A 144,179-nucleotide genomic window follows, 5' to 3' on the forward strand; every position below is an offset into this window, starting at 1 on the left:
TTTTGTTTATTGCCTGTTGTGACTGCCCTAAGAACTCCTTATGTGTGAGCATTAAAAGTTTTAAACTGAATTGAATTTTGTCTATGCACACTCTTTTCTTTTTAGTTTGGGGTAGATGGAAATGGTTTAGTTAGTTTCATTTTTGTTTACGTTACTTTATTTTGTTTGGCACAATCCAGATTTCCCCTTTCTTCTCCTCGGTTCCTAAAAATTATCTTTGAGTAAATATTGTTTTTCTTTATTTCTATGTAAAATAGTTATACTTTTACATTTATTAAATTAACTTTATGTGACTATCTTGTGTCTCATTTCATTTAGTGATATTGTTGACAGGTGCCCAAACTAGTTTAATGTTCTCCTTCTCAATCCCTAGATTGTAAAGAGCCCACGAAGGGTCGTAACACCACAAAAACAACACCCTTCAGTCTCTCTATAATAGTATTTTTTTTTTTTTTTTTTGCAGTATCCTGATATAAATCAGGAAACTGGTTTTGGGTGAAAAAAGTAAGAATACAAAGATTTACTGTAAGTCGCTTTTGATAAAAGCGTCTGCTAAATGCATTAATGTAATTTAATGTAATTTAATTTAATTTAATTTAATGTGTTTAAAATGGTTCACGTATTGTCAAATATTGTGTTAAAGTCACTCTTTCTATTCACACAGTTTATCATAACTGCTTTTCAATGATTTACACAGAATTGTAATGAGTTATTAGTCATTAATGAACACCTTTATAACTAAAATTGAATGTCTGAATCATGTTTGTTCAAATTCAGTTCAAATTTACAAAACGACTCATTCTGAGTGATGGACATACATTAAAAAGAATTTAAGGAGAATATTCTCTCTCTTTCCAAAAGGGGGCGCTATATGTTCATTAAAGAAGAGTGCTCAGACTCAATTTCCAATCCAACATAAAACTTCCAGTCCATACTTTAGCATGCTGAAATAGTGTTATTACCTCATCTAGTGTGAAAATCATAATGCTTTAATCTGTTTAATAAAATAACATTATGTCATCTGCCATAGGCCTATCAGGTGGAGGTGTGTTAGTTTGAACCAGTTTTAATAACAAAAATTAAGTAAAATAAGAGTTTGGGTGTCTGCGAGCGTAGGCCTAATAGAGTTATGAAAGTTTTAAGTGAAGAATTAGTTTTGCACTCATGCAACAGTTATCAGAGGAGCTTCTGTGGAAGATCTGTTCAATGCAAAGTGTTCATCAAATGAATTGAATTGAACTGAATCAAAATGACAGTTCATGAATTAATGAACACACTTAAAGTTCATGATCTTGGTTGTATCAGATTGGACTCTGAGGATAGATATGGATGAGTTGCTCATTATAAGATTTACAGTAAACACCCTGCAGATTTACAGTGAACAAACTACAGGAACATCTAGATAAACCGATTTATTCACTTTTGTTTCACATTCATTTCTGAGAAGGGTCTCAGACAGTGACTCTGCATTTCAAAATTCCACACTTAATAAATTATTAGACCAAAAGCAGAGGGAAGGAAAGTCAAGTCAGTCAAGTCACCTTTATTTATATAGCACTTTAAACAAAACAGATTGTGTCAATACAACTGAACAACATTCATTAGGAAAACTGACAGTTAAAGGCAGTTCATCATTGAATTCAATGATGTCATCTCTGTTCAGTTAAATAGTATCTGTGCATTTATTTGCAATCAAGTCAACGATATCGCTGTAGATGAAGTGACCCCAACTAAGCAAGCCAGAGGCGACAGCGCCAAGGAACAGAAACTCCATCGGTGACAGAATGGAGAAAAAAAACCTTGTGAGAAACCAGGCTCAGTTGGGGGGCCAGTTCTCCTCTGACCACACGAAACCAGTAGTTCAATTCCAGGCTGCAGCAAAGTCAGATTGTGCAGAAGAATCATCTGTTTCCTGTGGTATTGTCCTGGTGCTCCTCTGAGACAAGGTCTTTACAGGGGATCTGTATCTGGGGCTCTAGTTGTCCTGGTCTCCTCTGTCTTTCAGGGATGTAGAGGTCCTTTCTAGGTGCTGATCCACCATCTGGTCTGGATTGAATTGTACCATTTCTTTTTAATGAATGAATACCACAGTATTACAATTATTAATAATTGTAAATTAATTTATTATGATTTTAAACTGTGATATTACACTTGAAGGTAATAGAAATTAAAATGCTATCATTGCTTACAAATATTGCTATTTTTAAATACAAGACAAATAATTTGAACACAAATTTGTTCAATTATATTCTAGTTTTCCATAAATGCTGGTCCTTACATGGTTTTCCACCTTACAAAATAAATATGAAATATAAAATTCTATATTCTAATATTCCTACACAATTGGTCAAAAACACTGAAATTCAGCTAATTGTGTTTATTATATTTTTAAACTAATTAATACAATTTAATTTTATAGCAGTATGTTAGTATGTTAGGCTATATTATTTCCATAATAAGCACACTTTATTTTTAAACATCAAGGGCACATCTCATGCTTCTCAATGCAATGTGTCTGTGTCATGCTGCACATTCACTTCTAGATGGAGACAATTCAGTCTCAGGCTCCAATCCTAACTCACCATGAACTTCCTGTCAGAGACAGTTAACTTCTGTGCATTGAAATAATGTTATGACCTTGACTAGTGTACAGATGATAATGATTAATGTATTTATTCACATAATATTAAGCTTCTCTGCTATGTTTAGTGTCATGTAGATTAATAGATTAATTAGAACCTGGTTTAATAACAACATGAAAATAGTTTGGTTGTCTGTGAGTGAAGTCCTCATAGAAATATTGAAGTTTTAAAGGAAGAATTTATTTTTGTCATAATTCAAAAATTGTCAGAGGAGCATCTGACAAGGATCTGATCTCTGTAAAGGAGAACAATATATTGTGAAAGTCCTCCTCAAACTGCACTGAATCCAACTAACAGTTCATTAATTAACCTCTGAACACACTGAAAGTACTTGATCTGAGTCGTGTCAGACTGCACTCTGTGGATAGTAAAGAGTTGAGCTGATCATTATAAAATTTACTATAAATACTCTGCAGATTTACATTAAACACTTCAGATTTACAGTGAACACACTGCAGGAATAGTACATCCGGAGAAACTGGTTCGTTCGCTTTTGTCTCACATTAATTTCTGAGAAAACAAGAGGATCTCAGTGACTCTTAATTTCAAAATCCCACACACATTAAATTTGTCAACATAAAATCAGTTTTTCTGTCAGTCCAAACACAGACAGAGGCAGGTTTCATTTCAGAAAGCAGAAGATAAAGTGATGGTAATAATCAGTAGAGTTTATTGAATAGTTTTCCACGTTCAGTTAGACATCGCCTGAGCAACACAATTTCAACAAGTGTTATTATACCAAAACAAAAAATACTGCTTCACAATATCATTATGTGATAATAAATCCTTGAAACAGAGATTGTGTCTTTCAGGTATCTACTTACTTGTGAAGGCAACACAGCACACAACACACAGTTAGAATAAACAGTTACACAATAACAACATAATGATTACAGTACATATATATATTATAAACGTGTACGAAGTAATATTGTAGAGATAAAGAAACAGCATGAATGACGTACAATACAAATTTGTGTTTGCACTCTTAAATATGCTCTAATATAGACCATAAATATCACATATGTTATTAATTTCTGTAGTTACATCTATAATCATACTATTGACCCTATCACTATCCCTTAACCTTTCCTTAACCTTAATCATATTCCACATCAATAGCAGTAATATTTTGCAATTTAATATAAAGACAATAAATGTATATGTATGTTACAGACATCTAATACAAAGACAGGTTGAGTATACATAGTAGTTTTACACTATCATGTAATCACTATTTATGTAGTTAATTTCATACATTATATACAGTACTTCATAAATCACATCTTCTAATAATCAGACATAGGACCATGACTCAGTCAGATGTTTGTCTGTTGTGTGATCTTACACAGTGACAGAGAGGAATTAAAAACCTTAAATCCAGCATAGAGGGGTTCAGTGAATGTGGTGTTGAATGTGTGTAAGTGTGTGAGTGTGTGTGTGTCAGAGACACTGTAGAAGGACAGAGTGCCGGCCGGCCAGTCCAGATACACTCCTACTCTTTTAGAGGTGGGTGAAGGGGCAGGGATGTTGTGGCTCTCATTGTTTTGCCAGACAACAAATCCATTAACAGTGCAGAAGAGACACCAGGACTTGTCATTGTATCCAAACTTACCAACAGTCCCTTCCTTCCTGTCAATTGTTTTATAGGCCACTGCTACACGAGCCCAGCCGGTCCGCTCAACCTCCCAGTAATGACGTCCAGTCAGACTCTCTCGACACAGAACCTGAGGAATATATCTAAATCTGTCTGGATGATCAGGATACGGCTGCTGCTCATCCACATATTTCACCTCTCTGTTCCCAGACAGAATGAGTTGAGTGCTTGCTGTGTTTGGATCCAGTGTGAGATCACAGAAATCTAAACCCCGAGAGAGACAAAACAGTTGTACAATTTTGTTTGTTTACATTAAATGTGCCAGAGTGTGCCAGACAAAGAACCTACATTTTTGCAGTCCTGGTTGGATCCTGAAAGGCTCTCCATGGTCCAAACTAAAATAACACACAAATATACAGTCATAAAGTAACTGGAAGAGTTATTCACATACAGTCCTTAAATGTAATGAATCCAGTTCTTTTGCTTAGCATGTTCTCAATATATATTGTAACAAAGCAGTTTACAGAGCTGTACATCTCAGTTTTTTTATATATTCAGTCATTAGTGAACAGGTTTACAGGAAATATGAGTTACAAGTTTTTGTTTTGTTTTTATGATAGTGTACTTTAGACATTGTACTAAATAAAAGTAACTTTCAACTTTATGTGAACTAACTCTGATTATACTATTAGTAGACTGTTAGTTTAGGGCTTTATAGTCAGTGGATTGTCTGTTGGGGAACAGCAGATATTAAGCAGAGGGTGTAATAATACTCTAATAATTGTTAGTTGACTTAAACTTGCAATTTTACTTTTAGTCTGCAGAATGTCTGAAGTGGACAGATAAATTATTTGAGGATATGGATTTAATTAGTAAATGCAGAGATGTGAAGTTTGGGCTCTTGCTGCACACAGTATTTCTAAACTTGAACCCCACATACTTGAGTCTCTTTATTTGAGAGAGAAGCTGGACTCCTGATTGTCCTGGATGATTGTAGCTCAGATCCAGCTCTCTCAGGTGTGAGGGGTTTGAGCTCAGAGCTGAAGACAGATAACGACAGCCTTCCTCTGTCACCATACAGCCAGACAACCTACAAACACACATCGACAGATTACATCATCTGTGAAGCACTCAGCTCTCAAATACCAGAGGAATCATTGTTGATCTTAGTTTTTAAACCAGTATGCATGGATTTCTCATCTTATAAAATGATATGGACAAATACTCTGAAGTGACATGAAAGATCATGAAACAATCAAATGCAACACAACATCTTGAAACAGGCTTTTTTAATCTAAATATTTTTAACTTGACAGCACATTAAAAACACAACTCTGAGTGCCGAACTTTGGTCATGAAAAAGAAAACAATCTGCACACTTAATATTATATTATTGTAATCTACAGAAATTGCAGAAAGATGGACTTTCAGAAGTGCTTTTTTTTTTAATCGGACATCAAGTGTTTAGGCAAACCACCTCATCAGCTTGATTTCAAAGAATTAAGTGGGCAGAGAGAGGGAAAGTGTTTGGTGACAACTGATCCTAAAAACCAGCTGCCTTGACAAATCTTGAGAATTTATGAATGTGTGATGTTCTAAAGACCTCAGTATCTCCAGTTTACAGTTTTGACTCTTCAGTCCATCAGAGAGCAGCCTCACTCCTGAATCCTGCAAGTCATTGTTACTCAGGTCCAGCTCTCTAAGGACAGAGTTTGATGATTGTAGAGCGGATGTCACTATCTCACAATGTTGGTCAGTGAGATTACATCCAGCAAGACTGAAACACAACACAAAATATTTAAATTATTATCAATTATCATTGTAATATCTATTTAACTGCTGTTTTAAAGCATGAATGCTGGTTTAGGCTGTTCTTAAGGTCATGCATTAAAACATGACTAACCAGCATATGCTGTTTTAACAGGGTAGAAAAGTGTAATTCCATTCAGAAAGGACTCTTCACTGTAAGACATGGGTTAAACACTCACAGAGCTTTTCTGCAGTTGATCACAGCTGATATCAGTCTTCTTCTACCTTCATCTGATGTGTTGTATTTCTTGAGATCCAGCTCATCCAGCACTTCCTCTGACATCTGAAGCATGTAGGCGATTGCTGAGCACTGAGATGGAGAGAGTTTATTCTCTGAATGTTTTTCTGATTTCAGAAACTCCTGAATCTCTCTTGACAGAGTCTGATCCTTCACTTCCAGCAGACAGAGGAACAGATTGATGGCTCTTTCAGTGGAGACTGCTTTTCCATCTTTGATCTTCTCTTTAATGTAAAGTGTGGTTTTACTGATGCTCTCTGAGCTGTTTTCTGTGTGTGTCAGCAGATCCCCTAAGAGTCTCTGATTGGACTCCAGTGAGATGCCCAGCAAGAACCGCAGGAACAGATCCAGGTGTCCATTTTTACTTTCTAAAGCTTTATCTACTGCCCCTTTATGCAAATTGTGAATTGAATCAAAAACCCTCAGAGCTTTCATTGTGCAGCTTAAATAGCAATAAAACACATAGAAAGCAGCAAAAAACTCTTGAACGCTCAGATGAATGAAGCAGTAGACTTTCTTCTGATGAATCACTGATTCTTCCTTAAAGATCTCAGTGCAAATCTCAAAAAACACTGAGGCGTCAGTGACATCTATGCCGCTCTCAATCAGGTCCTCCTCATAGAACATCACATTACCCTTCATCAGCTGATTGAAAGCTACTGCAGCAAGTTTTACAATCACTTCTCTGTCAGACTTCAGGAGTTTCTCTGGATCTCTTTCATCAGACTTTCTCTTAATCTGAATCAGCAAGAAGTAGATGTACATTTCAGTCAGAGTTTGAGGGATTTCTGCATTGAGATCTTCTTTGAGGAGGTTTTGGAGCACAGTGGATGAGATCCAGCAGAAGACAGGGATGTGGCACATGATGTGGAGGCTTCTTGCTCTTCTGATGTGTGAGATGATTCTTCTGGCTTGATCCTGGTCAGTGATTCTCTTCCTGAAATATTCCTCTTTTTGAGGGTCATTAAATCCCTGAATTTCTGTCACACGGTTAATGTAATTGGAGTGGATCTGATTGGCTGCTGCTGGTCTGGAGGTGATCCAAATGAGAGCAGAGGGAAGCAGCTCTCCTTTGATGAGGTTTGACATCAACACACCCACTGATGAAGATTCATTCACATCACAAACTTTCTCATCATCTGAGAACATCAGTGTGATTCTGCTTTCATCCAGACCATCTAGGATGAACACAACTTTACACTCCTCGTAAATCTTTGAGTCCAGATCTTGAAGTTCAGGATTAAAGTCCAGCAGAAGTCTGTGAAGACCGTACTGGTGATCTAAAATCAAATTCAGTTCTCGAAATGGAAACACAAACATGAAATCTACATCCTGATTGTCTTTTCCCTCAGCCCAGTCCAGAATGAACTTCTGCACAGAGACCGTTTTTCCAATTCCAGCGATGCCTTTAGTAAGAACAGTCTTGATTTTCTCTTTCTCTTCACATCCTGGTTCAGGTAATGGTTTAAAGATGTCATTACAGCTGATTGGATTGTGTTGTGTTCTGGGTTTTTTCTCCATCTGTAAAACCTCATGTTCTTCATTCACTCCTTCTCTCTCTCCTTCTATGATGTAGATCTGTGTGAAGATCCTGTTCAAGAGGGTTTCATTTCCTTGTAGTTTATTTCCCTCAATTAAGTGTTCATACTTCTTCTTCATGCTGGTTTTGTGTTGGTCTTTGACTTTCTGCAGAACTCCTTCATTTCTTTCCTTACTGATGTGGGTCTGATTGAGGGATGCAAATCTATGATCTTTCTCCACACTCCTGAAATTAAAAGAAAGAACAGCCAAAATGGAATACGAGTAGTTGCAATGGCTGTTGAAGATTGTCAGAAACATATCAATGTGGATAGTATATGTTGCATATTTTGGAGAACATTTAGTGTTCATTAGGGTTTCTTAAATGAAACTGCAGTAAATCAGCAGCTAAATATGTATACTGACTCTGGGGCAGAGGCCTTTGTTCCATCACTGAATGAAGGGTGTAAAAACATGGATTGTGAACTCTTCACAGACAAACTGCTGCTGGGTCCTGCAGATTCTGATCTCAGTCTCTTCTTTCTGCTGATAGTGACAAAAGACAAACAAGTATGCATAGTATATATGAACACACACACACGCACACACACACACACACACACACACACACACACACACACACATGCACACACACACACACACACACACACACACACACACACACACACACACACACACACACACACACACACAGTATTATTGTATTTTAAGATACACATTTGTACAATTTGATAAACAGACAACCATTGTCCATTAATGACCCCCCCCCCCCCCTATTTAATATTCAGTATTGTTGTAATTATTAAAGCCATTTTAGTTATTATTATTGTATTTGTTTAATAAATGACACTTATTTAAAATATTGTAGAGAACAAACTGACTGGAACTACATTACATTGGCTATTCATTTAGTTAAGACACATTCAGTTTAATCTATATACAGTTAGAGATTCAGATAATTTAACACAGCACTGACAGACATCAGCCAATGCAAACTATCACTAAATAAAATTTTGTCACATCTCAGAAATTCTGCAACCCGTCAAATACAGACTGAATATGGGAACAGATGCCAACATGGGTAATACACTGATCCAACAAACCCAACAAATATGTCTTATAGCACTAGTCAGAATCTGTTGGTGCAGTGCAAATAAGCCTACAGAAATCAAACCCATGATCTTGTCATTGTGAGAGCCGTGCTCTACTGTCTGAGATAAAGAGATATGTCAACTTCATAAAAACATGCACAAGTGCTGATGCCATACCTGGAGTCACTGGAGGTGTCTTCATTCTCTCTTTTCTCTTGGAAACTCATTTTGGAAGCACTTTCCTCAAATTCTAAATGTATATATATATAAAAATGTCACATTTTTATTAAATAACCTCATGGCAGATGTAAGCCCTTATGTATTGCTCCTTTAAATTACAAGATTAAATAAGGTAAACACTGATTTCACTCACTGATTTCAAAATACAATATAAAAGATAAAGTTTAAAAGATAAAAAAATAGACAGATACACAGTTAAAAGCAGACTATTTTCAGTAACTTTGGATACTCACCTGTTAAGCAGAGTGTGCAGTTTTGTGTAGTACAAACGATAATGTTCTGCACAATGAGTTTTTACTTAAATCAACTCAATTCAGTGTATTCTTGGACAGCAGAAAAAAAACTAACTAAAACAAAGCACATAACTCCTGGTAAACTTAAACTAAAATGTAACTCAAGATCAGCTTGTGCGAGGAACTGTCATACATCATTTGCAGTATTTACAGAAAATATGTAATCATTTATAAATATTAGTTCAAATATTTTCATTTCTCACTGTTCATTCAGCTTTTAATGTTTGTGACAGTACAATCATAGATATTTACCTGCAGTAGAAAAGCAGTATAGGTTTAGTTATAATGTCGTATCTGTGATACAAAAGAAATGCAGAACTCAGCACTACTTTGTTTGTACTGTAAGCTAAAACAAATATATAAAAACTACAGATATTTTTTTTAAAAGTGCACATCATGACTTTTAACAAGCATCTCATATTCTGTCATTTGTGCAAGAGAATAAACAATCATTGGTTTATTGGTATTGTCTTATAAATAATATAATTAGTACAGATTCAAAGTTTTAAATTATTCTGCCAACAAAATATTAAATTCCCAATAACTAACCATCACAATTGCCATTACCAACTTATTTCTACATATCTACTGTATGTGGTTACATAAAGAACAAGTTCTGAACTTACCGCACTGTGCTGCCACTTAAAAGTCCAGGCATAGAATTTAACTCTCAAAATATTATCCTTTCTTTTACTTTCATTTAGTCTCCTGGTCAAAGGTGACTCTTGTCTCTTTCTCGTCTTGTTCTCCCTCTAGTGGTGCAGAGCATCATCATCATCATCTTCATCATCATCATCATCATCATCATCTCAGGTCAGTCATTATCTTCATCATCATCATCATCATCTCAGGTCAGTCTCAAAGCTGTTGTGTTGTTTGTAACTCAACACAGACAATATGAATGGAAATTAAACTAGTTTTCAGGATGTGTATGCTGTGTTATATATCGAAAATAAGGGATGTTTGTTTGTTTGTCAGCACTAATGACAGTGTTCTGCTGAATTTTGACTCTCTTCTGCTCCTCATCCTCCTTCAGTGTCTCAAACGCCTCTATCTGTAATAATATATAATATATAATAATATAATAACATGTGAATGTAAGCCTACAGCCCTCTTCAAAGAATAGACAGCTGATCTCCATCAGCAGATGTTCAGCGTCCTCACAGGAGCTTCATGATACAGTAAAACTACACAGAGTCAACACACAGAGAACCAACAGTGATCTGTTTCAGTGTTTGAGCTTCACCATTTGATTACACAGAATAGTTTCATAATATCCTTTATCTGCAGGTGAGCCCTGGCCATCTCAATGTAAAAAAGAAGACAAAATATGAATTAAAAAAGGCACAATAAATATTTATTATGTGAAATAATATTTAAGTGAATGTTAATAATAAAAAGAGATCATTATAGTTTAAAAATATTTTACATTTTTAATGTATACAGTTGAATAAAATTGTAACAATGTATACATTAAAATAAAATGTAATCTATAAATATTATATAAATATTAATCAGTTTATCTACCTGATCTCCATGAATTTCTTTGAGAACAATCCTCAATCCACCAAACCCTTAATAAACACCTCACAATCTAAACATGTAACTCTGAAAATCACATTAGAGCGCTGCCAAACAGTCAAACATTAAGATTTTGTACGAATGTATGTTGTGAGCAGATGATCTTTAATATCAAGTCTAGTTTCAGCCCAGTAAAGTAAGTATATTTTCCTGAAGAATCACCAGGAACTTTACAAACTTCTTTCAACAAGTTTACTCAATATAAGTTGGGCACATGTGTGGTTCTCAAACAAATAACACACATTATGGCAACTCATTCATAGTTAAAAAAATAATAATAAAAATAAACCCCTGTTGTATAAAATAACAATTCATTTCTATTGTAAATTAATAAAGTATTTTCAGAACGACGTCGAGTGGTTTATTTTCTGTACACACAGAAGAGGGCATCACTAGCATGTGAATGAACTCTTATTGACCATCAGCAGACATGAGATGTTAGCAAAGAACTGATGATCAGTTATCTTCAACATTTATTATTTTAAAGTGTTACGTCCAGCAGTGGAGACTTATTTATTTATCTATCATTAAACTTGTCAATTTAAACATCTCCCTCTTATTTTACTTTGAATTAAAACTTGTATTAGAAAATTTTTGTCACTATTAATGATGAATGTGTTCTCATAAATCTGTCATTTTAATTTAGTTATAGACTGTAACATGACGACACATTCAGTTATCTGCAGCGTCTCAGTAAAGACTGAAGATGAAACACTGTGGCGTGAGAAATGGCTTTTATTTAAATAGTCGTTGTGGGCCGTTATCGGCGTTAACGTGCTGCGTTAACGTGGGATTCTTATCGGGCGATAAAAAAAATATCGCCGTTAATCTATGCTCAAAGTTGGGTTGGGAGCTGGGAGCTATGATGACTTTCACCTTGATATTTTATATAACCGACTGGCTGAGGCCAGCCTAAAAAGATGCTCAGGACAGTTGATGGGCCACTGCTGCGCATCGTCACGAAAGCTTATCTTTTTCACGTGTTTTTAGCCTTACCGCTTGTCGATTTAAACATTAAATCATCCAAAAACAAGACGCGGAAAAGCTGAACAGAGCTGGTTACTCGCGCGCTGTGTTCGGTGCACACGAGAGAGAGAGCCGCGTATCACAGACAGCGACACTGAACCGAGCTCTCTTCTGCGTAGTTCTCCTCGAAGTCCCTCCTGCACCTGAACGAACAAATATAAATCGCAGTTTGAACAAACAAAAAGATGTGAAAGAGCCCAATTCAGTACTCGTGGTGTTCTGGTGTTCAGGGCTCAAGGAGAGAAAGGTTTCTCAAAACACTTGAACATTGAATTTGCTTATTTTTGCTCTTGTGTCGACAAATACATACAAAATATGTCAAAATATCCACCTTGGAAATTATGCTGGAAAAAACTGTCAGTTATTTTTTAAGTGAAAGTAAACTGTTGAGGAAAAATGGGATGTGTATTATATTGGATGCGTTCATCGTCTCTTAAAGTGACCGCGCCTAATTTAGCGACTGGCTGCTGTAATGTTAATCCAAGAAAATGAAAGAAAATCACTCACTGCTCTTGACTGAATTACTTTGTAGTTTTAACAGTCAAACCAAAAATTATTCAGACACCAGATATAATTTTTGATAAATATAGCAAAACTGTAATAATGTGAGAAACGTTGAAGGCATGGCTGGACTGGCTAGAAATTTAATAAGAGGCGTTTGTAAACCATGTTTTCCGCCAAAATAAAAGCTTGATGCAGTTTGCATCAAAATAAAAGATCATGTGCTTATCTCTTTCAAGTATAGAAATTGGTACAACTAATTAAGAAAGTTTCCTTTATTTTTTTGTGCATTTGTTTTACAAAATATGACTATTACTGTCATTGGATTGATATTATAACTATTATTATGTATAGGTGTAATGTAAATAGACACTGTAACTAAAAGAGGTTTGAATTTTTCTTTGTTTAATTTGCACACTGAATATGGAGCTTGGCATGCCCCAGAACCCCCCTAGAAGGACCGAGGACACACCACCATAGTTTTAACAAAAATCCTGTAAGAAACACTGCTATTGCTATGCCAGAGCCGCTTATAGCTTGTTTTAGGATTCACCGATGTGGAGTATAGTTCAACTGTATTAATAAATATAAAATTTTGACTTATTTCATCTGTTAACTCTCACTCGTTCCTATACTCACTCATTACATGGCATTAGTGGTTTTAATGAATAGGAGTTGGTATGCATATAATTAAGGGCGTGCAAAGATGGGTGGTGTTTATGATCATACAGTGGGCCGGTCTGGGAAAAAATGCCCGGGGCGATTTTTTGTCCCAGTCCAGCCCTGGTTGAAGGTGTCTGAATAAATGTAGGTTTGATTGTATATTTATTTTTGCATTGAAGACTCTCCAGTGCTATTTTACATTTAATTATTGATTACACTTTGTGCAATGTGGAATTAGTTTACAGCTTTTTCAAGCACTTTGTGATGCATTTTGGAAACAGGAGATGAGCCCCTTTTCTAATGCACCACCTAGCTTGATAAACCCCTTCTCAAAGACTTACTGTTTGTCAATTTTATTTGGGTAACACATATTCTGAATGCCTTCGGCAGAATTTGAATGAGCCATTTTAATCTAGATTAATCTAGATTAATTTCAAGATCACAGTGAGATTAATCTAGATTAAAAAAAAATAATCTAAACCCACCTCTATTAAGTAGCTTCTTATTTTTGGCATTTTTCTATAACAACATATTTTTTTCAGTTCAGAAGTTTAGTGTTTTAATTGTTGTTCAGACTCTTCAGGACAGGTGACTGTAATTCAGACTCCAGCAGAGAAACAGACAAACAGTAACTCTGACCTGTAAAACCAGCAGTGCTATAGGAGACCCTTCAGCTGTGTGGTGTAAGAACTGTTTCTCCTGGTACCTATAGAAACCTGGAGAAACTCTGAAACTTTTAGTTCACAGCATCAAAGCTCTCCATACTAGAACTCAGTTGAATTCAGTGGAAATGGAGCTGATCATGGAACTGATTTCTCTCTGAATCCATCAGTGGAGTCCAGCCTGAAGATACAGGAGATGATTACTGTGTGAGTGCACAGTGGATCAGTGGTGGTCCAGTGTTCACACAGAGATAAAGAGTCGTACAAAAACCTCCATCAGTCAGAGTCACAGTGACTGCACTGATACAGCTGAGAGACACTGCAGCTGCTCTACAACACAATCACACACACACAACACTGATTGACAAAATCACACACAACACCGATCGACACAATCACACACAACACTGATCGACACAATCACACACACAACACTGATCAACACAATCACACACACAACACTGATCAACACAAACACACACACAACACTGATCAACACAAACACACACACAACACTGATCGACACAATCACACACAACACTGATCGACACGATCACACACACACAACACTGATCGACAAAATCACACACACACACAACACTGATTGACAAAATCACACACAACACCGATCGAAACACAATCACACACACACAAAACAAATCGACAATCACAAACAAAACTGATCGAAACAACACACACACAACACTGATCGACACAATCACACACACAACACTGATCGAAACAACACACACACAACACTGATCGACACAATCACACACAACACTGATCGACACAATCACACAACACTGATTGACACAAACACACACACAACACTGATCGACACAATCACACACAACACTGATCGACACAATCACACACACAACACTGATCGACACAATCACACACAACATTGATCGACACAATCACACACAACACTGATCGACACAATCACACACAACACTGATCGACACAATCACACACAACACTGATCGACACAATCACACACAACACTGATCGACACAATCACACAACACTGATCGACACAATCACACACACGACACTGATCGACACAATCACACACAACACTGATCGACACAATCACAAACAACACTGATCGACACACACAACACTGATCGACACAATCACACACACAACACTGATCGACACAATCACACAACACTGATCGACACAATCACACACACCACTGATCGACACAATCACACACACAACACTGATCGACACAATCACACACAACATTGATCGACACAATCACACACAACACTGATCGACACAATCATACACACACAACACTGATCGACACAATAACACACACACAACACTGATCGACACAATCACACACAACACTGATCGACACAATCACACACAACACTGATCGACACAATCACACACAACACTGATCGACACAATCACACACACAACACTGATCGACACAATCACACACACCACTGATCGACACAATCACACACAACACTGATTGACACAATCACACACAACACTGATCGACACAATAACACACACAACAATGATCCACACAATCACACACACAACACTGATCGACACAATCACACACAACACTGATCGACACAATCACACACACAACACTGATCGACACAATCACACACACCACTGATCGACACAATCACACACAACACTGATTGACACAATCACACACACAACACTGATCGACACAATCACACACAACACTGATCGACACAATAACACACACAACAATGATCCACACAATCACACACACAACACTGATCGACACAATCACACACACAACACTGATCGACACAATCACACACAACACTGATCGACACAATCACACACAACACTGATCGACACAATCACACACAACACTGATCAGTGAACAAACACTTAACACTAAATACATCTATCAAAAGTTTATTGTGAAAAAAAGTGGTGACACTTTATTTTAAGGGGTCCTTGTTAAACATTATTAAAGGGTCATATGATGCTGCTAAAAAGAACATTATTTTGTGTATTTGGTGTAATGAAATGTGTTTATGTGGTTTAACCCTATGAGGTCTAAGGGTATTTTGGGGGCCTTGAGAAGTTTTGTCATGCCACGGACATTTGTGCTTTTTTCAGTTGCTTATAAACATCTAAATGTTATACATAGTGTTCCTTTACCTCAAATGGTAGAGCATTGCGTGTCAAGTGCAAGGTTGGGGGTTCGATTCCCCTGGAACACATGATAGGTAAAAAAAAAATATATAGCCTGAATGCATTGTAAGCGTCTGCTAAATGCATAAATTAAATTTTAATTTAATTTAAATCGCTAAAGTCCAAAATCACTGTAATCAGCACAAACTGGGCTATAATAATATGTGAGTAGCCTTTATGTACATGATTGTGTTTTTGAGACAAAAAATGTTTATATATGGTTAGTGAAAAACTAAAAATTGTAATTCACTTGAATAAGGCCATAAAACACATACAGAACATTAGTTCCCAGGACTTTTGAGAACTAGAGCTTGTAACCTTTTTCTAAATTATGTGAAAATCTTGTTGTTTACTCACTCACAGAAAACAATATTTTGATTTACATTTTCTAAGACACTTTTTGTTTGTAAAAGTCATATATGAGTAGGCGTCCACTATCTTTAATATCATTGTGATTAGACTTGTGCCGGTATTCAGTAATGCAATATATTGTGGTGATTAATATGCACGATATTGTTATCTTGGGCACTTCTAAATACCTGAATAAATATACTTTACAAATTATTCAGAACTTGGAATGCATTTTAAGAATATTATTCCCATCAGCTGCTTAAAATGCACAACATCGCTGTATGCTGCTTAAAAGAGTGCATGCGCTCTGATGTAAACAAGCGCGCATGAGAAGCACATGGAGGAACACATGAGACACGAGCTGAATGAAAGCACATTCATTCTCTGACAGAAGATGGCGCTAATTGCAGCTCTTAGCCTGTAAACAAAAATAATCTTAAATAACCATTCAGATTTGTGTTTTCCCTATGGTGTTTATTACAGTGCCAACTACTGAAATATTTAGACTTGAAAGGCTATTTATCTTCAAACATTCATTTTTTTAAAAATCTGGACTACAAATGTCCTAGATATTGTTTGAAAGTATTTTGATCTTTTATTGTTCATTCACACTTTACATTATGGCTTCATTAGTTAACATAAACTGCCAATGAAAAAAACATTCTGAACATTCATTAATCTTAGGTATTCCAATATTTAATAACACATTGTTAAAATTGAAAGCTGCAACTGTGTTATTTAATGAGCTAACATGAACTAAGACTTTTAAGATTTTTAAAAAAAGATTAATAACATCTATATCAAATGTAGCTATGGTTCATTGTTTAGCTGTGCATTTATTGAATGAGCACTATGCGATGTCCGAACTGATTACACTATATTTTATGAATTGCACTGTATTTTATGTAAAACCTTCTTAAATTCATTTTAAGTCAATTTTTAAATCATTTTCATTTTCAAGTTCTTAAATTGCTTGTTTTATTTTTGTGATAATTTTTCTTCATGACTTTTTTTTTTTACTTTCTTTTTGAATTACCATTGTGTACGAAATGTGCTATAAATAAACCTATCCTTGCCTTGCCTTGAATGTTAATGCATTAACTAAGGTTAGCTAATGAGGTCTTAAAGTGATACTTATTAGTTTTTATAGTTCTTTTGCACTTTAATGTGTAAAACATTTAACTTTTATACATTTTTCTGTATTGCTTTATTGTTTTAAATGTTAAGTTATTTTTGTTATAAGAATAAAAAGTAATTTAACCTGTTATACTGTATTATGACCACTTTTTAAAACAAAATTTCAATACTGTGATAATAGCGTATACTGTGGTAAAAGCATTATCAATTAACCGCAACAGGAAAATTTGATACCGGCATATCGCTAATTGTGATTTACACCTGAGACGACAAAGACCTTGTCACGGTGTCTGGTCTCTGTTTCCCTGGGTGTCCAGTAGTGGTCTCACTTCCCCATAGGCACCTCACCACATGCACTACAATTCCCACAAAGCCTCGTCCCTTCATCACAGTAATTGCACTCCTGTTAATTGCACTCAGGTGTCTTCACTTGATAGTCATCACCCTGCCTATATTAACCGATCTGTTTCCGTTTGTTTTCATGGAGTCTTTACTTTACGTCACCCAGTTTCCTTGCGTTCCTAGTTTTGAGTTCCTGTTCCTGTTTGTTTTGGATAGATTTTTGGTTTTGACCCATGGCTTGTTGGATTCTGATTTTGGATTACCCATTAAAACCCACACTGCTTTTGGATCTCTCGTCTCCTGTGTTCCTGTGTTCTCGATCGTAACAGAAGGACTCCATCATGTCTAGATCCAGCGATGTGGGTCTTCATATCCGTTCCCCAGCCAGTATGGTGAAGCGGAGTGCAAGATTCGTCAAATTAACCACCCTCCGCCAAGAGGGGAATGAGGTGGTTGGTGTGGCACAAGTGTTCTGGACTCTGGCGAGTGGAATGGGATATAATGATGCGGCCCTGAAAGACATTTTCAACAAATGTCTGGATGACCCGGTGCCAAAAAAAATGGATCAGTTGGACGCTTTTGATTTCTGGGAATTCGTTTTCTATCTTTCTGGGCTGCCAGCCCAGCGCCACAGCACAAGGTGGTCGCCAGCCCAGCGTCATGGGGTCAAGTCACCAGTGTTCTTCATAGGCAGAGTCAAGTCACCAGTGTTCTTCATGGGCAAGGTCAAGTCACCGACTATCTTCATGGGCAAAGGCAAATCACCATTGATCTTCATGAGCAAATGCAAGTCACCATTGATCTTCATGAGCAGAGTCAGATCACCAATAATTTTCATGAGCAGAGTCAAGTCACCAATGATCTTCATGAGCAGAGTCAAGTCACCATTGATCTTCCTGAATCCAGTCTAAACACCACGGAACTACCAGAGTCTTTCCACGTCTCTGCCGAACTACCAGAGCCTCTCCACATCTCTGCTGAAATACCAGAGTCTCTCCACGTCTCTGCTGAACTACCAGAGCCTCTCCACGTCTCTGCTGAACTACCGGAGCCTCTCCACATCTCTGCTGAACTACCTGGTGGGCTTCTGTCTCGACCGCATGGATGTGGTGGTCTTCTGCACCGCCCTGGTGGGCTTCTGTCTCGTCCACACGGATATGGTGGTCTTCTGCGCCAGCCCTGGTGGGTTTCTGTCTCAACCACATGGCTCCAATTCCACCTTGCTCCACCCTGGATTCCTGCCCTGTCGGTTCGGCCCTGGGCCACTGAACTTTCTGTTCTCTCCTGGACTTGTGTTTTGTTGTTGTTTTTGTTTTAGTTTTTTGTTTTCTCTCTGTTTCCCAATATTGGACCTGGTCCTCCGCCGGTCTACCTCCCTCCTGGTCTCTGTGTTCCTTGGTCTGTTCTTTTGTTTGGGTGTAGCATCTGGTAGCTGCTCTGTGGAGGAGGGGGTAATGTCACGGTGTCTGGTCTCTGTTTCCCTGGGTGTCCACTAGTGGTCTCACTTCCCCATAGGCACCTCACCACAGGCACTACAATTCCCACAAAGCCTTGTCCCTTCATCACAGTAATTGCACTCCTGTTAATTGCACTCAGGTGTCTTCACTTGATAGTCATCAATGGTTTTGACCCCCGGCTTGTTGGATTCTGATTTTGGATAACCCATTAAAACCCACACTGCTTTTGGATCTCTCGTCTCCTGTGTTACTGATCGTAACAGACCTGCATATTGAGCTGCATAATGAGTGAATGTGACGTGACATTCAGCCAAGTATGGTGAATTTGTGCTCTGCATTTAACCCATCCAAAGTGCACACACACAGAGCAGTGAACACACTGTGAACACAAACCCAGAGCAGTGGGCAGCCATTTATGCTGCAGCGCCCGGGGAGCAGTTGGGGGTTCGGTGCCTTGCTCAAGGGCACCTAAGTCGTGGTATTGAAGGTGGAGAGAGAACTGTACATGCACTCCCCCCACCTACAATTCCTTGCCGGCCCAAGACTCGAACTCACAACCTTTCGATTGCCAGTCCAACTCTCTAACCATTAGGCCATGACTTCCCTGATGAGCCTCTCAGTCAGGCTTGTGACTGAGAGGGGAAGAGTTACAAGAAAGAATTTCAAAAGAAAAGTTTCAAAGCTGAATTTTTAGCATCATTGCTCCAGTCACACATTGATTTTCTACAAGACATAAAAAAACTTTTATTGTTGTTGTTATTATTATTATTAATAATAATGTGGAAAAGAGCTGAGAAAATTTTTTTCGTTTTTTTTTTTGATTAATTGAAAGAACAGCATTGTTTGTTACATTTGTTACATTTACATTTATTTGTTGCATTTATATTATTTACATCAAGCTTTATTGGAACTTCATAATGTTTCACTTGATTATACATTTAGTCAGGAATAGTTTGAAAAAAGTCTAACTAGTAAAACGTTTACACGTTATGTGAAAAGTAGTACAAGTATATAAATAAATAAAAAGAGACTTACTCATATTTATGATCTCTGCTGAATAAAGTGCTTCATTCTTTTTTTCTGTGGAAATCCAACAGAATGGATGGAACGGGGGTGGGGGGTTGACTCTTAACTTTTATATGTGTGTGTTCACAACAGAAAGCCTTTCCAGCAGATGATGCAGGACACAGGCGTGGAGCAAGCTCTGGTGAGAATATGTTAGCCTCACGAGAACCAAGGTTTGTTTACAGGAGCAAAGGAAGCATAGTTTTCTTTGTATAGCCATTCACTGCCATTATTAAGCTTGAAAGAGCCAGGAAATTTTTAAATATAACTCCTATAGAGCATCACAGTCCCACCCACAGCCCGAGAGAGCTCTGGTGCCGGAAGTAAATTTCCCATTCATTTCTCCCATTGACTTTCGGAAAAATCCGTATCTAAAGAGTTTTAGAGCATGTGTGAGGATAACCAGCTATGGCTGAACTCATAAGCATATAACATATCATTTAGAGTGAAAAAATTAAGAGAAAATCCAAAAAAAGTCAAAGGTACAAGACTGTGTACATATTTTCATTTCGAGCGCAGAAACTACTCATCCCATAAACCACCGCGCCTCATTGAATTCGACTGAAGCCACAACCGCGAACGAGCCTTTTGAGCGACTTCCAAATCTGATGATGGCCGCTCGCGCAAACTTTTTCCTCCAGTGAATTTTATTTTATATAGTGAATGTAGTGAATTTACAATCGTGTAAATAAATAGTGTTTTATATAGGTATTGTGTATTGATTTTTATATTTATCATCGTGTATTTTATATATTGTGTGCGTGTGTGGAAGTTGTTAACAATAACGTCAGCAACATGGTGCAGTGCTTTGTACCTGACTGCAATCACCGCTCAGTCGTCAACACATGTCGTTGCCATTACACAAATGTTCAGTAAATGCACAAAAAGGTATGCCTAGGCTAAATATTGTTTTGACAGTGGCAATATAAAATGCTTGATATGACTCATACCATATGAAGGCTACAGTAGCCTAGCTAAGTTACCAACCTCCCTGCAAAACTCTCATGGCAGCCAAGGAGATCATGATTACACTGATAAGTCTACCGTGCAAAAACGCAACACTGGTTTTTATTTTATTTTATTTTTTATTAATGATCTTCAGCCTTCACGGACCTTCGCGGGGTTTAACCAGACGGTTACACGAGCTCCACCAATCAGATGCATCACTGTGGGATTGTGGGATTGTTCAGGATTGTGGGTAATGAAGTACTTAGCCAAGACATCGCGAATAAAAGGCATTTATATCAAAACAAGGTTAGTGCCCCATGATCCTTTTGCATTTATATGAGCATATACTATCGCATAGTACAGCCGTAGCTGGTTTTAAGTCTACAATGTATGGTTACGTTTTTATGGCTTATACCCCAAATGTCAATGCAGAAATTGCATTGAATTTTTACTTCCGGCACCAGCTGTGGGCGGGACTGTGATGCTCTATTGTATTCATCTGAAAGAAGAAAGACATATACACCTATACATTGAAGGTGAGTAAACTATTTTATAATTTTCATTTTGGGTGAACTAACCTTTTAACCCTTGTGCGTTGTTGGGGACATTTTCGTCCACTAGGGGGTAAAGTTGAGTCTTATTTTGGCCACAGCTTTCTCTGTGTTTGAGCTAATGGAATGATTTTTTAGTGACAAATCTTATTTTGACCCATATTTTGGGAAAATGCTTTGAAATTTTCAAAAACTCAACGGTACACTGTGGGCAAATTCACTACCCTTTCGGGATGTTCGTGGATGAAAACATCCACTAAATTAAGCTGCTGTAAAAATGTATCAGATAAATATTTTTTCCAATTTTGTTTTGCATAAATCTATTAATCAACCTCAGTCCTGATCAAAACTACAAATTTTTAAAAAAAATTCCAAGATTTTAACTTTTTAATTACCAAGTTCATAAAAGATGTCACTGATTTGGGAAAAAAAACACACAAAATTACATATTTTCAATATAAAAAGTGATTGTGGACTGGATTTTTTTTTACCTTTTATCACAGTCTTGGGAATGTCAAAGATTAGTAACAAGATTGGCTTTGATGCATTGTTAGTTTTTGTGCAGAATTAGATTTACATTTTTTCTCCCTAATTTGTTGTATAAATATTAACCTTTAACTCCATACCAAAGTACCAGTTAGCCAGACAATGAAAATATAAATATAAAAAAAATATATAAAAATTATTTGTGTTTGGGACGCTGTGAGCACGGAGACTGTAGTGTATATCGTAAGTTTGAAAGCGTTTAACTTAAATGATCAATATGAATAAACAGTGCTCATAAACGGCTGCTGAGGTCATATTCTCAAGTGAAGCGAGTTGAGGCCTGGACCCGGAAACAGCGCTTCTTACGTCATCACTTAACAACCGAATACTTTCACCACCATTAAAAGGGCAGCAGGTGCATAAATACACTTTTGTTTACTCCGTGTAGTTCTAAGAGCTGAGGTGTACATTTTGATTTTCTGAAATACATTAAGGTAAGTGTGCAAAGGTCTCTCTCACACACACACTCTCTCTCTCTCTCTCTTTCTCTCACACACACACACACACACACACACACACACACACAAATACACACTCAATATAATATGCTGTTATACTCCATATAGCTTCATATAAAACTCAGAAACTAAGCTTTTTTTGCACAGGCCTATCTAAATGGTTAATGGTCCCACCTATCAACTGTAAAATTAACAAATTTTACCTCTTCCCAAAAGGGAAAACCACAAACAATCAAGAATGCATGATTACATGGTGTCATAGCTTTGCAATCAAAAAATGTCGTTATAATGGAAGTCAAAGGGGCAAAAACAGCCACCAACAACAAATTAGGGAGAAAAATAAATAAATCTAATGCTACACAAAAACTAAAAATGCATCAAAGCCAATGTTGCTACTAATCTTTGACATGCCCAAGACTGTTATAAAAAGTAAAAATAAAAATCCAGCCCCAATTACTTTTATTGAAAATAAGTCATTTTGTGTGTTTTTTTCCCCCAAATCAGTGGCATCATTTATGAAATTGGCAATTAAAGAGTTAAAATCTTGGATTTTTTAAAAAACATTTGGTAGTTTTGATCAGGACTGAGGTTGATTAATATAAAAAATATGAATCTGATACATTTTTACAGCAGTTTAATTGAGTGGATGTTTTCATCCCGAACAACTCGAAAGGGTAGTGAATTTGAACAATCCACAAGGGTTAAGGGTGGGTTAAGGTTTAATGCATGGGTCAACAGTATAATTATAAAAGTAATTACAGAGATTAACTACAGATGTAATTACAAGCAAGTATTTTACATTTATAAGAACAAAGTAAAAACATATATGTCACAATAATTGCATTGTGTCAAATGATTTATTTAAATAAGTGCAGAAGGCCACGTAATATAAAATGGGACCTAAATTTGAATTACAACCCTCTTTGTCTGCTCAGCCATCATTTTGTTTGTGATTTAATATTAAGTTGTGAGTAAATGTTGTCAAAGATAATATATACATCAGCAGCATACTTCAGCAGACATGAGCACTTGGCAAATATAGCTGAAGATCAGTTATTTTCAACATATCACTTTAGATAACATTTATACAGACAAAAATAAAGGATGGAGTACAGTACATATTCCTAGATACATCAAAGCATTAAGACAGCTGAAGTTGCAGGAATGTTTAAAATTGTGAAATCTAATTTGGAATATAAATGACAAACAGTGACAGAAAGACCTTAAACACATTGAAGAATATAGCCTGCCTAAAGCCTGTTTTTATCATCGTTTAGTGTTTGGTCAAGAAGCTTCACTGACTTCATGAAATCACTATTTAAACATCTCTCTCCTATTTTTATTTTTTAATTTTTTTTGTAATCATTAAATTATAAATTCATATTAACATCATCTTCAGTGATTATTTTTATGCTATCCCTCATAAGTCTCTCAGTTTAATTTAGTAATAAAACGACACATTCCGTCACCTGTAGTCTCTGAAAAGACTGAAAATGTAACACTGTGGCGTTAGAAATGGTCTTTTAAAAGTCTTTGAGAATGAACTAGACTTCAGCTAAATTATTTAAATATTGAGAGACACTTTGCATCGTCAGCACATGCTTCAGAGCTCTGAGAGTGTTTATAGTGCTGTGAGTTTAACACTTCATGACTGACACTGTTTATCATAATAACAGACACAGCAACTACAATGACATTCATCTTTCTCTTGATCTTAGGAATGCATTTTCAAGGTAAGGCATGATTCTATTTAATTAGTTTCTTTGAGATTTTCTGTAAAAAGCATCTTTTTTCAGTTCAGAAGTTTAATGTGTTTTAATTGTTCTTCAGACTCTTCAGGACAGGTAACTGTAATTCAGACTCCAACAGTGACACATGTTCAGAACGGACAAACAGTCACTCTGACCTGTAAAACCAGCAGCGCTATTGGACGTCAGTCAGATGGTAACTGCAAGTCTTGTCTCTCCTGGTACCTACAGAAACCTGGAGAAACTCCTAAACTTTTAGTTCACAGCATCAAAACCCTTTATACTGGAACTCCATCAAGATTCAGTGGAAATGGAGCTGATCATGGAACTGATTTCTCTCTGACCATCAGTGGAGTCCAGACTGAAGATACAGGAGATTATTACTGTCTAGCTGTAAACTACATGAATAATAACTGGGTGTTCACACAGTGATAAAGAGTCGTACAAAAACCTCTGTCAGAGTGACTGCACTGATACAGCTGAGAGACACTGCAGCTGCTCTACAACACAAACACATAAACAACATTGATTAGTGAACAAACACACACAACACAAAATTAATAGATTTAGGTTAGAAAGTTTTATTGTCAAACAAAATCAGAAAAGGTGAGACAGACCATTAAAAATCTCGACCATTCAGGCCTCATTACATAACCTTTTACACTACTTAAACAAACCAAATTAGATTTAGAAGACAAAATGATGTGGTTGCATCTTCTATCTCATGTCTGCTTTTGTTCAAACTGAACACACTTTTTCAACACTCAGTTGTCATTCAACTTTGGAACTGCTGTGATAAATGCAAAAAGACTCATTATATAATTATAATATAATTTAGCAAAATTGTCACAATAGGCATGCTGTTATGTATCTGTCTCTCTGTCTGTCTGTTCTGAGAATGGACTCAATTACCCACAGCAGGCACCACTAAACCATAAGAGCCCATCTGTGAAGTCTAGAAGTGGTCCTCAGTGGTCATCAGGTGCATGCTAGGTTTTTCTGGCATGTTGCTAGGCATTGGAAGTATAGTTCTGTATGTAGTTGAATAAGTGTTTGTATGTTTATAGATGCTATTGTAGACTGAAAACGGTTTAATTTCAATAAATCTATAAGTAAATTATAAATAAATAAATTTGGAGCAAACAAAGAATTATTGCGATTTTATATAGGCTACTTAATTTCATTTTATATTACTATGTTGCGACTACGTTGATGAGAGTAATGTTCACTGTGAAGCTTACACTGCGATGTGAGAAAACAGAGTTGGCCATCTGATTTTGCAGAACATCACAGTTATATATGACATGAGAATAAGGCCTGAAGTTAGGAAGAACACTTTAAGGAATTTAATAATTTTATTATTATATTTTCATAATGATTTTTTCTTCTCAAATCATCACTTCCCGCTGATAGTTAGTTACCATGTTCTAAACATCACATCCTTTCTTTTTTTCCCAGATGTAATCGATCTAGGAGGTTGAATAAAAATATTTGGACTTTATTTTTAAAATTTTTATTATCTCAACTTAGCAATAGCAAGCTTAAAAGCTAGACAGTTAGCATCAGCTAACAATATTTACTAATTTCCATTATGGTTATGAATAAATATTCATATCTGTCTACTTGGCTAGTTAATCCAAAAAATATAAAAATGTATACCGTTGATAAACAATATAAAGAAAGACATTACATAGGGCATGCGTAGCATTTTTGTCATGATCCTGGCTTTTTCTCCTTCTCTGTCTCCCTCATGTGGTCACATATTCACACTATCACGCACACACCCTTACAAAAATAACCTACAGGAATCCTGCAGGATTTTTATTTTTTCTGCAGGTATCCTGCAGGAATTATAAAAATCCTGCAGGATTTTTCACTTGTACTGCACAGCAGTCCTGCAGGAATTATAAAATCCTGCAAGATTTTTTTTTGTAAATCTGCAGGAATGATAAAATTCTGCAGGATTATTCACTTGTACTGCACAGCAGTCCTGCAGGAATTATACAGTCCTGCAGGATTTTTCACTTGTGTTGCATGTTTCTGTTGTACTGAAGGGTTCATTCTAGAACATGTAGGAATGTCCTACACATACTGCTGCACATACTGCGCTGTACAGCACAAGTGAAAAATCATACAGGAATTTAAAAAAAAAATTCTGCAGGACTGCCGTGCACCTCACGCAGAAACAAAATGTTTGCTTACAGGAGTTTTCCCTGTAAATGAAAAATAAGTCAAAAAATAAATATAAAAAAACCCTACAGGTTTTGGATTCAGGATAGGTTATGTCTACACTAGAGAATAAAACTCTGATAGTTGCTGTAGTTTTATTCATACAATTTTTATTTAATTAGATTCAAGTACATTTAATGGAACTATATATTATGCTCTGGCTGTTGGCAGCAATGAGACAAAACAATGAGTCTTAACAAGTAAATAAAAAAATTAAGAGTAAGAATAAATAGGCAATTATATAAAAAAAAACATTTCTCTAAATCATTTCAAAATTATACATTTCTGCAAACATCAATGACATGTCAACATTCAAGAGATATGAGTCTGTATACTGTACATTTTTACCTTTTATAACATGAAGATGCAGCTATTTTGTTTTTAATCCAACTCCCATCTATTTGGTTGGATGCAAAAAAAATTATTTGCAAGACCTGGTAGGTCCTTGAGGTAGACACAGGTTGAATGTATGTCTGTGCATTTGATAAGTTCAACTGAGTCAATCCCTCTTTCTTTTAAAATGCTTGTTGCTGTTATCCCTGATTCTCTGTCTTTGCTGATGTCATTACTTGTTGTTTTCATAACATCAATGAAGGCATGACCCTCTCCTTGCGCATTGCCTACGTCTATAAATGATCGTACTAATGCTATAGACCCATGTTTGGTTTGAACTACATGGTTGATTCTTTTAGATAAAGATTTAGCTCCTTTTGAATGAATTCGCTTGCCATTAACCACAGCCCTAGAATAAAAACTGAAAGCTTTATTTGCACTAAAACCTGACTCTTGAAGGATATGAGACTCTCTTGGAGCTGGCTGTCGTACATGTGGGCATCCAAGAAACATCACGTTAGAACTACCAATACACTTTGTCACAATATTGGTGCCTCCCAACATTTTTTCAACAAAGCTTTTGCTTTGCTGTGTTTGTTCATCATTGAATACAGCAGCAATGAGTCGTGGAACATGTTGGTAAAGGTTAAACATGTTAACAATTTGTTCTGCTACAGCTTGTGTGCCATGAAAGAGTTTCTGAAGGTGTCCATTCTGGGACTCATATAAGAATGCACTGTGACTCCATAAAGGACCCCAATTTTTCACAGATGCTGCTGCATGTACAAGTATGTGGACATTATAAGAAACATGACACTTTCCATAATGAGACTCAAAACGGCCCACAAATGCTTTTAAAAGGCCATCAGCTTTGTCAATGTCGTGGGGGGAAATTGAATCTTGAAGGAGAATGTATGTAGCCTGTACTAGAAGTAGTAAATGGTCAAGATATTGTCTGGGTAAAATGCCGAACAAACAGGGAAGGCTGTAAAATAAGAGAAAGTGTCTGTATTCCGAAGCTTTCCAATATTTACACAAAGAAATTGAACGGGGTGGTCTTGTTATACTTTTAGGTGGTTTAATGGCAAGTAACCTTCTTTCAATCTGCTCGATTTCTCTTCCAATGTACCAAGGCTCTGTATGGTATTTGGAGTCAAACCATAGGGTAGTCAGCTGGCGACAAACACCAAGTAATATGCCATGCATGTAATCATATGCAAATCCAGAAACCATATTAAAAAACATCAGCAGCATTAGAGGAGATGGACCTTTTACACCATTTATGCATGTTCCAGAACCAACAGCTTGCTGAGCATCGTTAGTGTGTTTTCTGTGTGATCTCAGCTCTGGCCCTGTTGACTGCAAAGGATACACCCTTGTAAACCCATTACCCTTTTCTACAACTTCACCCTTTTGATAACACCAGTTACAACCATGCTCTCCATTAAATTGCTTGACATTCTGTACAGCACAACGAGCCACTGAATCACAAATGCAAAGCAAACTGTATACATGGACTACTGCTTTTTCACCTTTCCACTGACAAGGTAACCCTTGGTTTTCAAGACTACGCAATTCATCAACAAATGATTGCAGAAACGAGTTCATTTCTGGCTTTTTTGGCCCAAACCACAAACCACCAAGAATGACATGCTTTGCCCTCAGATTAGGGGGGAGCTCGTTGATTGTGACTTGAAGAGGCCAGATATGAAAAGGAGAAGATTGGAAAATTGGAACACCATCAACATTCCAGGACACTGAAATATTCGCCAATTTTGGGTCATTTAGTGCATCAATCGATTTGTACATAGTGCCATCAAATATGTCTTCAACATTTTGTGAGTTGCGCTTTGTCCTTGACCATTTGTAATTCAAAGACTGACAAAAACCTGTATCTTGAAATTTACCTCTTAATTGATCTGATATAGATAACTTGATAAAGACAGAGCCAGATTAGATTAAGTTTTCCATGTCCCCTGGGGTACCATTGCATGAAGCACAATGGGTGGGGATTTCACTACCAAAGAAATATTGGCAGGATGGGCAAATATACTGGACTTCAAAAGTGTCACAGTGAAAGGATTTCATGAACTTGTATAAGCTATCTGGAACACCATTGGTTGAATCAGGACAATGGAGATTGATAAGATCTAACAAGTCACTCAAAGCCACTTTGGATGTTGTATGCCTGAGGCCGTAGGCAAGTATGCACAGCAGAGATTCTTCATTAGTGATTTTGGCATTTGGATATATTTTTTCCTCACTGGCACACTCCTCTCTTTCTTCTGTGCTTCCCTCACAAACTGCACCGTGGTTTCGGACAATCTAGAAAGTAAATATTGCACTAATTACAAGCTGACACATAAAGAAGTGTGAGCTTTGAAAAAAAGCATGAGGCTATAGACTAGATACATATTCTAAACTTTATTCTCACATGAGTCTGTGGAAAGTTCTCATCAGCTGTGCTAAAAACATCACCCTCGTCATCAGCAGAAAAGCCTTCCTGTCAGAAATCGTGCATTTATTGCACATTAAAACAAAATCCATATGAACACCGATATTTACAAATGTATGCAAAAAGCATTGGATTAAAAAAAATATCAGAAATTCATTCTCACATCAGCATCTGAAAAGTTTCCATCAGCATCACTGACGACCTCATTCTCTTCATCAGTAGAAAAGTTTCCCTGTGAGACATGTACAGGTACTTGGACCACTAGTTTTATGCATGTACTTAAATTTTGTAAATGTTCTGGCTGATAAAGGATCAAAGAATTGCCAACATTATGACAACAAGGAAGCACAATTCTAAAGAAGATTAACTTTGAAAAATAAAAATAAAAAAGCCTATTCTCACATGAGCACCAGGGCAGTTCCTGTCAGATTTGCTGATATTGTCACCACTGTCATCATTGGAAATGTTTTCCTATAAGTATGAAATTATCAACATACAGGGGCATGTTAGACATGGTTTCTTGAATACAACAAATGGCCATGAATTTATCACTGAAAATGTTTTTTAGGGCAACATTAAAACCTGAATTACTTCAACTATATCGGGAATAAGCCATGTCTTGTATGATCTTCTCTTTTTTGCTCCTTAAGAAGAAAAAAGAGCAGATTTCTTGCTTATTTGATTAATGTAAGTCAATATGTAATTGTACAATAATAAACAAATTGCCTAAAATACAGTTATTTGCATTCAGCAACCTATTATATTCTGTGTCCATCCCCTTTTTGTAGCTGCGGGAACAGTTGCCTCTTCATTTAAGTACACTTTATACTCCATATCCTTCAAAAAGAAACACGTTAGTGTTATTTCTTTGTAAATATAATAAAGAATATATGTTTTGCATTACCCGAATAGCTTAATCCAAATGAGAACATTTCCTAAAAATGACTACAATAAAAAGAATCTGGGTAACGTTATTTGACAAAATTGACTTATTTTATTTTAGAAGACTATTTTTTTTAAAGAAAAGAAAAGTTTGGTCGTAAAAGTCTTAGTGTTGTCTTTCACCATGAAAAAGAAGCTCGTGTAATTTACAAAAAAAACGGCTAATTAATCTTTTCACTGAGGTGACGTGTTTCATTGACGCCCACTTGCTTCGCGTAGCCGATTCACGTGACATCATTGCACGTCATTCATCAACTGTCACTTTGTATCCTGAAGGTAAGTCCGCCTTTTATTATATAATTATATCGTTATAATGCTTTAAATTACTGTTTTTTTTATAAATTTCTAAAATAATGTGTATTTGTAACACTAAAACATATGAAGATGTTTTTCTTTTCTTTTTTTTTTTTTTTTTGCTGTCGATGATACATTATAGGACAATCTACTATATTATATCCTAGAACTACCATATACCGCCTATATCAAAACTTTTTTTAATAAATGACTAAAAAAAGTAAGCCTTAACTATTGCTAACAAAAAACATTACTTTTTTGCTAATACTTGATATCACTGTACCTTTTTGTTACCTTAGATTAGAAATAAATTATCTGCAGCGGACGAGACCGTGAGTCGCTGGCTGGCCTGGTTGCGTTAAAGGTAACACTGTTGTCATGGATACAATCAGCTGAAGGCAACAGATGTATGTGAATGATGAGACTTTAGAGTTTTGTACACCTTTGGATTAATAATTTTATATATATATATATATATATATATATATATATATATATATATATATATATATATATATATATATATATATATATTCTGGATGTGGCTTATGAAGAGGAAAGTTTCCCAGCCACAGTTATAGATATTGATGGTAAAAGTTCAGCAAACATGACTTAATCATGATATAGAAGATATGTATTTCCTACTTTATTTTTGTCCCTTCAGAAAGCAAAGATACCCTCAGGAGGAGGATGTTTAGGCTAGAGGGGAAAAGAAAAAATCAGACATGTTTGCAAAATGATGCAAAAAGAGTAGCAAAGAAAAAAAAAACGTACACTCCAACTCAGTCCCCATCTCACTCCAAAACGTCCTCATCATCTGATCAAGAGCCTCCAGTCAAACATCAAGTAATACCTACATCTTTTAAATGGCTACTCTTATTTTTCATTATGCTTATTTAAATCACAAATATTAATGACACCTATATGACACTAATGACACTAATATTGTGTGTCCATCTTTAGGTCAACCACCGAAAGGACAGTATGTTAATGCAAGAGATTATCAGCATGGAGAGTCAAGCTGGAGGGCATTCAGGCCGAGAAACTCAACTTGAGAGAGAAATTCTCAAATTAAATAAAGAAAATGAGAATCTAAGAGCACTTAATATAGCTCTGCAACAAGGTATTCTTTTTTTATTCATGTATTTCTGTCTATCCATCTATATATTAATTTATCAGTCAGTGTGGTTGTCTGTTAGTAATCATTTATTTTGTATTTTTTTAAGAAATTCTTCCAATGCTCAAGTGCAGCATGAACCAGGACACTCTTGTTGCCCAACAACCACAAGTTGCTCAACAACCACAAGATTCAAGTCAGAAGAATCCCCCTGAAAAGGTGAATACAAATATATTAGTTTGTTTATATAGCCTATATTCACGTAAAGTGTTGTGCAGAAGTCGTAGAAGGCATGTTAACTTCTTCATGTTTCATTTTACTTTTGTAACAAAATACACATTTGGTATGATCACCCCCTTGACTATAAAACAGGCGGCACACTAAACCAAAATATATCACTTTTTTGTTGAAGAATCTAACAAGCCTAACACTTTTGCACAGTATGTAGTCAGTTATATGCTTTTAGATACAGTGTCCCTAACTTTTTTTCTTGACAGACACAGGGGCTAGGAATTAGTTCAGCTGTCCTGACAAGTTGTGGACGGGGGGCACATCATGTTGTGCCATGGTGAAAGATCTGGCAGTGGCAGTGTTTGGGAGAGAGACACTGGCCACACATGGGCTGTCTGGAAGGGCTGGCAATGCTAACACAGGCTCTATTGTCTCACAGGACAAAGTTGTGCTGATCCTAGGTGAGAAAAATGTCCTTCTTTTTTTCTTTACGCAAACATGATGTTGCAGTTATAGTGCAAAATTGTAATAATGTTATCACATATGATAAGTGGAATTGCATTTACAGACACAGTACAAAACAAGTTCCCTGAGGTTCCAAAAAAGTTCATCAGGGCAGCACTAAGAGAAAAGTTAAATGATGAGCACAAGTTACGAGTAAGGTAATAATTTGTCATACACACAAGCACATACTCATGCTCTCCCTCTCTCTCTCTCTCTCTCTCTCACACACGCTCATGCTCTTTCTCTCTCTCTCTCTCTCTCTCTCTCTCTCTCTCTCTCTCTCACGTTAATGATCTCTCTTTCTCTATCTCTCACACACACACACAAACATGCTCATGCTCTCTCTCACACACACACACAAACATGCTCATGCTCTCTCTCACACACACACAAACACACAAACACACTCATGCTCTCTCTCTCTCTCTCTCACACACACACACACAAATTTTAAAATTTCTGTTTTTTTCTTGTTTTTCAGGAAAACAGTGTAGAGGCTTCATTTAACGGATCAGAGTAACATTTGGCTGTGAATTGGTCTCTGCTTCACTCTGCTCTTACAGTTTCAATAAATACAATAAATAATTTGTGAAAATACATTATTTGTTGTGAAGTTATTCCCCCTGCATTAATCCTACAGAAGACATAAGAAGACCTGTATAATTGCATATATATCCACAACAGTCCTGCAGGAACTTTGAATATTATATTTTAAAACCCTGCAGGGATATAATTCCTGCAGGTATTCTTCCATAAAATTCCTGCAGGTATTCCTTCATAAAACTCCTACAGGTATTCCTTCAGGAAAATGAGCTGAAAATCCTGTAGGAAATCCTGTAGGAAATCTGCATAATATTCCTGCAGGATTCCTGTAGGTTATTTTTGTAAGGGCACATCCACTCCTCCGCTCATTATCTATATCAGCTGTTTCCCCTTTCGTTCCCTTCTCCTCACCTGTCCCTTCTCTGGCCCTTGATTGTCTCTGCTTCTTATTCCCTCTTTCTAGCCCTGTCTTGTTGTCGGATTATTTGATGACCTCTCGTGAGACACGTCTGTTTCCTAGTCCTGTCCTGTCCTGTCCTGTCCTGTCCTGTCCGGTCTGTGGAGTCATAGTTGCAACTGTGAGTAATTTTGTCATTGGACTGTGTATCATCCTGCTGTGCCTGTTTGCAGAGTACCTGTGCAGCGCTTGTCACTGGCTGTTCACTCTGCCGGCACTCTGCCACATTCTGACTGGCTGTATGCATCTCGGGGTCCCTGACTCTGCCCTAGTGGAAATTTATGTAGTTTTTCTTAGACCCAGTCGTCTGGCTGTTCCTGTTTTTTGGCTCTGAGAGAAGCCTGTGTGGTGTTTTTTTTTTTTTTTTTTTTTTTTCAGTGAAGACAATTTGCTTTTATTAAAGACCGTTAACTGCACCCTGCCCTGGTCTTCCATCGTTCTTATCACATAACTGTTTTAATGAAACCGTTAACATTACGGCAGCAGGGAATTTGAACTTGAATTGAGTCCGCATTCAGTTCAGTGGGCTTTAACAGATCAATCTTTATTACAGCAGATTTTGTTCACAAACATCTGACAGTTTTGACCTAAATATGATTTTCAGTTACAATAATTAGGCTAATGCTAAATTTCGACATTAATAACTAACTTTTAACAGCATCAGATGTGTGCACGCTCACAAGATCTCCCGGTTCTTACTTATGAATTCAGTTCACTGGAGACTCGCACTAAATGGTTAATTTGAATCAGTGAGTTGTTGGCTCTAGAACACCTGCAACTGGATCATTCTAATCAGTCTTTGTCAGTCATACATTTATGTGTGATTTCACGGAGGTGCCATTTTGAAGGTATCGTTGCATTGAGCAGTGAACTGAAAGTGTACAGAGCCGTGCAGTAAAGACTGATTATATCATCATACTGAAACGGATGCAAAACAAGTAGGTAGGCTACTGTATCCAGATAATCTCAGTTCATTTTTTTTAGGAAACATAAATTATATAATTGGTCACTGATGATTAACACTGATCCATACTACCTGACGCAAAAAGTTGAGTGCCACCGGCTGCCTCCAACTTTGTTGGATATTGTCACAAATTGGTCAGGCTCTTCACCCCGCCAATCACGCACCCCATCCGCTGAGTATTAATCACCAGCACCTGTTCGTAATTCACTCACCCATCAACCACCATATTTAGGCCTAGTCCACACGGACACAGGTATTTTTATAACCGGAGTTTTTCCTCCTGCGTTTAAAAAAAAAAAATCCCGTCCACATGTAAATGCAAAAACATGCTATCAAGCGCTGTCAAGAGCATGCCACACCAGCAGGCAGCGATATAACCCAAATCGTAAAGTCACCTTGGCAAATCCGAAGCAGTCAGGAGCACACGGCGCACACTATGACGTCGCAAGGCAAAAACCCCGGGTTATACGGTCCACACGAAAACACTGCAACCGGCGTATCTGAAAATGCTCACCCTGGCCGTAGTTTTCAAAAATGTTCGTTTTCGTGTGGACGAAAGGCCAAACCGTGTAAAAAAAGTCACGGTTATAAAAATATCCGTGTCTGTGTGGACAGGGCCTCGAGCACACACCTCAGTCTCACTAACTGTCTCATCTTGTGACTACACAGTGGAGTCCTTCTCTGTCTTATTTACCAGCATTGACTTACCTAAATACTTACCTCTTCTCCAGCGAGAATCTCCTCTCCTCCTTGTGACTCCACTGTGTCTCCAGTGGATCTCCTCTTCCCGAACTCTCCTCTCCAGTGTCTCCATTGAGGGTGGCACACACACATTCAGTCAACATGCCTGTTGCATTCCCTGTAAAAAGATTACAATCTTCAGTCTGTTACTCCATCGCTAGTGTCTGTGTTAATTAAGGATCTACTCCCATTTCATCTCTCCCTCTGCCACATCGTACACCTTGATTTCAATAAAGCTTCTGAGTTAACTAACCTTCTGTCTCACAGTCCACCTTCTTACAGATATATGAATATTCTGGTTTACAGTAAAAAAATAAATAAAAAAATAATAATTTATATATATATATATATATATATTTTAGAGGTGGGCATAGATAATTTTTTTTAATCTAGATTAATCTCACTGTGATCTTGAAATTAATCTAGATTAAAATGGCTCATTCAAATTCTGCCGAAGGCATTCAGAATATGTGTGTTACCCAAATAAAATTGACAAACAGTAAGTCTCTGAGAAGGGGTTTATAAAGCTAGGTGGTATATTAGAAAAGGGGCTCATCTCCTGTTTCCAAAATGCATCACAAAGTGCTTGAAAAAGCTGTAAACTAATTCCACATTGCACAAAGTGTAATCAATAATTAAATGTAAAATAGCACTGGATAGTTAGGATAAATTTAGGATAAATGAATATACAATCAAACCTACATTTATTCAGACACCTTCAACATTTCTCACATTATTACAGTTTTGCTATATTTATCAAAAATTATATCTGGTGTCTGAATAATTTTTGGTTTGACTGTTAAAACTACAAAGTAATTCAGTCAAGAACAGTGAGTGATTTTCATTTTCATTTTCTTGTATTAACATTACAGCAGCCAGTCGCTAAATTACGCGCGGTCACTTTAAGAGACGATGAACGCATCCAATATAATACACATCCCATTTTTCCTCAACAGTTTACTTTCACTTAAGAAATAACTGACAGTTATTTCCAGCATAATTTCCAAGGTGGATATTTTGACATATTTTGTATGTATTTGTCGACACAAGAGCAAAAATAAGCTAATTCAATGTTCAAGTGTTTTGAGACGCCTTTCTCTGCGTGAGCCCTGAACACCAGAACACCACGAGTACTGAATTGGGCTCTTTCACATCTTTTTGTTTGTTCAAACTGCGATTTGTATTTGTTCGTTCAGGTGCAGGAGGGACTTTGAGGAGAACTTCGCAGAAGAGAGCTCGGTTCAGTGTCGCTGTCTGTGATACGCGGCTCTCGATCTCTCTCGTGTACACCGAACACAGCGCGCGAGTAACCAGCTCTGTTCAGCTTTTCCGCGTCTTGTTTCTGGATGCTTTAATGTTTAGGCTACATCGACAAGCGGTAAGGCTTAAAAACACGTGAAAAAGATAAGCTTTCGTGACTATGCGCAGCAGTGGCCCGTCAACTGTCCTGAGCATCTTTTTAGGCTGGCCTCAGCCAGTCGGTTATATAAAATATCAAGGTGAAAGTCATCATAGCTTGCTTAGTATAGACCCAGCTCCCAACCCAACTTTGAGAGTAGATTAACGGCAATATTTTTTTTATCGCTCGATAAGAATCTCACGTTAACGCAGCACGTTAACGCTGATAACGGCCCACAACTAATATATTATATACTTATACGCTTATGTTCTGCTTTTGTCTACAATTGATTTGCACACATCATTTTACACAATTGTAAGTAATTACATCAGGCGAGTCTCTACCATTAAACCTTACCATTCTTTTTTACAATTGTCCATACTTTATTTGGCTGACAACTAGTACTGATAAGTAAGAATAACAAGGAGACAATCAAAAACACAATTATGAAAATGGCATTATACATACTTTATTATTAATGCAACACTGTTAAAAATCAGTTTCAAAGTGCATAACAGAGGCATGATAAACCATCAACACTACTTTCTTAAGTGGACAGAATGCATTTACTACTAAGAAAGCTGATTAAATTAATTGAGATTTGATGCTTGATGCAAACATTTCTTATGACCGTTTCTGAATGGATTCTCAGAAGTGCTAGATAATCTGTCAAATACCAAATAGCTTGTAGGTAGAAGACATTCTGAGACACTTTCACACTGAATGGTTTCTCTGTGGAAATCTCAAAACAAGTATATCATTGCTATTGTGTCCAAAGGACTCCACAAACTAGTGATGCATAATTGTGTGCCTGTCACAGTTGTCTAAAACAGTATTTGTGCAGGCAGATCCAATCTGAGGTGCATTAGGTTAACATAAGCATTTAAAATTTAAGTGTGAACTTTCCGTATGTCTGACATGAAAAGCAGCATAAGGCAATGAAAAACTTCATGGCAGAAATTCTCTACTCCAGCTCTCAGAGTACACTTCCTATTTAATTTAGCTCAAATCTCAATCAAACTCCCCTGCTTCTAACTTTCTAGTAATTGTAAAGATCTTGGTTAGCCTTTTCAGGAGTATTTTATTAGGGCCAGATCTCAACTCTGCAGTAAAGTAGACCTCAAGGGCCAGAGTTGGGAACCCAAGTAATAAAGGTTCCCAAGTTTGGCATACCCGTATAATTCTTTACTTTAAGATTATTGAAAAACTATCAGACATCCTGAGTTTATGCCATTGCAGTCTTCTTCTGTGCACACACAGGTAAGTAACATTCAATTAGTGACACTGTGACACTCCTCCGGCCTACAGTGTGTAGCTGACCATCTCCTCCAGCCTCCAGTCTTCAGTATATGTGACATGTGTCACAGTGTCTGGGTTGTGTTCCCTGGGTATCCACTAGATATCTTCCTTTCTCACGGTGTCTGTCACTTCATTAATCACGTTCCTCACGTTCTCTACTTAATCATTGCACCCAGCTGTCACTGGTTACCAATCATTGCACTCTGTCAATTCCCCATTAGCGTTTGTCTCTCCCTGTGTATTTATACCCGGTCTGTCTTAGTATGTGTGACGGATTCCTTGTTTAATTCATGTCCGTGAGTTCGTGCCCTTGCCTTGTGTTCATGTTTGGTTTATGTTAGGATTGATGTTTTGGTTTCGACTCATGCCTGGACTGTATATTCTCTTTGGATTACACCTTAATAAAGACGTACTCGCAATTGGTTCTCTCTCCGTGAATCCTTGTATCCTGGTCGTGACAGAAGGACTCCGTCACACAAGGAACCAGCGGTATGTCACCTTATGTCTCCTCCCCAGTCACAGAGCGGGAGAGGAATGGATTTGAAGGAACTCGCCTGGTGGTTTTCTGGGGGACCAGGGGAGGTCGCCGAGGAGAGAGTGGTCGAGAGGAGACTCAGCAGCGCTCTCAACCATGGACTCCCTTCGACCCGGGGCTCGTGTGGGATGGATCAGAGCCACCGTCTCACCATGGTGGATGGAGTGGGGAGAGGAAGCGCATGTCCGGCATGGTGGCGCCACTGCCCATGATGGCCGCTAGACCAGCGCCACGAGGCAGGATGGACGCCAACACAGCACCACAACACAAGATGACCGCTAACCCAGCGCCAATGCCCAAGATGGCCACTGGTCCAGAGCCACGGCCCAAGATGGCCGCTCGTCCAGAGTCATGGCCCAAGATTGCCGCCAGCCCAGCACTACAGCACAAGATGGCCGCTAACCCAGCGCCAATGCCCAAGATGGCCGCCCATCCAGAGTCATGGCCCAAGATGGCTGCTTGCCTAGTGCCGCTGCACAGGATGACAGTCAAAGCTGACCCTCCGGAGTCGAGTCAGGTTCCAGTTGACCCTCCAAAGCCGAGTAAGGTTCCAGTTGACCCTCCAGAGTCGAGTCAGGTTCCAGTGGACTCTCCAGAGTCGAGTCAAGTTCCTGTTGACCCTCCAGAGTCGAGTCAAGTTCCTGTTGACCCTCCAGAGTCGAGTCAGGTTCTAGTTGACCCTCCAGAGTCGAGTCAGGTTCCAGTTGACCCTCCAGAGTCGAGTCAGGTTCCAGTTGACCCTCCAGAGTCGAGTCAGGTTCCAGTTGACCCTCCAGAGTCGAGTCAGGTTCCAGTTGACCCTCCAGAGTCGAGTCAGGTTCCAGTTGACCCTCCAGAGTCGAGTCAGGGTTCCAGTTGACCCTCCAGAGTCGAGTCAGAGTCCGGTTGACCTTCCAGAGTCGAGGCAGGTGCCCGTGGACTTTCTAGAGTCGAGTCAGGTGCTCGAGGACCCTCCAGAGTCGAGTCAGGTGCTCGAGGACCCTCCAGAGTCAGGGTTAGTTACCGTTGACCCTCCAGAGTCAGGGTTAGTCACCGATGACCCCTCCAGAGTCCGGGCCAGTCACCGATGACCCCTCCAGAGTCCGGGCCAGTCACCGATGACCCCTCCAGAGTCCGGGCCAGTCACCGATGACCCTCCAGAGTCCGGGCCAGTCACCGATGACCCTCCAGAGTCAAGGCCAGTCACCGATGACCCTCCAGAGTCCGGGCCAGTCACCGATGACCCTCCAGAGTCCGGGCCAGTCACCGATGACCCTCCAGAGTCCGGGCCAGTCACCGATGACCCTCCAGAGTCCGGGCCAGTCACCGATGACCCTCCAGAGTCCGGGCCAGTCACCGGTGATCTTCAAGGACAGAGTCAAGTCAAGTTCTCTCTCCGTGAATCCTTGTATCCCGGTCGTGACAACATGTGAGTGATATATGTGACATACAGCTAAGTATGGTGACCCATACTCAGAATTTGTGCTCTGCATTTAACCCATCCAAAGTGCACACACACACCATGAGCACACACCTGGAGCAGTGGGCAGCCATTTACGCTGCGGCAGCTGGGAAGCAGTTGGGTGTTCAGTGCCTTGCTCAATGGCACCTAAGTCATGGTATTGGCAGCTCGAGCCTCAAACCCACAACCTTAGGGTTAGGATTCAAACTTGTTGTCTAGTCTTTTCTTCAAGTGTGAGACCTAAAATATCTTTCTTCATGGTGAGTTTTTGACCTTTTCTATCAAGTAATTTACTATTGCAGACTTTAACACAACAAGAAAGTATAATTTTAAATCAAATGAAAACAACAATTCTCCAACTAGAGAACACCTCGGCTTTGATACCTGGCGGCAATACCCCAAAATCCACTTCGATTTTCAAGCGTGTATGTCTGGGGACTTCAAGAGAGGGGCTTAACTTGAAGTAGGGGGCGTAACTTGAAGTTGTCAATCACACAGAACCACGCGAGATGTCAAAAGGAGATGATGTTGGCAATATGGGTGCTTGCATTGAGAGACATGTTGAGAATATATATTTTTTTCCCCAAAATAATTGTTTAAATTGAAGTGTATAAGTCATTTTCATACAGTGGTATTGTTTTTGGAGTTAATAATCTATTAAAACTAAGGTGTAAGGTAAGCAACATATAAGCGAAAGGTGTATAGACGCTATCCCCCGGTTTCACAGAAAAGGCTAGTCAAGGCTAATTGAACTATGGCCTAATCCTGGCTTAATCTAAACCCTGTCTGTTACTTACATACTGTAACATAGCATATTTGTGATTTTGCTGTAAAAACATGTTTTATGTTTTAGCACGTAGGAGCTCTTATTTGAATGACTACAGATGGATTTTTATAGTAAGTATACCCTGATTTGTTCTTTCTTTCATGTAAAAATTAGGCTTGTTTCATTTGCGCTCACCGACCGCGTATTGATTTCATGCTATCACATTTGACAAACTAAGACAACTTGATTAGTAACGTTAATCAGGAGCTACACGCACTGGCACGCACATTTTTTTCTAGCTATACAGTGTGTTAGACACCGAGCTGCTGTCGAGACGTGAGCAGAAAGAGAAGTCGTCTTTCACTAGTATACGTTAATGTTGGTAAATAGATAAAAAAAGTGTACATATAAATTACTTTTTAGCGTGTTCTTGATCGGATCTCATTATCGTTAGAAACACAGAATGACCAGTAACGTTAATATCTGATGCTCCGCCGCGATTCCATATTTATGTTTACCATTACGAATAAAAATGCTTGATTTACTTCTGTTTAATGCCCAGTTGTTATTTTTTTTCAAATGACATAGCATAATGTTTTTGAGCATGTGCAAATGGTGCGTCTTCTGTAGGCCTAGGTAACTTGCCATGATTTTGTATTAATATAATGTCAACTTTTTGTAGTTCATAATCACATGATTCAACTTTTATGCCGATTGTGTTAACTGTGAAGCCCTGAAGAATGATGAATTTCAGGATTACGTTATTTATATAAAACATTTTCACATAGCCTAATAAAAGCTATATTTACAGCACTGCTCAATTTTATTAGCAACATCATTAGTGTAACATTAAATGTATCACCAGAAATAGAAATAAGAAGTTTTAATTTTTTTAGTTCCTCATAATTGTATTTGGGCAGTAAGATGTTTTAGGGCTGCACTATTGTGACAGAAAATCATAGCCTAATTGTCGATTATTCCCTTAAAATTGTAATGGGTGATTATTAATGACAAATTATTGAATGATGTTTTGGATAGCCTAGCTTTATCACAGTGGTTCTCAACTCGTTTGCCCATGGCACCCAAATTTTTCCATGGTAATTTTTTATGCCTATTATAATAAATTTGTTTACACAAAAATTGTAGACTTAAACAAGTACTGTCCCCCTTTACTTGACATAAACATAAATTGTAAGAATATGACTAATACTGATAAATAAACACTTAACAAGGTTAAGCTATTTAATAGCAGTCCCAAACTAGTTTTGTTAAAACAATGTTGGATTTACCACAGTCTTTTAAAATACAAAGTTATTATCAGGCTATATACAAAATAAGACAAAGTGAACATAAATTGGCATTTTTTTGATTATGGAAACAATACTTACCATGGTAAATACACTATACTTACTAAAACTGTTAATACAAGACGGAAACTCCTGATTAATAGAATGAACATCATACCTGCATGCAAATCTTTCTCAGCTAACACAGCGTACTAGTAGTAACGTGGTATTTTACTTTTTATTTTGTGACTTTCTAATTTACAATGTATCAACGTTGCATGCTCATAGTTTCTTATGTAGTGAAGTAATACACAGGGTGCAATTAAAGAGTGTGCACACTGCGCTACTAGTGCAGTATAACGGCTGACAGGTGAGGGACTTTTTATTTCAGAGTACACTTACGTCACTGGTAGTTCCTATTGTTCTGCGTTCTTGTTTAAACAATTACGTTATCGTGGCATCCGTAATCACAATTAGATATTTGAATAGTTGTGCAGCCCTATGTTCAGTGAATATTTCTGTATGTAACATGTATATGTGTACTTGGATGGAGTTTTACTTTTTTATTTTTTTATTTGCAGGATCAGTATAGTGCAAGCAGAGTGGAAGCAGAAATCAATGAGGTGGTGTTGCAAGATTTGCAGATTTTCCTCGCCCAACCAGCGTGCCCTAATCACACACTACAAGCTTAAACACTGTCATCAGGCAAGTCACTGTCCACTCCCATGCATCTATAAAGATTGTGTATGCACATTTAGGAGTGAACTGTCTCTGAAGAAGCATTTAACCTGCGAACATAGTCAATGTCTTCAAGCCTCCTCAAAATTGCTTAAAGCAACATCAAATGTGAACTGTGACCTGTGTAATTTTTCAGAGGCTTGCAGTATTTCACAGTATTTTGCTCATCTTACAACACATATTTAAAAGAAAGAGTCAGTGACGTGCCCGTTTCAAAACTGTAGTTTCCAGAGCAGTGTGTGCAGCACTTTCCGTGCTCACAAAAGTAGGAATCATCGCCACAGCACTTTTCAAGATTTGTGGGTGGGGGGAGTGCATGTACAGTTCTCTCTCCACCTTTAATACCACGACTTAGGTGCCCTTGAGCAAGGCATCGAACCCCCAACTGCTCCCCGGGCGCCGCAGCATAAATGGCTGCCCACTGCTCCGGGTGTGTGCTCACAGTGTGTGTGTGTGTTCACTTCTCTGTGTGTGTGCATTTCGGATGGGTTAAATGCAGAGCACAAATTCTGAGTATGGGTCACCATACTTGGCTGAATGTCACTTCACTTCACTTCACTTCACTTCACTTCATAGTTGAAAAAACAAATCCCCTAACTTCCATTTCAAAGAGTGGCCCTTTTGCAACCGAATACAAAAGAACCAATTATTACAAGGACAACTTCAAAGTAATTGAGCCAGTTGAATATTTGTTAGAATCGTCCTCCCAAAGAAAGTTTGTTTACATTCCTCATTGGAAGTTTTGACTGAGTTGTTGAACCGTGATGACATTTTGTATAAAATCCTGCAGGAAACTGCTGACCAGTCCGGTCAGATTAAAACATACAGAGATGGACTGTGCTGCAAAGGGAATCCTTTGCTCTCCTCAGAGAGTCTAAACATTGCACTTGGGATGTATATAGATGACTATGAGGTATGTAACCCACTGGGCACATCCAAAAAAAAAGCATAAGGTCTGTGCAGTGTATTGGTTAATATCAAACTTGCCAGCACAGTATAGGTCTTCGGTACAATCAATTTATCTGGCTTGTCTGTGTAATAGCAGTGATGTAAAGATTTATGGCTATGATGCCATTTTTCAACCACTCATTAAGGACATTAAAGTCCTTGAAGAGGAAGGATTGTATGTTCAAAAACTGGGAACAAGTGTCAAGGGTTCTGTGTTGTATGTGTCAGCGGACAACTTGGGGGCCCACTCGCTAGCTGGCTTCCAAGAAAATTTTAATGTAGATAAATTCTGCAGATTTTGCCTAGCTAGTCGCAAGGATATTGACTTGCATTAAGTCAGAGAGGGGGTGTTTCCACTCAGGACGATTGAAACTCACAAACAAACCCTTGATGAATTGAAGATGAATTCACTGGTTTCCCTGAATGGAGTAAAGAGAGACTCTGTTCTTGAGAAACTAAATTATTTTCACACAGTTCAAGGGTTTCCTCCCGATTTTATGCACGACCTGTTTGAAGGTATAGTACCAACAGAGTTAGAGTTAAGTCTTTGCATAAAGTCCTTTATTTCCAAAAGGTACTTCACATTAGATGACCTTAACGCTGTCATCAAATCTTTTCCTTTCAAGTTTACTGCCAAAACAAACGAACCACAACAAATTTCAAAGAATTTTGTGTCAAAACATTCAATTGGTGGAAACTGCCATGAAAACTGGACTCTGTTAAGGCTACTGCCATTGATGATGGGTCACAGAGTACCAGAAGGAGACAAAACTTGGCAAATCTTACTAGATCTGAAAGATATTGTTGAGCTCCTAGCTACTGGACAATTTTCTGATGAGACATTGTGCTACTTGGAGTCCAAAATCTCAGAACACAGGTGCTTGCTCAAACAGTGTTTCCCAGATTTCCATATTCTCCCCAAACATCACTTCTTGGAACACTATCCTGAGATGATTCGTCGATTTGGGCCTCTTACAGATTTTTGGACTATTCGCTTTGAGGCGAAGCACAAATTCTTTAAGAGAGTTGTACATGATAGTAAAAACTTCAAGAATGTCTTGTTTACTCAGGCCAAAAAGCATCAGCTTGCTTTGGCTTACTTCTTGGATTTGCCAAGTGTTTTCAAACCTGATCTAGAAGTAGGACGCGTTGCTGTCGTTTCACCTGACACACTTGAACGTTCAGTGAGGCAGGCCATTGAGCATAAATATGGAAACATAAACACTGTACTTCTTTCAACCCATGCATGCATCTATGGTACCAAGTACTCGGAGGGAATGTTTTTGTCTGTAGGGTTCACCAGTGGACTGCCCGACTTTGGCGAGATTGTTAAAATGATAATTGTGAACAACAAAGTGTCATTCATCCTCAAACCCTTCAAAGCCTGGTACATAGAGCATTTGCGAAGTTATGAGCTAACGAGTTATTGCACTTCTGAACTGCAGGTTGTGGAACACCAGGAGCTTAATGGATACCATCCACTTTATCCTTATGTCAGAGCTGGCAAGTTAAATATCACACCAAAAACCTTCTTGCTTCACTAAGGTACATTTGATTTTTTTTTTTAGGTGTTCACATTAAAATATGTAATCATCAATCAAATTAATAACATCTTTTTACCCAGTTGGAGAGAAACCCTGGAATTTTCTATTCCTACTTCAAAATGTTGTTCCGCGTGATCATCTCCCCACAGAACATTCAAAAAGTTATGCTTGATCCTGTTCCAGATTCTGTTGATGGCCTCAAGCTTGAACTCAAAAGCAAGCTCCAGCTGAAAGATTCTTTTGACCTTCAATATGAAGATGAAGACTTCCATGATTTCTGTAACCTTACCTGCGTAGCTGATCTGCCCAAAGACAAGGTGACACTGAAGGTCCTTTTCACCTTTCCAGATACATTGTCAGACTCCAGTTTAGACACTACAATTTTAGGTGAATCTTCATCTCCATCAACTTCTTCACCCAGCATCCATTCAGAGTTATCTGCTGCCCGTTCGCAGCCATGGCCAACCACCTTTCCCATCCCTGTTTTTACTCATGATGTGGAGCTGAGGCTAAGACAAGGTAATGAGGCATTTCGAAAGGATGGAACACTTCTGTCAATTCCCAGAGACATTAAGATTGAAATTCTTGAGAAACTCGCAGAAAATATATACTCATACAAAGCCTATCCTGGGAATGAAGAGATTGAGAGTGTAGTGGCTGCCTTAATTGAAAAACACCCATGTCTCAAAGAGCCAAGCTCCACATCTGGGTGGTATGGGTGGAAAATTAGTTTGAAGTTTAAAATGGGCAACTACAGACAAAAGCTGAGAGATGCTGGTTGTAAGGAACTGAAAGTGAATTCTGAAAGGAGAGGTCTTGGGGAGACAAGAGGAAAGCGAAACAAAGTCAAGAAACCAAGACGCTGTGAAACTAATTTTCTACCAGATCTACCTCAGGGCAAAGACCGGGAAAGTCTAGAAAAGGAAAGAGAGCAAATCGCTGTGGAGATGATGAAGAGGACTCCAGACATTACATTTGTTGATGCTGCTATGAGCAGCACGTATTCTTTGAGAAGGCAAGAAGTCGTTGATGAGGAGCCACCAGTGTCACAAATGAAAATCCGATGGCCAGCAATTTTCACTGAGAGACAGGTAAATTGTTTATTTGTTTCTGTGTGCTTTAAATTAATCAGAAAATCTTGGGCTGTGAAAGTTGTGCTGTTCTATTAGAAAGATATGGGCAAACTTAATATCCTAAGATTATGTTGAGTGATTATTTTTTTTTAACTTGTTAATGTTTTAAGACTGTCCCTTTGTTCAATTTGTAAATGTATTTATGTTTTTATAGATCAGCAAAGAATTCACCAGGCTTGTGTCAAAGGATCTGAGCAAGTCCTTTTTGGAAGGCCTAGATGGTCATCTATCAAAGCTGATACAGTTATTCCGATCAAAGCGTTATGAGGACATTCCAGAAATGACTTCAATACTGGAGAGCCTTGATAAGAATGTGAGTCAATTTATTTTAAAGCAGTCTTTCTCTCTGTAGTGAAGTGCCGCTGTTTGGGTTGCGTCTTCTCCGAGTAAGTTGACTCCGCCCTAGAGGCCCGCAGGTAATCAGCATCTCATTTCCATGAGTATATTAGGGTGGCTGTTTTGCCACTGGACATGACGTCAATGCGTGACCGTCTCTCTAGCGCGTCATTATTCTGCTGTCGGTCTAGTGTTCTGGCTGGAGGTGCTGGGCTGTGTGTCGATTAGCACACGTTGTGCTGAGTGTTTGTAGCCATTGGCAATATGCGCTGTTTGCCTGATACCAACGCACGTTATATATTGCACTAAGCGTCACTGGTGTATTGCTGCTTGGCTTCTTGGTAAGTTTCTTTCTAGCTTTTGTAGCCGTATTTATTTAAGAAATGTATAGTGATGGGGTTTATGCCTGCATTCCAGCTTGCCTTTGTGAACTTTGTTCATCTGCTGTTGCCGGATGAATGACGTGATCTCCGCATGTTTGGTGAATTAATCTGCCTGTATAAGGGCACCTGAAGACTGTTGCCCTGATTGGGACTCCGCTGCTGTTTTGTTCCTACTATTTTAACTTTTGTTTCCATTGTCCTGTTTCCTCAACATGCACATTTGAGTGCAGTTGCTCCAATGTGAAGATGTTTTAGTATTGGTGATGTTTGTTTTTGTTTAATTGGTTGAGTTATGTTGCTTTATTATTGTGTGATTTTATTTAATTCATTATTTTCTTGTATTTTGCTTGCTTTTGATTTTCTTTGTTATATTGTTTTTGTTTTGTATAATGTGTCTTGTAAATTGAGTACTCCAATGTAAGCAAATTATTTTCATTTTTTTGTAATTTGCATTTCTTGTGTTACAGGCCGTGTGAGTCCGGAGCAGGAAGGCTAGTTGCTTTATTTGGTGGTGGGTCCTGATGGTGCACAGTGTGTGGTCTACAACCCGTAGTGATTGATCTTGGTTGACGTGAGTGTGTGTGTGTGCAGTATAGTGCACGTGTGGGTGCCTCCTGGCCATCGCTGACGTTGGTGAAGTCTGGCACTAGCTCGTCCTGCTCCTGGTAATCACGAGTCCTGATAATCCTTCCTCGTTATTGTGCGGTGGTTATGATTGAGCCTGATCGCCTTGCACTTTAGTATTTTATCTTTGTCTAATAAAGAATATTTTTGTACATTGTTATATCCACGTCTCAGAGTCTCTGTATAAGGGAAAAATCGAACCTGTGTGTCCTTGTTGGGATACTTCCCTGGCTTAGTGACCAGGGTGGCGTAGTCGACTCATCTTTCTCTCTCTTTCTTCTTGCTTTGTCTCTGTCTTTACCAAATTCTTTCTGTCATCAATCCTACTGCCCATGCCACATCTCCACAAAATGACAATTCTGTGATCATTTACTCACTACTCGCATCATAAACCTATTGATAGTGATGGCAAAATCGAGGCCTCGTGAACCAATGAAACAGTTGAACCAAATGTGCCATATTGTTTCGAGGCTTCGAATGAATCCGACACCCGTCTCAACGGTGACACCTAGTGGTCACTTGCAGGTGTTGATCTGAAACAACCTTGACGAGCCATTAAAAAAATGTGTTGTTTTTAATTATTATAATGTTCTAATATGTGAAGCTTGTAACCTATAGGCTCCTCACTGTGCATAATGTTATTTTGGTCATGAAAAATGAATATTAATAAAAGAAATCAAGCCACAATGTCTCACTTTTTTAGAGATTTTTATTCAAAAATATTAATTTATCTGCTGTGGAAGGACTTAGCCTACTTCTTTTTTTACAGATAATTTCTCCAGCCTTTGAAAAAATCCTCTCACAAGGGACACTTGTTGCTGGCATACAAAGATATTTTTTTGCAAGGACATACAAATGAGGAAAGATTACTGCTCTCTCTTTCCAGTAAGTTAGTGGATCATGAGTTCTGGGCAAATACGCATCGTTGATGTATTTTTTCACTTCCACTGTGGCATCAGCTGTAGCATTGTGTATCATCTTGGTTTGATGGATGCGAGTATCAAAAAGTTCCCATAAACTGTCCTGTGTTGATGTTGATGGTGATGATGATGATGATGGGTGTGATGTTGACATTTCTGGGTCTGAATAAAAATGAAAACAGCAATTAGTAACAAATCCTAAACTGACGGCATATATGAAGGATATATTATATTACATGATTCAGATTACATAACATAACACAGACTGAAACTGCTCACCAGGATTTGTGTTTGAACGCATCAGTGAAGCACACTCCAGTGTGATATGCTTTTCAGCTTCCTGGGCTTTGGCAGCATTTCCAAATGCCACATTTTTGAACCTTGGGTCCAGCAGTGTAGCCAGTGTCAAGGCTCTAAAACTCTCATAACCTCCACATCTGGAGTGCAGACCTTCTTGCAGATGTGAGCCTATGAGCCAAAACAGGAGAAACACATATTTATAATAATGACAATAATATGACAGTTATGGCCAATCACATGGGTAGTATGGTCATTGTGGCCTACCTAATTGAACAGTTGATTCCTGCGTTGCATTTCCTTTTTTCTGTGCAAGCTTGTGCTGCAACATCCTGTACAGTGGTATAAGCTTTGAAGCAGACACTCTCTTTTCCTCTGACATCTCTGTTGTTGCGAGTTTGAATGGTTGCAGTATTGACAATGATTGTTCAATAATGTCATAATCAATACTTGTCAGGGGAGCAGTATCATTGTTTAAGTTGGAAAGTGCAGCAGCCACTGGTTCACGTTGGTCATACAAGCGCTGTAGCATGTCAAATGTGCTGTTCCATCTCGTGTCAACCTCCTGTAACAGTTTCAGAGTTGGTCTTCCCATCAAGCTCTGCATCTCCACAAGCTTGTCCTTTGCTTTGCAGCTGGATCTGAACAACCCCACTATCTTTCTGGCCTTCTGGCGTATTTCATTGATGACTGGGGTTTGATCTAGTGCCTTTTTCACAATCAAATTTAAAGTATGAGCAAAACATGAGACATGGCAAAGGTGGAGTAGCTGGGCACTTAGGATCATGTTAGATGCATTGTCAGTCACCATGCACTGAACTTTGGAGGTTATTCCCCACTCAGATGCTGGGCTGTGTGGGTTTGGTAAAACCTCCTTACACCCAGTACAACAGTTGCCATTTTTGCCTCTGGTGTTATGTAATGGCAAGTCACACCAAGATATCCATCCATATTAATGGAGGACCACATGTCAGCTGTAAGGCTAACAAATTCGGCCTTTTGTAGGTCCTCCATTGTCTTCTCCTTGGCTTTGTTGTACTTTTCGCTGACCATTATTTTAAGCACCTTCCGGGATGGGAGGACATAGCTTGGATCAAGCTTGTTCACAAATGCCCTGAATCCCTCATCGTCCACGATGGTGAAGGGCTGCAGATCCTTCACCACCATGTTTATAAGAGCCTCATCCAATTCCCTCTGTCTGACTTTTAAAAGAGAAGACAAAACATACTTTCAGACAAATACATTGGAAAAATACAGCTTCAATTAGTGCACATCTATTAAAAGTATAGCCTACTGGTTCATTATTTGGAAACCTTCCAGTGTTTATAATCAGTGCTTTATATAACTTATAAACTTTATAAAAAGTGTCCCAAAAGGTTGTAATTATATTTCAATTATAATTATATCCCAAACAATGCATACCTTGCTTAGATGGCCCAGCAGTGTCAGTAGCAGGCCTAGGTACAGGGGGAATGCCATCCTCTGCACCCTGCAAAATGGCAGGATGAGTGCTCCTCAAATGGCGCATCATGGATGATGTATTGTTGCAGTAGGCTAGCTGCCGATCACAATACACACATCTCACTTTATTTGGGGTTTCTAAATGGAAATGCTCCCACACCACAGATGTACGGCATCTCTTCTGGGGAGCTTCCATTTTATCTATCTATCCAAATCTATCTATCTATCTATATATGAATCGATCTATGTATCTAGATATGTATCTATAATCTATGTATCTATATATGTATCTATCTATAATATATGTATTTATATATGTATCTATAATCTATCTATATATGTATCTATCTATAATATATGTATTTATATATGTATCTGTAATCTATCTATATATGTATCTATCTATTAATCTAGCTGTCTATATATATTTATATCTATGTATCTATTAATGTGTCACTATATGTATACTCTGTCTCTAGCCTCTCAGTCAATGTGTTGTGTAAATTTAAATGTAAGTCTAAATTGCCTATAACTAATCAAATCGCACTATGTCACTATATCACCAAAAATCCGCTATCTCAAAGTCAAACTCCTCTCACAAAAACCCACGAGGTCAAAATGCGTTTATTTCACTTTTATACAGATGTGCGATTGTGTGGTCTGTTCCCGACCGTTCCAATCAAACGCTGATTCGGCGGACCACACCTGATGAAACAATTAGTGAAACACTTCGAGGCTTCGTTTGGTCATAGTCACGTGACATGGGTGTTTCGAGTCACGCTTCGGATCAGTGTTTCGACACATCTGCGCTTCGGGATCTCCCAAAGCTTCGGAACGACTGTTTCGCTTCAGCCATCCTTACCTATTGATAGCGACATCTTTTCATACAATGACTTCAGAGTAAGCATCTAAAAAGTAACCTATTCAATTTCCATGTCATATTCAAAGTCTTCTGAAATCATACAATGTCTTTGTATGATGAAAACATAAAAATGTCAGTCTTTGTTTACGATGATGTTTTATTGTATTAGCTACTACATAAATATGAAGCCTCATTGGTTCTTGCCAGTCTTTTGATCAAATGGCATGACGGAAGAACTTCCTGAACAAGTGCGCACCCGAGTCCGTGTTGCTTTCACATTCACCCGAACCACGGCATGGTTCGAGTGCAACCGAACAAAGACCACTTCCTCCAGGTAGTCTTGGCTTCGGTACCCCAGTGCACACCAGAGTCCACATGACAGCGTTCACATTATGATTTCGTCATGTGGACTCGGGTGTGCACTGGGGTACCGAAGCCAAGACTACCTGGAGGAAAGCAACACGGACTCGGGTGCGCACTTGTTCAGGAAGTAATGTGACCTGCGCATGCGTTTAAAGCTTATGATGCATTTAGTTAAATAGAATACATGTAAGGGATGATAGTGTTGATGATTTGCCTTGAATACGAGCAAGAGTTAGCCTTCAGTGTGTTCGTGCATAGAGTGTGGAATCAGGACAACAAATTTGGAAATCCACTGTCTCCTCAAAAGAGTTTGTTTGCAAGCAGCAGAAAACCACCTTATGCATCACACACACACAGTAAACCTGTGTTGTTCACTCAGCTGCGCATAATAGCACTGAATTAATAAAAAAAACTATATATTGACCCACGTTCTGTTTTCTATCATGCGTCATGCACGTTTGTGATGAGGATAAATGAAAAGAAAAACAAAGGATTGAACCAATAAAGCAGGTACTTTAACCATTCTATATTTTACAGACAACAAACCAAAGAATGAGGACTGCAGCATTGCTTGGCCTGCCGTGGTATATGCGAGAGACTCCTTCTAAATTCATGAAGATATGTGAGGTAAGGTGAAACCTTTAAGGCTAAACAAGGGAAAATTGAACATTAGATCTCTTAATTTGCAGGGGTGTGGGGACTTTTTAAATTGATTGTGAAATTGGTTTTAAGTAATAGTACCTTAATTTTGTTTTCATTCTACAAAGCCCAGTGACCGTGAAGAGGATGTGATCAAGGGTGTGGTGATCGGAATCTTAGTGGTTGTGGAAAATGTGATTGAGCCTCTCCAAGAATTCTACAATGACGTTGCCCTGGTGATTGAGGAAGAAGTGGTGATGCGTCACCTGAGTGACATACCTAATGCTTTTCTGAACCTAATGGGCCTGGTGTATGCATTAAACCTTGACTACCCAAAGGAATTAAAATTCACTTTTGAAGTGATACAGCGCCTGTTCATTGGAGTTGGATCAGACTCATGCACCGCAAGAGTTCACTCTTTGAAGAGCAAGTTGCTGAGATAAGAAACTATTTTCTCCTTCTTGCTACTATTAGCACTTAAACTGTTACACTGTTTTAAATATTAAGATCATTGTTATTTTAGATTTCATTGTTTTAAGTGTAACATTGGTATTCTTGAATTGTTTTTCAAACAGACTGTTTCTTGTTACCTTGTCCTGCTTCTCTTTCCTTCTGATGTTTGACGTTTGATTGGGAATTGAAGACATTATTTTATTTTAAGTTGTTAAACACAGCTTTATAGTGAATTCTTCATGTACTTTTGTTCCTGTAAGGAAAGTATCTGATAATGACAAGGAGAGTTATTTGTACTATTTTGGCTCTAAAATGGGTCTGTGCATAGAGAAGTTTGCACGTGTTTCTTTAAGCTATATATTTTAACATTGGTATTCTAGATTTTTTTTTTTTTTCAAACAGACTGTTTTCTTGTTACCTTGTCCTGCTTCTCTTTCCTTGTCATGTTTCTACGAATTACAATTGAAGACACTGTTTTTAGACAGTTTAATGTGAATTTTTTCAACACCGCTTTTATTGTGAATTCTTCATGTACACTTGTTCCTGTAAGGAAAATATCTGATAATGACAAGGAGAGTTATTTGTACTATTTTGGCTCTAAAATGGGTCTGTGCATAGAGAAGTTTGCACGTGTTTCTGTGAGCTGTATATTTTAACATTGGTATTCTAAAAAGAATTGTTCCCTTGTCCTGCTTCTCTTTCCTTGTCATGTTTGACGTTTGATTGGGAATTGAAGACAGTATTTTATTTGAAGTTGTTAAACAGCTTATAGTGAATTCTTCATGTACTCCTGTTCCTGCAATGAAAATATCTGATAGTGACAAGGAGAGTTATTTGTACTATTCTCTAAGAATGGGTCTGTGCATAAAGAAGTTTGCACATGCTTGTGTGAGCTGAATATATGTGAGGGTTTTTCTTGTGATGTTTTCATATCTTTGCAAGCTAATAGTTTTTGGGTGCAGTGCATCTGTTTAAAAAATAAATGCTGAGAGTTTAAATTTTGCAGCTGTCTTGATTTCATTTAAAAATCTGGTTCCAGGTAGATATTTAGAACTTCTTGTCAAAGCAAGCAATGAAGTCTAGTAAACTCAAAAAGTTAAGTTGTGATGTTGATGAAAAATTACTATTTTATGTCAATTAGACTTGGTTAATGGTTGTGAAAACATGAAAAATTAAGTTCAACCAATATGTTTTTAAGTTGACTTAACAAAAAAATCTAAATGCTTATTAATTGATACAGTACGTTGGCCCAATTTACTGCAAGTTATTTCAACAAATCCATATAAGTTGAGTGAACTTAACTCCTAATGTTGGCTAAACTTAACTGAGTCAATGCAATAAGATGACTTGACCAAGTCAAGTTGTGTCAACAAATCATTTTTTACAGTGTAGTAGCTACTAAATATTGTGGTGATTGTCAGTTTATGTGCATATGAATTTTCAGAAAAATTAATACAAGATGTAGTCAACCAGACGATGAACATTATTAACAGCAATTATTATATGATGCAGTCATACTTGTAGCAATATTTGTTAGTTCTGTTTGTTGATTCAGGGTTAGCATCATCTGAGGTCCTCTGACCCTCCCCGGATCTCTTCTCCGGTGTTCTGGATCCAGGGCAAAACAGAGAAACAAATAGAGACAAAATTAGCATAGCTGCTGTTCCAACAAAGTATGTGATGTAAAGAGATGTGTTTTTAATCTAGAATTAAACGGAGAGAGTGTGTCTGAACACCAAGCATTATCAGGAAGGCTATTCCAGAGTTTGGGAGCCAAATGTGAGAAAGCTCTACCTCCTTTAGTGGACTTTGCTATCCTAGGAACTGCCAAAAGTCCAGCGTTTTGTGACCTTAGGGAGCGTGATGGATTGTAACGTGGTGGAAGACTAGTTAGATACACAGGAGCTAAACCATTAAGAGCCTTATAGGTAAGTAATGATAATTTGTAACTGATACGGAACTTAATAGGTAGCCAGTGCAAAGACGGTAAAATTGGGATAATATGATCATATTTTCTTGACCTGGTAAGGACTCTAGCTGCTGCATTTTGGGCTACCTGGAGCTTGTTTATTGACGAAGCAGGACAACCACCTAGAAGTGCATTACAATAGTCCAGTCTAGAGGTCATGAATGCATGAACTAGCTTTTCTGCATCAGAAACAGGTAACATGTTTCGTAGCTTGACAATGTTTCTAAGATGGAAGAATGCATTTTTTGTAACATGGGAAATATGGTTTTCAAAAACAAGTTGCTGTCTAATATAACACCCAGATTCTTGAGTGTAGAGGAAGTAACAGTGCATCAGTCTAGTTGCAAACTGTAATCTACAAGATTCTGTGTAGTGTTTTTTTTACAGGGACAGATGAGACACACGTGTTTTTATCCAGTGCTGAGTGACTGATGAAGGAATGCTGCCATCAAAGGATTTGTGTAAGTACACTACAAAAAGAAATACAATATTTGAAATCTTAAGTTTAGTTTTAGTTTATTTTAATTAGTGTACTTCAAAACAACTATTACAGCACTTTTCTTATTCTTTATTTCTGTGCATTTGCTGCAGATCTTTTGTGGTGGAGCAGGACCCGCAAGGAAAGGTGAAAAAAAAGGGAAAACCTGAAACAAAAGGATAAAGTAATGACTTTTTGTATTGTGTTTTTGTATTTTTGTAGGATCTGAAATGTCTGCAGACTGCTGTGTGCACTGAGGATGGAGAAGACCACAGCAGCATCCTGGAAATGTGATGCTCTAACACTCCAGCTCTTATGTCTCATCTGAGCCAGATGTTGCTGTGGTCTCTTCATCCTCAGTAACCACGGAGCCAGTGAGAGGATCTAGAGAAAGACCAAAAGACAGTGAGGATTTGATTTTGGTAAAGTTTGTTCTGCTGGTTTCTATTTGTACAATGAATGAAGGCTGACCTTCAGAAGCTTCAAAACATAATCATCCAAAAATGTATAAAAAAAAATTAAAATTATGTGTTCATCATAGTATGAGATAATATACAAAGAAAAAAAGACAGTGACAAGGTTAAATATCTTTGAATAATTCATCATTATGCTTTTTTTCAGAAGCCTGAGGGATAAAACAAAAGCGTTAAATTCAACAAGAAAAAGAAAGAAAACAAAGGAGATTCAAGCCTTTTTTTGTGGATGAAACATTTTGCACATAAAATAATTGACAAAATATTAAAGAGATAACGATTTTTATACAAATAAAATAAAAATGCTTTAAGGATAAAACTTGATCACATTAGTGCAGTTAAAATATTAAAACTTAAATTAACAGTATTGCCTATACTACAATGCCAAAATAAAACGGCAGCTGTTTCTTCAAAAAGAACACAACATGGGCAAGTTTCATCATTATCAAGATACTTATAAATAGATGAATTAAACCTGTCACTCATCTTTTAATTTTTGTTTTAACTTCATAGGTCACGTTATCAATATAGCGGATGATGATATACAAATCACATTCATAATTCATAAATACATAGGTATTCAGGCTGTAGAGTATGTAGTCTTTTAGCTCTAGATAAATTAGTACTTACTGAAATTAAGCGTGGTTCTGTGTGATTTACGCCTCTTTTATCAAGTTACGCCCTCTTCAAGTTACGCCCTTCTATTGCAGTCTGCAGACAGGCCCTTCTTCTTCGATTTTCATGAGTGTGACGTCACCTGACAAAGACCGATTCATAAACTAATAATTTGGTCCGATTTGCGATTAGTTTAAAAGGTTCATTGAAAAGACTCAGTTCGTTCATAAATCAGAAACCACTTCTTGTGTGTCAGAGCACATGGTATATTATAAGGAGTAACGTTATGTTTTATGAAATGAAGTGAAGTAAAAGTACGATCTTATGCTTTGCAATGTAGTGAAGTAAGAGTAAAAGTTACTCAAAACTCCAGTAAAGTATATATAGTTGAGATTTTAAGTCATATTCTTAACACAAGCATACTTTAAGTAAAGTTTTAGTGTATTTATTTATTTTATTTATTTAATTAATTTAATTAATTTATTTAATTTTAGTCTTACCTAAAGAATATTTTATTTGTAATTTGTGTAAGAACATAGCAAAATGATTCAGGTTTTAAGGGTTTTAATATACAGGATTTTAATGCAATTTATAACAATGTGTGGACTCACTGCAATATGTTTTACATATTTGCATGAGCCTGTGCTTCAATCTGCTTTTCAAAAGTAAGATATTCAGCAAAACATGTAAAAAATATATATATTTTATATAGCACATTAATACACTACAGCAAAAAATACATTATAGGTATAGGTGCCATGTTATTGTGTGATCTCAGTGTCTATGTGTATTCTTACAATGTATAAACTCATAATGTATTATAAAAATTCTAATGTGTATGCAAATTAGATACATATATTCAAACACTGATGCGAAAATGTTAATCATTGGTTAATGTTATATAAATAATTTTCCCTTTCACAGGTCCTGTGATAAAACAATCTTTAAATAGTACAGTGTCTGAATTGCAAGACCTCAGCTGCTGAAAATACAAGTCACACTCAAAGAAGTGACAATCCACTTGTCAAAAAAAAAAATGTCTCAGGTTACGAATGTAACCATTGTTCCCTGAGTAGGGATCGAGACACTACATCCTCTAGGGGTTGCTATGGGCAACACCTTGTCGTGACCCGTGTCTTAAGTATACATTGAAAAATCACTGATGAATAAACAGGCAACGGGAGAACACGTCATTATCTTCTTCATCTTAAGCTTGCGTCTGAAGCATGGAAGGGAGCTAGAGGACGCAGTGTCATGTTCCCTATTTAGGGAACCATGGTTTAGAGTCCTGCACGGGTTCGGGTACCCACGGATACCCAACGGATGACCCGCAAATTTGGCTGAAACGGGTGAAAAATATCCAACTGTGGCGGATACGGGTGCGTGTCTGTCACGTTCGGTGATACAGGAAACACAGGAGAGATCCAAGTGCAGGTAAGAGGTTTATTGAGGGGCAATCCAAAAGGGTAAACAGTCCAGGCAGGGTCAAAACCAGAATATCCAATAAACATAAAAAAAAACAAGAACACACGGCAAGAGCAGACTATGAAATGTATCACACATAAGACAAGGACTCCGTGACACAGACTCAGACAGACCGGGTATAAATACACAGAAGGATGATGAGGGAACTGGAGACAGGTGGGGAACAATCAATTAACTCAAACAAGGAGGAAGGTGACCAAATAAGGGAACAGGAAGTGATAAGGTGACAGACACTGTGGAAAAGGAGGACACCTAGTGGAAACCCAGGGAACACAACCCAGACACTGTGACAGTACCCCCCCCCCCCCTCTACTGAGCGGCTCCCAGACGCTCCAAGACAGACACAAAACAGAGACCAGGAGGGAGGCGGACAGGTGGAGGCTCAGGGGGAGGGACGGAGGGCCAGAAAAGAAAAACAGGGGGAACAGGCACCAGAATGTAAACACAAAACAGGAAGACCAGGAGGGAGGAGGACCGGAGGAGGTTCAGGGGGAGGGTTGGAGGGCCAGACTAACAGAGGGGAACAGGGACAGAAGTGAACACATAAACAAAAGACAAACAACGACATGGAGCAGAAGACCACCACATCCGTGTGGTGGAGACTGGAGTCCCCCAGGGCGGAGCAGAAGTCCACCACAACTGTGTGGTCAGAGCGGAAGCCCCCCAGGGCGGAGCAGAAGGCCACCACGTCCTCGTGGTCGATGCCAGAGTCCCCCAGGGCAGATGGGAGGACCACCACATCCTTGTGGTCGACGTCGGAGTCCCCCAGGGCGGAGCAGATGACCACCACAACCGTGTGGTCAGAGCGGAAGCCCCCCAGGGCGGAGCAGACTATTAAATGTATCACACATAAGACAAGGACTCCGTGACACAGACTCAGACAAACCGGGTATAAATACACAGAAGGATGATGAGGGAACTGGAGACAGGTGGGGAACAATCAATTAACTCAAACAAGGAAGAAGGTGACCAAATAAGGGAACAGGAAGTGATAGGGTGACAGACACCGTGGAAAAGGAGGACACCTAGTGGAAACCCAGGGAACACAACCCAGACACTGTGACAGTGTCGGGTCGGACACAGGGGAAACACGGGTCTAAACACGGGTTCAAAACAGTCACTCGTTTTCATTGTTTTTGTTTTATATATATATATATATACAGAATCTGAATTAAAATGTGTTTGATTTAAGCCTATTTCAAAATTTGTGTCATAAAATTATATCGCGCATACAGCTCAACTAACGCGATCGTTATAAAGGTGTTAAAACAACAATACACGTTCACTTGCATGTATTTGACAATCGGAATATCAGATATTTCATTCCATAGCTAACACATTTGTGAATATGGGCCTAATCTAGGCTATCCAGGGTTATTGTTTTTTTTTTTTTTTTCATCTGAAAATGACTTTGTGCAGCTCATTCACATGTGCGCTCTGGCGCAGATCCGCCTTTCGCGATGCTCAGCTGTGAACGATTTAAAAATGGGTGCGTTCGACTTGAAGCACAACCTCAGACAGTGGTATTATTCACTCTTTTGTTGTTTCAAAATAAATTTTGTTTCTGTTTTCTTTCAGGATCAATAATACAACAAATGAAAGCGTTTATCTGTATTTCCGACTAATGAGAACTATGCATATACATTCATAAATCAGTCACTTTTGTATTTTATTATGAGATATTTTATTCTAATGTGATCAGTGACTCAAGCACTGGTGGACCAAAGAGCACGTATTTCGAAATTTGCAGTAAAAACGTGAAATATAAATTCTCAGAAAATGCATTTAATAACAATATATTGAAACATCTGTTTATATACTCCATTAATAAAGGAGTCCAGACATTGGAAAAATATCAGTCCACATGCGTTTTATATTTAATATGAGGGAAATAGACATGCATTCATGCGTGACACAAAAAATATGTAACTTTTAGGTAGCAAAATATTTTTTTGTAATTATGTCAATTACACTAAGGTTATTACATTGTCTGCTATATATTTGCTTCTTATTTATTAAATACGGGCAATTGATTGATAAAACATTGATCAAAATTAAGATAAAATAGATTAAAAACTAATATCTTTTAAAAAGAGTTTTCCATAAATAACTTCTGTATGACCTGGCAATAAAATTAGAAAAAAGTGTGTCTAATGTGATTGGCTTAACTGATTTGATTTCGGGTGCGGGTCGGGTGTCGGTTCTATTTTAAGCGGGTCGGGTCTGGTGCGGATTTTAATTAGTGCTGCTGTCGGAAAACGGGTCGGATGCGGTTTTAAGCACTGCGGGTACGGGCGGGCGCGGATTTACAAAATCGGACCCGTGCAGCTCTCTGCCATGGTTACATCCATAACCTGAGACGTTCCCTTTCAAGGGAATTTCAAACTGTGTCCTCTAGGGGTCGCTATGGGGAACAGTATACCAATGCCATTACCCCTTACAGCCAAAGGCCTAGGCTACATACCCTACTTACTTGTTAGGGCCTTGGCCCAGGGTAGGGCTGAAGGCTTGGAATCGAGAAAAATTCCTTGAAAGGGATACAGCAAAGAACCAAAGAATTTTATACTAAGTCTTGCCTGTCACACAGGGGCTACCGCTTGCTCTAGCATAAGCTTGCTGAAGGAACTGTCTCAACAGATCCTAGTAGCAACACCCTGTTTAGAAAGGTATCCGAGGGTACATAGGTGGAGTGGCCCCCAAGATGAACAGGGCTTTTACCAACTCAAGAAAGGACAAGAAGCAACCGTGCAAAGCCCTCACCATATAGGATTTTAGAAAGAATGGAGTGCACTAGCATGCAATCTTACCACAGTGTGGATTTCAGAAAGTGTGCAAAGATTTCACGTGCGCACTTACCACAACATGGCACAACACAATACAGGCAGTTTGCCCGCTTCAACCAAACAAATGACGCAAAGATCATGTGTGTCATCGGGTGTCAAATAACACCAGCACAGATGCACACACTGTCTAAACGCTTTGATATGACAGAGAATGATCACTCTTACCAGATCTTTCAGATGCATGCTTCAAACAGAACAGTCAGTGAAGACGAAGAAAATAATGATGTGTTCTCCCGGTGGTCCCTGATACGGGTCACAACGAGGTTTTCCCCATAGCAACCCCTAGAGGACACAGTTTGAAGTTCCCTTGAAAGGGAACTCTGTTTCTTTGCTTGTTAAGCCATTTGCAAGCTTAAGTTTTAATTAATTCATTCATTAATTTTTTATTGCATTTTTATGCTTATATTCAAAAATGTAATACTCATATTATGGCACAACTGAAATGTTCTACAAATGGTTAAAAAGAACTCTGTCATAGCATTTCACTGATCTTTCATTTATTGTGTATTTTTTGTTATTAAGATATTATATATGCTGCTGTAGTTTTTAATGTACTCTAGTTTTTTTATGTTTAATCATATATGTTACATTATTTCTGCAACTTTATACCATTTTTAATACCAGAAAAAAGCAACTTAATAATAAACTAATATTGCAATGCTAATGCATTTCTAATCAGCTAAAGTGCTATTGAAATGTTATTGAATCCCATAAGAATAATATTTTATATTAATTAAAATGCAAATAGCTAAAAACTGATCTTAAACATGTCTTGAAATATGCTTATTTTTTCAAGATAATATATTTGATATGCATTTAGTATCATACGTATAATTTAAATATAAGTATGCCATATAAAACTATTTAAATACATGTATATTACACCTGGGCTGCTGGACTACAGCAGAAGTGGAACTGGTGTGTTTCAAATCAGATCATGTAACCAATCAAACAGTGACTCTGGGAGTGTGAGCTGAAAATCTCATTTGGAGTGATTGTGATCCTCTCAGAATAGAGCTGCTCTGTCTCCAGAGACCATGTTCAAACCCCAAGAGCTTTATTTGACTAGATTTACTGCTACTGATCGAGCTTCTGAAAAACAACTGGACAAACACTACATGCATCTTCATCTGTTAGTTGAATGATGTTGTCAGACACAAATGGAGTTTGTTGAGAAGTTTTATTGAATGTTGCAGCAAACACAGCAGATTGAAAGATCAGCCAGTGCTTTGACACTAGAGCTCTCTTTCAGTATTGAGTTGTAAATGACTACAGCTGCAGCACTAGACTCATGTGAATCCTGCCTGACACAGGACACTCAGATACGCTCATCTTCAGGAGAGAGCAGCGCTCACTGGAGAAACATCAGCACTGCGAGCGACTAACAGCGACTCTTGTGGAACGAGGCCTCATGAGGAGCTCCATCATGTGTTACTCTGCAGACGTACTGCTCTCCCGCTTCCCAGCGTGCTTTGCTGAGGGTCAGGACACTACTGCGGCTGTAGCGGCCGTCCTGCTCGCTCTCTGCGCTGGTCACAACCCCCTCGGTGACCTCTGAGCCGTCCAGTGTCCAGCTCACCAGCGCCCCCTGTGGAGAGTAAGAGCTGAGCAGGCAGAGCAGTGCGGCTGAGTCTCCTGAGATCTGCAGAGAAGAGGGCGGCAGCAGAGACACTGAGGGCTTCACTGTGGGACCAGCTGCAGGAGACAAACACAACACATTCACAAACACAGAGAAAACACACTGCAGCTCCAGCACTCTTCTGCCCTGCAGCATTCACAGCATTTCAACAGGACTTTCATCAGCAGACATGAGGAGTGCAGCCAAAATCACATCAGTCTCATCATTCACGTTATTCAACATCACTACAGCTGATTAATACACAATATACAAACTAAATACTATCACTATATACATTTAAATTAAACCTCATAAAATGAAACAATGCACATGAATGCTGACACTGTACAAAGACACTGAACGCTTTAATTCCAGTATAGTCTCAAATCTCACCATAAAGTTCTTACATTGTCTTAACTGAACTTAAAATCTTCTAACATTATTAAATATATATTTTTTCAATTTTCAAAATGTAAAAGTTCACGGTGCTATTTTATGTGTATATCTCACACTAAATGCAAATTATTTTATAAGAATAAAAAAGAAAACAATTGAATCAACTTTTTTTAAACATTCACATATTTAATATTTTTATTTTATTTTTTGAAGCACAGCATGAGTAAAAGGGATTCAAAATCATTGACTGAACTACAAAAAAATTCAGATGTTTTTTTTTTAGATGTATAATATTTATAATAAAATATGAACTTTATATGAATATTAACATAGTGTAAATATTAATGAAAATAATTCTGTGAATAAAATTAACTGATAAAACTCAAAGAGAGACACATCATGGATAGGTATTTGGACAATATTTGTAATAGTATATTAGTCAGTTCTTTTAAAGCTGTAAATGTGACAAAACAATTAATTTGACATTAAAATCTATACATTTTTAATAATTTTTTAGAAGACAGTTAAAAGAAACAGACTGAGCACCAGTTTAGTTCCTCCACCGAATGTGTACCACAGTGATACAATCTAATAAAACACTCGTACAAAAAGTTTTTTTTTATTTTTTATAATGCATTATGCATTCATTATAATTCCTTAAGAACAGGTGCGCAGATGGCAGTAGGGGGGGGGGGGGGGGGGGGGGGACATGACCCCACCAGATTCATAGTAACCAGATCCGTCCCCCTTACTCTCTCAATGAAAGGCTTTTATTCAAAATTAGCATATTAGCAGATCGACTACAGATTGAGAGAGATGGCGGATAAAAGAGAGGGTTTATAATCAGGCAAGAGGTAGGACCCACGTAAATATCCGAGCAGCTTTCCAGCGGTGGAGAGAAACTCAAGGATTGGGAAGGGCTCGAATTGGACGCCGAAGTTTCTATGTTTCTTTTTGATAGGTGAGTAACGTTGATTTTGCGTTGTTTCACACAACTTATCCATGTTGGCTTTTGTTTGAATATGCTTGTGTGTCATCTTTGCTTGTTTCCGCGATCATCATTGCCATGGTTGCATATGTACATGTGGGGTGAAGATTTCAAAACAGGGGTGAGGCACGATGGCCGAGAGAGCTCAACTTCACAAAACACATTCAAATAGAAAAAGCACCAGCAAATAAAAAAAAACATCTTAACATCTTCAAAACATCAGTTTAATAGCACACGTGGTGCAAATACTCGCAACACAACAAAATACAACACAAACAAATACTGTACAGAAACGTTCTCCAAATACTCAACACAAACAAAATTACCCCAAAAAAGAAAATTTAAACAAGGTTTTTTTTTTGAGTATTGATTACCATTTGTATAACCATAGTTGTACGAAATAACATGGTTAAACTATGGTTAGAGTAGTAAATCCGTGGTTTATTTGTTAATGATTAATTTGTTAATGATTCTTTTCAGAGCAAACATTGATAAATTATGTCCCAGCCATATTTGTCACTTTACGGTTCCCTTAAATACTTCCGATGTGGTCTGTGTTTTTGCAGCACATTTATTTATTTGTTTGTATTGTGATTATTTGCAGCATGTGTTGTCAAACTGATGAAGATGTTTTCTTAATTTGCAGGTATTTTTGTCATTTGCAGCACGTTTAGCTCTCATGGCTACCATAGCAGGTCCTGTTGGGGTATGGGTGTGTTTGTTTTGGAGCTATAGAATCGGGTCAGGGCAGACGAGACGCAGGCTGAAGCACAATAATTATCTAATCTAATAATCTAATAATAACCATTACTTTGTATCCACCTTCTCACTACACACTGTTCTGTTGTCAAACAAACGACGATGGTGCTGCCACTGATGTATATGTTCTCTGTGTGTATATGTGCTATGACTCCTCACCCGGGGTCCTACGAGGAGCTGGTAGCTGCCTCAATTGTGCCTGTAGCAGTAACTATAGTGATCATATACAGGTGCATCTCAAAAAATTTGAATGTAGCGGAAAAGTTCTTTATTTTTTGTAATTTAATTCAAAAAAGAAAACTTTCTTATATTCTAGATTCATTGACCACAAACTGAAATATTTCAAGAGTTTTTTGTTTTAATTCTGATGGTGACATACAGCTTAGAAAAATTTAAAGTAGGATTTTTTTTTTTAAGAAAAATAAAAATCCAAAGTAGGTTTAATTATGCACTCAATACTTGGTTGGGGCTTCAGTGTGGCGTGGCATGAAGGCGATCAGTCTGTGGCACTGCTGAGGTGTTACTGAAGCCCAGGTTTCTTTGTTAGCGCCCTTCAGCTCCTCTGTATTGTTTGTCAGATGTTACTTCTCTTCCTCTTCACCATACCCCATAGATCCTCTCTGAGGTTCACGCGAGGTGAGATGGCTGATTTCCAAATGAAATGCTGAATTTACTTTCATCTGAAAAGAGGACTGTGGACCACTGAGCAACAGTCCCGTTCTTTTTCTCCTTACCCCAGGTGAAATGCTTCAGACCTTATTCTCTGGTTCAGGAGTGGCTTGGTTCTAGGAATGTGACAGCTGTAGCTCTTTTCCTGAAGACGTCTGAGTGTGGTGACTCTTGATGCGCTGACTCCGGCTGTAACTACTCGCTGGTCATTAAACAGTCCATGTTTCCAAAGTACTGATTTCCATTTGTTTTATTTATAGATATGGAACACTGTGAAAACTACATACAAACAGAAACAAAGAAATATAGTTTTACACACAAAACAACACGAAGGACATCATTGTAAATAAAGAAATATAAAAAAAATTAACACTTTTACCGTGTTGGCCTGGTTACTAGCAGTAGAATGGTGAAGAGCTCTAACAGGTGTATCTAAATTCAAATATAATCATTCAATTTGCAGCACTTCCAGGTTAAATCTAATCAGGAAGGGTCACATGACCTTCAATTTAATAAAACTTAGCAGTACCACAAAATAAGCACATCAGAATTCATGCATTGACACACATACACAGTATTATATTTAAATTGTAAAGTTTTAAAAATACAAAAAAGGAGCAAAACCCTGATATTACAAATACGTCATACACAACCCATAACTGACCTATCAGTGTCAGCTACACTGGCATCAGTCCACTCCTTGTGACACTCTCCCAAGTTCTTGAATCTGCTTTTCCTGACAATCTTCCCAAGGCAGTGGTCATCCCTGTTGCTTGTGCACCTTTTCCTACCACACCTTTTCCTTCCAGTCAACTTTCTACGAATATATTTTGATACAGCACTCTGTGAAGAGCAGTCCTTTCAGCAATGACCTTCTGTGTCTTACCCTCCTTGTGGAGGATGTTGATGATTGTCTTCTGGACAACTGTCAAGTCATTAGTCTTCCCCATAATTGTGGTTGCATGTTCTGAACTAGCCCAGGAGGTACACTGTATTTATACTCAAAATTAATCAAACTAATCAAGCTCAAAATAGAATATTCAAATTTTTGAGATACATAATTTTTTATTTTCTTAAGCTGTAAGTCGTAACCATCAGAATTAAAACAAAAATAAATTTAAATGAAATAAATTTATGCATTTAGCAGACGCTTTTATCCAAAGCGACTTTCAGGGCATTCAAGCTATCAATTTTTACCTATCATGGGAATCGAACCCCCAACCTTGCGCTTTGCTCTACCAATTGAGCTACAGGAAGACAAAAAAAATATAGAAATCTTTCAGTTTCTGTGCAATGAATCTAGAATATAAGAAAGTTTGCTTTTTTTGAATTAAGTTACAAAAAATAAAGACCTTTTCTATGATATTCAAATTTTTTTGAGATGCAATTGTACTGTCGTCTATGACTAAGCTGGTGATTTTTCTGGACTGAAAAAAATTGACTGCTGGACAGTTTGGTCCCCCCCAGTTAAAAAATCCCATCTGCGCCCCTGGCAGAATATTGATCACCTTTATCTGTGTAAATGCCCTGTTATCAGACACTGCTGGCTGCAGAATAACATAGGGGAAATTGACCTGTGAAGATGATATTTTCTAGAGTGTCTTCTGTGAGATGCTGCAGTCATGCTGATAGTGTCAGTATAAACTGTTATAAGCATCAGTGAAATATCCACAAAAATGGCTTGGCGTTCTTTTAAAGATAAAACATTTAAACCATTTAATTATCACAAAACGATTCAAAAATTGTTTCTGAACAATTATACTTGTGAGAATGTAAAATTATTGGTTCTATAACTGTTTATGAGTTTGTTAGCAGCTCGAGCTGTTGTGAATCCTGCCCACTTCTTTGCATCGTCAGCACATGCTTCAGTGCTCTGAGAGTGTTTATAGAGCTGTGAGTTTAACACTTCATGACTGAGAGCAGAACAGAACACAATCTTCATCATCACACAAGACACAACAACAACAATGAACAACATCATCATCCTCATCTGGATATTGCTCTGCTGTATAAAGGGTATTGAATGTTTGGATAATTAATTGGATAAATTAATTGGATTGTAAAGTTATCTAACATATTCTATGTATTATAATATGGAACAAAATGTTTGTATTTGCCCTGCTATACGAACATGAATCCTCTAAATTTCTCTCTCAGGCTCCAGCGGACAGATCACAGTTACTCAAACTCCCGCTGTTCAAACAACTGAACTAGGAAAGACTGTAGTGATGAGATGCACCGCCAGCACTCCTTTAACAGGCTGCAGCCCACCATGTCTGTCCTGGTACTTACAGAAAACTGGAGAAGTTCCTAAACCCCTCATATATACCATATCAAGCAGATACACTGGAACTCCTTCTAGATTCAGTGGCAGTGGATCTGGCAGTGATTTCACTCTGACCATCAGTGGAGTCCAGACTGAAGATACAGGAGATTATTACTGTCAGAGTTACCACAGTGGTCCAGTGTTCACACAGTGATAAAGAGTCGTACAAAAACCTCCGTCAGTCAGAGTCACAGTGACTGCACTGATACAGCTGAGAGACACTGCAGCTGCTCTAAAACACAAACACACACACAACACAATATAATGTAATATATGATTCCTATCAATCAAACTGAACAAACTGCATTCAGTCACTTCTGCTGTCGTTTAAGAAATATTCTTAGGACAAGCATACTTTAAGATAAGTTTTAGTCTATTTACATAAAAAACTTATTTTACTCTTACTTAAAGTATATTTTATATTTACTTTGTGTAAGAAAATATCTAAATTAATCAACTTTTTATCTGTTCTTTATAACCATGTGTAGGCCTGCTGCAATTTACTTTTAAATATATATGTAATTAACATGCTTCAGTTTGATAATCATTGGTTAATTTTATAAATTACTTTTCCTTTCACAGGTCCTGTAATAAAGCAGTCTTTAAATTCTACAGTGTCTGAATTGCAAGTCTTCAGCTGCTGAAAATCCAATTCATACTCAAAAAAGTGACAATCCAATTATGACAAACTCTTCTGTTTCTCTGTCATTTGCAGGTTTAAGTTTGTACATATGCTGTTCACTTCTGCATTTTGTATTTCAGGAACCTGTTTTGATGCTTATATATTCATTGATGATATGTTCATAGTGTTATTTTCAGTAATACAGGTACTGAATGATTGAAATGTTCTACAATAAAAGAGTTCTGCCAAAGCAATTCACTGATCTTTCATTCATTATGTTTTAGCCAACTATTATATATGCTGCTGTACCTTTTTAATGTATGTAGCATTTTATGTTTTTGTTTAATCATTTATTTTGAATGATTTTTTGACATTTTGTACCATTTTGAATACTGAAAAATGTAATGTTTTGTTACTCAAAACATCAATGAATCACATTAAAATTAAGTATTAAAATAATATTTGGTCATACTTGGTGGCCTTAACTATTATGTACTTACTTACTTACTTACACACACACACACACACACACACACACACACACACACACACACACACACACACACATATATATATATCTTCTGAAGATATTTATTGTTTCAGAATAATACATTTAATATGCATTTAGTATAGCATAATGTAGATATATGTATGTCCAAAAAAGCACTATTTAAATATATTTCCTTTTCACCTGGGCTGCTGGTCTACAGCAGAAGTGAAACTGGTGTGTTTCAGTCCAGATCTTGTAACCAATCAAACAGTGACTCTGGGAGTGTGAGCTGAAAATCTCATTTGCATTGTCAGGGTGGAGTGATTGTGATCCTCTCAGAATAGAGCAGCTCTGTCTCCAGAGACCATGTTCAAACCCCAAGAGCTTTATTTGACTAGATTTACTGCTACTGATCGAGCTTCTGAAAAACACCTGCACAAACACTACATGCATCTTCATCTGTTAGTTGAATGATGTTGTCAGACACAAATGGAGTTTGTTGAGAAGCTTTATTGAATGTTGCAGCAAACACAGCAGATTGAAAGATCAGCCAGTGCTTTGACACTAGAGCTCTCTTTCAGTATTGAGTTGTAAATGACTACAGCTGCAGCACTAGACTCATGTGAATCCTGCCTGACACAGGACACTCAGATACGCTCATCTTCAGGAGAGAGCAGCGCTCACTGGAGAAACATCAGCACTGCGAGCGACTAACAGCGACTCTTGTGGAACGAGGCCTCATGAGGAGCTCCATCATGTGTTACTCTGCAGACGTACTGCTCTCCCGCTTCCCAGCGTGCTTTGCTGAGGGTCAGGACACTACTGCGGCTGTAGCGGCCGTCCTGCTCGCTCTCTGCACTGGTCACAACCCCCTCGGTGACCTCTGAGCCGTCCAGTGTCCAGCTCACCAGCGCCCCCTGTGGAGAGTAAGAGCTGAGCAGGCAGAGCAGTGCGGCTGAGTCTCCAGAGATCTGCAGAGAAGAGGGCGGCAGCAGAGACACTGAGGGCTTCACTGTGGGACCAGCTGCAGGAGACAAACACAACACATTCACAAACACAGAGAAAACACACTGCAGCTCCAGCACTCTTCTGCCCTGCAGCATTCACAGCATTTCAACAGGACTTTCAGCAGCAGACATGAGGAGTGCAGTCAAAATCACTACAGTCTCATCATTCATCTTATTCAACATCACTACAGCTGATATTACTATCTATACAATATACAAACTACACAAACACTTTACACATTTAAATAAAACCTCATAAATAAAACTAAACACACTAAGACACTGACTACTGTAATGCAGTCATTTTTACATCCTAACATAACATAGTTTTTATGTGTTTTTATACGTTTTATCACATTACATTTCAAATACACAATGTGTGGCTACAAGTTAGAGTATATTACTGTTCATAATTAGAAATTAACTGAATCAAATGAGTTTAAAAGATTTACACATATTTTGTATGCATATTAAAATCATTGAATTAGAAGAACAACACGATCAAAACAGATTCAGGATCATTAAATTATCTGCAGAAAATTGCTACCTTTACATTTTAACATCAAATCTCTTTTTTTATGATGTCTACAATAAAATACTATGAACAAAATATAGAAATGTATGAAAGAAAAAAAATCTGTGATGAACTGATAAAACATGAAAGTGTTTAGACAGGAATTGTTTGTTCACTTTGTACACTTTCTAATAACGTTCGGTTGTAAGTCATTTATAATTGAATAGTTAATCATGAACTAATCATTTACAAAACAATCATAAACAATTAATAAGTGATATGCTAACAATTTGTGTGCGTTTTGTTAATTCATTAAACTAAGTAAACTAATCATTTACAAAACATGACTTTGTTCATAAATGATTAATAAGTGAAATGTTAATATATTTATCTATGTTTTGTACATTGTTAGAAATAATTTACAAATGATTAGATGATGATTAACTAATCATTTACAAAACATGACTGTACATTCACAAATGATTATTAAGTAATATGCTAACGATTTATAAATCTTGTAAGTTATCTTTAAAAATAGCATCATGAAATAATCAAACAGATCCTTAGTAAAAGATTAATACACTGAAAAAAATATAAAATTAAAAAAAAATTAATTTTAATTCAGATAATTAAAAATAAAAATGTTGAATGTTAGTAAACTAAATTAGTTTATTTAAATGTAGCTCAAATAAATTGATTGCAACTACTTATCTTAATAAAAATAGATGAATTAATAAATTCATTTTCAGTATAACTAGTGAAGTTACTAGTTGATATATTATTAATCACTTCTAAATAACTGAAATATCAATATTGTACTATTATCTCACAGTTCAAATACTTCATGTGTGTCAGAAGACATCTGTCTAACTCTCACCAGTCGCCCTTACACTGCAGTACACACTACAAAGTGTTCAAAACCTGTTGTGTAAACGCATGAATACTTCATTTACAACACTTTCTGAATTCTTTAATCTAGTGTAAACTACTCATCAGATGTAAATGTTTTACAAAGATCTACAAATGATTTTACACTTTCACAACAAACAATTGAAACAATATTTTAGATTAAAAATTTGTATAAATAATATTTATTGTCAATTATATATATATATATATATATATATATATATTACAATCTAAATTGCACGTTTTTAATGAAGAATCAAAAAGACAGACTTACCGAGCACCAGTTTAGTTCCTCCACCGAATGTGTACCACAGTGATACAATCTAATGAAACACTCGTACAAAAACCTCTATTCCACTCGAGTGAACACACACTCCAGCAGAGAGAAACACTTCAACACACTGCAGTTTGAAAATGCATTTCAAATAAAACTTTCACATAAAATATCTTCAAAATGTTCTTATATAACACTTTTTAAACATACAGTATATATTTAATGACCTAATGACCTTTGACCTCTTCTATCATGGATGACGTTGTGTTTCTCATAATGTTTCTATTCTTCATCTGCAGCTCAATCACTGTGAATCCACTTTACATTTGAAACCCTGCCCTGGATTCAACAACAGTTACTAAAAATAATGACCATACTTTATTTTAACGTCCAGTTCTCGCTATTAACAAACCATTAACTGCGACTTTTGCCAAAAAAAAAAAAAAAAACTCTTAATTCCCTGCTTATTAATAGTTAGTAATACATAGAGTATTCTCGTAGCTTCATAATATTACGGTTGAACCCTGATGTCACATGGATAATGTTACCGATCTCCTTGCTATGTTTCTGGACGTTGATCGTGTTGATTCTGTTTCTGTCTATGGAGGGTCAGAGAGCTCAGATTTCATCAGTAATATCTTAATTTGTGATCTGAAGATGAACGGAGGTCTTACCGGTTTGTAACAACGTGAAGGTGAGTAATCAATGACAGAATATTCATTTTTGGGTGAACTAACCCTTTAGGTTTAGGTACAATCAATGTGTTAATAAGAAATTATTTAATAGTGAGAATTGGTCCGTATACTAATGTGTTACCAAAATAATATTTGTGAAAAATTTAGATCAAATATACTATAATATGGTTTTGTTAGCAGCTCAGTCTGTTGTGAATCCTGCCCACTTCTTTGCATCGTCAGCACATGCTTCAGTGCTCTGAGAGTGTTTATAGAGCTGTGAGTTTAACACTTCATGACTGAGAGCAGAACAGAACACAATCTTCATCATCACACAAGACACAACAACAACAATGAACAACATCATCATCCTCATCTGGACTCTGACGCTCTGCATTCAGGGTAAATATTTTGTACTTAACATTACGCACATCTTATGTACAGTCCAATAACCACTGAATTAATAAAGTGTCTTATTTCAGAGATCTGGGGCCAAGTGACTGTGACTCAGAATCCAGAAATAAAATCCATCAAACAAGGAGAAACTGTTACGATCAGCTGTAAAACCAGTCAGCCGATTTCTGGCTGTAGTAACTGTGTGTCTTGGTATCAGCAGAAACCTGGAGAAGCTCCTAAACTCCTCATTTACTGGATCAACAGCCTTCAGTCAGGAACTCCTTCTAGATTCAGTGGCAGTGGATCAAACTATGGAAGTGATTTCACTCTGACCATCAGTGGAGTCCAGACTGAAGATACAGGAGATTATTACTGTCAGAGTAGACACTATATCAGTAGTAGCTATGTGTTCACACAGTGATAAAGAGTCGTACAAAAACCTCCGTCAGTCAGAGTCACAGTGACTGCACTGATACAGCTGAGAGACACTGCAGCTGCTGATGAGAGGCGGATGATAAACAATGCAATGACAATAATGTTAAATTACAAATTTTCTAATAGCAGGAAATATTAATAATATTATTATTATTTTTTATTTAACTAAATATTTCAAACATAGTTGTTGTACGTCTTGTAGCTTATTTTATTTAAATATGATAAACAATGTAATGACAATAATGTTAAATTACTAATTTTCTAATAACATTATATATATATATATATATATATATATATATATATATATATATATATATATATATATATATATATATATATATATATATATAATTGTTGCATGTATTGTAGCTTCTTTTATTTAGTGCTCAGTCAGTTCAGTATTTGTGTCTCTCCTCCTGTGTTTCAGATCAGAGTATGAGGATGGACTGGAAACCGAGGCAGATATTTTTCATTTAGATTTTTGTGTTTTCTGTCTCATAATTGTTCACTGATTGAGTGTTTTTTTTTTTTCCACTGGTGAAAAGAAACGCAAATTTAACTAGATTTTGTCTGGAAGGTAGGTTAGTCTGTAGACATTTCTTGCTTATAGAAATGTTATATTGTTATAATGTTATAGTGTTTCTGTAGCTCAACTGGTAGAGCATTGCGTTAGCAAGCAAACAAGCGCAAGGTTGGGGGTTCGATTCCCCGGGAACACATGATAGGTAAAAATTGATAGCTTGAATGCACTGTAAGTCGCTTTGGATAAAAGCGTCTGCTAAATACATAAATTTAATTTAATTTTAATTTATATAATAGCAAGTCACACTCTCAGTTTTGCTGTGGCTTCATGTCTATGATTGAATCTGTGCTGATATTCAGTACAGCTCCACTTTTTGTCATGCGATATTGATAAATGTAGCAGGATGAAAGAATACAACAAAACTCCTTCAAGCGTAAGACAACTTCAGCATGGACATGTTTAATTCACTCTAAACTTTGAATGTAAAAAAAAATCTAAATAAAATCAAAACACAAAAAAATAATGTAACTAATAGCCTAACAATAATGATTAATGATAATTTGCATTAATACAAATTTAAATATAAAAAAAAAAGAAAAAGTAAAAAATCCTACATTTTCCCAAGATCATTACCGATTTGAGATGTTTTAGCTGCACACTCTTGTATAATTTACTCCATTTGCAGGTGTTTTCATGGTTCATTTTGAGGAATCAAAGCAATAAAGATGACTGGATGAACTAAATGTATCAAAATGTGCAGCACACAACAGATCACACTCTGTGAAATACTGTATTCCTGCAATGTATATATATATAAAAGTGCATTTATTTGTTGATGTGGACTGCACTCACTGATGTGAGTTCGCTGCAGTGTAGCTTGCTATTGTTTGAAACGTTCATTGTTGTCTATTACACACTGTTTCACATGTGATCTGATGTTTCTGAGGATTTCTTCCGGGGCACACATATAATGACATGAATCTATTCTTCCGAACTTCCTTGGGCTGACAGGACGGTCTGCTGCTGCTGGTGTAATGATGTGAGGAATGTTTTCTGGACCCATGTGGGCCTGTATACACCAACCAGTCATCACAAAACACAAATCATGTACATACATGCTGCTCACTTATTATTATTATAGCCCAGTTTGTGCTGAATACAGTGATATTAGACTTTACCCATTTAGATATTTATAAGAAATTGAAAAAAGCACAAATGTCAGGGCATGACAAAACTTCTCCAGGCCCCCAAAATACCCTTAGACTCCAGAGGGTTAAATGTCAAAAACGAGAGTATTGTACCTGATCTCTCTCTTCATGATTTCTGACCTGTCTGCTGTGACTCAGAGTCTTGCAGTGTGAAATGTGTTTTGACTGGAAAGTACATCAGCAGCGACCTACAGCCAGGGTTGGGCAAAGATACATCAAAATGTATTTTAAAATGAAATATCTTCATTTTAAGTGTATCAAAATAAACTACAAAATACAGCAGTCAGACCATGCATCAAAATAAACTACTGTGTTTATGTATTTTATAAATACAAAAAATGGGGATCTCATGGTCACAAACTCCCATTTCTAATCTTAGTCAGAGGATGAAGGGTTAACTAATACCTTTACATTTGGGCATCGCATGCTTGCTCATACAAAAAGTGTAGTTTTCTTTGTCATGTTTGTACAACTTGTTCATGTTCATAGAAGTCGGTGATAGACGGATATCATGACGTCCCAGGAGACGTGTTTTCTGCTCCATTCATTCATGACCTTCAGTTTGACCTTCTGTATTCTGGACACAGATTTGCTGCAACACCAGACTCCATTTTAATCAACTGTAAATAATGATTTCTGAAGGAGACTTAATCAAATAACATTTTATTTGTCACATATGTATAATGCCAATTACATAACTGAACAATACAAAGCCAGTTCAGAAATGATAAATGCATAGCATCAATTGCTCAAAGATAAATCTAAGAGTAAGAGATGCAAACCTGACAGCAGCCGACTGCGACAGCAAAGTCAGAGCAGCAAGAAAGAGAGGGATTTCATTTATTTATTATTATCATGATTATTATCATGATTATTATTATTTTAGACATTCTTTGGAATTATTACACTCATATCAACAAGTTTTCACCCCATTATAATTCTAAATTAAATGAGCGTTCCTTCATAGTGCTGCTCCTGCTAAGCCCCCTCAAAGAAAGCTGTAATGAATTATCCATGCAGTATGTGTTTGTGTTTGCTCTGGAAAGTGTTGAGCAGAGCAGCCAATCACAGACATATCCAGTGTTCTGCAAGCTCCAGAATCATCTTATTATGACAAAGTGTAGACACTATGTAAATAAAATATTGATTGTGCAGTGTATATATTCATATCTATATATCTATAGAGGTTCATTAATTACTGTAAAATTTTGTGAGATCACAATGAACTAAGACAAGTGACTTTGACTATATACTGTATAATTTGGAATTTGCACAAAACCTTTTTTTTATGGACACACTGCTAAATTTCAGGAATGATGTTTGCATATCAATGCAGGATCAATGCTATTAACATAGCAGAGACTGACAAAGTGATAACCGAAGCAATGAACTGGACAAAAAAAATAAAATAAATAATTATATATATATATATATATATATATATATATAGAGAGAGAGAGAGAGAGAGAGAGAGAGAGAGAGAGAGAGAGAGAGAGAGAGATCAGTACGGCCGGTGGGATGACCAGGATGGAGGAATTTTTGCACACAACTCGGGGGAAACGCAGGAGAAGAGATCTTGAAGGAGGGATCACTGGAGGAACACAGAAATCTCGTGCTGACAAAGAGGTAGGTAGAGAGATTAGTAGAGAGTCAATGCTAGTAGCTTGTAACAGGAAGGGCTCTATTATGGAGATGTGTGCTTACATTACAGTATATGTGGTGGTGAGCTGATGAGATGATAGTGAACAGCTGCTGATGATTGGTAGTCAGGTGTGGGGGTGCGCTGTGATTGGCTAAGTGATGAGGAGAATTTTACAGGCAAAAAAGTTGTCTATAAAATCCTGTAAAAATGATGATAATTGCTGTAAAATAGATTACAGTATATTATTGCAAAGCAAATTACATTTAATTGCTGTATGTGAAATACACTGTAAAAAATTGCTATTAAATAACAGTAATTTACTGGCAGCACACTGAAAAAGGGTTTTCAAGCAGTACTTCATACAATTAATAATTTGTCTTTCAATTTAATTTACCATTATTATTTTTTTTTTCAAGTAATATATATTTTTTTAAATTCAAAACATTGACAAATATAAATATTTATCATTAAGAGCTCAACTAAGACATATTTGTTTTGTCGAACATAAAATATCAGGTTATATTAACTCATATTATTTAGATAATATCATGACCATGCACATCACACTGCTGCTGTCCGTTAACGACACCGTTTTGTCACAGTGATCACTGATTGTGTGTGAATTCAACGAGCTGTGGATGAGAAGGTGGAAACTTTGTTTTAGATAAGTTAACTTAGGTGAATGAATGTTATTTTCCGTCATTTACCTTTTTTGCTCTTTCTTTTCCTCGAGAGACTGTTTGTGATCGGCAAAAATTGTTGTTTGTCTAAATGAAGGGACATTTCTCATGCGTTAGTTAACGTTAACTAGTTTTCTCATGCGCCTGCAGCGGACAAAACCGCACTTGAACCCCGGACCAGTGAGATCAACTGAGATCATTTTCATCTTTTTCCTTTTTCCTTTTCACTCATTGTTGTTTATGAAGAGTGTAAGTTCATTTTACTCATACAGCAGCCGTGATTGAAGCGGAGGAGAGACAATGGTGGCGCTAATATGGAGAGTGCAATAATTTAACGACCACATTAAATAGACATGGCTGGATCACTTTATCGACAGATACACTACACAATTAAATGTAAACCCTTAAGTCAGATGCCCTTATGCTGGATACACACCAAAAGATAATCGGGCTGATTTCCCTCCTTTCCACAATCCTAGCTATGTCCTGATGATCTTGATGGTTCTACAGATTATTTCATCAGATTTTCCCTTGGTGTGAGGTGTGTTAAGAGTCTCCAAACCTGATCGGAAGAACGTCGGAGCATCGTAAATATTCAACATGTTTAATATTTACGATAAGAAATCCTGTTGTGTGGGGGGATCACCAAGGACAAACGCTCTGGAGATTATCACGTGAAATGATATAATATCCAATCAGAAAGCGAGATGATGGAAGACGGAAGCAGTCATGGCCAGTACAAAGTGAAATTGATGTGGACAGCAGAGATGGAGGATCAGCTTGTTGATTTGTGGCAACAGCATAAATGTTTATACAATGTGTCATATAAAAATCATTCCAAACACTATTGCAATTTCTTCCTGCATATTGTCCTCCATGCTTATTCTGAAGTCTTGCGAAATTTTGCGAGATTTTCTGTTCACAGTTGAGACTCTGGTGAAAAAATCTTCTGGTTGAAAACAACACAGTTCCCAGTACAAGGACATGAAACATGGTGTGAACGCAGCATATGATCTTGAGTACTTGACAACAGCATTATCTAACTGACTTGATAATGTCTTTATCTATCTGTTTCTTCCTCTGTTAGGATGCAGCTGACAAGACAGACTCCAGTAAGAATCCTCAGCGTTGCTCAAGCAATTCCACATCTAACCCATCTAGACTGAGAATCATCTTGGAAAAACACTTTGTAATGGATGAACCCACCGATCTCAGGCCTTCCATGTCCATTTTTTCAGACTGATTTATGCGCTGCAGTTTTTATAGTTTCTTTATAGTTCTCTAAATTTCTTAAGAAATTTCTTAAGTGATAATTTTTGTTTTTATTAAATCTCCATATATATATATTTTGTTTGGAAGAAAAATAGAATTTAAATTAATAGACTTTTTTCAACAAGAAAAATATACTTTGTGCCAAGTTTTATAAAATAGTTTTCATAAACATAGAAAATATTGTTTAGGGCAAGTTTTTAATTTTTCATTGGTTATAAAGTTATAAGATATAGATGTAAATCATTATCAATTATTATCAATTATCAATTATTTTTTTAATTGGATGAATGAAATATGTTTTTCAGTGCAGGGATGCCAGTAAGGTACTTTTAATAAATGGTTTACAACCATTAATTTACAACTTTTAATTTTTACAGTGTTTTACCGTAATTTTATAATGGAAATTATCTCCGCTTCCACTGCTTCAAACAGTTTGAGTTTAAGAAATATAAGTCATACGATGTTAGTACTGTGAACTTATTTCATTTGAGTCCACTGAGAGAATATAAAGCCATATTGCAACTCTCTCAGAAAAAATAAAGTGCAAAATTTTTTACTATAGGTGTACAACAGCCTGTCACTGGGAAAGGGACCCCATTGTGATGTCTTTACCTCTAAAGGGAGCATATTACTACCTTAGAGATTAAAAAAAAAAAAAAAAAACATTTTTTTATATTTTATACTATGCACTTTATGTAACATTTATTTATGATAAACTTCATTTTTGTGAATTCAGAATGCTAACGATCGCATGTAATACAGCTCGGTAGACAAAGCATACGGTTAATATAATAATTTAATAATGTAATAATTTCTATATATAAATAATATAATAATTTCTTCATTCAAAATAAAATATTAATGAATCCATCTCTGATAGTCAAGGGCTGCTATGGTCACACAGGTTTTTTTTTACGCATTAAACTCGTGGACACGAAAAAATGGATGTCATTCCCTCAACATAGCATCTCGAGGCCAAAACATTATTATGTTGTGGGTAAGACAAAACTAAGTGAACCAACCGTTTCACCTTAGGGACACCGTAGTCTTTAATGTATAAATATGTACTTTTAGGATGAAATTCTCCATCATTGAGGATCTGATTGTACATGCATTTTATAATTGAGGCATGTGATATTTTCAAATTCAAAGAGACAAAAATAAGTCAAAGATTTAAAAACAATCTATTTGTCAGGATCCTGCCCGGTTAAGCACCCACACCTGTTGCTGGTCACTGAACTAATCAAGAGCACCATAAAAGCACTCTCAGTACCTCAGTTCCGGGTCAAGCCTCCAACAAGAATCGACATTACGATCTTGTCTCCAACTCACTGCATCTTCTCGACAAAGCACCAGCTGTAACATATACTCACATTTGGCAGTTAACCTGTGTGTCTTTGTTCTCCTGTCTCCAGAACTCTCGTGACACTTCCCATGATCTGAATGCTTCTACGTACCTCGTTACCTCCTGAGTGCTCACGTGATTCTCGGACATTGTTCTCCCACTGCAAAAGGAAAGAGACAAGTGTTGATATTCACGTATTGTGTGGCTTTGATGTTCCGACACAGAACGAACTCACCTGGCTTCCACAGAAGCAGAATTCACCGGGTTTTCAAGAACACTAACTCCACAGACCCCGCAAGAAAGATCTCCCTTGCTCACCTCTCACGAACTTTGTAAATAAAGCACTGTGTTGAATTCGCTAACCTCAGCCTCCATGTGATATCCTGACACTATTGTATTTGCTGACTGTATTTTGTTTAAATAGTATCCAGTATTGTTTGAACATCTTTTAAGTTTTAATCTATATTTTAAATAACATTAACACAACAATGAACATCATCCTCATCTGGACTCTGTTTGCTCAAGGTTTGTAGTAAAATTTTCATAAAAACAATTACACTATTTTTAAAAAAAATGTGAAACATACAGTTGTGGCCAAAAGTTTTGAGAATTACATAAATATTGGAAAAGTTGCTGCTTAAGTTTTTATAATAGCAATTTGCATATACTCCAGAATGTTATGAAGAGTGATCAGATGAATTGCATAGTCCTTCTTTGCCATGAAAATTAACTTAATCCCAAAAAAACCTTTCCACTGCATTTCATTGCTGTCATTAAAGGACCTGCTGAGATCATTTCAGTAATCGTCTTGTTAATGTCACACCCAGGGGCTGGCTATGCTTTAACTAAGCCACACCCCTTCTCAACTTCCACCTCGAGGAGGTCCCCAAACCCGACCCAATGGCCAAACAACACGAGAACAAGTAAGTAATAAAACAATCTTTATTTAAATATTTAAAAATAGCTTGGGGAATAGGGAAAGGGCAATTAAAACTAAACTCTGACTCGGCCCTCCAGATGGGCTATGGCCGGGAAGAGGTCAGGGAGCAAGGGGGCCACGGGGATCCGGGGCGTAGGACTCGGGCCCCGGCCTGAGTCTTAGGTATCCGTAGCGCCCTCCTTCTTCCTCCTCTTCGCTGAATACAGCTCACGGTAAGTACTGGTTCACACAGTTCGTTCTCGAGGTGCTCACTCTCTTTCTCTTCCTCCACAGGCAACGGGCTCTTTCTCTTTCTCCACAGGCAACGGCTGGGACACACAGGCACAGTTAATTCAGCTTGGTTTTGCTCTCACCTCTTCGCTGATTACAGCTCACAGTAAGTACTGGTTCACACAGTTCGTTCCTTGGGTGCTCACTCGCTTTCTCTTTCTCCACAGGCAACGGCTGGGACACACAGGCACAGTTAGTTCAGCTTGGTTCTGCTCTCACCTCTTCGCTGATTACAGCTCACAGTAAGTACTGGTTCACACAGTTCGTTCCTTGGGTGCTCACTCGCTTTCTCTTTCTCCACAGGCAGCGGCGTAAGTACAGGTTTCCTCAGTCTCTCCTCGTGTTACCCACTCTCTCTCCTTTTCTCTCCACAGGTATCAACTTGGGCACAATAGCACAGTTAGTTTGCTTTGAATGGCTCTCACCTCTGGGCTGGACACAGCGTACTGTAAGTACAGGGTTCGCTCTATTCCTCCTCGTGTTATTCACTCTCTCTCTCCTTTTCTCTCCACAGGTATCAACTTGGGCACAATAGCACAGTTAGTTTGCTTTGAATGGCTCTCACCTCTGGGCTGGACACAGCGTACTGTAAGTACAGGGTTCGCTCTATTCCTCCTCGTGTTATTCACCTCTCTCTCCTTTTCTCTCCACAGGTATCAACTTGGGCACAATAGCACAGTTAGTTTGCTTTAAATGGCTCTCACCTCTGGGCTGAACACAGCGCACTGTAAGTACCGGTTTCCTCTGTTTCTCCTTGTGTTACTCACTCTCTTTCCTTTCCTCTCCACAGGTATCAACTTGGACACAAAACACAGTTACTCTGCTTTGGATGGCTTTCACCTCTGGGCTGGACACAGCGTACCGTGCTATCTCCGGAGATCTGAAGCACGCTCACAACATATACTGTACTGAACTAGGCTAGGACCAGCAATCTCCTTGTCCTCCCACGCCGAAGTGCGTGAAGGCGGGGGTTTATCTGACAGGACACACGGCAATACACAGCAGCCCACAGCAATATACAGCACCACGTCAAAATTATAGGTTTTCACAGCACGAAGACTCACCCACCACACTCAGTGTACGGAAAGGACACCCGTCTTCCTTCACTTCGCTTGGTTCGGATCTGGCGATGGAATATGCGGCCTAGCTAGTGATGTCGTCGTTGTGACTACTTCAATAAGTATTCCTTCGGCTCTCCCACCACACTATATTAGGGGTAGGGCCGCCCTCCTCCTCCTGGAGAGATCTACACAACGCCAGGTCAATATACAGGGCACTTTCGACTGGCTCTTAGTACTCACATCAATGCCACTTCCAATCCCCTTTTTCACGTCGTCTCAGTTCGCCGTATAATCTGTTCACTTCTCAACCTTTAAGGTTCGCGATGTCTTCACAATCATACAATTCCAGCCTGAGGGAGAGAGAGAGTTAGACAGCTACCAGCAGCGTACCAAGACGGGCACAACCCAGTGCTTCACACACACCAAAAAGAGCTTCCCAGACTGGGAAATAACTTGGCCTTAAGTACTGCCTTGTCCAGCGTATCCTCCAATCACCAACCGCTGTCCCTAACTAGGCACAGGTGCATCGAATTCCCTGATTTTCCTTCTTACGGCGCCACCGGAAGTTCCGGTGTTCTGTTTTTCCGGTCCGGGCGGAAACGCTTCCGGGCGGAACCAAACTTCCCGAATTTTGGTTCCGCCCCTAAAGATCGTCACCTTGTGACATCCTCCCCCGCCAATCCGTTCTAGTCCCTAGAACGTCCTCGGGCTGTCCACTCCCCATAGCGGGCAGGGGGTCGGCCTCGGTTCTCTCGCTGGGATCGTCTCACTGGTGAATCGGGCTCAGCTTGTTCAGGGGCTGCTTCTGGTTCTCTCGGGGCGATCGGGGGTGGTGCCACCACGGGTCTCCCTGGTACCACAGCCCAACCTTCAATCCAGGGGGCCGCTGGTACAGGTTCCGTGGGGACTTCTTCCACGGCTTCAGGGTAGTTAGGGCATGGGCGAATCATGTTCCGGTGCACCACACGGTCGGGGCCTGACTTCCCTTCTGGCCGGATGGTATAGACCGGCTGCCCCGGCCTCTGCTGCCGGCAGACTACATAAGGGGTGGCCTCCCAACGATCACTCAATTTCCCCTTCCCCTGCCGCCGATTATCTCTCACCAACACCCTCTCTCCTGGCAGTAGAGGGGCTTCTCTAGCAGTCCGATCATACAACCGCTTACTTTTCTCTCCTGCCGTCTGTATCCTTTTCGACACCTGCTCGTAGGCGAAATGCAAGCGCTGGTGATGGCGCCCCACCCACTCCGTTACACTTGCTTCCTCTTGGTCGGCTATCACTCCTAGGACCAGGTCAGTAGGCATTCGTATGTGTCTGCCAAACATCAGGTAAGTGGGAGCGTAACCCGTAGTACTATGTATACTGTTGTTATAGGCCTGTAGGAGGTTTGGCAAGGCACTCACCCAATCGTCCTGCCGTTGTTGGTCCAAGGTCCCCAGCAGCCCCAATAGGGTCTGATTGAATCTCTCACAGCCGCCGTTCCCCTGAGGATGATACGAAGTGGTGTGAGTTTTCGTGCAACCGTACAACTGGCATAGTTCTCTAATTACCCTGGACTCAAAGTTGGCTCCTTGATCGGAGTGCAGAAACTCCGGGCATCCGAACGTCTGGAAGACGGCCCGCCATAAAACTGTAGCGGTGGTGGTTGCAGTCTGGTCGAGGGTGGGGATAGCCCAAGCGTACTTTGTGAACAAATCCGTTATTACCAAGATGTTCTGGTAGCGATCTCGTGGTCGGCCCAGTGTCAAGAAGTCCATAGCCATGATATGAAGGGGGGCCTTCGCATGGATGGGTACCATTGGCGCTCGGACCTCCCGTCTGGACTTAAACAATATGCATCTCGGGCAAGCTTGAATTAGGGCGTGCACCGATGCCTCTAGCCCGGGCCAAAAGAAGAATCTCCTAAGCAGGGACACGGTCCTCTCCTGTCCCTGATGCCCCAACTGGTTGTGGTACGCCGAAACTAAAGCCGTTACCTCATCTGCGGGTACCACGATCTGGCGTACTTCTTCGCCCAACTTCGGGTCACTGACCCTTCTGCACAAAACGCCATCTCTCAGCTCCAGCCTGTCCCATTGCCCCAGCAGCCTCCTCCCAGTATCCGTCTGGGCTAACCTCTCCGCTGGCGTCAGCCGTCGGCCCTGTTCCAGCCATTCTCTTACCAGCCGCACATCTTGATCCCTGGCCTGTCTCTCCCTCCACCGACGGGGATCCCATCCCCAGTTCTCAGGCACGGCCTCTTGTCTGCTGCCTGGTGCCTCTACTGCTCCTACCATATAGCCCTCCTCCGGGCTGGCCCCTCCGGGGCTTTCCGCTTCGGGCAGCCTTGAGAGGACGTCCGCGTTCGTGTGTTCACGCCCTGGTCGGTACTGTAGTTGATAGTCAAAGTTGGCCAGTTGGGCCACCCACCGCTGCTCCACGGCTCCCAGCTTCGCCGTCTGTAAGTGTACTAATGGGTTATTGTCTGTAATGATCGTCACCTTGGCACCCCAGAGGTAGTCTTTAAATTTCTCACTTAGGGCCCACTTCAACGCCAGCAGCTCCAATTTGAAAGAACTATAGTTCGCATCGTTCCTCTCGGCTGGGTGGAGGCTCCGGCTGGCGTACGCGATGACCCTCTCAACTCCGTCCTGCCGTTGAGCCAACACCGCTCCCAGCCCGAGATTGCTGGCATCTGTATACAAAAGGAATGGTTTTGTGAAATCTGCGTATGCCAAGATAGGGGCCTGTAGCAGCTCCTGCTTCAATGTCTGGAACGCCGACTCACAATTTGCATCCCAGTCTACGTTGGGCGACCCCCGGCCCCGGTTACGACCTGTGCCAACCAGCAACTGATTAAGGGGTTTAGCAATTTTTGAAAAGTCCTTTATGAAACGCCTATAGTATCCCACAAATCCTAAAAAGGATCGCACTTGCCTCACTGTCCTCGGGGCCTTCCAGTCCTTCACGGCCGATACCTTTCCAGGATCGACGGACACTCCAGCCGCACTGACCACGTGGCCCAGAAAGTTGACTTCTCTCCGTAGTAAGTGACACTTATTGGGCTGTAGTTTCAATCCGTACTTCTCCATGGCCCGAAAGACTTCCTCGAGGTGCCTCAGGTGTGAATCAAAATCTGGGGAGTAGACAATCACATCATCCAGGTAAACTAATACTGACTCCATTAACTGACCTCCCAAGCACCGCTGCATCAGCCGCTGGAAGGTGGCCGGAGCGTTACAGAGCCCGAAAGGCATCCGGTCCCATTCAAATAGTCCAAACGGGGTTGTAAAGGCAGTCTTCTCCCGGTCTGCTTCGGCCACCTGCACCTGCCAGTAGCCACTGGCCAAATCTAGGGTAGAGTACCATGCCGACTGCGTGAGGCTGGCAAGCGAATCTTCGATCCGTGGCAAAGGGAAAGCGTCTTTCTTAGTCACGAGGTTCAGCTTACGGTAGTCCACGCAGAATCTCCAAGCCCCCGTCTTCTTTTGCACCAGCACTATGGGGGCCGCCCACGGGCTGCTGCTTTCCCTAACAACTCCTTGCTTCAGCATGCCTTGCAGGAGTGTACGTACCTCGGTATACAAAGTGGGCGGAATTGGGCGATACCTCTCCCGGCTGGGCCCTGCATCCCCGGTAGGTATATGATGTCGTACCACCTGGGTGCATCCGTAGTCTTCGTCGTGGGTGGCGAACACATGCTGCCATCTCCGAAGGAGGGCCTGTAACTTCTGTGTCTGTGCTTGCTCTAAATCCTCCCCTTGTAACGACTCACCCGCCAGGTGGCTCGGCACACTCCTCTCCATACCACCCCATGGGGTGTCTACTTGTGTCAGGGCCACCTCGATGACAGTGGGGCACACCTGACGAAAACTAATATCCCTCTCTTCCCTTACTTGGTGGGATGTAACCGTTGTCAGACGGGCTAATCGTTGGTGCCGATGTAGTTGCACCGCGTATGGATGTACATTCCGTATCCTCACGGGGACTCTCCCCCGCCGGACCGTCGATAATCCTCGTGCCACTTCCACTTGTGGACAATCCACATGGGGCTCCACCAGCACCCACTCTTCTGGGCCCGCTCTTCGGGGCGGTACTCGCGCCCACACAACAGCCTCACTTTTTGCGGGGACAGACAAAGCAAAACGACACATCACTCTTCCTACCTCTTCCTGTTCCCTGCGGACTTGGCTCATTTGCACCCTTCGACAGTCAGCTACCACACACTCCCACTTGGGCCTCTCTGCAGGTGGTATCTTCGATACGGGCCTAGCCCGAAATAGCTCTTCCCAGCAATCAGCGAGGACATTCATGCCCAACAGGGCTCGATGTGCACCCAGACAATGGTCTTGCACGATAATCACACCTTTCTGGGGGACCATCACTCCGTGAACCTCTAGGTCCGTCAATCGGTAGCCAATATATGGGATGTCGAGGCCGTTTGCGCCCTTCAGAGTAAGCCAGGGGGCCTCCGCCCCTGGTGCCCCTTGTTTCCCAAACACTTCTTCGGATAAACTCTCAGCAAACAACGTCACTTGGGAGCCTGTGTCTACCAGGCATTGAATCTCCTTGCCGCACACTCTCACCTTCGCCACGGGGCTACGCCCAATCATCTGGCTCCTAGAGCCATATCCTCTTCCAGGGTCTTCTCGAGGGGTCCCGGCCACACGACCCACAGTGGCCGGCCGACCTAAAAACCCCCTTCTGACGCCCTGCGGGGCCCACACTGACGGCTATAGTGACCTGGTTTGCCACAGCGGTTACAGATGGGTCGCCCTTGCTCGTCCCATTCGAAACGGGGCCGGTTAAAGTGGTTCGGGCGCCTGAACGGCTCTCGGCCTCCCTCTGAGTACACTCGGTCTCGGGGCGCCGGCCGTGGTTCCTCCCGCGCCCGTCCTTGGCGCAATTCTCCTACGAGGGCTTTAGACAGTTCAGACATCTGATCGCGGACATCTTTCAAAAGTTCAGCCTTCAGTGCTTGCTTCCAGTCAGGGCCTCCGGGTTGTGCTGGTGCTACTTCACTGACAACCGCACACACTGGGGAACCACTCACCTCAGTCTCATCACCTTCCAGGGCCAGTGCCTCTTTCTTCAGATCTTCGAACGTAAGACCCGGGTCCCTTCGAAACTGGATACGTAGGCTCTGTCTCACCGGACCCTCCTTCAACCCCAGAAGAAACTGGTCCCGCAATAGAGTCTCCCCATCTCCCAACCCGTGGTCCCGACGGGTCTGTAGTCGGGCGAATTGCTCTCGCAACCTCAGGGCGAAAGCTCTAATCGGTTGGCGGGGGCCCTGCTTACAATTGAAGAACTGGGAGCGAAGGACAGCTACGGGGGTGTGGTCACCATACTGTTCAGTGAGGAACTGGAACACGGTTTGGGCGTTGGCTCTAACGGCTTCGGGGGCGGCATGCACCTCTCGCCGCGCTTCTCCATCCAGGGAGTTTAACACAAATTGAAGCCGCTGGGCTGCACTAAGGCCCTGTAGGTCGGCCAAGTACTCTAGTTGAGCCTTCCATTCAGACAATCGTACCTCGGATTCTGTCCCCCCATATTTTTGAATCCAGGGGCTCCCCATAAAAACGGGCATGGCACGGGGTTGGGCTGAAAGCCCCGCGTTGTCGGTCATTGGACGACCTTGGTTACTCAACTCGAGGTGGAAACCCTGCCGACTACGCCAAATCTGTCACACCCAGGGGCTGGCTATGCTTTAACTAAGCCACACCCCTTCTCAACTTCCACCTCGAGGAGGTCCCCAAACCCGACCCAATGGCCAAACAACACGAGAACAAGTAAGTAATAAAACAATCTTTATTTAAATATTTAAAAATAGCTTGGGGAATAGGGAAAGGGCAATTAAAACTAAACTCTGACTCGGCCCTCCAGATGGGCTATGGCCGGGAAGAGGTCAGGGAGCAAGGGGGCCACGGGGATCCGGGGCGTAGGACTCGGGCCCCGGCCTGAGTCTTAGGTATCCGTAGCGCCCTCCTTCTTCCTCCTCTTCGCTGAATACAGCTCACGGTAAGTACTGGTTCACACAGTTCGTTCTCGAGGTGCTCACTCTCTTTCTCTTCCTCCACAGGCAACGGGCTCTTTCTCTTTCTCCACAGGCAACGGCTGGGACACACAGGCACAGTTAATTCAGCTTGGTTTTGCTCTCACCTCTTCGCTGATTACAGCTCACAGTAAGTACTGGTTCACACAGTTCGTTCCTTGGGTGCTCACTCGCTTTCTCTTTCTCCACAGGCAACGGCTGGGACACACAGGCACAGTTAGTTCAGCTTGGTTCTGCTCTCACCTCTTCGCTGATTACAGCTCACAGTAAGTACTGGTTCACACAGTTCGTTCCTTGGGTGCTCACTCGCTTTCTCTTTCTCCACAGGCAGCGGCGTAAGTACAGGTTTCCTCAGTCTCTCCTCGTGTTACCCACTCTCTCTCCTTTTCTCTCCACAGGTATCAACTTGGGCACAATAGCACAGTTAGTTTGCTTTGAATGGCTCTCACCTCTGGGCTGGACACAGCGTACTGTAAGTACAGGGTTCGCTCTATTCCTCCTCGTGTTATTCACTCTCTCTCTCCTTTTCTCTCCACAGGTATCAACTTGGGCACAATAGCACAGTTAGTTTGCTTTGAATGGCTCTCACCTCTGGGCTGGACACAGCGTACTGTAAGTACAGGGTTCGCTCTATTCCTCCTCGTGTTATTCACCTCTCTCTCCTTTTCTCTCCACAGGTATCAACTTGGGCACAATAGCACAGTTAGTTTGCTTTAAATGGCTCTCACCTCTGGGCTGAACACAGCGCACTGTAAGTACCGGTTTCCTCTGTTTCTCCTTGTGTTACTCACTCTCTTTCCTTTCCTCTCCACAGGTATCAACTTGGACACAAAACACAGTTACTCTGCTTTGGATGGCTTTCACCTCTGGGCTGGACACAGCGTACCGTGCTATCTCCGGAGATCTGAAGCACGCTCACAACATATACTGTACTGAACTAGGCTAGGACCAGCAATCTCCTTGTCCTCCCACGCCGAAGTGCGTGAAGGCGGGGGTTTATCTGACAGGACACACGGCAATACACAGCAGCCCACAGCAATATACAGCACCACGTCAAAATTATAGGTTTTCACAGCACGAAGACTCACCCACCACACTCAGTGTACGGAAAGGACACCCGTCTTCCTTCACTTCGCTTGGTTCGGATCTGGCGATGGAATATGCGGCCTAGCTAGTGATGTCGTCGTTGTGACTACTTCAATAAGTATTCCTTCGGCTCTCCCACCACACTATATTAGGGGTAGGGCCGCCCTCCTCCTCCTGGAGAGATCTACACAACGCCAGGTCAATATACAGGGCACTTTCGACTGGCTCTTAGTACTCACATCAATGCCACTTCCAATCCCCTTTTTCACGTCGTCTCAGTTCGCCGTATAATCTGTTCACTTCTCAACCTTTAAGGTTCGCGATGTCTTCACAATCATACAATTCCAGCCTGAGGGAGAGAGAGAGTTAGACAGCTACCAGCAGCGTACCAAGACGGGCACAACCCAGTGCTTCACAAACCCCAAAAAGAGCTTCCCAGACTGGGAAATAACTTGGCCTTAAGTACTGCCTTGTCCAGCGTATCCTCCAATCACCAACCGCTGTCCCTAACTAGGCACAGGTGCATCGAATTCCCTGATTTTCCTTCTTACGGCGCCACCGGAAGTTCCGGTGTTCTGTTTTTCCGGTCCGGGCGGAAACGCTTCCGGGCGGAACCAAACTTCCCGAATTTTGGTTCCGCCCCTAAAGATCGTCACCTTGTGACATCAACTCAGGTGAGAATGTTGACGAGCACAAGGCTGGAGATCATTATGTCAAGCTGATTGGGTTAGAATGGCAGACTTGACATGTTAAAAGTAGGGTGATGCTTGAAATCATTATTCTTCCATTGTTAACCATGGTGACCTGCAAAGAAACTCGTGCAGCCATCATTGCGTTGCATAAAAATGGCTTCACAGGCAAGGATATTGTGGCTACTAAGATTGCACCTAAATCAACAATTTATAGGATCATCAAGAACTTCAAGGAAAGAGGTTCAATTCTTGTAAAGAAGGCTTCAGGGCATCCAAGAAAGTCCAGCAAGTGCCAGGATCGTCTCCTAAAGAGGATTCAGCTGCGGGATCGGAGTGCCACCAGTGCAGAGCTTGCTCAGGAATGGCAGCAGGCAGGTGTGAGCGCATCTGCACGCACAGTGAGGCGAAGACTTTTGGAAGATGGCCTGGTGTCAAGAAGGGCAGCAAAGAAGCCACTTCTCTCCTAAAAAAAACATCAGGGACAGATTGATCTGCAGAAAGTATAGTGAATGGACTGCTGAGGACTGGGGCAAAGTCATATTCTCCGATGAAGCCCCTTTCTGATTGTTTGGGGCATCTGGAAAAAGGCTTGTCCAGAGAAGAAAAGGTGAGCACTACCATCAGTCCTGTGTAATGCCAACAGTAAAGCATCCTGACACCATTCATGTATGGGGTTGCTTCTCATACAAGTGAGTGGGCTCGCTCACAATTCTGCCCAAAAACACAGCCATGAATAAAGAATGGTACCAAAACACCCTCCAACAGCAACTTCTTCCAACAATCAGAACAGTTTGGTGAAGAACAATGCATTTTCCAGCACGATGGAGCACCATGCCATAAGGCAAAAGTGATAACTAAGTGGCTCGGGGACCAGAATGTTGAAATTTTGGGTCCATGGCCTGGAAACTCCCCAGATCTTAATCCCATTGAGAACTTGTGGTCAATCCTCAAGAGGCGGGTGGACAAACAAAAACCCACTAATTCTGACAAACTCCAAGAAGTGATTATGAAAGAATGGGTTGCTATCAGTCAGGATTTGGCCCAGAAGTTGAGTGAGAGCATGCCCAGTCGAATTGCAGAGGTCCTGAAAAAGAAGGGCCAACACTGCAAATACTGACTCTTTGCATAAATGTCATGTAATTGTCGATAAAAGCCTTTGAAACGTATAAAGTGCTTGTAATTATATTTCAGTACATCACAGAAACAACTGAAACAAAGATCGAAAAAGCAGTTTAGCAGCAAACTTTTTAAAAACTAATATGTAATTCTCAAAACTTTTGGCCACGACTGAACATAATTTGAATTATTGTCCTTTTTTATTATTTTTATTTCAGTGTAGAGGACAGTACACTGCAACTCTGAGTCTATCATTAATAACAGCAACTCAAGGATAAGAAGTCAGAATAAACTGTAAAACCAGCAGTGGACTGTGTGGTGTTAATGAGTTCCACTGGTACTTACAGAAACCTGGAGAAGCTCCTAAACTCCTCATATACTGCATCAAGATTATTACTGTCAGAGTGTACACTACCCAGGGAGCACTTGTCAGGGTTCGGGGCTAATCACCTGCCTTTTGGGGTTGTGAATGTGTGTTTGGATGGTTTGACAGCTCACTGCGTCTACCTGTTTGATCTGAGTTTTCCCCACCCTCCTTGTTTCTCAGTTGTTAACCTTAATTGTTCGCCACCTGTTCTTAATGCTCTTCTAATTTTTTCCCTTTATAATTCCCTGTGTTTCTCTGTTCGTGGCCACACCATTGTAACTCTTACCAATAGCTCGAGCTGGTCTGTGTACTCACCTTGTCTTGTCTTCAGGCTCCAGTGTCTTTTGATGTTTTGCTCTGCCTCTTGTTCTCACTAATGCAGTACTCCAAGAAGATTCCAGCGTTCATGTCTCTGGTATTCGGCTGTCGAATGAGCTAAACTGTGGAACGATACTCATCTGCCTTGTCTTATCTGCTTTCAATAAAGCTCAGTGTAACCCGCAACTGAATCCAGCCCGTTTCTCCTGACAGCACTAGGTTGTTTACACAGTGATAAAGAGTCGTACAAAAACCTCCGTCATTCAGAGTCACAGTGACTGCACTGATACAGCTGAGACACAATGCAGCTGCTCTAAAACACAATCACACACAACACTGATCGACACAATCACACACAACACTGAGATGATCTGCCAATAGAAAAGGATTGGAATTTAACGTTTTTCTCTTTCAAAACTTTCCTCAGCTGAAAGTATCGGCTTTGTTCTTTTTGTATCTTACTTGGAAAATCTTGGGAGAAGTAGATGCGACTTCCTCCAATCCGTATCTATTTTTTTGACCAGGCCGCTTGTAAAACCCGTTGCCTTGTATTCCACTGCATAAAGCGAATCACCATGGTCCTGGGCGTTGCATCCCGAGCAGGTCGCTGTGCCATCGAACGGTGCGCTGCAACGATCTGGATAATGTCAGGTGGGATATCCAGCTTTTCTGTAAGTAACGTTGTAACAAAGCCAATTGTATCATTTGTTTCTAGACCTTCTTGGATTCCATATATGCAGATATTCATTTGTCTTGATTTGTTTTGCAAATATTCTATTTTTTCAGACATTTCCTTTTGCTCTATCACCATTTTTTTCAGCAGCTCTGTGGTAACGTCTTCCTGTTCTTCCAATTTATTTATTCTTTAATCAGCTTGTTTGACGTTATCCTGGGCCTCACGCAGATCGGAGCGTATACCTTTCAGTTCTTCTCTCATTTGTATCATCTCTGTCGTCATTTTGACCACGTCTGTGCAGAGCCCTCCTTTTTGTTTGGAGATGTCATCTTTGAAGTCAATGAGCATTGATTCAAGGCTCTCCATATCACTCCCTGCCATTGTGCATTTGTTTGTCATGTGGCCTTTCTTCCTCTCTGTTTTGCAGACACACTTCTGTGTGGTTGTCCCAGAGCACAGGTTCATTTGATGGGCTTCTTGCAATTTGTTCCCCAGAAGTTTTCACGAGGTAGCATTACATTTAGGGCATTTAGAAGGAATTATTTTTACACTCTCAGAACGACATGAGAGCGAAATAGCGTGCGTGCGTTGCCGCCCACCGGAAGATCCGCCACACACATTCCAAGTTGTACCAATATTGATGCACTTGTTATATTTTTATTTTACTGTGCTATGTGCATAATAAAAGTGTTATTTTGGAACAACTTTAAGTATTGCAAGTGCTCTTAACTTTAAGATAATTGAAGTATATTTTAATCAGTTTTAATATATTTAGTTGGTTTTTTTTGGTGTTTTTTTATTATACTTTTGTACTTTTTGAAGTACAGGAGAGGACATCCTTTAAGTCATAAATGTGGGAAGTGGTAAGGATGCTGTGTCCTCTACAAAATAATTGTTTTACAAAAACTTTGATTTCACTACAATTTCACTACATACAGTATATGGAAAATGCTCTCTTCCCATGAGTGTCAAAGAAGAAGCTGACATTCGTAACAACTGTCAGACTTCTTGTAATGCAGTTTATCAGATGACACTGGGATACTTCTGTTTTGTGTTAGGACTAGAAACTCAGTTAAAAGACTTGATAGAACAATTTGAAATGGATGGTTTGTTTGCAAACAAAAGTAATGCTTCTCCTGATGTCCTTACTGATATAAAGGATGGCGAGCTGTACAGGAAATTTATTAGGAATAATTAAGTTCAGGCTGGGTATGACATCAACTTGAAATCAACCTTCAGCTGTGATGGTATACCTGTATTCAAGAAGTCCTTGTACAGTATCTGGCCACTTCTCTACAAGATCAGTGAGTCAACTCCAAATCTGAGAGCAAAACATGTGATGTTATCAGCATTGTGATTTGGTACTGAAAAACCAAATTGCAACACATGTAATAATCTACTCACTGCTGAGTTTGACTGGGTAAGAGCAGATGATATGTGGTCTTAAACTTAAAGCAGTTAAAAGGAAGATTTGGTTCTTCTCATTGTTTACAAAAAAGGCACTGTTGTGGAGAAAGGTCAAGATCATGATCATGTTTTCCCATTTGAAGCAATAACTGAACAGAGAAGTCACAGTCAGACATTAAACTTCTAGGCATGTGTGTTGAGGCAAATTGGAGCTAATCTCTGCTGCACTGCACATCTATGATCAATTAACAATGCAGAAGAAAACTGTTGCATCCCTCCATCTCACCATTGTTGGTTGCTGAAGTCAAGAGGAATAGAGAGATGACTGATGAGTGAAGAAGGATTCACGAGAGTGGGATGATATACTGGTGTGTAGGCTGGTGTTTGTATCATTAGTTGTGATAGTCGAAACCGCATGAGTAAGGAAATTTAGCAAAATAAAAATAATAGACATTCAAAGAAAATGTGTTATTTTCTAATTTTGTAACCATTCAATTATTACCATAGAAACAGTTCTACCATAGTACAGCCGACCCCCGTGAGGATTTAGGAGGGACCATCCTGGTGGTGGTGGGGTGGTTGGAGGGGAAAAAACATCCTGCGGTGGTAAAGAAGATGGAGAGAAGAAGCTTTGTTATTGGTGAGGGAGGAAACCATCTTGGTGGTGGTGGGGTGGATGGTGGTGAGTGAAGCGTTCAGCATCTGCAAACTTAGACAAGTGTAAGCACAGGTCCTTTATACTTCTATTATTAGAATGTGATTGGACAATTGAGAAGGTAAAAAGTGACGCTAACAATTGAGTCTTCTCGGCAGAACTTATGCTAAAGCTTTCATTTCTACCAGAAAAACTCGGAAAGGATATTGTAACAAATCATCCATTTATTAATGATCCAGCAAGCAATATATATAAGTATTCGGCATAGGCCCCATCCGTAACTCGCAGTCCGAGGGTACGGATTCAGCATTTCATGCCTGAAGATGAAGGCAGGGGGCAGCCGACCCCCCAAAAATTAGTGGAAGAATAATTCCATTGGATTGGAGCCCACCCCCAGAAATGGAAAAGGAATATACCTGCCGGCCGTCTATCGTGTCGTACCTAAAAGAATAAATAGAGTTAGTGTTACACTTTTCAAAGATGAGGCGGTGCTCTTCCTTTGTGCAACACATTTATTTTCTGTATGAAAGTATGAAAAAGACCGTTTAGATCGGGAACACTCTCTGTAGCGTGTGCACTCAAACTCACTCGTTACATACTGATCGCTCTTACACTCTACTAGCGTCAGTTTTCTTAACAGTATCAAAAATAATGTCTCAAAATGCAAGCATTTATGCATATTCATGACACTGACTGGGACACACCATTACAATATCCTTAAAGTTGCCTTTTCTAAACCCAATAACACTATAACACAATAAATCTAAACATCTTCAATACCCACTCTTACACTGTGCAGAGGCAAGTATAGTAAATAACATTCAAGTATCACATTAGACTCTGGTAACAATTACAGGTAAGTACAGTGCAAACTCTATACTCAAACGTTGAAAATCACAATTCAGTATATAGCTACATTACTCCAGCATTTATAAATTGTATAAACTTTTCTTATTGCTCTTTTTATCATTTTAGTAATTACTTTAATCACAGTTTTAACCCAATAACGGTTTCTATATTTTAACATTACATTCTCAGCAAATGGATTATAAAATCATTAACACACGGAGTCTGATTTCTGATTAATTATACACCATGAAATGCTATTTTTCAGTTAATGGCTTATGATGGAATGACTCAATAAAGTTAACACATGAGTGGGATGACTACAGGCCTACTCACACGTGTGCATTTTAGCTTAACTTCTTTATCACTACACGACTACTTCAGATTCTTCAACATCAATTTAGTGCATCACCTATCACTTATCTGACATTTTTATGTGAATCATGGTATTTTTACACACTTACTACTCATTTTCACTCATGCAGAAAGTTATGATCTTTTATCAGGATTGTTAATCTGATCGCCTGCCATTTAAGGTGCAAAAACTCTGAACCAGTGTAACATTGAACATCTCAATATATTTCTCGCAAGAACTACAGTTTTAGAAGCACATAATACCGCTGTGAATTACTAGAAGGTGAATTTCATCAGCTTACCTGTATGAAAGTATGAAAAAGACCGTTTAGATCGGGAACACTCTCTGTAGCGTGTGCACTCAAACTCACTCGTTACATACTGATCGCTCTTTCACTCTACTAGCGTCAGTGACCAATCCTCAGCCTAGTGTACAGCTAAGGGTGCCCTCTATTGGTGAAGCTGAGTTTCACAACCGTAACACTTTTTCTAAAATACATCACAACAGTATTATCACCAAATGTCAACGTAATTCTTATCATCAGAACTCCGTTACTGAAATCAAAATTTAAAGGGGCAATGTTTATATGTGTCTCTTAAAGGGGCAATAAACACTCAGGGCTACATTAGCAAACAGCATGATAGACATGAAAATGCTTTAACACTCGTAGGTTGACAGCTTATAATATGGTTCCATTTATCTCGTCAAATTTTTTTTTTTTTTTTGGTAGAACACATGACTAGGCCACACTGAGCCACGCAAAGATGAGGCCGCGCTGAGCCACACATAGACGGAGCCATGCTGAGCCACACATAGACAAAGCCACGCTGAGCCATGCATGACTAGGCCACGCTGAGCCACACGACTAGGCCACGCTTAGCCACACATGGCTAGGCCACGCTGAGCCACAAATGACTAGGCCACGCTGAGCCACACATAGACAAGGCCACGCTGAGCCACACATAGACAAGGCCACGCTGAGCCACAGATGACTAGGCCACGCTGAACCACGCATAGACAAGGCCACGCTGAGCCACAGATGACTAGGTCACGCTGAGCCACGCATAGACAAGGCCATGCTGAGCCACAGATGACTAGGTCACGCTGAGCCACGCATAGACAAGGCCACGCTGAGCCACAGATGACTAGGCCACGCTGAGCCACACATAGACAAGGCCACGCTGAGCCACACATGGCTAGGCCACGCTGAGCCACACGACTAGGCCACGCTTAGCCAAACATGGCTAGGCCACGCTGAGCCACAGATGACTAGGCCACGCTGAACCACGCATAGACAAGGCCACGCTGAGCCACAGATGACTAGGTCACGCTGAGCCACGCATAGACAAGGCCACGCTGAGCCACAGATGACTAGGTCACGCTGAGCCACGCATAGACAAGGCCATGCTGAGCCACAGATGACTAGGTCACGCTGAGCCACGCATAGACAAGGCCACGCTGAGCCACAGATGACTAGGCCACGCTGAGCCACACATAGACAAGGCCACGCTGAGCCACACGTGATTAGGCCATGCTAAGCCACACATAGATGAGGCCGGCTGAGCCACCAGGCTGCCATTGCCACATGTAACAAAACACGCATAGCAAGGTTACTAGGTCATACTAACTAAAAACCCGAAGGATTAGACCACCTCAATAGACGTGAGGGCAAAGCGAGAGTATGCTACGAGCCGTTGAGACCACATGAACCTGGGCCCCAAAGGGCCATGCTGCTACTCGTGAAAAGCTGGGCAGTGATATACACGAGGCCGCTAAAGCCACGCAAAGATTAGGTGACGCAGAACAACGCAACTAATTCATAGCACGAGTTATGCAAACTGAGCTATCGACAGATAGATAGAGCATGGCAACCACCAGAAGTTGCATAGGAATTTACCTGAATTATTACTGCAGAGCTTGCTGATCTTCAAGGAAGGTCTTTAAGTCAGGTCTTATATAGAAACAGGGGGATTGCCCAGTCTGTTATGGGCGAGAGAAAGTAGATCTTCTCTTGAGAGACCTTGGCTAATTGGTATGCCCGTGTCTTTAGACATACTTTCCAAAGACCACTGAGCCCATGGAGTAGTCCGACACTGTATACGCGAACTTCGGCGAGCGGTAATAGAAGATGGCAGGAAGATTTCATAATAATCACAAAGATTGTGCGAGTCTTGAGACATATTCGGTTGGCAAAAGAACGCGAGCAACTGAATGAAGCGTTCAGCATCTGCAAACTCAGACAAGTGTAAGCACAGGTCCTTTATACTTCTATTATTAGAACATGATTGGACAATTGAGAAGGTAATAAGTGACACTAACAATTGAGTCTTCCCGGCAAAACAGATGAACACTTCTGGATGTCTATATGTGTCCACAGTAGTGTAAAAAGTAACACTGAAGCAGTGTTAAAGTTAATGAGGTCATTAAGAGTGTAAATGAGTGATGTTTGACCATTATGTTAACATGGAGAATCACCAAAGAAGAAAATTACAATTTTTTAACTTACCATTATAGTGGTCAGTGTTTACTGTAATGGAGCTTGACCCTTGACTTTTTAATATTACATTTTATTTGGCTGCTTTAACTGAATCATAAGAGCCAGACTTTAGCAAAGAGCAAAAGTCATTATTACCAAAATAATACAAGTCAGAATGTAAAACTTAATGCACTATAATGAGAAGAGAATGAATCAGTGTTTTAATGTGATCATTATGTTTTAGATGTAATATACTTCTGCTTTCCATTTGACTCACAGAAAGATTTAAAATCTTACACAATTACTGTCAGAATTACTTATTCTGTATTTACAATCGAGTGACGTGACATTCAGCCAAGTATGATGACCCATACTCAGAATTCGTGCTCTGCATTTAACCCATCCGAAGTGCACACACACAGAGCAGTGAACACGCACACACACTGTGAACACACACCCGGAGCAGTGGGCAGCCATTTATCCTGCGGCGCCCGGGGAGCAGTTGGGGGTTCATTGCCTTGCTCAAGTCGTGGTATTGAAGGTGGAGAGAGAACCGAACATGCACTCCCCCCACCCACAATTCCTGCCGGCCCGAGACTCGAACTCACAACCCTTCGATTGCGAGTCCGACTCTCTAACCATTAGGCCAAGACTTCCCCATCATAGATTTTTATGATTTTACTGACATTTTCATATACATTATCCCTTTGTAATGTAAGCGGTTTGCCTGTGTGATTAAAGGTGGAAATTAAATGCATTAAAAATATACTTAAAGTGCATTTGTACATTTGTATCCACAAAATGCTTATTTGAAGTGCATTAGAATATATTTCTAAAAATCAAGCTAATAAATGTATGCTTATTTGAGCTATTGAGTCATATTCTTAGCACAAGCATTCAAGTGAAGTTTTAATGCATTTTTTAACTCATTTTAATGTTACTTTTACCTAAAGTATATTTTATGTGTACTTTGTGTAAGAAGATAGCAAAATGATTTAGGTTTTATAGGGTTTAATGTATAAGTACTTTATAACAATGTGTAGGCCCACTTCAATATGTTTAAAATGTTTCCATGTGCTTCAATCTGATTTTCAAAAGTAAAATATTTTGACAAACATTTCTTTATATATACCACATTAATTCACCACAGCAAAAATACATTATAGTTAGGGGTGCACATAAGTGGTTCACTGATGCTCTACAGTCGGCAGCGTTAACTGCCGGTAACCCAAATAAAAGCTTGCTGATTTTCAGTTTGCAAATAATAATAATAATAATAGCATTTTACTTTTAAGTTTACTATAAAATTATTGTATTTGTATTTAATACTTTTTATTTTATATTAATAAATTAAAAATAAATTACATGCAATAATTTTGTCACTATTATTAATATTATTATATTTTTTATATAGTTTTATTATATTTGATGGGTGACATTATGTGCAGTGTAAGGATCGAACCAGAGGTTCTCATATAAAAACGTATGTGCACCCCTGATTATAACTATATTTGCCATATTTTATAGTGTGTTCTAAGTGTCTAAGTGTATTCTTACAATCTATAAACTTCTAATGTATTATAAAAAATACATTAAAAAAAATGTCAACTATGATTAATTCATTCTAAGAATTCTAATGTTTAAGCAAATTATAATGCATATATTCAAACACTGATGCAAAACCAATAATCATTGGTTAATTTTACAGATTTTCTTTTTCAGTTCTGACATCTGTCCTGAACAAGAACATTATTATAACAGACTCACTGGCTCATGATCAAGTCAAGCCAGTAACTTATCTTCTGGCTCATCTGATTCTCTCATCTGATGTTCATGATGAATCATTCACAGATCAACAGTAAATTCAATCATTCAGAAGGTCAGTATGACTGCTGAGAGTCTCAGTGTGAACAAACCTCATCTCTCCATCAGTCCAACACAACTGACTCATTTCAGAGAATAAAGAGTCAAACAGTCAAACTCATATTTGAGTGATTGTGTTCCTCTCAGAATAGAGCAGCTCCATCAGCAGATGTTCAGCGTCCTCACAGGAGCTTCATGATACAGTAAATCTACACAGAGTCAACACACAGAGAACCAACAGTGATCTGTTTCAGTGTTTGAGCTTCGGAATTTGAATACACACTCTTGTGTCAGAATTTCCTTCATCTGCAGATGTTTTCATGATTCACTGAGTGACATTTGATTATAAAATATGAGCTTGAGTTCTGGGGCCTCATTTATAAAGATGCACATAGAATTTTCTGAAATTATCTATGAGTGATTCATAAAACCAAATAAATAAATAAATAAAAAGCACACAATTATTATTAATTTTTATTATTTTTATTAAAAAAATTTTTTTTTAATACAAGCACAATATGATTGAATTAAACACATCAGCCTACAAAATGTTCAGAAATATGACTTTATGGTTCAGAAGAAGTTATTAAAAGTTTTTATTATTATTATTATTATTATTTTATAAATATTGAATTATTTTGATGGTATGTATGTGTACAGAGTTTCATACTAATGCTCTTTTGAACAGATACAAATATTTTCACATAATTTCTCATCATTTATGTCTTTGAAAATCTCAATTTGTTTCTCACTTTTGGGATGAATCCTCCGTTATTTAGGATATATAGTTTTATTGCTGAAATTTGATTAAATAATATCCAGTAGAGTTAAAAACAGCTGTTCTGTTTTATTTATTAGAATTGATTGTGCTTTTATTTTTACTTCTGTACATATTAATCAGATTAATAATAATCTAATATATCTCTGAACAAAACCACCAGACGATCATTAAACACCCCAAGATCTGAATATTTAACTCTTAAAAATGTTTAGAAAGCAGATGATCTTTAATATTATTAGGTTTTTTTTAATAATCAGTAAAATAAAGACTCATTATAAAGACTTTATAAAGCTCATTATAAACTTAAAGTATGAAAACTTTTATTGTTTTGTAGAACATGAACCGATCTGAGTCTGACAGCTGTCCGTTCTGTGTTTGAAAAGCATTTACATACAGAGACACTTTGCATGAGAGTGTTTATAGAGCTGTGAGTTTTACACTTCATGACTGAGAGCAGAACAGAACACAATCTTCATCATCACACAAGACACAACAACAACAATGAACAACATCATCATCCTCATCTGGACTCTGACGCTCTGCATTCAGGGTAAATATCTTATAATAAATCAAACTACTACAACATCTCATATTCTATGCACTAGTATGATTAGTTAATCAAAATGTTAACTAAACAACTAAAATGTCTTATTTCAGAGATCTGGGGACAAATGACAGTGACTCAGAATCCAGAAATAAAATCCATCAATCAAGGAGAAACTGTTACGATCAGCTGTAAAACCAGTCAGACACTTACTAGGTGTAGTACCTGTGTGTCTTGGTATCAGCAGAAACCTGGAGATGCTCCTAAACTCCTCATTTATTACATAAACAGCCTCCAGTCAGGAACTCCATCTAGATTCAGTGGCAGTGGATCTGGCACTGATTTCTCTCTGACCATCAGTGGAGTCCAGACTGAAGATACAGGAGATTATTACTGTATGAGTGTACACTGTCCTAGTAACTGTGTGTTCACACAGTGATTAAGAGTCGTACAAAAACCTCCGTCAGTCAGAGTCACAGTGACTGCACTGATACAGCTGAGAGACACTGCAGCTGCTGATGAGAGGATCACAAACAAGTAACAAACTTAATTCTAATTTAATTAATTATTTTATAAATGTTATAATAAAATAATTTAAGTGGATTATAATTGTACACTCTATACAGCAGATGGACGTACAACACTCTTTGATCAATGCTTTTTCATCACATTTATATTTGGTGGCCTTAACTGCTAATGTTCCTAACCTTCCTAACCCCACCTCAGTAGCAGCAGAAGTGTTTTGCAAGAAACTATGAACACAATAAGTACATTGTACCTATTTTCTGATGCAAGTACATAGTAGTTAAAACCATATAATATAAAGTGGAACCAGAGGAACTATCATTCAACTGTCAGAAATTATCTGATGTAAGAGAGAACAGATGAGAAAGAAAAAAAAATCAAAACACTGTCCTAGCAATTGATTTATCGTTCCAATTTCTTTCAAATGTATTTATTTATTTATTTATTATTTGAATCCATAACACCAACTTAAACTATGAATGCTGGGAGCACCTGGACAAACACTACATGCATGTTCCTCTGTTAGCTCTCCCGCTTCCCAGCATGCTTTGCTGAGGGTCAGGACACTACTGCGGCTGTAGCGGCCGTCCTGCTCGCTCTCTGCGCTGGTCACAACCCCCTCGGTGACCTCTGAGCCGTCCAGTGTCCAGCTCACCAGCGCCCCCTGTGGAGAGTAAGAGCTGAGCAGGCAGAGCAGTGCGGCTGAGTCTCCAGAGATCTGCAGAGAAGAGGGCGGCAGCAGAGACACTGAGGGCTTCACTGTGGGACCAGCTGCAGGAGACAAACACAACACATTCACAAACACAGAGAAAACACACTGCAGCTCCAGCACTCTTCTGCCCTGCAGCATTCACAGCATTTCAACAGGACTTTCAGCAGCAGACATGAGGAGTGCAGTCAAAATCACAACCATCTCATCATTCATCTTATTCAACATCACTACAGCTGATATATACACAATATACAAACTATATATAATCACTACATGCATTTAAATGAAACCTCATAAAATGAAACGATGATACATGAATGCTGACACTGTACAAAGACACTGAACGCTTTAATTCCATTATAGTATCAAATCTCACCATAAAGTTTTTACATTGTCTTACTTGAATTTAAAATGTTCTTACACTATTATATATATATATATATATCATCATTTTTTTATCATGTATAATATCTATAATAAAATAGGAACTTTATATGAACAGTGTGAACATTAATGAAATTAAATCAGTAAATAAAATGAACTGATAAAACTCAAAGTGATACACATCATGGAAATGTGTTTGGACAATATTTGTTTGCTGAGTATTTAATTCAGTTCTTTTAAAGGTGCCATCTGTCATATCTGGCAAAAAAATCAAGTCATACTCCACATTCCATACAAGATGGGGGCAGTATGCCTCAATAAAGTGAATTGGGATTCCAGTTCGAAGTGAACGTAGCTATATATTCCAATCAAAGAGCATTGAAGTCTGCAAGACGTGTATTTAAATTGTATTGATTTACAGAGGTATATGATGTCACAGTTTTCCATGTTTAAAGACGCTGCACAGCACAAATCAGTGAATGAATGTTTCGATGTGAGGTAAACTTCAACAGATTTCCCCTGCTCAGAGAGTAGGGAGCAATGAACAATTGGAACACAGTTCATGCACGGAGTTCATTTCTAATGAGCTGATTATCTGAATCAGGTGTGTTAACAAAGAGAAACGTGCAAAATATGCAGAGCAGTGGGGCGCGAGGACTGGAATTGAGAACCGCTGCTATAAGAGGACGTTTTGCCTCCAGAGGAACGTTGGGTGATGTCAAGTGATTTTGAAACATGACATCTTCAAGCTACTCCCCTTCACCTTTACCAGTGAATATGTTCATATTCGTTTTGTTCATATTACATTGAGTTGTATATACACATTATTTGAATTAAATTAATTTGACAGACAGCATTCTGTCAACATCATTGGTCAACATCAGACAGCTGATGTTGACCAAGCTAGCGCCAACCAACGTAACCAGAGCTGGCAACTCTCAAGCATTCACCGTGAGACACACGCAATTAACTCTTTTCACACGCTTTCACGCCACACATCAATTTTAGTTTCATAATCGTTTATTCATCTAATTTAAGATAGACTTTGACTTTAAATCCTATGTGTCTATCAATCTCTAACTGTCTGCTGATTTTTAACTTTCTAAAGAAATATACAGTAATTGATGAACTGTGGCCTCTGAGGTGACCTTTCACCTCTTTTATAATAGATGTTAGAGTTTATCATGAAGATGCTTCTGTTCTTCATATGCAACTCAATCATAAAATTTCACAAAATAACCTGCATTTTCAAACAAAAGAATCAAGACACAATTGTTCATATATACTTTAAATATATACTGTACAGGCTGTTGTGAATCCCAGGCTCTAATTGGAGCAAAAGAACAACATAACTTCACATGAATAAGCTGTAATCTATCTCAGTCTTTAACAGAATGTTTTCTGTCCATTTGATAATTTCAGGCCCACATGAGGATTCATGATAGACGTACAGTCAGTCCTGATACTTTATGAACAAACTCGTGTTTCTTGCTTTTATAACAGTGGTGGCAGCTGATCTAATGTAATATGTAATGATATATTCTGTAACTCTAGTACAGGGCTATTCGAATGCAGCCCACCAATCATCTTCATCCGGCCCGTGAGAAGAGTCGTGCAAATCGCACATGTTCCTTGAATTGTGTTTGCAATAATTAAGTTAGTTTGTCCAAAAGGTGGTAACACTGGCCCAGGTCTGTCGGAAAAAAAAAAGGAAGAGACGCAGTGTTGCCAAGTCTGCAGTTTTCCTGTGGAATTGTGCTACTTTAACAATGTTGCAGCAGGTTGTTTTTCATGTCCAAGGGTTAAAGCAATTAAAGCAATATTTATCCCCTGGAATGCAAATTTCAGAATGAATAATTGACTGTTTCTCATCACAGATCAACAGTTGATTCAATCATTCAGAAGGTCAGTATGACTGCTGAGAGTCCCAGTGTGAACAAACCTCATCTCTCCATCAGTCCAACACAACTGACTCATTTCAGAGAATAAAGAGTCAAACAGTCAAACTCATATTTGAGTGATTGTGTTCCTCTCAGAATAGAGCAGCTCCATCAGCAGATGTTCAGCGTCCTCACAGGAGCTTCATGATACAGTAAAACTACACAGAGTCAACACACAGAGAACCAACAGTGATCTGTTTCATTTTTTGAGCTTTGGAATTTGAATACACACTCTTGTGTCAGAATTTCCTTCATCTGCAGGTGTTTTCATGATTCACTGAGTGACATTTGATTATAAAATATGAGCTTGAGTTCTGGGGCCTCATTTATAAAGATGTATATAGAATTTCTGAAATGTCCCTACAAAAAATGTATAAAACCATCTGCAAAAAATGTTACTAAATCCAATAATCTTTATAAATCTCAGTTCATTTTAAATTAAAGCAAAATGTAAACAAACACATTATCCTGCAGAACAGCCACAGATAGGTTCAACATTCATCACCATGAACAAGAAAAACCAAACATGTATTTATTTAGGAAATCATTTCTTTCTTTCTTTCTTTCTTTCTTTCTTTCTTTCTTTCTTTCTTTCTTTCTTTCTTTCTTTCATAAATCCCAATTTATTTCTTACTTTTAGATGTATTTTATGAGGCCCATGACCTTCGAAGATTCATCCAAAAACCTCTGTCAGTCAGAGTCACAGTGACTGCACTGATACAGCTGAGAGACACTGCAGCTGCTCTATAACACAATCACACACACAACACTGATCAACACAATCACACACACAACACTGAGCGACACAATCACACACAACACTGATCGACACAATCACACACAATACTGATCGACACAATCACACACACACAACACTGATCAACACAATCACACACACACACACAACACTGATCGACACAATCACACACACACACAACACTGATCGACACAATCACACACACAAAACACTGATCAACACAATCACACAACACTGATCAACACAATCACAAACAAAACTGATCAACACAATCACACACAGACAACACTGATCGACACAATCAAACACAACACTGATCAACACGATCACACACACAACACTGATCAACACAATCACACACAACACTGATCAACACAATCACACACAACACTGATCAACACAATCACACACAACACTGATCAACACGATCACACACACAACACTGATCAACACAATCACACACAACACTGATCGACACAATCACACACAAAAAACACTGATCAACACAATCACACAACACTGATCAACACAATCACACACACAACACTGATCAACACAATCACACACACAAAACACTGATCAACACAATCACACACACAACACTGATCAACACAATCACACACACAACACTGATCGACACAATCACACACAACACTGATCAACACAATCACACACACAACACTGATCAACACAATCACACACACAAAACACTGATCAACACAATCACACAACACTGATCAACACAATCACACACACACAACACTGATCGACACAATCACACACAACACTGATCGACACAATCACACACAACACTGATCGACACAATCACACACACAACACTGATCAACACAATCACACACACACACACACAACACTGATCAACACAATCACACAAAACACTGATCAACACAATCACACACACAACACTGATAAACAAAATCACACACCACACTGATCAACACAATCGCACACAACACTGTTCGACACAATCACACACACAACACTGATCGACACAATCACACACACACAACACTGATCGACACAATCACACACACAACACTGGAACACAATCAAATACACACAAGACTGATCAACACAATCACATACACAACGCTGCTCAACACAGTCACACACAACGCTGCTCAACACAGTCACACACAACACTGATCGACACAATCACACACAACACTGATCAACACAATCACACACAACACTGATCGACACAATCACGAACAACACTGATCGACACAATCACACACACAACACTGATCGACACAATCACACACAACACTGATTGACACAATCACACACAACACTGATCGACACAATCACACACAACACTGATCGACACAATAACACACAACATTGATCGACACAATCACACACAATACTGATCGACACAATCACACACACACACAACACTGATCAACACAATCACACAAAACACTGATCAACACAATCACACACACACACACGACACTGATAAACACAATCACACACACAACACTGATCGACACAATCACACAACACTGATCGACACAATCATATGCAACACTGATCGACACAATCACACACAACACTGATCGACACAATGGGCCCTATTTTAACGATCTGAAACGCAAGTGTCAAGTAACTTTGTGGGCGGGTCTCGGCGCTGTTGCTATTTTCTCGGTGGGATAAACGGCTCTTGCGCCAGGCGCAAATCTAAAATGGGTTGGTCTAAAGTAGCTTCATTATTCATAGGTGTGCTTTGGGCGTTACGTGAAATAAACCAATCAGAGCATCATCTCACATTCACTTTAAGAGCAGGCGCGCTTGTTCTAAATCGGATTCCTATTATAACGGCGGATTTGCCAGACGCGCGCCAGGAGCGGTTCACAGCCAAGGAGAGTAACGCTCTCGTCAGGGACGTTGGGGATGGAGAAACCCACCCAAAATAACTTCGGTTAAAAAGGCGTATTATAATTTGGGTAAATGTGTAAGCTATATCTATCTCTATATCTATCTATCTATCTATCTATCGTAATAATGTATGATTTGCAAAAATGATAACTGCTGCTTCTGTGTAGATGAGAGAATCGTGCGCGTTGTGCACACGCTACATTGATTATGGCCAAGCATGTGCAACGCGCCACTGACTTTAAACTATTTTTTCCTGGTTAGTGGCGCAATTGTTTTCTAAACCTGCAAAATAGCATGAAGGAACGTTTGCACCGGAACACGCCTCCTTTTTTGCGCTGAACCGCCCAGGGAGCGCAAGTTCATTCCCTAGTTTAGCGACGTGCTTCTGTGGAGGGAAAAGCACGCTTTGCCCGGTTGCAAAATAGGAATGACACATGCGTCGGTGTACAAAGTCAATTGCGCTGGGTGCAAGATAGGGCCCAATCACACACAACACTGATCGACACAATCACACACACACACAACACTGATCAATACAATCACACAAAACACTGATCAACACAATTACACACACACACAACACTGATAAACACAATCACACACACACAACACCTATCGACACAATCGCACACAAAACTGATAGACACAATCACACACACACCACTGATCAACACAATCATACACACAACACTGATCGACACAATCACACACAACACTGATCAAGACACACACACGCACACACACACACACACACACACATACACATACACACAACACTGATCAATACAATCACACAAACACAACACTGATCAACACAATCACACACAAAACACTGATCAACACAATCACACACACACAACACTGATCAACACAATCACACAAACACAACACTGATTAACGCAATCACACACAAGACTTATATAGTATTACTACTAACAGAAATCTTTTTCTGTTTCTTAAGAGAATGAGTCATTATTTTAATATGATCATCATGTTTTAAATGTAATAAATGATTCAAATCAAATTGAACAGACTGCATTCATTCACTTCTGCTGTCTGGACATGATGCTTTTCCATTCCAGTTTTGACTGTTTTAACATTTTCTTATTCTCTTCTTTTTTTTTTTTTTTTTATTAAACTATAATATTTTTGTACAGAAGAATTAATAAGACAGACTTACCGAGCACCAGTTTAGTTCCTCCACTGAAAGTCCACCACCGTGATACAATCTAATGAAACACTCGTACAAAAACCTCTATTCCACGTGAGTGAACACAAACTCCAGCAGAGAGAGAAACACTTCAACACACTGAGAGTAGAAACACTTCAGCTGCTGATGACAATTAGGGGGCTTTCACACTGGCAGTTTAGTGCAGAACGGGGCACAGTTCGCATGAAATATCGCTAACGAATGCTGTCATTGGACCCTGGCACGCACTGGGGTACCGAACCCGAGACTACCTGGAGAAGGTGGTCTGAGTTCTGTTGCTCCCGAACTGTGGAACGGTTCACGTGAATGTGCAAGCAACACGGACTTGGGCGCGCACTTGTTCAGGAAGTAAAGTATCCCGTGCATGCGTAACACTGTCAATATCACTGTTAAATAATTAAAATTAATGATATCAAAATTAAATAATTACAATTAATTATTATGCTGTGCATAATAGCACCAAAATAACAAAAAAAAAAAACAACTATGCTCAGTCGCGTTGTGTCCTGTGTAATATCTGGAGTGTCAACTGAGATAACTGAAGAAGAAATCAGGGTTAATGCCAGAGTTGTGCGAGCAACGAGAGTTAACGTTTACCTTTCACAGGAGATGGTGTTAAGGGGCCTAGCCTATCTGTATTGTTGACTTTAGAGGAAGACAAAATCCCTGAAAGAATCAGAATTGGGTATGTCAGCTACATAGTAAGGCCGTATATCCCTCCCCCAATGAGATGCTTTAAATGCCAACGTTAGAAATCATAAACTGTTCTGCTCAAGCATGTAGCCGAACAGAGAGAACTAAGATAATTGCAAAAGTGGCAGAAAGTGATCTCAGAAACGGTCAGCTCCACGCGACCAGCGGGAGCTCAGTGATAATCTATCCGCCGAGAAGCAGCCTCACCTCGGCTAGACCTTCTGATGTGTGCCGCTGGCTCTGATGTCTCTTTAGTGGTTAAACATAAAATATAATTCGTTTTGGGTAAATATAACAGGTTATCTTTGGTCTGTATTCAATTTATCTATATGTTAAAATGAAAATAAAAAAGGCAAATCTATATAATATTTCGTTTCATTGTAATGGCTGTATATATACACATATCCCTGAACTAAGTACATTTCTGCAGCTGTTATTATGCTTAAATGTAAACGAAAGGAGGCAGTGGTATTTGATATCCTATTTCGTTTTATTGAAAATATACAGAGAGGAAAATAGCAGTAGCCATGGTCAGCTGACTGAAGTTATCAAGTACGCTGCTGTTTGCAGATTTACTGGACTTGCGTCGTCGCGGACATCACACTCCCGATTCGAATGCACAAAATCTGAACTACAGAGAATGCACGTCCAAAATCAGCGTACTTTGTATTGAGAAACGCGCGCAGACCTACGTCACAGTATATTTGCCTAATCTTCCCTGTACTTTACACCGCGGTGGAAACGCAGAAAGCAACAGGTCTGGGGGGAAAAAGTTTCTGGGAAAAAAAGTTCCTGGTACAAATGTTCCGGGTAATTTCGGTGGAAACGCGGCATTTTATAATCCTTGTCAAAAAATAACTAGGAACATGTTGGAGAGTGTATTTGATGTGGAAAACTCCAAAGTGTAATGATCGATCACAGGAAACGAGAGATCCAGAAGCAGTGTGTTTAATGGGTAATCCAACAATCAGTATCCGAACAGGCAAGAGGTAATAACCATATAATCAGTCCAGAAACAAAACAAACAAGAAACTAGGAACTAGAAAACACGAGGGAACACGAGAAAACCAGGCGACGAAAAACAAGGACTCCATGAAAACAGAATGATAAAGACTGGTATATATGGACAGGATAATGAAGGAAGTGGAGACAGCTGAGTGCAATAACAGGTGTGCAATTAACTGTGATGAAGGGAAAAGGCTTTGTGGGAAATGTAGTGCCTGCAGTGGGGTGCCTAAGGGGAAGTGAGACCACTAGTTGACACCCAGGGAAACACAGACCAGACACCGTGACATTACTCCCTCCTCTACAGAGCAGCTACCAGATGCTCCATCGAACACAAAACAAACCAAGGAACACAGCGACCAGGAGGGAGGTGGACTGGTGGAGGATAAGGGGGAGGGACGGAGGGCCAGGTCCATAGCAGGAAACAGAGACAGGAAGTGAAAAAACAAAACAACAACCACAAGGAGAACAGTAGGGAGAAGGACCGGCGGAGAAGCAGGGGGAGGGACGGAGGGCCAGGTCCATAAAGAAAAAAAAAAAAAAAAAAAAACACAAGGCCAGGAGGGAACAGAAAGTTCAGGGGCCCAGGGCCGAGCCGACAGGGCAGGTATCCAGGGTGGATCAGGTGGTACTGGAGCCGTGTGGTCGAGACAGTACCCCACCAGGGTGGCGCAGAAGACCACCACAGCTGTGCGGTCGAGACAGAAGCCCACCAGGGCGGCGCAGAATACCACCACAGCCGTGCGGTCGAGACAGGAGCCCACCAGGGCGGCACAGAAGACCACCACAGCTGTGCGGTCGAGACAGCCGCCCACCAGGGCGGTGCCGAAGACCACCACAGTGGGATCGATGGCACAGGAGAGCAAGTCGGGTTAGGTAAGTCTGAAATAGAGAACATGAACAGGTTATAAGTCAAGCGCTCAGGGAGTTCGGCTGAGATGTGACTCGGCTCTGGAAGTTCCGCAGAGACGTGGAGAGGCTCTGGTAGTTCTGCAGAGATGTGGAGAGGCTCTGGTAGCTCAGCAGAGACGTGGAGAGGCTATGGTAGTTCAGCAGAGACGTGGAGAGGCTCTGGTAGTTCAGCAGAGACGTGGAGAGGCTATTGTAGATCCGTAGTGTTTTGACTGGATTCAGGAAGATCAACGGTGATTTGACTCTGCTCATGAAGATCAACGGTGACTTGCCCTTGCTCTTGAAGATCAACGGTGACTTGCCTTTGCTCAGGAAGAACACTGGGGACTTGACTTTGCCCATGAAGATCAACGGTGACTTGACTTTGCCCATGAAGATCAACGGTGACTTGACTTGACTCCTGAGGTCTAACTGAGGAACAGTAGTGCTTAATTCATGAGTGTTAATGGTGACTTGACCTGACTCGACTCTGGAGGGTCAACGGGGACCTGACTCATCTCTGAAGGGTCAACGAGGACCTGACTTGGCTCTGGAGGGTCAACGGGGACCTGACTCGGCTCTGGAGGGTCAAGGTTCAACGGGGACCTGACTCGGCTCTGGAGGGTCAACGGGGACCTGTCTCGACTCTGGAGGGTCAACGGGGACCTGACTCGACCCTGGAGGGTCAACGGGGACCTGACTCGACTCTGGAGGGTCAACGGGGACCTGACTCAACTCTGGAGGGTCAACGGGGACCTGACTCGACTCGGGAGGGTCAACTGTGGCTGTCATCTTGTGCAGAGGTGCCGGGCCGGCGGCCATCTTGTGCAGTGGTGCTGGGCCGGCGGCCAACTTGCGATGTGGTGCTGGGCCGGCGGCCATATTGCGCAGTGGCGCTGGACTGGCGGCCATCTTGTGCAGTGGCGCTCGGCTGGCGACCACCTTGTACTGTGGCGCTGGGCTGGCGGCCATCTTGTGCAGTGGTGCTGGGCTGGCGACCACCTTGTGCTGTGGCGCTGGACTGATGTTCATATTGTGCAGTGGCGCTGGGCTGGCGGTCCTCCTGTCTGGAGACCCCGGTCAAGAGTCGGCCATCCCACCTGGAGAGACAGGTTTGGCTGGGGTATCCCACTGAGACCGATGTTGCAGGTACAGTATGAACCCCCAAAAATCAAAGATCTCCATCTAATCCATCTCCCTCTCAGGCACAGGGTTGTCTAGGCAGGCGTTAAAAAAGTCTTTCAAGGCCACATCATTATACCCCAATCCTACCGCCAGGGTCCAGAATTGTTGTGCCACACCACCCACCTCATTCCCCTTTTGACGGAGGGTGGTTGATTTTAGGAATCTCCCCCTCCGCTCCTCCATGCTGGCTGGGGAAAGGACATGAAATCCCACACCGCTGGATCTGGGTGTGATGGAGTCCTTCTGTAATGATCGATCACAGAAAACGAGAGATCCAGAAGCAGTGTGTTTAATGGGTAATACAAAAATCAGTATCCAAACAGGCAAGTAGGTCATAACCATATAATCAGTCCAGAAACAAAACAAACAAGAAACTAGGAACTAGAAAACACGAGGGAACACGAGAAAACCAGGTGACGGAAAACAAAAACTGCAATCGATCTTACTTTTGTGTTTCAACAACTAGCAGGTACTTGCACATGGGATGTGAGCAGTGACAATGCAATGGGTAGTGATCATTATCCTATCTGGGTTAAAATAAGGAGTCAAAATATTAGTTTTGAATAAATTGGATTTCAAGATGGCGAATGAAAAGGGCCAATTGAGGGCTGTATAATTTCAAAACAATCAGCAAATTAATTGATGTCATGCCAAATTTGAGTGACGACATTGAGGAGTTGAATGATATGATTTTTAACATAATATACAAGTCAGCAGAGGAATCAATAGGTAAAACATTTGGAGCAAAGAAGAATAAAATGGTACCATGGTGGTCTGATGAGTGTAGAGAGGCTGTTAAAAACAGGAATAAAGCATTTAAAAGTGTTAAATCTAATCATTCATTTTATAATTTATTGGAGTATAAAAGAGCAGAGGCTAAAGCCAAAAGAATTATAAGAGAAGCTAAAAGGAAATATTGGAGATATTTCTGTAGTAATATTGGGACAGGAATAAAAATGTATGATATATGGGGAATGATCAGAAAGGTGGGTGGCATAAGAAGGGACTTTTCACTACCAGTATTAAGAGATAATGGCACTTAGGCAGTAACCAGTAGAGAAAAAGCTGAGATGCTTGCAAAATCCATTGTAAGGATACATAGCTCACATAACCTCTCCAGTGAAGAGCTAGCTATAAGAATGAGGATCATTGAAGAAAATAAAAATATTCTGGGGATAAAAGTGGTGGGGGAGAGCTCACTAGATGCAGATTTCACACTGTTTGAACTAAAAAAAGCATTGATAGGTGTTAAAAATACCTCACCAGGGAGAGATGGGATATGCTATAAAATGATCAAATAATTATCTGATGTGGTAAAAAATGTAATACTGGTTTTATATAACAAAATTTGGGAGCGAGGAAAACTGCCTACTGGGTGGAAACACTCAGTAATAGTCCCTATAGGGAAACCAGGAAAGGATAAAATGAATGTCAAAAGTTATAGACCAATAGTGTTAACGTCTAACCTATGTAAACTCATGGAGAGGATGATTACTAAAAGTTTAGTGTACAAATTAGAAAGCAGAGGGCGGATTACACCATATCAGAGTGGATTCCGTAATGGAAGAACAACTATGGATCCGGTAGTCTGCCTGGAGAATGACATACGTAAAGCACACGTTAACAAATAATCTGTTTTGGCAACCTTTTTTGTTATAGAGAAGGCTTATGACATGCTGTGGAAAGAAGGACTTTTAATTAAGTTGAATACAATGGAAATAGGAGGTAAAATGTTCAACTGGATCAAAGATTTTTTAAAGATAATAGAGGTCAGGATAGGGTCAGAGTCATCAAGCACATACAAAATAGAAAATGGCATCCCACAAGGTAGTGTATGCAGTCCAATTCTTTTTAATATAATGATTAATGATGTGTTTGATGGAGTGAACCAAAGGATAAACAGGACATTATATGCAGATGATGGAGCGTTGTAGGTAAGGGGCCATAATATTGACATTTTACAGCAAAGGATGCAAACAGCATTTAATCAGGTTGGAAAATGGTCATTTGACTGGGGGTTCCACCTCTCAGTGGAAAAAAAATGCAATTCATCTGTTTTTCTAAGAAAAGGGTAGTACCCACAATAGATCTTAAGATAAATGGACAATCTCTCAAACAGGTTAATGACTTAAGATATCTTGGTGTGTGGTTTGATAGTAAACTTACTTTTAAAAATCATGTTCAGAAAATGGTAGACAAATGTAAGAAAGCAATCAATCTTTTGAAGTGTCTTTCTGGGTACAGCTGGGTGGCGTCAGGATCTTCTTTGAAAATAATTTATATTGCAATAATCCGATCAGTGTTTGACTATGGATGTACAGTATACAAAACAGCAGCAAAAACTGCATTAGCTGAACTGGACAAGGTGCAGGCCAAAGCTCTCCGACTGTGTAGTGGAGCCTTCCGAACATCACCCATCCCAACCCTGCAGGTAAAAGTAGGGGAGATGCTTTTAAATCTTAGGAGGTTAAAACTTTCTTTAGCATATTGGGTAAATTTACAAGGGCATGAAACTACACATCCTAAAAAACTGGTGTTAGAAGAATGCTGGTAATATGATCGCACTGTGAATAGCAGTTTTGGACGGAATAGCAATAAAGAGGCAGATGACATGGGAATCAGTACTATACCTTGCAGCAAAAATGTTAACTTCAGCACAATTCCACCTTGGTTTTTCAGCTATCATGTAGTGAATCTGGAAGCTAAAAATATAATCAAGACAGGAATGTATCAAAGTGTACAGCAGTATCTAGAAGTAATGCATAATGACACAGTACAAATATTTACAGATGCATCCAAAGAACCAGCAGGTAAAATGGGGGTGACTGAATACATTCCTAAATGTAATGTTACACTACAAAAAAGAACCTCAAACCAACTATCAATCTTTTCTGCAGAGATGATAGCCATCATAATGGCACTACAGTGGGTAGAAGAAGTGAAACCAAATAAATCTGTTATTTGTTCGGACTCTGTCTTCCCTAACTAGCATCCAGACTTGGAAATCTGCATGCTGACAGGATCTTTTAGATGAAGTTCATCAGATGATTTTCAGGATAAATCAACAGAAGCTAATATTACAGTTCACTTGGGTTCCAGCGCACACAGGTATTGAGGGTAATGAGAGGGCAGACGAGTTGGCAAAATAAGCATTTAAAGCAGAACAAGTAGAAGTACAGGTTCCACTCAGCAAATCAGAATTGAAAACAATAATTAAAGAAGGTATTCATAAACTCTGGCAAGATAAATGGTATAGAGGGAAAAATGTTTTAATACATTTATATAGTATTCAACAGCATGTAACAGTTAAAATGATCAGCTCACTTTCACGACAGGAGGAAACCTGGCTCACCAGGCTAAGGTTGGGACACACAGGACTGAATAGCGGCTTACACACAATAGGGAAACATGAGACAGGAATGTGCCCATATTGTACGGAAACAGAAACCGTAAAGCATGTACTTCTGACATGTAGGCAGTACTCGGAAGAAAGAGAAAAATTTAGGAGTGTAACAAAGAACTCTGTTACTTTGAGCAACCTGTTAAGTCTACCTAGAACACAGTCTACAACCAAAGTGGTGATAGAGTTTATAAAAGAAACAACTAGCAAGAAGACTTTAGCCCAATTTAAGTATTCCTTTTTGGGGGGGGGGTTGGAGGTTGAGCTGCGGTTAAAGCTGGAGGAGCTAAATACGCAGCGCTAACTGAAGCTTGGGCTCTGATCTCCTTTTTATTTTTATTTTATTAATTTTTTTATTATTATTATATATACATTTATTTATGACTTCCCAATGTGATGACACCTCAATCCAGTAGATGGCGGTAATGCACAAAGATTGTAAGCTGCCAATAAGATTCATTGAAGTAGAAGAAGAAGACCAACGCTGCAGGCGGTGGCGGGAGCAATCGCTCTCGGGCTCGGACCGCAGCAAACGAGTGTCACAGGTCGGGTGGCCCAAGCTAGACTGCGCCCACCCCTGAACCAAGACCACCTCGAGGAGCGTATCAGAGGGAAGAGTCAGAGACAGAGAATAAATTTAACAAGTTTTATTTTGAAGTAAAAGCAAATTGAAAATCCTAATCTAAAATCTTCTTCTTTGTTGCCCTCAGGAATCGAAGGTGAACGGTGCAGCGACCGGGGACTCTTCCGCCCTCTTCCTCTGTGCGGACCCCGCAATGGATGGAGAGAGAACAGGTGGGTGGTCAAGTAAGTCTTTGACAGGTGGGGATACGATTGACAAGCAAACGGTCTAGTGCGTCTCCTCTGGCAATTAGGTACTTCTAACCTTCCTTCCTCCTTTCACGGATGCAGAATTTGGGACGGATGGATATCAGTCAGGTACGTATACAGCAGATACACAGCCTTCAGGTGAGGATGTGTTTGGGCAAGTGAGAGGTCCGGTAAGTCTCCTCCGGTAAGTATGTAATTGCAACCTTCCTTCCTTCCTTCGTTCACAGGTGTGAAATTTGAGGTGAATGATATCAGTCGGGTACGTATACGGCAGGTGCACGGTCTTACGGTAAGATGGTTAGGGGAGTCTTCCTTGGGAGGGATGTAGTCAGGCTCTTCTACTTGCTCTGTAACCCCGGAGCAGGGCCTTAGGCAGGTACCCAGCAATTCGGTGAGTAATAAGGTAGGGGGCACACTAAACCCACGAGCCCAGTGTAAAAGCCCTCTTAGTCAACTAGTTTGGGCAAAATACTTTTAAATAATAAATCTCTTTCACATAAAGTACATTAAAAGTGTTTGTTATTGCTTGCATGATAATGATTTTTTCATCAATGGTTACGTTCCGTGACGTAGACTTGTGTTTGTATTGTGCTGGTGAATGTGTTCTTTTTTTTTCTTTCTTTCTTACATGCAGCACTCCAAATCGTCCGCAGCTGATGTTAATTAGCAGGAGCTGGCTTTTCTGTTGGCAGCCTGTATAAAGCAGCAAAGAGACTGTGATTGACATGAATCCCTCTCCAGCTATCCCAGACATTGTTGTGTGAACTGCTGTTGAAAAGAGAACTTATATTCTGTGGAGAAACCTGTTGTCTAAACGACCATTTAGACTGTGTGAGCTTAAAGCTATAGGCTGTAGGACCTGCCACTAGAGGGCGCACTACCAAAACAATAACAATCGCGTGGTTTGATAATCAGCTGGACAAAATATATAACACTAGCTTAGTGGTTATTATTAGTGGTTATGGATATTTTACTGCAAATATCTAACAAATTGTACCTTTAAATGTTTAAAAAAGGGAGACGGACGCCAATTTATTTGGATTATCCATCCCTAAACTTTCTCCTGTTTATTTCTTGCTAGTTAGGGAAAGAGGTAAGACCACTGTCTTTATTTTTCTTTTCATTTGTTAGGGAATTGATCTGGGTTTAAACCTTGTTTTGTTTGTTATTTTGGCCTGGCCCTCTCCTGAAGATCTGATTATTTAAACTTGTTTTGTTTGTTTGTTGATCTTTGTCAGAGGTGTCAAGTAACGAAGTACAAATACTTCGATACATTACTTAAGTAGAAATTTGGGGTATCTATACTTTACTTGAGTAATTATTTTTCAGCCGACTTTTTACTTCTACTCCTTACATTTTCAAGCAAGTATCTGTACTTTCTACTCCTTACATTTTAAAAATAGCTTCGTTACTGCTATTTCATTCCGGCTTGTCATCAAAAAAAAAAAAAAAAACTATACAGATAAATTGCGCCATCTGGATAGAGTGAATTTGATTGTGATTGGATGAGAAGTATAAACATATACCATTCCGACACCCTATTGGTTTGTGCGTGATCCATCGGACCTGCACATGACTCAAATCACATAACACTCCAGCAAGGACATGTTGGGTTCATTTATCAAAAAATTTATTTCTTAAACGTAGGGTTGGGTATGGAACCGGTATCCGATCGCCTCAAAGTCAGTCCCCTTAAATTTCATATGAAACCGGCTCCTCCCCGTCTTTCAGCATGCTCTTCAATCCGCAGACCACAGCAGAGCAGCGCAAGCGCACTTTAACACAAACAGAGGACACAAGGTATGTGTTTATCGATAGACTGTTAGAATATCCGTATCTGTGCAGTTCTTTGTCATAAATACAGTTTACAAAAGGTCACAAGGGAGCAGTCGGTTTCTCATCTACTGTAAATTTTTCGCTGCTCATCACTAAACAGCTGTTTCCTCCAGGGAAAATCTAGCCCTTAACACATATGAACGAACACATACTTTAATTACACTTATTTAAATATACTTAATTTAATCATACGTACTTTATACATACACTACTGTGCAAAAGTCTTAGGCACGTTAGTATTTTCACTTAAAAGAATGGTGTTCGGTCAGTTATTTATATATTTTGCTGTAGTACACACGTGTGTCAGTATAATATATCAGTTTACATTTCCAAACATTCATTTAGCCGTTGTCAGACTGCTTGTGCATTCAAAATCGCGCTAGATTATTATTAAAATTAATGGCAAACTGATTTTTCCTTCTGACACACTACAGCAAAAGATATAAATAACTGGCTTAAAACCCTTTTTTGGGGTGAAAATACTAACGTGCCTAAGACTTTTGCACAGTACTGTATTTTAAAAACGACATTGTTGCTACTTTATAAAGAATGAGCATACAGTAATTCACAGAACTGATTAAAGACAGTGACAGACAGCACTCATCTTAACTAAATATCAGAGTGAGTGACAGAGATACAGTAGAAACATTATGTGTGGTTTTGTATTAAATAATGACCCAGATTGTGAAATACATTTATTAGCCTTACAGTAAGGGAAGCACAACTTGAGAAATGAGAGCATCCAAGGTGAAAGCTATGGATTTATTTTAAATATTTGTAATGTTCTTTAATGTTATCCATATTTTTTTTGTGGATCTTATTTTTTTTTAAGTATCGGTTCAGGCACCGTTTAGGCGCCGGTACTGTTTTAAAAGTATCGAAATGGCATCGGACCCTACTTAAAAGTTATTATTTCTCACTACTGGCTCATTTAACAAAGTAGTGCTTTCTCTTCGTCCTCCGCGATTGACAATGTTGTGATAAGTAGGCTATACCAACTTTGTAACTCGCCCCCCAAACCCCCCCCCCCCCCCAACACTGGACATAGCAGACGTATGTAGTGAATACAGGAAGGTATCGATCAAGAAGGTATCAGGATTATGATTTGTTTTTAGTTTTTGATTATTCACTTGGATTAATCATTCATTTTGACAGCACTAATGTTTATTTTATATAGACAACCATACAAGGGTAATTGTTACTAAGCCTGCACTAATGTTCTTGTCCATTGCCCTCGCAGATTCCTGCAGCTAAGCTTGGATGCACATTTACATTCCATTAAAGGTTATTGATGAAATACCTCTGAAGTTTGACTTTTTGCACCATTACAATACTTATAGGCAACTAGTCATCATATCTCTAGTTCTTTAATGTATTTGCTTTGTACTAAAGTGCATTCATTTTCAATGGGCATATATGCGGCTAAAAACGGGTAGCCTAGTGCATCCCAAATTTTCAACATGAACATTTTAATATAACATTATAGTCATTATGGCCTATGGCCTTTAGAAAAATGTTTTTTTGAGGAGGTGGGGTAGTGCACAATAGGCCCCTGTGGCACGGCCTAAGCTTTTGTTCTTAATGGCATTTTTTTTTTCCTTACATTACTTTTATACTTAAACCATACTTTTACTTTTATACTTTAAGTAATTTTTCAAACCAGTACTTTTACACTTTTACTTGAGTAAAAAGCTTGAGTTGATACTTCAACTTCTACAAAAGTCTTTTTAAACCCTAGTATCTATACTTCTACTTGAGTAATGAACGCCAATACTTTTGACACCACTGATCTTTGTTTGCTTTATAAATATGTGGATAAACATTTTTTTTAAATAAAAGAAACCCTTTAGTAAGCATACTTAAAAAAAAATACTTTTTTTTCAGTTTTCTTTTGTTACAAGGTGTAAATCAAAAGGTGTTGTGTATCCTTCTGGATGTAAAAGGTGAGAAGGATTTAGAGCTGGGATAGATGGAAAGGAGCTTTCTGACATTTTTATTTATTTTTGTTACATCATTTGATACTCCCCCTTTAAACCCCCTAGACCAAAGAAGGGGAACGTAACAATTGGGGCCTCGTCCTTTGCGTTATTTTGTGATCTTGTCTCTTTTTTTTTTATTTTATTTTTTTTATAAACTACTATTAATTTTCCCCAGTGACAATTGGCTCGTCCTTACTAATATTGTGGATTTGTTACTTATTTGCAAGCAACTCTAATTTGGTGAATACTACTTTTTTCTTGATTGCTGGCTGTTTTCTATTTAGGTGAAAGAGGAAGGTGTAATAGGGGATTATAAAATGGAATTTGATCTGCTCTCGTTTACTCTTGTGCCTTCTATTGAAGTCTTTAATCGCTGTAGACAGAAAGATATTATTCATCTTTATTTATTTATAATAGCTCTTTTTAACAATACAGATTGTGCCAAAACAGCTTTACAGAGTCAAACAGGAAAATAGTGTGTTGATAATGCAAAAGGATAATAGAAAATACTATTTTTTTTTGTTTAAGTTAGTGTATTTCTACAGTATCCATTATGTATACTGTGCATATTTTGCTAAATTTCTGTATGCACTAAATACATACACCATTTCGAACACCGCCTACACACCCAGTGTGTTATTTGTTGTAGCTGTGTTGCTTACATCATACCAATACTTTTACCCTTCTATGATTTTTAAGTGTAACAGTAGCAAACTCACATGAACAGTGATCAGGGGTTAATTTGCACTTTAACATTCAAAGTCCTCCAATACTAACTGACACACTGTGTGTACGGTATACTGTCCATGTCCAGAAAGGTAAGAAAAACATAATCAAAGTAGTCCATGTGACATCAGAGGGTCAGTTAGAATTTTTTGAAGCATCGAAAATACATTTGGGTCCAAAAATAGCAAAAACTATGACTTTATTCAGCATTGTCTTCTCTTCCGTGTCTGTTGTGAGCGAGTTCAAAACACTGCAGTTTAGTGATATCCGGTTCGCGAACGAATCAGTCGATGTAACTGGATCTTCTTGAATGAGTTCACCAAATCGAAATGAATCGTTTTAAATGGTTTGCGTCTCCAATAAGCATTAATCCACAAATGACTTAAGCTGTTTTAACTTTTTTAATGTGGCTGACAATCCCTCTGAGTTCAAACAAACCAATATCCCGGAGTAATTCATTTACTCAAACAGTACACTGACTGAACTGCTGTGAAGAGAGAACTGAAGACTAGCAATGTGCACTAACAAAATAAATATTGTACATTTTGATTTCATGTGGACTTTAACATCTCAGGTTATGTCCATGGTATGATGACAACGGTAGCACGGAGCACAAGTTAAATGAACAATTCTTTACATTAATACAAGTTATAACATGAATGTACATCAGAGGATATGCAAATAAATCATGAAAACATGAACTATATGAAGTCATGCGCTAATTAGCATATTTATGACGTAAGTGCGTCGTATTGTATTGCCTCCCTATGCTCACATACTGCAATTTAATTTAGCCATTTAATTTAATTCTCAATAAAACTGTTTTTATTACTATATTTTAATGTTTCTGTTGTCAGACAATGGAATGAATATTACAATGACTGAAACGCGGTCCATTAAGACTATATAACCAGCCAAGTTGAAGTATCAACTCAAGCTTTTTACTCAAGTAAAAGTGTAAAAGTACTGGTTTGAAAAACTACTTAAAGTATAAAAGTAAAAGTATGGTTTAAGTATAAAAGTAATGTAAGGAAAAAAGAGCTGTTTGCTCAGTATGAGAGCAGCATGACTTAGCAAGAATCGGAGCCACACCTGCCCACACCATAGACACACCCCTGGAGCTCTGAGAGTGTTTATAGAGCTGTGAGTTTAACACTTCATGACTGAGAGCAGAACAGAACACAATCTTCATCATCACACAAGACACAACAACAACAATGAACAACATCATCATCCTCATCTGGACCATTGGGGTTTTTATTCAAGGTAGGATGTCTATTTTTGGTAATGATAATGATATTGTTTACATCAATTTAATATTTTGTTATTAAGAAGATTTGCAAACTAATTCATTTTATTTTATTCAGCCTCCAGAGGAATCACTGTGACTCAACCTCAAGTTAAAACTGTCCAGCTCGGTCAAACAGCTACAATAGAGTGTAGGACAGATTCAGGAATATACAGCAACGGCTTATACTGGTATCAGCAGAAGCCTGGCGAAGCTCCTAAACTCCTCATTTATAGCATAAACACCCTTCAGTCAGGAACTCCTTCTAGATTCAGTGGCAGTGGATCTAGCCAAGGAAAAGATTTCACTCTGACCATCAGAGGAGTCCAGACTGAAGATACAGGAGATTATTACTGTCAGAGTTTTCACTATCCAAACAGTCAATATGTGTTCACACAGTGATAAAGAGCCGTACAAAAACCTCCGTCAGTCAGAGTCACAGTGACTGCACTGATACAGCTGAGAGACACTGCAGCTTGAGGAGATACAGTTTGTAACAAACAGCAGTTTCATCACAGTACAATATAACATCGATTCTTGTTTCTTATTATATGATTTGACATTTGCTATTATAGCAAAACATGCCACAATAAGATTATGACTTGATTAACACAGCACACATTAAAGCCATATATGAGATGGCATCCCTCAACTAATGTTTCCTTCTGGTATTTTTGAACATCAGAAAACAAATCACCTGAAGACAGACGCTTCATATAATGAATATAACACGACATGTTTCCATGTAGGACTGTAAAAGAGTTCCTTCTTGTGACAGAGCCATCGACAATGTCTTTAAAGTACATGAGCATTGATGGAATAAAAGGCTCTTGTTAAAAATAATAATAATAATTCTAATATGAATCTTATACATGATACTAGGAGCCAGAGTGATTCAGTAACAGCTGTGAGAGACACAGATACTGAAGGACACACATCAGAATGAATCATTGACTGAGTCTCATCACAGATCAACAGTTGATTTAATCATTCAGAAGGTCAGTATGACTGCTGAGACTCTCAGTGTGAACAAACCTCATCTCTCCATCAGTCCAACACAACTGACTCAGTGTTTGAGCTTCAGAATTTGATTACACAGTCTTGTGTTATAATTTCCTTCATCTGCAGGAGTTTTCATGATTCACTGAGTGACATTTGATTATAAAATATGAGCTTGAGTTCTGGAGCCTCATTTATGAAGATGTACATAGAATTTTTGAAATGTCAGTACAAATAATTTATAAAACCATCTTCACAAAAATGTTCCTAAATCCATTGATCTTAATAAATCTTAATTCAATTTAAATTCAGGCATAATGTAAACAAACACATAAACCTGCAGAATAACCACAAATATCTCTTCATGGTTCAGAAGAAGTACACACACAACACTGATCAACACAGACATTAATAACACAGTATCATTACGACTAACAGAAATCTTGTATTTCTTAATAGAATGAGTCAATGTTTAATATGATCATCATGTTTTAGATGTAATATATGATTCCTGTCAGTCAAACTGAACAGACTGCATTCAGTCACTTCTGATATCTGGACATGATGCTTTCCATTTGACTCACAGAAAGATTTACATTCTTACAAAATATCTGTATCAGAATGGCTTTTTATGTTTTATTTTCATATTCAGTATATTTGAATTATCTCTTGACTACAGCAGAAGTGAAACTGGTGTGTTTCAGTCCAGATCATGTAACCAATCAAACAGTGACTCTGGGAGTGTGAGCTGAAAATCTCATTTGCATTGTCAGGGTGGAGTGATTGTGATCCTCTCAGAATAGAGCAGCTCTGTCTCCAGAGACCATGTTCAAACCCCAAGAGCTTTATTTGACTAGATTTACTGCTACTGATCGAGCTTCTGAAAAACACCTGGACAAACACTACATGCATCTTCATCTGTTAGTTGAATGATGTTGTCAGACACAAATGGAGTTTGTTGAGAAGCTTTATTGAATGTTGCAGCAAACACAGCAGATGGAAAGATCAGCCAGTGGAAAAATACATTTCTTTATAATTTTTTTTATTTTTTGTTTGTTTTTTTTATTTACATTAAAAGGTATTAAAAGCATGGTACAGTACATATGATTACTGTGACATCTGTCATATAAAAGCACATAAAAACACTAACATTACAGTGATACAAACATAGCTGGTTTAGTGATTATTGTATGGTTGTGTTGATTATTAAGATATCATAGTAAAACTACAGTTACTGTGGTAAAAACATGGTAAATGTCCTGTTTACTGTGTTTTATTCATTTCATTTATTACTATTGTAAGTGTTGTGATTACCATGATTTTACTACAAATACAACTTAAATCATTGAATCTGAAATTAATATAAAACGGATCGAAGGTCTATGGCACGACACGTGACCGATAGAGTTTAATCACCCCAGTTAGCAGCTGTGTTCATTTATTTAAACGCAATGAAACTCAAAGACAGCCGCGGATGACCAATATAATACAGCGATTAAACATATGGCTCTAATCTGATTAATAAAGAAGACAGAATACACTTTATAAAAGGCATTAAAAGAGCATATATACGACTACTCACCCAAACTGTGGAACTGACAGCAAGTATCGCGATGTGTGCTGAATGAGACTTCTTGGACGTGATTTCATAGCGATAAACATCTCATGTCCTCGCGTCGAAATCCTGACGCCAAAAGTTTCCCACTGAAAGCAATGAAGGTCGTAGTGCGTCGATATTGCGACGCCTAAAGGCACATTTGGCGTCATAAAATGACGCTAGGGGCGCTTGACCATGCTTCGGTTTTTGACGCCTTTGGACTGAGAATGGGTTGTATATATGCAATATACAAACTACACAATCACTATATTAATTTCAGTCAAACCTCATAAATAAAATCTAACATATTAAGACTGCAATCAGTGAAAACAGAAATATCTTATATATTTAAGTAGATATTCTCTCATATTTCTTCTGTGCATTTTTATTTTTTTTTTGCAATGTAATAATGCTATGTTAAGACTTCAGCTCAGAACAAATTATATCATAAGAATAAGAACATTAAATGAACTAGAAAAGGAATTATACATTCATATTCAAATGCCACTTATTTAATGTATTATCTCTTCAAAAATATGAAGTATATAATTTTGTAAAAACTAGGCAGATGACACTGGAAGCCAGACATTACATTAACAAATGGCTGCACCTGCTCTTTACATAATTTGGAGAAAATAAAAAAAATATTTTTTGAAATCACATAAATAGCTGAATGCTACTCTCTTTATCTTGGCAACTTCTTTATTATCAGATGCTTTCACTTACAGTTTTTTACAGTCGCTATAACAGTTTTTTTCAATACATTTAACAAGTTTCCTAAACTCTTAACGCACCAACACACAAAAAAACACAATTAGCAAAACGGTTAATTTCATGCTCAAAATCACACATTGTAAACTAAACCCCAAAACTAATTTTCTAAATACAATAATAAACTAACACAATACACTATGTCTAACAAAACACTGCAAACATGTTTCAAAATCAAATAATTATTCAAAACACTAACACATGTTCTCTTCCAACAGGAACATTTAGTCAATCATAACATGAAACATAAAAAAACACTATCATCAGCTGAAATTACAGAAACTATATTATTTTATAATGCATATAATTATTTATATTATATTTATATATATCATTTTGTGTCAGGTCTGCCCTTATACAATAGACAGTATATTCAATTGATCATAGATTGTGTTTTTCACTGTAGTTTCTTTTGAAGCCTCTCTACATTTTTCTTTCGTTGGGTTTAGTAAATGCATGCATTTTGTTTCTTTTCCTGCAGAAATTCAATACAAAAAAATAATGAGCATCTCAGAGTAGATTTATAAAATGTACAGTTTATGTAAAAGAAAAAAAAATACAGACACAGAATTGCTGCAGTAAAGACTTTATTTGCAACAGGACATTAGAAAAGGAAAGAAAACAAAAATACAAGAAAAAAATGCAATATAGCTGTCATTTATTTATTATTTGTGTCATTATGTGAAAATACAAAATTTACAGAACAGAAAAATCCACAGTAGAATAAAAAGTTAATAATTCTACGTTTGGCCACATGTTCTCATCCACATCACACCTGATATCTTCTCTGGCAAGGCATCTGGGGAAGTATCTTTTGGTATCCCTTATCCTCTTCTGGTATTGTTCAGCTGTAATGCCTTGGCATGCAGCATCCATTGTATCCATGTGTGTTTCAATTCACAAAATTAACAGCTGTTCACTTTGACTTTAGCCTATATAAGTTATGTTTAGAACATGATGTTATCTGTTCTGGCATACAATGTGAAAGCATTTGAAAATTTGACTGTGAAATTGCATTGTTTTGGTCTTGGTTGAGCTTGTGTGTAAAAGAAGTTCAAACATTTTAAATTGGTGTTAACTGTATGCATTTTGTATCAAAGCAACAAGAAATGTGTTAATTGTATAGCCTACAAAGCCGGATGTTGTGCTAACTGTGTTAAGAGTTTAGGAAACTTGTTAAAGGTATTGAAAAAACTGTCATAGCGATTGTAAAAAAACTGTAATAGACAAATGAATCATGCATGACTAGATTATATGAATATGTTATGAATATGTTATTTCTACAGCAGCACTGGAAACTGAAAGTGTTGCATCTACACTGATAGCGGTATAATGTCTAAGACTATATATATATATATATTAGCAGCTCAGTCTGTTGTGAATCCTGCCCACTTCTTTGCATCGTCAGCACATGCTTCAGTGCTCTGAGAGTGTTTATAGAGCTGTGAGTTTAACACTTCATGACTGAGAGCAGAACAGAACACAATCTTCATCATCACACAAGACACAACAACAACAATGAACAACATCATCATCCTCGTCTGGACCATTGCAGCTTTTATTCAAGGTAGAATTATCATTTGTGACAATACTATTAGGCTGTTTTTATTTTAATATGCCAATATTATGCTATAAGTGAAATTTACATGTTTATTGTTTTTATTCAGAATCCAGAGGAATCACTGTGACTCAGCCTAAAGTTAAAACTGTCCAGCTCAGTCAAACAGCTACAATAGAGTGTAGTCTGGATGTAGGACTAACCTCTAATGATTTGGCTTGGTATCAGCAGAAGCCTGGAGAAACTCCTAAACTCCTCATTCATGACATAAACAACCTCAGGAACTCAGTCAGGAACTCCTTCTAGATTCAGTGGCAGTGGATCAAACTATGGAAAAGATTTCACTCTGACCATCAGTGGAGTCCAGACTGAAGATACAGGAGATTATTACTGTCAGAGTGTACACTGTGGTCCAGTGTTCACACAGTGATAAAGAGTCGTACAAAAACCTCCGTCAGTCAGAGTCACAGTGACTGCACTGATACAGCTGAGAGACACTGCAGCTGCTGATGAGAGGATGAGATTAAACACATTTACTTTATTTATTATTTACTTACTTTTGGTTATTTGGAGACTCAAAAAGTTCTTGATGTGTCATTATAGGGTCTTTAAATCAGTGCACGGAAAGTATGGACCATGTAATAGCACACTTGAGGAGATACAGTATGTCACAAACAGCAGTTCCATCATGACACAATATAACATTTATTCTCATTATTATGATATGGTTTGACATTTGCCAATAACTCAAAACATGCAATGATAATATTACAATTTGGTTACTACGTCATTCGCCATGTCACAAGAAGGTGACACAAATCCAGTATTTTTTTTCTTCTGGTACAGTATGTGGTATTTTAGAACTCAATCACACAAACCACTATTGGACACATGTTTCAATGTAGGACTGAAAAGGGTTCCTTCGGGCACTATTGGCAGTTTTCTCGATGTACCTGTACATTAATGGAGTAAGAGGCTTTTTGTGGATTTTCCAAAACAACTGACTCATTTCAGAGAATAAAGAGTAAAACAGTCAAACTCATATTTGAGTGATTGTGTTCCTCTCAGAATAGAGCAGCTCCATCAGCAGATGTTCAGCGTCCTCACAGGAGCTTCATGATACAGCTGTGTAAAAGCACACATGCACTCTTTTCTGATGTTGTTGGTGAAAGCAGAGCAGATGTCAGATGAGAGAGAGTAAAGCTCAGTGTGGAGAATGATTGGAGTCTCTCATGTGCTGTTGGTCTCCATGTGAGACATCAGTGAGAATCCAGAGGAGAGAGTGAGTGGATCTGCTCTGAACAATGATCTCTCCTCACTTCTCATCATGAGAGAGTCAGGCTGCTGTTCCAGATGTTCAGACCGTCCTTCTGCAGGACTCCAGTACTGCTGTCCTCAGACCTGATGTTGCTTAGCAAGCTTACCACAGCAAGTAGCTTAGGAATCAAATACTGATGTAAACACAATATCTCATACATAATTAAAATTATTGTAGCTGTTGAAAGCATCATGGTAACGTTTTGAAAAGTGTAAAACGATAAAATCTTACAAAACTTTGCTGCAAGAAACAGCTTTTTTGTAGTTACAATATTTGTGTTAATATCTTTAAAAATATATATTCAAAAATGTTTTAAGTTCATAACAGTTTTCATTCATTTAAAAAATTTCTAAAATAATTTTTCAATTAAATATTAATTAAATACAAGTTTGTAATATAGCTTCTATTAGATATATCTTATAAGAAATAGATATCTTTCCAGAATAAATTAAACTGTATTGAACCAAGCTGTACTGTACTTTATCACACAAAAAAAAATCTTTATATAAACATATAATTTGTGATAAAATATGAATACAAACATTTTCTATATTTCAGTTTGTGCAGTTTACAGTTTTTTCAGCCGCTAACAAGTGTTTGTCCAACCAGTTGTCACATTTTCAAAACTCTAAACACAATTAGCACAGAATCGGTCTTTTGTGACCAAACCATTCACACCATGTGCAGTCAGTGAACACATTTGCTTACATTTTCTTAACAGACAAGCTATACCTCCTAACAAAATTATAGAGTGTTTTTTGTAGTATTTATGAATATTAAAACACAACATCCAACTGTCACGGCACGGTAGAGACGGGGAAACAGGGTCTGGGTCCAAGTGCAGGGAAAAACTTTAATATGAACAAAAAGGCCAACAAGGCAAAAACAAAACAAAGGCAGAAACGGTTCCAGCAGAACAAGCTCAAAGTAACACTAGCACTAGAGAGACGGTTTACAAGTAACAATGAACCATTACAATTAACAAGTAACATTTAACACAGCCAGACAGAGTGGTGCATGAGACAAGAATATATAGTATGTGATAATGGTCACTGCATCTCTCACTCCATCTCTCACTGCTCCTGCATCTCTCACTGCTCCTGCACCTCTTAATGCATCTCTCACTGCACCTGCACCTCTTAATGCATCTCTCACTGCTCCTGCACCTCTTAATGCATCTCTCACTGCTCCTGCACCTCTTAATGCATCTCTCACTGCTCCTGCACCTCTTAATGCATCTCTCACTGCTCCTGCACCTCTTAATGCATCTCTCACTGCTCCTGCACCTCTTAATGCATCTCTCACTGCACCTGCACCTCTTAATGCATCTCTCACTGCTCCTGCACCTCTTAATGCATCTCTCACTGCTCCTGCACCTCTTAATGCATCTCTCACTGCTCCTGCACCTCTTAATGCATCTCTCACTGCACCTGCACATCTCACTCCATCTCTCACTGCTCCTGCATCTCTTAATGCATCTCTCACTGCTCCTGCATCTCTCACTGCTCCTGCACCTCTTAATGCATCTCTCACTGCTCCTGCATCTCTCACTGCTCCTGCACCTCTTAATGCATCTCTCACTGCTCCTGCATCTCTCACTGCTCCTGCACCTCTTAATGCATCTCTCACTGCACCTGCACCTGCACCTCTTAATGCATCTCTCACTGCACCTCTTAATGCATCTCTCACTGCTCCTGCACCTCTTAATGCATCTCTCACTGCTCCTGCACCTCTTAATGCATCTCTCACTGCTCCTGCACCTCTTAATGCATCTCTCACTGCACCTGCACCTCTTAATGCATCTCTCACTGCTCCTGCACCTCTTAATGCATCTCTCACTGCTCCTGCACCTCTTAATGCATCTCTCACTGCTCCTGCACCTCTTAATGCATCTCTCACTGCTCCTGCACCTCTTAATGCATCTCTCACTGCTCCTGCACCTCTTAATGCATCTCTCACTGCTCCTGCACCTCTTAATGCATCTCTCACTGCTCCTGCACCTCTTAATGCATCTCTCACTGCTCCTGCACATCTTAATGCATCTCTCACTGCTCCTGCACCTCTTAATGCATCTCTCACTGCTCCTGCACCTCTTAATGCATCTCTCACTGCTCCTGCACCTCTTAATGCATCTCTCACTGCTCCTGCATCTCTCACTGCTCCTGCACATCTCACTCCATCTCTCACTGCTCCTGCATCTCTCACTGCTCCTGCACATCTTAATGCATCTCTCACTGCTCCTGCATCTCTCGCTCCTCCTGCAACTCTCACTCCATCTATCACTGGTCCTGCACCTCTTAATGCATCTCTCACTGCTCCTGCACATCTTAATGCATCTCTCACTGCTCCTGCATCTCTCACTGCTCCTGCACCTCTTAATGCATCTCTCACTGCTCCTGCATCTCTCACTGCTCCTGCACATCTTAATGCATCTCTCACTGCTCCTGCATCTCTCACTGCTCCTGCACATCTTAATGCATCTCTCACTGCTCCTGCACCTCTTAATGCATCTCTCACTGCTCCTGCACATCTTAATGCATCTCTCACTGCTCCTGCACCTCTTAATGCATCTCTCACTCCTCCTGCAACTCTCACTCCATCTCTCACTGCTCCTGCATCTCCTCACTGCACCTGGTCTTCTCCCTTGTTCCCTTGCTCTTCCTGTTCCTCGTCCAGTCATTACAGTCTTTGTCTTTTTCTGTTTCTGTTTCCAAAAACATCACCCCTCAAAGTCCTCCTTTTGCTGTATAAGTGGCAGTGTAATAGAAAAAATAACCCCTGCCACTGAGTTTAATGCTGGGTACACACCACAAGATAATTGGGCATTATTTTAGGCCGATAAATAGTCAACATGTTTAATATTTATGATCTGAAATCCTGATGTGTGGGGGGAACCCCAAGGACAAACACGCACACGCTCTGGAGATTATCACGTGTAACGAAACAATATCCAATCAGAAAGCAAGATGATGGAAGACAGAAGCAGTCATGGTGCAGCACAAAGTGAAATTGATGTGGACAACCGAGATGGAGGATCAGCTTGTTGATTTGTGGTAACAGCACAAATGTTTATACAATGTGTTGTGTATAAAATCATTCCAAACACTATCATTGCAATTTCTTCCTGAATATCGTCCGCCATGCTTATTATGAAGTCTCGCAAGATATTGCGAGATTTCCTGTGTTGATAGTTGAGACTCTAGTTGAAAATCTGTTCATGTGTGGTGTGCTGTCTTTATCACATCACCGCAAACCACACATTATAGGAGCAAAACGGTTAAATCTAGGATTTTTTATCCTCATGTTTGTGGTCTATCACATTTTGAAAATCTTATAAGATCTTATAAAATCTTTTGGTGTGTACCCAGCATAAGCCAGACTGGAATCAGCTGTGGTTGGCCCAATTTAACCAACATAAATCAGCAATGTGTCAATTATTCAATTGTTTGTTTATTATCAGCTGAGATATATTGTTTTTGAACTGATATCATTGGAGAAGCGGAGCTTTTTATACTGTATCTTAGGTTTGTAATATTGTTGTTGCTATCGTGGGATGTTGTGTGTTAACATTTGTAAATACTACAAAAACAATCCATAATTTTGTTGGGAGGTATAGTTTGTATGTTAAAAAAATGTAATCAAATGTGTTCACTGACTGCACATTGTGTGAAAACTACATGAAATGTGTGAATGGTTTGGCCACAAAAGACCGATGCTGTGCTAATTGTGTTTAGAGTTTTAAAATGTGACAACTGGTTGGACAAACACTTGTTAGCGGCTGAAAAAAATATGTAAATACATAAAGACAAAATATTATTTTATTTGCTATCTGGATTTTGATTAAATAAAATCAAGTATATTTTAAACATATCTTAAGCTTTTAATCTATATATTTAAATAACATTTCACCCAGCGGTGCTTATATTTTGACTTTAAATAATCAGATAATATTAATCTAATAAATCTCCCACAAACAAAACCACCAGACCATCATCAAACATCTCAAAATCTGAGCATCTAACTTTGATTTCTAAGATTGACAGACAAACATTAAGATTGCAATAAATTGGCAAGATGGAATTGCACACAAAATATTTTTTTAATAGAAGATAAATATGAATATCACCTCAGTATTCAGTCTCATGTCAGACTGGTTCACATGTATGAATCTATATGGTTTTAGAGAGCAGATACTCTTTAATTTCCTATTCTCGCTATTAACAAACCATTAACTATGACTTTTGATTCAATTAAATCCTAATTTGCTGCTTAGCTAATAGTTAGTAAGGTAGTTGTTAAATTAAGGTACTGGGTAGGGTTAGGAGGACCCAATTTATATTAAGTGGCCTTAATTACTATGTAGTTACATTTTAATTATTAATTTGGTACAATGCACTTATTGTGTACATACATGTTTTTACATTGTACTTATATTTGAAAAATATCTGCACATAATTACATATGTAATTCATTTCTGTAATTACATGTATAATTACATGTTGACCCATCCCTTACACCTTAACACACCTTAAACTTACCCATACCACCAAATCTGTCCCTAACCTTACCTGTTTCCCACCTCAATAGCAGCAAAAAAAAAAGTTGCAATACAATATGAACACACTAAGTACATTGTATTTATTTTTTGATGTAAGTACATAGTAGTTAAGGCCACTTAATATAAAGTGGGACCGGTTAGGAATATAGAATATGGTCATGCAGAATATGTGCTTTATAGTAATAACTAATTTATTTATATTTAGTACTAATAAACAGCCAATATGTAAATAATAGGCATGCCATAAAGCAGCTAGTTAACAGTAAGAATTGGACACTATACTAAAGTGTCACCATTCAGTGTAGTTAGAAGAATTGATCTTTATACAGATATATTAGTGCACACACACACACACACTATTCACACAGACCCGGAGCAGTGGGCAGCCATTTTTTGCTTCAGCGCCCAGGGAGCAGTTGGGGGATTGGGGTCTCATTTATAAACGTTGTGTACACATAAAATGGGCGTAATATAATTTTACACCCACATATCGTGATTTATAAAAAATAAACTTAACTTAAACTAAATAAGGAAGCACCATACGGACATTCTAGACCATGTGTACGCACTCTTTTTCGTGGAGTGAGAAAAGTAATGAAGTGAACAAAGATTTTAAAGTCTGTTTTCATGTCGATATACACATTTAAATTAAATATTCCACTCACATAAAAAGAGATTAACACTGAAATTACGTAATTTTATGAACAAATAAAATTAGCATCAATATGTACTTTTTGTTTACATAAACATTAAAATAATAACATTAAAAATGATGGCCACATTTTAAAGATTAAAGATTTTTTATAAAAAGATAAAACTCACATATTTCAGCCAGTCAATTACTGACATTTACAATGCACATTCTCCTTTATTATTAATAGTATGCGGTCCGATTTTTCCCGTTGTGTCTGTCGTTGCTATGCAGGGGTATGGCTTATCTAAATGAGATGTAAATGAGCCCCAGATTTCCATGTGTTACACATCGTTAGAAAGCTTGGAGACTACACTTTTCAGAATCTGTGAATAACTCAAAATGCCCGAGAACCGACTTGTGTCCCTACTTTCCGTGATTGGTCACCACACACACACATTTTGGATACTTTCATCATCTTCGCTCAGTTGTAGATTAGGGATATTACAGTCTTATTATGCCGCTTTCATCGTTGCTCAGATCGTCTTCAGAATCAGTGACCGCTTGTTTATAAGCATCTGGCTTGTCTTCAAGTACTTCAAAACATTTTCGGTGTAACGGCCACGGTTCAGCTCATCTGCGTTCATCTTTGCGGCATACATCTTCATTGAATTTTGATATCAGCTACAGCCGGCCAGAGCGCTGCATACTAAGTAGCCACGCTTCCCTCGGAGGGCGGGGACAATAACAAAAGAAACAAAAGCCGGCTTATCCAGTATGGAAATACAGACAGACAATGAAACGCCCCTACTGCGTGCTAGAATCTCCGACAAACAACCTGATTTCAACCTCAAAATGTACGCTTTTAAATATACCAATACTGCTATCTCAAACACGGAGAGGCTTCTTTGTGATCTCAACTAACAGATTCTGCAAAAACAATCACATAATATAGCACCAAAACTGTTCCATGTATTAAGTATTTCAGTAAAATTCGCTGTTTGTTATTAATTTAATGAAGTATGAGTGACGCCTGCTGGCATTGTGGTGCATCATTCATCTTTAATTTTGAGACCAGGCCCTTCCCCCTTCAAATAAACTCTTCTCCTTTAGATCGCAGTTGTCCTTTGGCTGCAACATTTTCCAAAGTTGCCCTATGTATCATCAGCCTCAAACTTGAAAAGTTTTGTGTATTGACATCTTTCCGCGGATGAAATAAAATATGTTCTGATGTTCATTCATGTTTATTTCATGCTTATGTAAATATGGAAGGACAATTGTTTCACGTGCCTCTTGAACTGAGGCTCTACAGCGATCTGTCACAACACATTAAAGACAAAAAACAGTATTCATTGTTTGAATTTCTTAAAAAAATGTCTTGTTTCACACCAGAGGTAACCTGCTGTCTATTCTGTCACCACATTGTCAGTTTCCTCTTTACTCTGCGATGTATTTTTTACGGTGTGAGAGGATGATGTGTAGTATGAGAGCAGCATGACTTAGCAAGAATCGGAGCCACACCTGCCCACACCATAGACACACCCCTGGAGCTCTGAGAGTGTTTATAGAGCTGTGAGTTTAACACTTCATGACTGAGAGCAGAACAGAACACAATCTTCATCATCACACAAGACACAACAACAACAATGAACAACATCATCATCCTCATCTGGACTCTCACACTGTTTGCTCAAGGTTTGTGTAGTACAATTTTAACAAAGATTATACATAATTTTAAGTGTACAATATTAAACATTTACAGTTTTTCATTAATTTTCATTGTTCTTTCTTTCAGAGTGTAGAGGACAGTACACTGTAACTCAGAGTCCATCATTAATAAAAGCAGCTCAAGGACAAGACGTCAGAATAAACTGTAATACCAGCAGTAGTGTGTGTGGTAGTAATTACTTACACTGGTACTTACAGAAACCTGGAGAAGCTCCTAAACTCCTCATATATTATACATCAAACCGTTACACTGGAACTCCATCTAGATTCAGTGGCAGTGGATCTGACAGTGATTTCACTCTGACCATCAGAGGAGTCCAGACTGAAGATACAGGAGATTATTACTGTCAGAGTGTACACTGTTCTAGTGGCTGGGTGTTCACACAGTGATAAAGAGTCATACAAAAACCTCCGTCAGTCAGAGTCACAGTGACTGCACTGATACAGCTGAGAGACACTGCAGCTGCTGATGAGAGGATCACAAACAACACAATGACTTCAAGTAACACACTGTACACTGCTGACCTCTTCCTAACCCTTGATCCTAACTCTATCTGTATCACACCTCAATAACTGAAAAAGTGTTGTGCATTAGCACAAGCTTTTAATCATTGTGAAACATCTGTTCAAATCGATTTTAGATTTTCACTATCTGCATGATCATATGAATTAAAAGTTTAGTGTAACACCTGGCTGTCACTATTAAATCATAAGTTTGAAAAGAACTAAACAATTGTTGTCAATATGAATATGGGCCTTAGAAGACTAGGAAGTTTAAGGTTCCTAGGGCAGAGGCAAACACACACACTGTTGTAAAAAAAAATAACTTCTGTATATATATAATTAAGTATGAATCAAGGAAAAACAAGAGAATGACACATACAGTCACCTTATAGTTAAAAAAAAAAAAAAAAAAAAAAAACTTTACACTTTTGTAAAAAAAAAAAAAAAAAAATGGTTCACCAGGCCTGGTTAGAGAAAAAAAATACCTTTGTTACCATAACACTTTGTCAGTCACGCTTTTTCAGTTTAGGATTTTAGGATTATGTCCTATTCTACTTTTAGCTTTTTAGGGTTTAAAATGCTAATTTAAGTTCCTTTAAATTTCCTTTTATGTTAAAGTTTCAATTTCAAAGTTCAACTTCAAATCCATTCTATAAACTTTACAGGAAAATTTAATAACAAGGGAAAAAAAATAAATCATAACCATTTTCTCACATTTGTTCCCATAGCATTTTCTCAAAAATTCCATACAAAATGTCTATTTATGTTCAGATTTATATCAATTACGTTTATATCTCCTCAGTTCCGTTTAAAGTGTTATCCAGCAAAGTTCAGATCTAGGTTGTTTCCATAGATCGGGTTGATGACTCTCAATCATACTGTTTTGATTTTAATCATCAGAATAGAAGTTATTTATGGCAGGTTTTTGAAAGCACAATATTATTGAGACATGTCATTTAAATGACACATTGTTCAAATGATTAAATAAACGATTTACAGAAGGTTTTTGTGTTACATGAAGTAAAACATGCGACAACAAACCATTAAAATATGTATTACAATTTAATTATAGTGAAGTTATCAAAATTATGTTAAGATAACTTGATTTAATTGCACATAATTAACATGGTAGAAGCATATATCTGAAATAAAATAATAATGTTAAACTAACATAAATGAACCTAACTTAAAAAGACTATGTACACATTACTTTTTGAAAATGCATATGATTAACACAACCGTATTATAATGAAACCACATAAATGCATAGGATACTCTGAACTCAAACTGAATGTGTGGAACCAATTTCCATAATTCAATTGAGTAAATTCAACAAATCTTTTTTTTCAGTGTGTAAGGAACAATCTGTTACTATTGCCTTCTTGTTCTCACCCCATGCAAACATGGCATTGATATAATCCTCTGACTTTTCATGTACTTTAAATCCACCATCTTTGTACATTGCCTTTTTCCAACGAGAGAATCCCAGTTGTGATGTGAATACAGATGCTGGGGTTTTGGCAAAGAGAAGTGTCGACATGCAAAACAGTAGGCAGATTTTTGGATTTGGGAGTACTTAAGCCATGGGTGTTGTTTATACCACTCGGTGTTGAAGGACCTCTTCCTGTTGCCATGCATGGTTCGCGGAAATACCTTAAGTTGAGGTTGTGTAGGACCTGCTGCTCTGGACTGTTAAACGTCTGTAAAGTATAAATAATTGTGATCAGTCCTTATTTCAGTTTTTATGAAGTTTCATTCAAAATGATTAGTTACAAAGCGTATTTGTGGTCAGTATTACAACTTCCATGGTATTTAAAAGGAAGGCACTCATAATGTCGTGTAAACTGAAAGATAAAATGTCACAACATACCGTGAGGTCCAGGTGGGGCAGCATGTACTTGTGCAACATGAGGAGTCTCTCTGAATCACTAGATGAAGTACCTGAAGTAGTAAAAACAATCACCATTACACCCATAGACTGTATGTGGACAAATTATTGACTAACATTTTCCTTTTCATAATGTTTTGTATTGAGATTTAAAGAATAGATTGTCTATGTTTAAAGTGTGGGGGTTGCTGTGTATTAGCAAATTAATAGCATACACTTTGGGCAAAATTAGACAGTCCGTTTTAAATTTTATTTAGTATGAGAGTACACGACAACTTCAGGTAACTGTTCATGGATGACATATACATACAGACGTGTGTTTCTGTGTGTGTATTTATGTATTATGCACATTTTACGATTGTTCTTCTGTCTTTTACAACTGTTTTAACTATTGTTCTTGTGTAGTGATGTTTTAGAAAGTTTTAATTTGTATAACTGGAGTGAAAAACAACTTGAATGTAAGCCTACATGATAAATTCCACTTATCTAAGCATGACTTACCATCCTGTGCAAGAGGAACTGACTGCTCTTCAACCTCACTGTCACTGCTGTATCTAGGCTGCTGACTACTTGACTGAGCCTTTCCACTGCAGCTGGGAGAACTCTTTTCTTTTTGGAAGAAGTTCTGAATATCTCTGCTTCTCTTCATAACTAGTCTTAAACCTAACCCTGGGGGAAAAGTAATTCAATCACTCACTCAATCAATCAATCAATCAATCACTCAATCAATCACTCAATCAATCAATCAATGAGTCAGTCAATTCACTTTGAAGTCGCTATAACTACAAATGTCAAGCAGGATCATTGTCAAATTGGCTTAGAATCAGTGTGCAAAATACAGGTGTTCGTGGGGCTCTGGAACCTCTTAAATAAGCTTTGAATCAATTTAAATGTCAAAAAGAAAGGAGGTGCAAACAGTGTGCCTAGTAAATATAGACATATTTATAGGATCTACAAAGGTTTATTTTTACATAACACATGTTGCATCTCAAGCATTCGTGGCATTTGAATGCAATTTGCTCTCCCTCTGTCTATTTAAACATCTAAAAAATAGATGAACTGTGAATATGAGCTAATTGATATAAACAAATGTCCTTTATATCCAAGAGAAAACAGTCTTTAAACAGCCCTTTAATCACAGAGCAAATAAATAAGTCTAATCTTGTTCTTGTGTTATAGTTACTTAAATCTACACTGTCACACTATATTTCACACACTGGTTGGCCAAATATAATATTAGCTCTACTGAACACACACATCTGCAAAAAATAGCCTCAGTCTTCAGTCCAGAAAATAGCTTTTCATATTTCATGGCGCGATGGCGATGGCGGTATTCTAACGTTCAATGCTCAACTTAGTTTGCAGGCTGCTAAGCTAGCTTTTGCAGTGTAGTTCGACTTTTAGCTGCTACTTAGTGCTAGATAAAGTTTTCCTACACATTCAGAGGAAACTACGATATGACTAAACATTAAATTACCGTACCTCTCAATCGACTGATTCCAGTGTTTTTGTCGTTGCAACTCTGTGACCGTCCTCCTGTTTGTTTCACGGACCACGGCATGGCTGAGCAGAAATCAGCTCTCACAATCTCACTACGACCATTAATGTGTTACCATAGACAAAAGTTCCTCTTGTAGCCTTAGGTTTTCTGTACCCTGCTGCTTTTTCCTCATGTTATTCAGCTGCAACAGAAAAATGACAGAATGAATATGTTTGGCATCTAAATGTTTGACTTTTTTTTACTGGATCTTTTTGTTTGTTTATCTCATTGGAACGGAAACTATAGGAATCGATAAGAATCAGAATAAGATTCGCTAAAATTCAAACGATACCGAACCCCCGGTCATTGTAAAATGATATTTTCTATATTTTTATTGTATATGTGTTTGTTATCAGCTCGAGCTGCTGTGAATCCTGCCCACTTCTTTGCATCGTCAGCACATGCTTCAGTGCTCTGAGAGTGTTTATAGAGCTGTGAGTTTAACACTTCATGACTGAGAGCAGAACAGAACACAATCTTCATCATCACACAAGACACAACAACAACAATGAACAACATCATCATCTTCATCTGGACCATTGGGGTTTATATTCAAGGTAGGATGTCTATTTTTGGTAATGATGATATTGTTTACATCAATTTAATATTTTGTTATTAAGAAGATTTGCAAACTAATTTATTTTATTTTATTCAGCCTCCAGAGGAATCACGGTAAATCAGCCTAAAGTTAAAACTGTCCAGCTCGGTCAAACAGCTACAATAGAGTGTAGGACAGATCCAGGAATATACAGCAACTGCTTAGCCTGGTATCAGCAGAAACCTGGAGAAACTCCTAAACTCCTCATAAAATACATAAGCACCCTCCAGTCAGGAACTCCGTCTAGATTCAGTGGCAGTGGATCTAGCCAAGGAAAAGATTTCTCTCTGACCATCAGTGGAGTCCAGACTGAAGATACAGGAGATTATTACTGTCAGAGTTTTCACTATCCAAACAGTCAATATGTGTTCACACAGTGATAAAGAGTCGTACAAAAACCTCCGTCAGTCAGAGTCACAGTGACTGCACTGATACAGCTGAGAAACACTGCAGCTTGAGGAGATACAGTTTGTAACAAACATCAGTTTGATTCAACATTGATTGAGAACATTTCAACATTAAAACAACATTGATTCTTGTTTTTTATTATATGATTTGACATTTGCTACTATAGCAGATTATGCCACAATAAGGTTTGATTAATACATACAATAATAAAGCCATATATAAGAAGATGACATCACTCAACTAATGTTTCCTTCTGGTATTTTTGAACATCTGAACACAAATCACCTGAAGACATACACTTCATATAATGACTATAACACGACATGTTTCCATGTAGGACTGAAAAGAGTTCCTTCTTGTGAAAGAGCCATGGGCAGTTTCTTTAAAGTACCTGAACATTGATGGAATAAGAGGCTCTTTGTTGATTCTTCTATTGCTGAAAATAATAATAGTAAAAATAATAAATCTAATACGAATCTTATACAAGATACTAGGAGCCAGAGTGATTCAGTAACAGCTGTGAGAGACACAGATACTGAAGGACACACATCAGAATGAATCATTGACTGAGTCTCATCACAGATCAACAGTTGATTCAATCATTCAGAAGCTCATCTCTCCATCAGTCCAACACAACTGACTCATTTCAGAGAATAAAGAGTCAAACAGTCAAACTCATATTTGAGTGATTGTGTTCCTCTCAGAATAGAGCAGCTCCATCAGCAGATGTTCAGCGTCCTCACAGGAGCTTCATGATACAGTAAAACTACACATCAACACACAGAGAACCAACAGTGATCTGTTTCAGTGTTTGAGCTTCACAATTTGATTACTAGTTTCATAATTTCCTTCATCTGCAGGTGTTTTCATGATTCACTGAGTGACATTTGATTATAAAATATGAGCTTGAGTTCTGGGGCCTCATTTATGAAGATGTACGTTTCTGAATTTCTGAAATGTCCCTACAAACAATTTATAAAACCATCAACACAAAAATGTTCCTAAATCCATTAATCTTTATAAATCTTAATTCAATTTAAATTCAGGCACAATGTAAACAAACACATAAACCTGCAGAATAACCACAAATATCTCTTCATGGTTCAGAAGAAGTACACACACAACACTGATCAACACAGACACTAATAACACAGTATCATTACTACTAACAGAAATCTTGTATTTCTGAAGAGAATGAGTCAATATTTAATATGATCATCATGTTTTAGATGTAATATATGATTCCTGTCAGTCAAATTGAACAGACTGCATTCAGTCACTTCTGAAATCTGGACATGATGCTTTCCAATTGACCCACAGAAAGATTTATATTCTTATTTCTGAATTGCGTTCAGATGGCACCCTGTAGACCTGCTTCATCCTCAGATTTTTTCTGTGCAAGACACAGTCCAGTGTTGATAAGCTTACCCTATCAATATTTGGAAATATATTGTTATGCCATTATTTTCTAAGACCATGTTCATGACTGCAGTTTCCTGTTCAGGAGACAGAACACGTTCCCGACCACCTTAGGTACTCTTTCAGTTCTGCCAAACAAATAGTAAAATACTGTAAATACTGTGTAGGAATACAAAGTAGGAATACATTTCCCAAATACTTGAAACATACTTTATTTTTACAGTCCCACAGAACAGTCCACAGGTAATTCTGTGCTACTGTACTCATTGAGCACTGTATTGATTTGCAGTAATGCAATTTTCTAGTGCGAGTAGATTTCTTACCTATTCTCATTTCGGAAAGCTCCCGTGATGGATGATACAGTGTACCTGCTCAAACTTGGCTGTACCCTTTGCCCAGCCCCCCTCATTGTGAGACAATGGTTGACCACATATTCAACCAAAGTGGCTCGGATCTCATTAGAGATTACGGTCCTTGGGCTTCCTCGTCCTTGTCCTCCTCCTCCTCCTCTTACTCTCACTCCTCTGGCTCTGGCTCTGGCTCTGTTTCCATTGTTGGCATCCATTGCTCCAAAACAGAAGAGCTCACTTTTTGCCGTTTTATGCTAAAGCTCTGTTTGCTAATTGTAAAACTGTGTGACAGGTGTTTGCCCATGTGATGAGTCAGTGTGCATATTTGAATGGTAGTGTGTTCCTTGTGAAAACAAGTGATTTTTCTGCCATAAAATTGTGCCAAATGCAGAGAGTTGTGTGTAGTGTTTTGAAAAAACCATGTGTTTTAGAACTGCAATGTGAGTGTAAAGCAGGAATTGTGCTTGCAGTCTGAATTCTCTTCTTCTGGTACAACTACTCCTCTCCCTCTCCCAGGCATAATTTTTCTCTGTCTGATTCTGTGTTGTTCTGCATCCACAAAACCAATTCAAAGAGGTCTTTTTTACTCTATGTTGATGTAAAGACCATCAACACCTGACTATTCTTCCTACTGAGACTAGAATCAGCTATTTTTAAATATTTTAGTGATCTGTTACTTAAAATTGCTTATCAGTTGTTACAATATTTTATAAAGAGATATTTTCCAATACTTTTGAGTTGATGTTGTTGCAGAAGTAGAGGCTTTACACTATATTTAAAGTTTGTAACATTAGGTTTTCATTTCTGTCATGCTGTGCTTAAGCATTTGTAAAAAAAAAAAAAAAAGATAAGAAAGATCTATGATTTTGGTATAAGGTATAGCTTATGTGAAAAGAAAATGTAAGCATTTTAGAAATGTGTTAATTAACTGAATATTGTGTGAAAACAAAATGAATTTTGCTAAAGATATGGTCACCACAGACTGATGTTGTGCTAAATGTGTATAGTGTTTTGAAAATGTGACTACAGATTGGAAAAATAAATTAAAATGTAAAAATAATTAAATAAAAAAACTGAAATGTAATAATGAGTTTGTCTCTGTGTTGCAGGTCTACAGCAGAAGTGAAACTGGTGTGTTTCAGTCCAGATCATGTAACCAATCAAACAGTGACTCTGGGAGTGTGAGCTGAAAATCTCATTTGCATTGTCAGGGTGGAGTGATTGTGATCCTCTCAGAATAGAGCAGCTCTGTCTCCAGAGACCATGTTCAAACCCCAAGAGCTTTATTTGACTAGATTTACTGCTACTGATCGAGCTTCTGAAAAACACCTGCACAAACACTACATGCATCTTCATCTGTTAGTTGAATGATGTTGTCAGACACAAATGGAGTTTGTTGAGAAGCTTTATTGAATGTTGCAGCAAACACAGCAGATTGAAAGATCAGCCAGTGCTTTGACACTAGAGCTCTCTTTCAGTATTGAGTTGTAGATGACTACAGCTGCAGCACTAGACTCATGTGAATCCTGCCTGACACAGGACACTCAGATACGCTCATCTACAGGAGAGAGCAGCGCTCACTGGAGAAACATCAGCACTGCGAGCGACTAACAGCGACTCTTGTGGAAAGAGGCCCCATCATGTGTTACTCTGCAGACGTATAGCTCTCTGACTTCCCAGCGTGCTTTGCTGAGGGTCAGGACACTACTGCGACTGTAGCAGTCGTCCTGCTCACTCTCTGCGCTGGTCACAACCCCCTCGGTGACCTCTGAGCCGTCCAGTGTCCAGCTCACCAGCGCCCCCTGTGGAGAGTAAGAGCTGAGCAGGCAGATCAGTGCGGCTGAGTCTCCTGAGATCTGCAGAGAAGAGGGCGGCAGCAGAGACACTGAGGGCTTCACTGTGGGACCAGCTGCAGGAGACAAACACAACACATTCACAAACACAGAGAAAACACACTGCAGCTCCAGCACTCTTCTGCCCTGCAGCATTCACAGCATTTCAACAGGACTTCAGCAGAC

At 38.9% G+C, this 144,179-nt stretch overlaps 2 protein-coding genes, 2 pseudogenes and 7 gene segments (V, D, J or C); 8 read left to right on the top strand and 3 right to left on the bottom strand.

The window, feature by feature from the left end:
• Positions 1 to 3,315: 3,315 nt before the first annotated feature.
• On the bottom strand, positions 3,316 to 8,008 carry LOC132125231 (NACHT, LRR and PYD domains-containing protein 3-like). Its single transcript, XM_059536523.1, has 5 exons — positions 6,228 to 8,008; positions 5,843 to 6,016; positions 5,180 to 5,329; positions 4,588 to 4,634; positions 3,316 to 4,503 (listed from the first exon to the last, which is right to left on the bottom strand). The coding sequence occupies exons 1-5, from the start codon at positions 7,943 to 7,945 to the stop codon at positions 3,962 to 3,964; spliced, it is 2,631 nt and encodes an 876-aa protein (XP_059392506.1). The 5' UTR covers positions 7,946 to 8,008; the 3' UTR covers positions 3,316 to 3,961.
• A 16,527-nt stretch (positions 8,009 to 24,535) lies between these two features.
• LOC132125133 (immunoglobulin kappa variable 3-15-like) lies at positions 24,536 to 25,131 on the top strand. The segment is given in 2 exon segments: positions 24,536 to 24,678; positions 24,776 to 25,131. Coding segments are annotated over 2 exon segments (393 nt in total).
• Positions 25,132 to 45,578: 20,447 nt separating this feature from the next.
• LOC132124833 (sterile alpha motif domain-containing protein 3-like) lies at positions 45,579 to 53,078 on the top strand. Its single transcript, XM_059535984.1, has 4 exons — positions 45,579 to 46,550; positions 46,747 to 46,905; positions 52,376 to 52,465; positions 52,606 to 53,078. Exons 1-4 carry the CDS (start codon positions 45,579 to 45,581, stop codon positions 52,918 to 52,920), a joined length of 1,536 nt encoding a protein of 511 aa, XP_059391967.1. The 3' UTR covers positions 52,921 to 53,078.
• An 8,915-nt stretch (positions 53,079 to 61,993) lies between these two features.
• LOC132124834 (immunoglobulin lambda constant 7-like) lies at positions 61,994 to 62,654 on the bottom strand. The segment is given in 2 exon segments: positions 61,994 to 62,488; positions 62,588 to 62,654. Coding segments are annotated over 2 exon segments (381 nt in total).
• A 4,459-nt stretch (positions 62,655 to 67,113) lies between these two features.
• Positions 67,114 to 67,760, top strand: LOC132125481 (immunoglobulin kappa variable 3-15-like). The segment is given in 2 exon segments: positions 67,114 to 67,239; positions 67,381 to 67,760. Coding segments are annotated over 2 exon segments (372 nt in total).
• A 1,430-nt stretch (positions 67,761 to 69,190) lies between these two features.
• LOC132124835 (immunoglobulin lambda constant 7-like) lies at positions 69,191 to 71,619 on the bottom strand. The segment is given in 3 exon segments: positions 69,191 to 69,685; positions 71,366 to 71,414; positions 71,608 to 71,619. Coding segments are annotated over 3 exon segments (375 nt in total).
• A 715-nt stretch (positions 71,620 to 72,334) lies between these two features.
• Positions 72,335 to 73,040, top strand: LOC132124947 (immunoglobulin kappa variable 4-1-like; annotated as a pseudogene).
• A 27,839-nt stretch (positions 73,041 to 100,879) lies between these two features.
• LOC132124927 (immunoglobulin kappa variable 1-39-like) lies at positions 100,880 to 101,508 on the top strand. The segment is given in 2 exon segments: positions 100,880 to 101,036; positions 101,144 to 101,508. Coding segments are annotated over 2 exon segments (375 nt in total).
• A 20,662-nt stretch (positions 101,509 to 122,170) lies between these two features.
• The window catches only part of LOC132125477 (Ig kappa chain V-III region PC 2485/PC 4039-like), a 370,198-nt gene continuing 348,189 nt past the window's right edge, over positions 122,171 to 144,179 (top strand). Inside the window, 1 exon segment of the V gene segment in view lies at positions 122,171 to 122,272. Coding sequence covers positions 122,224 to 122,272 — 49 coding nt within the window.
• LOC132125485 (immunoglobulin kappa variable 1D-13-like) lies at positions 127,139 to 127,872 on the top strand (annotated as a pseudogene).
• LOC132125479 (immunoglobulin kappa variable 3-11-like) lies at positions 135,309 to 136,255 on the top strand. The segment is given in 2 exon segments: positions 135,309 to 135,421; positions 135,522 to 136,255. Coding segments are annotated over 2 exon segments (372 nt in total).

Source organism: Carassius carassius, chromosome 43 (genome assembly GCF_963082965.1).
Source record: "Carassius carassius chromosome 43, fCarCar2.1, whole genome shotgun sequence".
NCBI classification, from domain to species: Eukaryota; Metazoa; Chordata; class Actinopteri; order Cypriniformes; family Cyprinidae; genus Carassius; species Carassius carassius.

Excerpts from the sequence above, each read along its gene's own strand:
- LOC132125231 (XM_059536523.1), bottom strand. The coding sequence starts at position 7,945 with ATGAAGAAGAAGTATGAACACTTAATTGAGGGAAATAAACTACAAGGA. Across the intron at positions 5,330-5,842 it reads TGTAAACTGGAGATACTGAG|GTTGTCTGGCTGTATGGTGA; the intron begins GTCTTTAGAACA and ends GTGTGTTTGTAG. Across the intron at positions 4,635-5,179 it reads TCTCAAATAAAGAGACTCAA|TTTGGACCATGGAGAGCCTT; the intron begins GTATGTGGGGTT and ends GTGTTATTTTAG.
- LOC132124833 (XM_059535984.1), top strand. The coding sequence starts at position 45,579 with ATGTTGTTCCGCGTGATCATCTCCCCACAGAACATTCAAAAAGTTATG. Across the intron at positions 46,551-46,746 it reads CAATTTTCACTGAGAGACAG|ATCAGCAAAGAATTCACCAG; the intron begins GTAAATTGTTTA and ends ATGTTTTTATAG. Across the intron at positions 52,466-52,605 it reads AATTCATGAAGATATGTGAG|CCCAGTGACCGTGAAGAGGA; the intron begins GTAAGGTGAAAC and ends CATTCTACAAAG.